The sequence below is a fragment of the Corylus avellana genome, chromosome 3 (genome assembly GCF_965113065.1).
Source record: "Corylus avellana chromosome 3, dhCorAvel1.hap1.2, whole genome shotgun sequence".
Taxonomy (NCBI): domain Eukaryota; kingdom Viridiplantae; phylum Streptophyta; class Magnoliopsida; order Fagales; family Betulaceae; genus Corylus; species Corylus avellana.
This window is the reverse complement of record NC_142492.1, coordinates 28,216,924-28,332,842: the sequence shown is the minus strand read 5'-3', so window position 1 is coordinate 28,332,842 and position 115,919 is coordinate 28,216,924. Positions and strand designations below refer to the sequence as shown.

The 115,919-nt window shown below is 35.5% G+C and overlaps 8 protein-coding genes across 9 annotated transcripts; 5 read left to right on the top strand and 3 right to left on the bottom strand.

Annotated features, from left to right (window-relative positions):
* Window positions 1-3,452: 3,452 nt before the first annotated feature.
* LOC148587055 (G-type lectin S-receptor-like serine/threonine-protein kinase RKS1) lies at window positions 3,453-9,043 on the top strand. Its single transcript, XM_088514062.1, has 7 exons — window positions 3,453-4,755; window positions 5,564-5,696; window positions 6,092-6,290; window positions 7,679-7,889; window positions 8,025-8,262; window positions 8,366-8,516; window positions 8,598-9,043. The coding sequence occupies exons 1-7, from the start codon at window positions 3,471-3,473 to the stop codon at window positions 8,910-8,912; spliced, it is 2,532 nt and encodes an 843-aa protein (XP_088370188.1). The 5' UTR covers window positions 3,453-3,470; the 3' UTR covers window positions 8,913-9,043.
* Window positions 9,044-29,785: 20,742 nt separating this feature from the next.
* On the top strand, window positions 29,786-35,392 carry LOC148587054 (G-type lectin S-receptor-like serine/threonine-protein kinase RKS1). The gene is made up of 7 exons (XM_088514061.1): window positions 29,786-31,153; window positions 31,964-32,092; window positions 32,492-32,688; window positions 34,073-34,283; window positions 34,419-34,656; window positions 34,760-34,910; window positions 34,992-35,392. The coding sequence occupies exons 1-7, from the start codon at window positions 29,878-29,880 to the stop codon at window positions 35,304-35,306; spliced, it is 2,517 nt and encodes an 838-aa protein (XP_088370187.1). The 5' UTR covers window positions 29,786-29,877; the 3' UTR covers window positions 35,307-35,392.
* A 3,408-nt stretch (window positions 35,393-38,800) lies between these two features.
* On the bottom strand, window positions 38,801-43,571 carry LOC148587053 (Phosphotyrosine protein phosphatases superfamily protein). Its single transcript, XM_088514883.1, has 6 exons — window positions 42,791-43,571; window positions 41,418-41,540; window positions 40,310-40,403; window positions 40,016-40,098; window positions 39,848-39,937; window positions 38,801-39,435 (listed from the first exon to the last, which is right to left on the bottom strand). Exons 1-6 carry the CDS (start codon window positions 43,010-43,012, stop codon window positions 39,061-39,063), a joined length of 987 nt encoding a protein of 328 aa, XP_088371009.1. The 5' UTR covers window positions 43,013-43,571; the 3' UTR covers window positions 38,801-39,060.
* Window positions 43,572-56,995: 13,424 nt separating this feature from the next.
* On the top strand, window positions 56,996-58,883 carry LOC132175007 (hydroxyproline-rich glycoprotein family protein). The gene has a single exon (XM_059586798.2). It carries the CDS (start codon window positions 57,140-57,142, stop codon window positions 58,619-58,621), a length of 1,482 nt encoding a protein of 493 aa, XP_059442781.2. The 5' UTR covers window positions 56,996-57,139; the 3' UTR covers window positions 58,622-58,883.
* A 4,433-nt stretch (window positions 58,884-63,316) lies between these two features.
* LOC132174802 (homeobox-leucine zipper protein HAT4) lies at window positions 63,317-65,134 on the bottom strand. Its single transcript, XM_059586483.2, has 4 exons — window positions 64,873-65,134; window positions 64,262-64,572; window positions 64,057-64,136; window positions 63,317-63,929 (listed from the first exon to the last, which is right to left on the bottom strand). Exons 1-4 carry the CDS (start codon window positions 65,057-65,059, stop codon window positions 63,584-63,586), a joined length of 924 nt encoding a protein of 307 aa, XP_059442466.1. The 5' UTR covers window positions 65,060-65,134; the 3' UTR covers window positions 63,317-63,583.
* A 24,767-nt stretch (window positions 65,135-89,901) lies between these two features.
* LOC132176654 (chromogranin (DUF1639)) lies at window positions 89,902-91,649 on the bottom strand. Its single transcript, XM_059588921.2, has 4 exons — window positions 90,774-91,649; window positions 90,562-90,633; window positions 90,423-90,470; window positions 89,902-90,262 (listed from the first exon to the last, which is right to left on the bottom strand). The coding sequence occupies exons 1-3, from the start codon at window positions 91,407-91,409 to the stop codon at window positions 90,465-90,467; spliced, it is 714 nt and encodes a 237-aa protein (XP_059444904.2). The 5' UTR covers window positions 91,410-91,649; the 3' UTR covers window positions 89,902-90,262; window positions 90,423-90,464.
* Window positions 91,650-95,469: 3,820 nt separating this feature from the next.
* On the top strand, window positions 95,470-104,788 carry HOS1 (ubiquitin-protein ligase). Its single transcript, XM_059586768.2, has 10 exons — window positions 95,470-95,767; window positions 97,940-98,330; window positions 98,650-98,784; window positions 98,897-99,072; window positions 99,567-99,971; window positions 100,075-100,233; window positions 101,379-101,876; window positions 102,870-103,007; window positions 103,368-104,047; window positions 104,199-104,788. The coding sequence occupies exons 1-10, from the start codon at window positions 95,645-95,647 to the stop codon at window positions 104,371-104,373; spliced, it is 2,880 nt and encodes a 959-aa protein (XP_059442751.2). The 5' UTR covers window positions 95,470-95,644; the 3' UTR covers window positions 104,374-104,788.
* A 587-nt stretch (window positions 104,789-105,375) lies between these two features.
* Window positions 105,376-110,703, top strand: LOC132173484 (azadirone synthase LFS). 2 transcript variants are annotated; one of them, XM_059584991.2, is made up of 11 exons: window positions 105,378-105,563; window positions 105,782-105,974; window positions 107,500-107,580; window positions 107,803-107,854; window positions 108,010-108,131; window positions 108,872-108,972; window positions 109,045-109,103; window positions 109,296-109,352; window positions 109,480-109,525; window positions 109,834-109,913; window positions 110,406-110,703. In XM_059584991.2, exons 1-11 carry the CDS (start codon window positions 105,486-105,488, stop codon window positions 110,467-110,469), a joined length of 933 nt encoding a protein of 310 aa, XP_059440974.2. In that variant the 5' UTR covers window positions 105,378-105,485; the 3' UTR covers window positions 110,470-110,703. The 2 variants fall into 2 exon arrangements, with proteins under 2 accessions (XP_059440975.2, XP_059440974.2); XM_059584992.2 differs by lacking the exon at window positions 109,296-109,352 and having other exon boundaries at window positions 105,376-105,563.
* Window positions 110,704-115,919: the final 5,216 nt, after the last annotated feature.

Here is a 115,919-nt window from a genome sequence, read left to right as displayed (position 1 = left end):
AAAATGTAATTAAATGTTTAACAAAATCGCATTTTGACCTTTAAAATTATAAATTAATATTTAAAATCATAATTTTTTAAAAACAACTTCTTCATGAAAGGTAGAGTCTAACATATTGAGCTACCCTCGAGAATATGCCAAATTGTCTTAAAAGATGTAAAATTCACAAGACAGAAAAAGATATGTATGGAAACATTATTAACCTCAAGAGTAATGCTACACACATTATAACTCCAGCACTTTCTCTTTCGCACTATCTAAGACGTGGCATTACTCCATCCTTAAACATACGATCATGCATTTAACCGTTGAAGTAGATTCTTGAAAAACCATTCTCATTGTGCCAAGAGAGGCATGATATGAGATCTCGTATGACTCATATTATTATCACTCAGAATCTCTGCAGACCTCAAGGTTTAAGACAAGCAAGGACAAGTTCATTTCTTGTAACGTTCAGGATTCATGCAGTATAACTAGATTGCCTCGTATGGTTTTATTTTGTATTCTTTTCTTGATTCTTCACTAGATTAAAAGACTTCATGCCTCTTTTCTCAGGCTTCATCGACTTTCTTCTTCACTTTCCACCACCTCTTCTAGTATCTCTATCTTCCACCACTAGCTCACTCTTCAACTCCAGATACTAATAATGCCGTATGTTTTAATAATATAAGGCCCCAGTTTTGTGTTGCTGTGACTGTTAAATTACTGGAAACATCTTTCAGATTGTAGAAGAGTTTGGCCCTAGTTGCCTCCTAGATTAGGTCAATAGAAAGTAGAGGTTGAAAACAAAATATACTTCTGCGCCAGATAGTGTTGCTTCTTTTCCCTCGCCTATAGTGGTGATGTCTTGAAAGAAACTCACAAGTTTCTGCTTTGGTGACTCATAAGTTGCATGTGTAAGCATAAATCTAAACGTATGCTATAGTTTATCATCACTAGGAACAGCTCTTTTTCCAATTATACTGCAACTCGAAGCTCATGACTGTGCAAGTTTCAGGGAATATGCCCTTACTGATGATAAAGTTTTTGGGACATCTGTTCCTGTTCCAGGCTCCACTACGAGTGCAAGTGACAAGTTTTTGAAGGTACTTCACAGTGCTAAAAGCCCTCCCTTCAATTTTATGGATGCAATCTTCCAAAGGTATTGTCATTATTTACTCGGCTCATAATTCTCATCTTTCTTACAGTTTGAATCAAGACAAAAGTAACTCAATTTACAAGGGGGAGGGGGGGAGACCAAAGCTTCAGGTCTGCCTAATACAAACATTATTTGCCTTTTTTTTTATGTACGAGAAAGGAAATGTGTAGGAGAGAAACTTATCAAACATCTTCTATGCAACTTCGGTGATACTCAAAGTAACGAGAGAGAGCAAATTGTGTCTCAATTTGGGGAGAAAGCATCAACTAATGTGATACTCAAAGGATCATCATCCTATTGGTGGCCCCCTTCAATTACAAGTTTCATCAGTGAACTTCTCGGGCTCAGAGAGCCGTTGCCTCGTACTTGATTTGGATTTTTTTTTTTTTTTTTTTTGGGGCGGGGGGGACTGTGGGGGGCATCACCATCTCTTGGTGAAAGCTACTCTGATTGTGGAAACATGTGATGAATACGCAAGGACAAATCTGGTTATACTATTGGCATTCATATAGTTAAAGGATTCTGCATATATATGTAGCTTGTTAGATACTTAGCTTATTAGTTTGTGATATCAGAATCTGATTATGTTGAGATCACTCGGTTATTTATACATTGTTTCATATACAAGTTTATTTCATTCTTCTGTAATATTTTGTATTAAATTTCTGATTTCATTCGTATTGTATTTCCTATTTTGATTGGCCGCATTCTACTATAAATAATGCCCAGCAACAAGGTTTTCTTTGTGTGTTATGTATTCTTCTTTAGCATAAATTTCAATGCCAGCAAGGAATTGGGACAGCTGCATTCTTCCTTGTCTCGTATTGCTGCCACCTGAGAATTGGGAGAGAGACTGCGAAATGTGGAGGAAAGAAATGAAAAGAAAATAACAAAAAGCAAGAGATTCTCTTCTCCTTTTCTCTTTTTTTTTTTTTATTTTTATTTTGTGTGTGTGTGTGTGTGTGTTTTGGCTAATTCTATACATAGGTTTAGAGGTGAAGCCTAGTAATCTTATTTCGTCTTCTTGAGATGATTAATGAATATTCTTCATAGATTTAAAAGCATAGCTTTGTGAAAAGATGGGACTGCAAACGTAATGGTTTTGCAAGGAAACTGTGGATTTTTATTTTATTTTATTTTAATAATAATAATAATATAGAGAAATGGTATATAATTTGATGTAGAGTGTATTTGAATTGGTAGGTAATACGAAGAGCCTAACGGTATATCATTCATTGTTCAAACTTCAAATAATAAAATGCAAACTGCACTGACAAAAATAAGCTATATAGTTGTGTATGCTTTGTTTTCCTCCAACCATTCCATTAAACTGATGTGTCCAAAATTACGTGCACTAAAAAATTTCTTTCAAACCATTCTATTAAACTAACATGTGCCTAAAATTACATGCATATTGGACTATGTCATTCAGCTGCTCATCTTTTCCAATTAAAATAGGCAAGAGAGCAGTGGTGGATTTAGGAATTGGAGTTACTAGGGGCGCAAAAAAATAATAAAACATAATGATAATTTTTTTTTTTTGTTCTCTTTATGTATTATATTTTTATTATAATATGATAAATACAATCAAAAAATAAATTATACCATAATATATGTATCACGAAGCAAATCAAACTCATCAAATTACCCAACAAAGAAACTATTAAAAATCTTCATCTAACAACATCACAAATACATAATAATTTAAACTACTTGCGAAATAAACTAAACACAATTAAATGACTAGAAGTGTCTAAGAAAAATGAGTACCTTTTAGTGAATTAGTTATCTTGAAGAATTTCTTGAAAACACACGGACCGGCAAACCAATAAAAACAAATAATTAAAGCAATATTCTTGTTTATAACTTTATAATTAAATTGTCTTTATTCTTTTTTCAAAGCAATAATATTCTTGTGAGTTTTATTATCAATTAAAGACTAAAAAGTAAAAATAATTTTAAAGACTATTTCCCGGCTACTATCTCAACAAATTTATTTATTTTTTTTTTTCCCTAAGCAATTCATGAAAGAAAGATGATAATGACAAATTACTTTCACCCACACACTGAGTCACTGACTAACTGACACACGGCAACACCTTCTTTCACAAAATCACACAAAACCATTCTCATGGTGGTTTCTATTTCCTCCATTGTGGACCTACTTATTAAATATCTCACCTACTTCCCAGACTTTAGCACTCCTGAATCTTTTTAGTCCTGTCAAATATTACTCCTATTCAAGTTCAGTTTGATCGTTAATCTTAGCCCAATCCCACTGACACACAGCAATCTTGTTGGTCAACCTATAATCTTCATCGGAAAAATCACCATGAATCCGGCTAAAGAGTTATTGAATACATCGTTGCTTCTCTCTCTACTTGTTTTCCGATTTTGCATTTCCCTTGACACCATTTCCGACATTTCCCCAAACCAGCCCGTTAAAGACGGTGACATCCTGGTTTCGAAAGGAAAAACCTTCGCACTTGGGTTTTTCAGCCCAGGAAACTCTGGCCGCCGCTACGTCGGAATATGGTATAACAAAGTTCCTCGACAAACCGTTGTGTGGGTGGCAAACAGAGACATCCCTCTCAATGACACCTCCGGAGTCCTCTCCATCAACGGCCATGGAAACCTCGTCCTTAACAGCCAAAACCGAAGCACCCCAATCTGGTCTACAAACGCTTCAATCTCAACCACAAACAATTCTTTGGCTCAGCTCTTAGATTCTGGGAATCTTGTTTTGGTTCTACGAGACAGCCAAAGGGTTACATGGCAGAGCTTCGACTATCCCAGCAATACTATGCTTCCGTTGATGAAACTTGGGCTGGACCGGCGGACCGGGCTCAGCCGATACCTAACATCTTGGAAGTCCGAAGATGACCCGGGAACCGGAAGCTTCTCATTGGGGATTGACCCAATTGGGTACCCACAATTTTTGTTAAATAAGGGCGCAACTCCATGGTGGCGGGCCGGACCTTGGACTGGCGAAAGATTTAACAGTCTACCTGAAATGAATCATAATCCTATTATCAAAGGCAGTTACGTGAATAATCAAGATGAGGTCACGCTTATGTATAATGTAACTGACCCTGGAGTTTTTACTAGACTGGTGTTGAATGAATCAGGAACCGTTGATCGATCCACGTGGGTTGAGGCAAGATGGTTCGTGGTTTGGTCTGATCCGAAAGAGCCGTGCGATATGTACAAAGAGTGCGGTCCAAATAGTTATTGCGACCCGTACAATCCAGACAAGTTCCAGTGCACATGCTTACCTGAGTTTGAACCCAATTCGACCCGTAATTGGTACTTGAGAGACGGGTCGGGCGGGTGTGTGAGGAGGCAGGGAGTATCCGTGTGCCGCAGTGGAGAAGGGTTTGTGAAGTTGGCACGTATGAAGTTACCGGATACTTCAATAGCACGTGCGGACATGAATCTGAGTTTGGAGGAGTGTAGGCAGGAGTGCTTGAGGAATTGTTCTTGTACGGCTTACACCAGGGCAGACGTGAGAAGGGGAGGGATTGGGTGCTTGGCATGGCACGGGGATTTGGTGGACACTAGAATCTTCTCCAATGCAGGACAAGAATTATATATACGTGTGGATGCAGTTGTGCTAGGTAATTTTCCATTTTTATAACTTTTTCTTTATCACTATTTTTTGAATCGGAAAATGTTATCTGAATGTCTATTATATATTTTATCTTACTTGAATTCTAACCCACCAGCAACAAGTGGATTTTTGTATGATTTTCTAAACTTGTATTGATGTATTCCTTATTTTTTTATGTCCTTATTTGTCACACATGCCGCATCTGATCTTTGATATAATGAAGACAGTTTCATGCATTCCCCTTAGGATGAGGATCATGTTATTAGATTTCCTCAATTTTATTGAAATTCGGATAATTTAAGAAAGCGGGACTATATAGTTCATTTGCTCTAAACAATTTAAGATGTAGGATTCACTTGTTCAAGACAGTTTGGCTTACAATCTTATCTGTTAGGCTGTTTGAATTTATGTAAAATTCGAAAAGCCTAATAATAAGAGATCCCAATCATTCCCTTAAACCCATATTCCTTTCTTCCACTCCCTTTTTTCTTGCAATTTTCATCAATATTTACCCGTTATGTTCAATTACCCTCTTCGATTTATGATGCCAATACAAATAATGTTTATGTTAAATTACCATTTATGCTAAAAATTTATAGGAATAAAAAAAATATATGTAAATTTAAATATTTAATTAATATTGAACACTCTCCTTATCTGTGAGTTCAAACTCTTTTGTATTCAAAACAATTGTTTTGATAGCATGTTAAATCACCATTTATCTTAAAAAACTTAAATCAATAAAAAAAAAAATGTAATAATTTAATAATATTTTAACAGTTTCTTTCTTTTCTTTTATTTTCTTTTCATTTTAGCTCAAAATTCAAAGAAAAAAGGCCTTATTAGGAGCAAGAAGATATTGGCAGTTCTTATAGTTTCTGTTGCTGTAATGTTGCTTCTTTTGGTCTCCATTGGATATTGGCTGGTAATGAAGAACAAAAGAGGTAAGTAAACTATTTTCACTATTTTATTTGAACCAGTTTGTATTTCTTTTTTCTATTCATCTATTTCTTTATTTCTAAGCCTGGTAATTAATGAATGCTGTCAAGGTGACTTTATGTTGTAAACCAATAATCAGATATTAAAAAATAATTAGTTTGGTAACCGAGGAGGCAAGAAAGAAAGTCGGAATTTTTACTGCCATAATCAATCAATTACCAGAAGAGCTATAAACCCAACTCATTTCATCCTACCAATGATAAAATGGAAAATTTTAAGGTTGAATTCTGCAGCTTGTTCTGCTCCTCTATTTCATTATTTTCTTTTAATGCATTTCTTTTTGTGTTGGAATTCATAATTGCAAAAACAATCTTTTGTAACGATGTGCTTGCATGATTGGACAGGGAGCAGAAGACAAAAGTCCCATTGTTTAATGACGATACAAATGGCGCACAATCATTTCTTCGAGATTTTGCGAAGCTTGATGAAACTAGAAGAAAACCAGATGTGCAATATTTTGATCTGAGCACCATAGTTGCTGCCACGGACGATTTCTCCCTGTCTAATAGGCTTGGACAAGGTGGTTTTGGCCCGGTCTATAAAGTTAGTTTCTTGCACGTACACATTAAATGTAAATATTAACCAATATTACTATTCCTATTTCAGTACAAGTTGAGAAATGGTAGAGCATCTATCCCATCTTTTTTTTTTTTTTTTCATACATTTAAAAAAGAAAAAAAAAATCAAAAATGAATCATTAGATTTGTAAGATATATGAGATACTTATGGGTACACATAGAATTACAAAGGGATTGAGGCCTACACATTGACGTGGCAAGAGCTATGTCGGTTAAAAAAAATTCTCATATTCGATTAAGAAATAATAAAAAGTTATTCTTTCGATCATCTTCATATAGTGAATTGATGAATTTACTATTTAATTTGTGTGTGACCCACATAATAAGTTCACAAATATAGTTATTAATTTATTGGATTTGCAAAAAGAGATAGTTGAAAGATGATTGTGTAGCATGCCTCTACTAAACTCGTTCTCGTAATGTCTACGGAATGTGACAAGCACCCGTTTGAAGAAAGTGATCAACGGGTGCTTGAACGTCTAAAAAATTTATAAGAAAAATGATTTTCCCCTCTTTTGAATTCGAGAATTAAAAAGCAAAACTGATTAGAGACGATTTTAACGAGCAAAGAGAAGAACCAGAAGAAAACAGAGTCAAAGAGGGACGAAGCTCCAATGAGGAACAAAGAAAACTGAGCCAAAGAGACAAATGCTCAATGACAATGAATTTTTTACAAAAAGGATTTCTTGTTCAGACCCACGAAGGATGGATATATATATGTGTTGACAATGAATCCTGAAGTTTTAATTATGACAATTTTTTTGTTCAGACCCACGAAGGATTTCTTGTTGCAGACGTTCAGACCCACAAATTTCAATGTTTGAACCACAATTAAAGCAGACGTTTTTCAAAGAAATTTGTCGAATCATCATTTCAAGTAGGGCGGTTTTCAATCAAACCAGCCTTATAAAAAAAAATCATATCACGAGTTTCTAACATGGGATGTAAGCATGCTTGGTGGCATTAAAAAGCTAATTCAAATGAAGTTTATTGGGTCAAAACGAGATCTAAAGAGAAGATTAAAACCCTGGAGAGTGTTTCTCATTTGAAGTTACGTTTGAATGAGTTACTTGTTTGGAAGCCGGTTCAAACAAGTGTTTGGTAGGTTTGAACAAGGATTTTATAAAAGCACTCCGTTGAAGTCTCGTCTAAAGTTAGGTTCGCACGAGCCCCTACTTGAATTTAAATAATACTTTAACATGCACCTAGAGCAATATTTGATGGAGGGATTCACATGGTGGTTTACATGCATGGCTACATCATACATGCATACTATATATAATGTTAAAAAAAAAAAAAAAAAAAAGATAATATATGTTAATTAATTGGTGTAAGTTCCCATTATAATTGCAGGGTCAACTAGCGAATGGACAGGAAATAGCGGTGAAAACACTCTCAAAAAGTTCAAAACAGGGCACTGAAGAATTTAAGAACGAAGTTAAGCTGATAGCAAAACCCCAACATAGAAATCTTGTGAGGCTTTTTGGTTGTTGCATTCACAAAGAAGAGAAGATGTTGATCTATGAATACATGCCAAACAAAAGTCTTGACTTTTTCATCTTCGGTATGAATTCTCTTCAATCACCACTCATTTTCAATTATATAAATGTGAGAGTAAAATTTTATTATTTTTTTGGCATGTAAGTATTGTTTTCACTATGTATTATTGATAGAATCTTAATTTCATGTTTTGGGTCAGACGAAATAAGAAGGAAATTGTTAGATTGGAGAAAGCGATTTGACATTATTTCTGGAATTGCTCGAGGAGTCTTATATCTTCACCAAGATTCAAGGCTAAAAATCATCCACAGAGACCTAAAAGCAAGTAACGTTCTACTGGATGCGGCAATGAATCCAAAAATTTCAGATTTTGGGTTGGCTAGAATGTTTGGTGATGATCAAGATGAAGCAAATACAAGAAAAGTTGTTGGCACATAGTATGTCTCTCTCTTTCTCTCTCACACACACACATGGACCTACAATGCTACTAAAAACAAAACTTAGATGACCATCATTTTTTGTTTTTTGGTGTAATTGCAGTGGATACATGTCTCCAGAGTATGCAATGGAAGGGTTATATTCTATAAAATCAGATGTCTTTAGCTATGGTGTCTTGACACTAGAGATAATCAGTGGCAAGAGAAACAATTATTATCACATCGGAAGTCCTTCCCTAAATTTGATTGGATATGTAAGTAAAAGCCTAAATTTGATTGAATTTTACCCCAGGTGGCAATTACTCTAAAGATAAAAACTCTTAAATTTATTGCAGGTATGGGACCTATGGATGGATGGCAAAGCCTTGGACGTAGTTGATCCATCATTGGGTCAGGAATATCCCACTCATGAAGCTCTGAGATGCATTCAAATTGGGCTCTTATGTGTGCAAGAACAAGCCACAGATCGGCCAACCATGCTTGAAATTGTCTTCATGCTTGGAAATGAAGGAACTGTTCCATCTCCTAACAAGCCAGCATTTATCAACAGAAGTTACAAAACCAGTACTTCTGGTCTGGATTCCTCAAGCTCTAAAGGACCACCTACTTCCTTAAATGAGCTGACCACCACCATGCCTGAAGGTCGTTAAACTTGTGTACAACTATTTGATCTCTACATTTGTAAAAATTGGTCTGTAAAACTATGAATGTTAAGTAACATGATGCTTCTGAGTTTTATCCTTCAGGTCAACCTTATTTCTTTTGTTGGTTTAATGACCGACATAGGCAGTCGATAACGAGTCAACTATTCAGTTTCCTTAAAAGCTTAGAATTTATTTTCAGACACCATGAGTTTTATTTTTAGTAAATGTAGAAACAATAAAAATGATTCGCACTCATTAATACCATCCCATGTACTTAAATAGTTTTATCCCCTATACAAATGAGGATACAAATGCATCTTCATGAAAGGATATGGGTATTTTTCAGGAAGAAAATTAAAGGATATGGAAATTGGGTGGTGATGTAGACCGGGAGAGAATTACAACCCTATTAACCCCATAATTTTAAAAATCTCTTCAATAATTATAAGTTCTTCTCAAATAAATCCTCTAAAATTTTATTTTACCCCTTTAAAAGTTTTTGCTTTAGTTTTGCCCACCTAATTATTAACATTCGGGTTTCACCCCTAAATGTAGACCAGATTGCCCACAGCTTTATAGACGGCATGGCCTCCCAATAAGGATGGTGTGACCTCCCAATCGGTGTTATTCAATATGAAACATTCTTGAGAGAATTTTTCCCTTATTCCCCATAATTATATTCTTAATAAAAGTCAGGATTTATAGAAAAGTTAGTTATTTGCAAGTTTTTGTTCTCACCACAACACGTTTCAGCAAATGGGATTTTCTTTTTCTTTTTCTTTTTTCTTTTTTTTTTTGTTAATGTAAATTAGTCCAAATTGAATTGCACCATTAAATCACTATGATCAAGTCCAAAGAAACTCATACTTATAGCATCAGCAACTGGTGATGGGTAATACCATCGACTTTCTAGAAGCGGACCAAGTGCCTTCTAGGCCCATGGGCCATCGGGCCACTTTAACCTTCGGCCCACAAGCCTTGATCCATAGGGAAGATTGAGTGACCTCTCAAGTTCCACACCAGCCGATGAGTGTTCTACCGTGAAACAATCCTTAAGTAAACCATCAGTTAATGGCCCCATGATTTGAGCATCGAATTGGGCTATTGGCCCATGGCTCTGGCTTTGGCCGATCTACCTAATGGTTGATTCGTGAGGATGTCTTTCCTTTCCATTGAAGTTCTCGTTCGCTGTACTTTCTTTGTTGGGCACACTTGTCTTACTTGTAATGACCAAAGTCATGTTAAGAGAGCCACAAACCCCCTAGGCCAAAGGTATGCTCGATATTACTTTCAGCCCTACTGTAACATCCCCAGCCCGTTAGGGTTAGGTTTGTTAATGATTTTCTTACTCGCAAAGATCCATAAGGTTTATCAACTAAACAATACTAGTATAACCATGAATGCATGAAAGTCTAGATTATCATGTCTAAAAATAATAACTAAACTGAAATATTCTTGTTTAACAGAAATATGTCTCACAACGAGATAGATATCCTTATTAAAATAAATTTATCAATTTTTGAAAGAAAACTGTACCAAGGCACTTATTAACTCGACTAATATGAAATCATGAGAAATCCTAAATACGCCCGCCCCCATTCCGGCCTCCTAGTGCAGCCTGGTCACCACCTGAAACAAGAAATAAAAACTGATGAGCCCAAAGGGGGCCCAGTAAGTGAAATCCACAACCATGAGCAGTTTTACTCCTTGTCCCGTTTTGAAAAATGGAACTCATAACTACATATGTTCCCAGTATATTTTTAAAGAAAACAGAAAGCAATTAAAATATATTTTCATTAACAAAATTTATGATAGTCTTTATCTCATACTAGGGCCCATGTATACTGTTACCCCCATATACTAGGGTTGCGCGGTCCTTGCGACCTGGGATGAGATACTGTGGCCGCAGCCCCGTCCCCTGGCCAGCCGATTAACTCTGGGTGCACTCAACATGGCAAAAATAAAACTATGATGGAACCACCTTCTGGCAGAGCCTCCTTCAGCGGTTGCGCCTCCATCCTTAGCATCGGTACCGAGCTTTTCTCTTGTTTCTCTTGGGCCAAAAATACACTCCTCCCTACATGTGCCCTCATTTTATAACATTCTTTTATAATTGCTTGTACTTCTCTAGGGCAACATGTAGGAGGGTTTATGATCATTGTCTCAAAATTCTCTTTATAAACATCACTATTTTCACAATATTTATTTTTCTCAAACTTGTCATGCATGTAGCAAAATCCCATAATATAAACAAAATAAGCATTTGCAATTGAAAACAAAATTGCATAAATAGCATGACATGATAATTTTTTATGGAAGGGATAATAAATTCACTTACCTCTTGACTGCAGTAAAATTTTCCTCTGACTGCTAACTAATCCCCTGAAGGAAATACAGACACATTACTACCCTCATACGCGTCACAACAAAACGTTCTACTACTATTATGAGTTGGCTTGCTAATCAATTGAGAATGAACTTACTTAGGTATTTAGGTATATTTTCTCATAAAATTTTCAGAATTTATTTTATTTAGTAGTACTCCTTTATATATATATACTTTAAGTTCTTCCATACTATATATATATATACACTGCCCACTACCCCATCTATATATATAGATGAACAACTTGAATACCATATATATATATATATATACACGTCCGTCAGCATGCTATGTATATATATATATATATATATATATATATATATATATATAACTCTACCGTGCGGTATATAATATACCTCCGTCAGAATGCTATATATATGCAAAACCTGTAACTTTATATGTGTTGGTATATTTTAAGATACTATATATATATATTTTTTGAAACATTCAGATGTACATATATTTGAAATCCTTCAAATCATTATATATATATATATACTTTAAAGTACTCATGTATATATATTTATAAATCCTTCAAATCACCATATATATATATATATATATATATATATATAGTTGCACGTGAGGAGTAAAACAAGAAGAAAACAAATCTCTCTTTCCCACTACAAGACCACACGGCAACCAAGGCAAGAAGACACTAAATTTGACAAAACACTAATGCTCTCCATTAAGTATATATATATATATAAGAAGAAGAAGAAAGAAACAATATGTGAGGCAAAAACCATACCTGACGCACAACAGGAAGAGTGACGTGAGGAGAAAAAGTGAGTGGCAGGGAAATTCTTCCTTTTTTTTTTTTTTTTTCTTCCTTTCTCTCTTCCTTTCCTGGTGTGCGGCAAGAGTTTGTTCCTTACCATTATATAGGCTTTAGAAAAGAGATAGAAAATAGGTTTTGAGGAGCTTAGGGTTTTTATTTTTTTTTTATTTTATATATATTTTTTTTTTAAGTCGGTGCCTAGGCTTTCCATATATATATATTATTTATATTTTACTCTTTTATTTTATTTACTTATTATTACTATCATTATTATTATTATTATTATTAATATTATTATATATTTTTAATTTGTCTATTCTCATTGTTAACCTAAGCCAACCCTTTTTTTTAAAAAAAAAAAAAAAAAGACTACAAGTCAACTACAAATATTCTAAAGGGACTTAGGATTGTCACAATCCTCCCCCCTTATAAAAATTCCGTCCTCGGAATTTGGTGAACAACTAACCCACTGACCATAGGAATTACCTGATGTGCTAGAGTCGCTTTGAGGCCTGTCAGCTTTCACCCAAACAGATACGGGTACTTCTCCCGCATGCTCTCCTCCAATTCCCATGAAGCTTCTTCCACGGAGTGGTTATTCCATAAGACTTTCACTAAAGAGATAGTCTTGTTCCTGAGGACTTGTTGCCTTCTATCCAGTATTCTTGTCGGTGTCTCCTCATAAGTCATGTTGGATTGAATATGCAGGGGCTCACTTTCCAATACATGTGTGGGATCCGGTACGTACTTCCTTAGCATGGATATATGAAATACATTGTGGATTCCTGTTAAGTTTGGTGGTAGTGCCAAATGATATGCCACTGTGCCAATCTTCTCGAGAATCTCGAAGGGGCCCACAAATCTGGGGCTCAGCTTTCCTCTTCTTCCGAACCTCATTACTCCTTTCATAGGGGCGACCTTGAGAAAGACCTTTGTGCCGACTTCGAATTCCAGTTCTCGTCGTCTAACATCGGCGTAGCTCTTCTGTCGACTCTGAGCTGCTGCTAATCTCTGCTTAATCACTGCTATCTTCTCACAGGTGTCTTGAATGATCTCTGGTCCGAGTAATTTTCTCTCTCCTACTTCGTCCCAGTATAATGGCGACCTACACCACCTCCCGTACAAGGCTTCATAGGGCGCCATCTCGATGCTAGCGTGATAGCTATTGTTGTAAGCGAACTCTATCAATGGAATGTATTGGATCCAGCTTCCTTTGAAGTCCAAAACACATAGTCGCAACATGTCTTCCAAGGTTTGAATTGTCCGTTCAGTCTGTCCGTCTGTTTGAGGGTGAAACGCTGTGCTGAAGGTTAGCTTTGTTCCCAATGCTTCCTGTAAACTCCTCCAAAATCTAGAGGTGAATCTTGGATCACGATCCGACACAATCGACACAGGAATCCCATGTAATCGTACGATCTCCTTGATGTAAAGTTCGGCAAGTCGATCCATACTGTAAGTCATCTTGATGGGTATGAAGTGCGCAGTCTTAGTCAACCGATCAACAATGACCCATACTGCATCTTGGCCACTAGGAGCTCGAGGAAAGCCTGACACAAAATCCATCGAAATACGTTCCCATTTCCACTCAGGAATAGGTAGGGGTTGCAAAGGTCCCGCAGGTCTCTGGTGCTCTGCCTTAACTTGCTGACAAGTGAGGCATTGTTCTACATACCGTGCGACATCCTTCTTCATTCCTTTCCACCAATAATTTTTACGTAAATCCCGATACATCTTGGTGTTACCTGGATGGACTGTATATAGGGACTGATGGGCTTCTGACAAGATGACTCTCTTCAGTTCTGCGTCCTTGGGAATGCACACTCGGTTGCGAAACTTTAATATCCCATCTCCACCAATGTGAAAATCCGATTGTACCCCTTTTTCAACTTCCTCACGACATCGAATAATTTCGTTATCTGATAACTGGGCGGTTCTAATTTGCTCCATTAAGGTCGGCTCCAAGCTTAGGCTACTCATGTAAGACTGGATTTCTCCCACCATCATCTCTACTCCGGCCCTCTCCAAGTCAAGGAGTAGTTCCTTTTGCATGGTGAACATGGTAGATACGCTTCCAACAATAGTTTTTCTACTAAGAGCATCAACAACTACATTCGCCTTCCCTGGGTGGTAGTTGATTGTACAATCGTAGTCCTTTAGGAGTTCCAGCCAACGTCTTTGGCGCATATTGAGCTCTTTCTGGGTGAAGAAGTATTTCAGGCTTTTATGATCTGTGTAGATTTCACAACGCTCCCCGTATAAGTAGTGTCGCCATATCTTAAGAGCAAAGACTACCGCAGCAAGCTCAAGGTCATGAGTCGGATAATTGCGCTCGTAGGTCTTCAACTGTCTCGAGGCATAGGCGATTACTTTCCCTCTCTGCATTAGTACGCAACCCAACCCTTTGTGTAACACCCCGGTCCCATATTGGGAAGATGAGAAGAAGCCCACATAGAGTGGGTGGTTTATAGAGATAAGTCATGGGTGCTAAGTCCCACATTGCCTAACTACTAGGTGAAACTGGGCTTTATAATGAATTCTAGGGAAACTCCAAATTGACTAGTCCTTTTGGGGTAATAGCGCAGATGTGGCTAGCGCTTTTCCCTGGGTCGTTACACTTTGTGTGAGGCATCACTATAAATTACAAATCCATCTGATCCTGATGGGAGAGTGAGGACCGGTGCGGTGACTAAACGTTGCTTCAATTCTTGGAAACTTTGTTCACACTCCTCTGACCACTGAAATTTTCCGTTCTTCCTTGTAAGTTTGGTCAATGGTGCTGCCAACCGAGAAAACCCTTCAACGAATCTCCTATAATAGCCGGCAAGACCCAGAAAACTTCGCACCTCATGGGCATTCGACGGCCTCACCCAATTGACCACCGCCTCCACTTTCCCTGGGTCTACTGCAATTCCATCCTTGGTAACAACGTGCCCCAAGAACGCCACATTGTCCAACCAGAATTCGCATTTCTTGAATTTCGCGTAGAGTTGGTGTTTCCTCAAGACGCTCAACACCGTCCGCAAATGCTCTTCATGCTCCTCCCGACTCTTTGAGTAGATTAAGATGTCGTCGATAAATACCACTACACACCGATCGACAAGCTCTCGAAAAATCCGATTCATCATATCCATGAAAGCTGCCGGAGCATTAGTTAACCCAAAAGGCATAACTAAGAATTCATAATGCCCATACCTTGTTCGGAACGCTGTCTTTTGTACATCCTTCTCTTGAATCTTGAGTTGGTGATAGCCGGAACGAAGGTCAATTTTTTAGAATACCTGTGACCCTTGGAGCTGGTCAAAGAGGTCATCAATCCTCGGTAATGGGTATCTATTCTTGATTGTCACCTTATTCAGTTCCCGATAGACGATACATAGTCTCATCGACCCATCCTTTTTCTTCACGAATAGGACCGGTGCTCCCCGTGGAGAAACACTAGGGCGGATAAAACCCTTGTCCAGAAGTTCTTGTAACTGATCCTTGAGTTCCTTGAGCTCCAACGGTGCCATTCTGTACGGAGCCTTGGATATGGGTGCAGTGTTTGGTAATAAGTCAATGGTGAATTCGATCTCCCTGTCCGGCGGTATCCCTGGCAACTCTTCTGGAAAAACGTCCGCAAATTATCGTACTATAGATATTTCCTCAAGCTTGCATCCTGATTTTTCTTCTGTCACGCAAGCCAAGTATCCTGAACACCCATTTCTCAGTAATTTGGTCGCCCGTAGTGCAGATATCAATTTGACTGTGCCGGTATTCTGATTCCCCCGAATCTTGAACTCTGCTGCTCCTGGTGGTCTAAACACAATCTCCTTATGGAAGCAGTCCACACAAGCATGATACATGGATAGCCAATCCATGCCTAAAATAATATCAAACCCGCTCATCTCAAAGATAACGAGATTCACGGGCATGACATGGCCTTCAACTAAAATAGGACAATCCTTAACTACTAAGGTGCATAAAATTGTACTCCCTATCGGTGTAGCAACTGCTAAATTTACATCTAAGGCTTCAGACTCCAGACAGCAGGCTTTAACAAATAAATACGACACAAACGAGTGTGTTGCCCCTGAATCAAAAAGAACAGAAGCTATACCAGACGAAATAGGAAGAGTACCTGTTACTACGTCGTTTGACGCCGCTGCATCACTTGGTGTCAAAGCATATACCCGAGCAGGTGCCGTGGTTCTCTGTCCCTCTGAGCGGTTCTGATTGGCTTGGTTGTTGGCAGGAATCCTACAGTCTCTCGTGATATGTCCAGGTTTCCCGCACTTAAAGCAGCCTGATTGCCCGTAGAGGCAATCCCCACTATGCATCCTACCACACTTCTGGCAGGAAGGACGTTGCTCGGCCCCTCTTTGGTTATGGAATTGCTGAGGTGTGTAACTCCTCTCTGCTGGGTGGTTAAGTCTCCTCTTATTGGCATGGAATGATTGTCCCCCTGAGCGGTTTCCTTGCGGTGCAGTTCTCTTTTTCTGATTAAAGTATTCCGAGTTCATTCTCTGTGTCCGCTCAATTACTGCCGCCTTGTTGATCAAGTCTGTCAATTTGCAAATTTCGAATCCCACAATCTGATTCATGATGCGCGGCTGTAACCCTCGTTCAAACTTTCTTGCTGTGAGCTCTTCTGTGGACACCAAGTAAGGCGCGAAGCGAGAAAGTTCAATGAACTTGGTAGCATATTACTCCACCGTCATTGATCCTTGAATCAAATCTGTAAATTCCTGGGCCTTGGCCTGTCGAGTAGTTTGAGGAAAGAATCGTTCCAAGAATGCCTCCTTGAAGTCCATCCAGGGAATGATTGCTCCTAGTCGTTGTTGCAGGTGTTCCTTCTGAGCGGTCCACCACCGTTCAGCTCCCTCAGTGAGGTAGAAGGTAGCATACTTGACCCTCTGTTCTTCGGTGCAGTTCATCACATCCATCAGCTTCTCTATTTGTAAGACCCAGTTTTCGGCAGCTATTGCGTCGGGTTGTCCATCAAAAACAGGAGGGCGTTGCCGATTAAAGTTTTCGAAAGTACACCCTTGTTGCCCTTCACTGGATGTTCCTCCCTTGGTATTGGTACCCATTGCCAGTAAGCTCACAAGTTGCGCCGCCAACGCAGTCAAAGCTTTCGGTTGCTGGTTGGCAGTGGTGTTTCCTCCGTTCCCAGCCTCGTTGCCTTCGGTATGACCCTCCTCAATGTTGTTAGTACGGCTGCGAGTCGGGGGTGCCATTGCTCTACGTCCGAGTTAAAAGAGAAGAAAATAATAAGCAATTAGAATGTATTCATGTACTATCTATAAGTGACTACAAAGACAGACTCTACTTGGCCGGAATGTGGCTTCCCATTACCCCACTACTTCTATCAATAGTTCTAATTCTTAAAGTCTACAGAACCTTATAACCTTTGCTCTGATACCAAAATTGTAACATCCCCAGCCCGTTAGGGTTAGGTTTGTTAATGATTTTCTTACTCGCAAAGATCCATAAGGTTTATCAACTAAACAATACTAGTATAACCATGAATGCATGAAAGTCTAGATTATCATGTCTAAAAATAATAACTAAACTGAAATATTCTTGTTTAACAGAAATATGTCTCACAACGAGATAGATATCCTTATTAAAATAAATCTATCAATTTTTGAAAGAAAACTGTGCCAAGGCACTTATTAACTCGACTAATATGAAATCATGAGAAATCCTAAATACGCCCGCCCCCATTCCGGCCTCCTAGTGCAGCCTGGTCACCACCTGAAACAAGAAATAAAAACTGATGAGCCCAAAGGGGGCCCAGTAAGTGAAATCCACAACCATGAGCAGTTTTACTCCTTGTCCCGTTTTGAAAAATGGAACTCATAACTACATATGTTCCCAGTATATTTTTAAAGAAAACAGAAAGCAATTAAAATATAATTTCATTAATAAAATTTATGATAGTCTTTATCTCATACTAGGGCCCATGTATACTGTTACCCCCATATACTAGGGTTGCGCGGTCCTTGCGACCTGGGATGAGATACTGTGGCCGCAGCCCCGTCCCCTGGCCAGCCGATTAACTCTGGGTGCACTCAACATGGCAAAAATAAAACTATGATGGAACCACCTTCTGGCAGAGCCTCCTTCAGCGGTTGCGCCTCCATCCTTAGCATCGGTACCGAGCTTTTCTCTTGTTTCTCTTGGGCCAAAAATACACTCCTCCCTACATGTGCCCTCATTTTATAACATTATTTTCTCATTGCTTGTACTTCTCTAGGGCAACATGTAGGAGGGTTTATGATCATTGTCTCAAAATTCTCTTTATAAACATCACTATTTTCACAATATTTATTTTTCTCAAACTTGTCATGCATGTAGCAAAATCCCATAATATAAACAAAATAAGCATTTGCAATTGAAAACAAAATTGCATAAATAGCATGACATGATAATTTTTTATGGAAGGGATAATAAATTCACTTACCTCTTGACTGCAGTAAAATTTTCCTCTAACTGCTAACTAATCCCCTGAAGGAAATACAGACACATTACTACCCTCATACGCGTCACAACAAAACGTTCTACTACTATTATGAGTTGGCTTGCTAATCAATTGAGAATGAACTTACTTAGGTATTTAGGTATATTTTCTCATAAAATTTTCAGAATTTATTTTATTTAGTAGTACTCCTTTATATATATATACTTTAAGTTCTTCCATACTATATATATATATACACTGCCCACTACCCCATCTATATATATAGATGAACAACTTGAATACCATATATATATATATACACGTCCGTCAGCATGCTATGTATATATATATATAATTGTAACGACCCAGGGAAAAGCGCTAGCCACATCTGCGCTATTACTCCAAAAGGACTAGTCAATTTTGAGCTTCCCTAGAATTCATTATAAAGCCCAGTTTCACCTAGTAACTAGGCAATGTGGGACTTAACACCCATGACTATCTCTATAAACTACCCACTCAATGTGGGCTTCTTCTCATCTTCCCAATATGGGACCGGGGTGTTACATATTGGGAAGATGAGAAGAAGCCCACATAGAGTGGGTGGTTTATAGAGATAAGTCATAGGTGCTAAGTCCCACATTGCCTAGTTATTAGGTGAAACTGGGCTTTATAATGAATTCTAGGGAAACTCCAAATTGACTAGTCCTTTTGGGGTAATAGCGCAAATGTGGCTAGCGCTTTTCCCTGGGTCGTTACAAGTGGTATCAGAGCCACCTAGTAACGCCAGGTCATGTGGTACTGGAGCACTGCATGACGTGGACCTGACGAGGACGTCAGGAGTTTAAGAGGGGGAGTTTGTAACACCCCGGTCCCATATTGGGAAGATGAGAAAAAGCCCACATAGAGTGGATGATTTATAGAGATAGTTATGGGTGCTAAGTCCCACATTGCCTAGTTACTAGGTGAAACTGGGCTTTATAATGAATTCTAGGGAAGCTCCAAATTGACTAGTCCTTTTGGGGTGATAGCGCAGATATGGCTACCGCACGGTAGAGTTATATATATATATATACTTTAAAGTACTCATGTATATATATTTATAAATCCTTCAAATCACCATATATATATATATAGTTGCACGTGAGGAGTAAAACAAGAAGAAAACAAATCTCTCTTTCCCACTACAAGACCACACGGCAACCAAGGCAAGAAGACACTAAATTTGACAAAACACTAATGCTCTCCATTAAGTATATATATATATATATATATATATATATATATATATATATATATATATATATATATATATATAAGAAGAAGAAAGAAACAATATGTGAGGCAAAAACCATACCTGACGCACAACAGGAAGAGTGACGTGAGGAGAAAAAGTGAGCGGCAGGGAAATTCTTCCTTTTTTTTTTTTTTTTTCTTCCTTTCTCTCTTCCTTTCCTGGTGTGCGGCAAGAGTTTGTTCCATACCATTATATAGGCTTTAGAAAAGAGATAGAAAATAGGTTTTGAGGAGCTTAGGGTTTTTATTTTTTTTTATTTTATATTTTTTTTTTGGGAAAAATATAAAAAAGCCCCCCAAACTACCAGCCGTTTTCGATTTAGCCCCCTAATGTTCCAAAAGTGATAAAGTAGCCCCCTAAACTACCAAACTATTGCATTTTGGCCACTCCGTTAGTTAAAACCGTCAGTTTGGACGGAAACTACAAAACGACGTCGTTTGTTACAGGTAAGTTACTATAATGCCCTTTTGGGAAAAATATAAAAAAGCCCCCCAAACTACCAGCCGTTTTCATTTTAGCCCCCTAATATTCAGAAAGTGATAAACTAGCCTCCAAACTACCAAACAATTGCAATTTGGCCACTCCGTTATTCATTATCGTCAAATATGATGAAAAATTTAAAACTACATCGTTTTGGCAATGGTAAGTTACCAAAATGCCATTTTTGGAAAAAAAATATCATATTAAAACAAGCAAGCAAAACGGCGCCGTTTTGCTTGAAATTAGGGTTTCCTTACACTTACCAAAATGATGCCACTTTGGAAAGTGTTAGGAATTAAAAGAAAAAACCCTAGACCCCAGTTTATCTTTCTCCCCAAAACCGCCGGCCATCACGTCGTCTATCTCCGACAGCCTGTAAATCTTACCCATAACTCAATCTTTTTATTGTATTTCATGGTATAGCTGTCGGATCGGTGTTGTTTATCTACGAACGTGATTTTTTTGTTTGATTTCTACAATGGGTAAGAATTTTTCGGTGGCGCTTCGTAGCTAGTGGATGGTGTGGCCGGCGGTGATGGATGGTGGTGGCAGGGGCAGTCGTTTTGAGAGAAAGAGAGAGAGGGGCGTTGCTTTTTTTTCACTTGAGGGAGAAGGTTGCCGGAGATAGAACGATGTGGTGGTCGGCGGTTTGGGGGAGAGAGATAAACTGGGGTTGGGGGTTTTTTCTGCGTGGTGTCTAAGGTTTTTTCTTTTTATTCCTAACACTTATCAAAACGGCACCGTTTTGGTAAGTGTAAGGAAACCCTAATTTCAAGCAAAACGGCGCCATTTAGCATGCTTGTTTTAATATGATTTTTTTTTCTAAAAGAGCATTTTAGTAACTTACCATTGTCAAAACGACGTAGTTTTGAATTTTCCATCATATTTGACAGTAATGACTAACGGAGTAGCCAAATTGCAACTGTTTGGTAGTTAGGGGGCTACTTTATCACTTTCTGAACATTAGGGGGCTAAAATGAAAACGGCTGGTAGTTTGGGGGGCTTTTTTATATTTTTTTCAAAAGGGCATTGTAGTAACTTACCCGTAACAAACGACGTCGTTTTGCAGTTTCCGTCCAAACTGACGGTTTTGACTAACGGAGTGGCCAAAATGCAATAATTTGGTAGTTTGGGGGGCTACTTTATCACTTTTGGAACATTAGGGGGCTAAATCGAAAACGGCTGGTAGTTTGTGGGGCTTTTTTATATTTTTCCCTTTTTTTTTTTAAGTCGGTGCCTAGGCTTTCCATATATATATATATATATATATATATATATATATATATATATATATATTATTTATATTTTACTCTTTTATTTTATTTACTTATTATTACTATCATTATTATTATTATTATTATTAATATTATTATATATTTTTAATTTGTCCATTCTCATTGTTAACCTAAGCCAACCCTTTTTTTTAAAAAAAAAAAAAAAAGACTACAAGTCAACTACAAATATTCTAAAGGGACTTAGGATTGTCACACCTACTGCTGTAGTTATATATATAGAAAACATTGTATTGACTTAAGTATCAAAGTGTCTGAGTTGATATCTCTAGCAAGTCACCCCTTGTGTTTTTTATTTTGCAAGTACCCTAGACCAAGTCGAGGGCTAGGTAGCGATCAACTATATCAACCGCGACTAAATTTAACATCAAAATCTCCTTGAAAGAAAATTTAAGATATCCCACAAGAATCAAAAAGACATTTTCTTGGTTACAACAAATTGCATTAATATGAAGTCTCCATCACCTTAGTTATGATAGTGGCAGGAGTAGTTCAAATAATTAATGTGGCCAATATTAGATAATTCATGAAAACACTCTGTTCCAGCAAGAAATTGATACATCAATACATCATATCATATACAAAGCAATTAATATCCAGCTCTAATTTGTGGCTAAAGCTGCTCCTGGGTCACCAATTAATCAATTCTAGACAACTAAGAAGCAACTTTCTGGTTTTTCCACGATCATATCCCATGCCAGTGTATGTAATAAAATAAAGTACTTCCTTTTCTTAGTAATTTTTTTTTTTTTACATGTCCGTCAAGATAAAGAAAAGCAAAAAGGAGATTCAAACTAATAACATCCGCTTCATAAGGTATGGTTTTCAACTGACTAAACTACCCTTAAAGACTTCTTAATTAGTTTCATTTACACAGTCGCTTGCATTGACATTTGTCACATTTCAAAAACAACAAATGCTACCAGAGCAAAAACATGAGTGGGGGAGACCTTGTTGATTAGAATTTCTAGAAAAACAACAAATGCTACCAGAGCATTCCTGGCGCCAGAGGGAAGATCTTGTTTTGAACATTTCTTGCACAAGATTGAGAACATGAAGGAAACCATCAGATTATCTGTAACAATAAATTGATGAGGCATTGCATTGAGTCTCAAGGTGGACAATTAATTAAGGCTTGTCTAAACTTTTAGATGCAATTTGTGTAGCAGACAATGAAACCAATTAGCTTTGGAAATTATATTTCATGATCAAGGCTAGCACATTGTTCTGCAGTGCAAACCAGGAGTTCAGCATAGTAAAAGCATCATTGACATCTTCTTGGAACATAAAGAAGTTCATTTCAACTAGCAATATACTTTACAACTTCACCTGTATTAGAACATTTTCTTTTGTGTACTGAGCCCAAGTGGGATCCTAGTTTTTGACACTCATTTTTTGTGCAGACAAAGCTTTACAATGAGGATTGGATTGGTTTGAAAACCTTAGATAAAGCTGGAAGGGTCAAGTATGTTAGTGTTCCAGGAAATCATCTTGGGATCTCCAGAAGTGATATGAAAAAGTATGTTGTGCCCTACTTGGAGGGAAAGGCGTCAAGAAAGAACAGCATTGAAAAGGATTGTGGCATTAGTTTGCATGGAGTTGATGGTGGAGTTGTCCAAAGTAACGAGAGAGAACAAATTGTGTCTCAATTTGGGGAGAAAGCATCAACTAATGTGATACTCAAAGGATCATCATCCTATTGGTGGCCCCCTTCAATTACAAGTTTCATCAGTGAACTTCTCGGGCTCAGAGAGCTGTTGCCTCGTACTTGATTTGGATTTTTTTTTTTTTTTTTGGGGGGGGGGGGGGGGGTGCTGTGGGGGGCATCACCATCTCTTGGTGAAAGCTTTATATATATATATATACTCTGATTGTGGAAACATGTGATGAATACGCAAGGACAAATCTGGTTATACTATTGGCATTCATATAGTTAAAGGATTCTGCATATATATGTAGCTTGTTAGATACTTAGCTTATTAGTCTGTGATATCAGAATCTGATTATGTTGAGATCACTCGGTTATTTATACATTGTTTCATATACAAGTTTATTTCATTCACTACAAAAATTATGTTGATTAGTAACGTGTTAACTATTCATTACTTTTTGGCACGTTACAAATTAGTAACGTGTCAAAGAGTGACACGTTACTAATTATTTTAGTAACGTGTGAAATTCCACACATTACAAATTTGTAACGTGTTAGTTTGACACGTTACAAATTAGTAACGTGCCAAAATGACACGTTACAAATTTGTAACGTGCTAAAATGACACGTTACAAATTTGTAACATGTCAGTTTGACACGTTACAAATTTGTAACGTGTGAAATTCCACACGTTACAAATTTGTAACGTGTCATTTTGGCACGTTACTAATTTGTAACGTGTCAAACTGACACGTTACTAATTTTTTGTCAAATTAATTAATACCATTAATATTATTTGGTTACATATTTGTTATTTTAAAAATATATATATGTATTTAAAAAAATACTAGCAACTCTGTATATAGTCTAGAATATTATTTCTAAAAATCACAATTAAATAGTTTAATTATCATTACAATATGATAAATATATCAAATGGAAAGCTTTATCTATATACTAGTGCAGTAATATGAATAATTTAATTTGTACTTGAGCAACAATTGGATCTCTTCGTAGCTACTTTAGTATATGTTATTATAAAATGTAACAAAATTATTATGAAAACTAAATAAATCATTTTAGTATATGCATGTTGTCAATTTATTTAAAAATTTGAAAGAAAAAAAACAAATCTTGAAACTAGCTAACACTCACTTTTTAATATCTCTCAAATTAAATATTGCATTAATATCTACTCAAACTACAAAAAAAGTTTGTAAGGTAACCCTTTTTGAACTAAAATGATAAAAATACCCCTATAAAAAATGTAGGGAAAAATACATAAAATCAAGAAAGACATTATTAAAAAATTGGTAACCCATTTCAGCGAGTAATGGGTTAGCATAATTATATGACCATGGGCGGACTCACATATACCATTGGGGGGCCCCAAAAGTTTTAAAATTCTTCTTATAATATGTAAAAGACAAATTATATATTTCTATGTGATTATGTATTTATTTAAGTTCGTTTCCTCAAGTTGAAACAATATAGTTTTAGTCTCTGTAAATGACAATTTTATACATCCAGATGGAAGAAGTTTTTCCGACACAATTTTTTATAGAATAAAATCCTAGTCCAACAAGTGTTTTTCCAGCACTATATATATATATTTTTCGACACAATATACATTTTTTGACACTATATATATATATATATATATATATATATATATATATATATATATATATATATATATATATTTAAAAAAAAGATTCAAAAAAATTATTTTTAGCAACTTAGTAACGTGCCATGTGTGGCACGTTACTAAGTTGCCACATAATTATTTTTTTTTGAATCTTTTTTCCCCTGCACGAGTACTTCTCCTCCAAAGTTCTCCTCTTTTTTCCCTCTTCTTTTTCTTCTTCCTTTTCTTTCCCTCCAGTCCAGCCCACCAGCACCGTGTATCCCCTCCCAAACAGTTTTTTTTTTTTCTCTCTTCCTCCTCCGGCCGTTTGGTTCTCCTCCGGCGTTGCTGCATTTCTGCTTCTAGCTCCTCCCACGTGTGCGCCCTGCCTCCTCTCTCCCCCGCTCGTTTCCTCTCTTCTACGTTGGCCGGCGTTGTCTCCCTCCCGGCGGCCTCTGTCACTCCGGCGGCGTCGAACCCAGGTGACTCTCCGACACTCTCCCCCTCTCCAATACTATACTGCAGGTATATACTCAAATTTCTCAAATTTGATGTTTGAGAAATTTGATATAGGAGTGAGAAGAAACCCATTTTAATTTATCAAATTTGTTTAGCTTTTGTTTGATTTCCTGCAACCATTATTGTTTGAATGGCATATTATTTGTTAATTTTTAGGCTTTTGTTTGATTTCTTGATATTATTGTTTGAATGACATATTAGGAGTTTTGGGGGTTTTGGTTGATTTCTTGATATTATTGTTTGAATGGCATATTATTTGTTAATTTTTAGGCCTTTGTTTGATTTCTTAATATTATTGTTTGAATGGCATATTAGGAGTCTTGGAGGTTTTGGTTGATTTCCTAATATTATTGTTTGAATGGCATATTAGGAGTTTTGGGGGTTTTGGTTGATTTCTTGATATTATTGTTTGAATGGCATATTAGGAGTCTTGGGGGTTTTGCTTGATTTCCTAATATTATTGTTTGAATGACATATTAGGAGTTAATTTTTAGGCTTTTGTTTGATTTCTTGATATTATTGTTTGAATGACATATTAGGAGTCATGGAGGTTTTGGTTGATTTCCTAATATTATTGTTTGAATGGCATATTAGGAGTCTTGACTCTTGGGGGTTTTGTTTGATTTCTTGATATTATTGTTTGAATGACATATTAGGAGTCATGGAGGTTTTGGTTGATTTCCTAATATTATTGTTTGAATGGCATATTAGGAGTCTTGACTCTTGGGGGTTTTGTTTGATTTCTTGATATTATTGTTTGAATGGCATATTAGGAGTCTTGGGGGTTTTGTTTGATTTCTTGATATTATTGTTTGAATGGCATATTAGGAGTCTTTGGGGTTTTGGTTGATTTCTTGATATTATTGTTTGAATGGCATATTAGGAGTCTTGGAGGTTTTGGTTGATTTCCTAATATTATTGCTTGAATGGCATATTAGGAGTCTTGGGGGTTTTGGTTGATCTCTTGATATTATTGTTTGAATGGCATATTAGGAGTTAATTTTTAGGCTTTTGGTTGATTTCTTGATATTATTGTTTGAATGACATATTAGGAGTCATGGAGGTTTTGGTTGATTTCCTAATATTATTGCTTGAATGGCATACTAGGAGTCTTGGGGGTTTTGGTTGATTTCCTAATATTATTGCTTGAATGGCATATTAGGAGTCTTGGGGGTTTTGGTTGATCTCTTGATATTATTGTTTGAATGACATATTAGGAGTCATGGAGGTTTTGGTTGATTTCCTAATATTATTGTTTGAATGGCATATTAGGAGTCTTGGGGGTTTTGGTTGATCTCTTGATATTATTGTTTGAATTGCATATTAGGAGTCTTGGGGGTTTTGGTTGATTTCTTGATATTATTGTTTGAATGGCATATTAGGAGTCTTGGAGGTTTTGGTTGATTTCCTAATATTATTGCTTGAATGGCATACTAGGAGTCTTGGGGGTTTTGGTTGATTTCCTAATATTATTGCTTGAATGGCATATTAGGAGTCTTGGGGGTTTTGTTTGATTTCTTGATATTATTGTTTGAATGGCATATTATTTGTTAATTGTTAGGCTTTTGAATGGTATATATATATATATATATATATATATATATATATATTTTGTTTGATTTCCTGATATTCGTATGCAGTGAATGGCATACTAGGAGTCTCCTTTGAACATTACCCAATATCTTGTTTGAAATATTGCTCCTTAATAAAGTATATGTTTCTTAGATTTTTCATTTAAAAGGATTTTGCTTTCTTTTTTGTTCTTTGGATTTGTTGTTGGTTTCTTTCATTCTTGCAACTTACATTTCATATTGCTTGCAAGCTTAAATTAATGAAAAACGTGGAAAGTATATATATAGTAGTTAAAAATATTTCTCTACGTACCATTAATGTGCATGCTTGTTGGATTGATTCGATTTAGTTGAGGGTGGTTGATCCAACTAATTATAAGACAAACAATCACCACTTGTCATCTTGACTCTCTCCACGAATATAGCTCATGGGGGGCTTGGATGATTCTATTTTATAAGGGAACAAGAGATATTATAATGAAGAAAAATGTTGACTTACAATCTTCTTAATTAGTAACAGAATGTCTGAATTGAAAATTTTTTAAGCATTAAGAGAGTACATTGTCAATTTTTAAACATTAATATTCGAATTAAAAAATTTATAAAACTTTAGGAATAAAGTGAATTTAACACAATAAATAAACAACTGTGAGAAAAGAGCCAAGAGCATGACGTTGATAATTGGACTGCACTGAAATGGATATGATCATTAATTTTGGTTGGGCCAAAATATGCAGAATCAACCAACTTATCTTACTGCCTTTAATGTCATTGACCCACATGCCTCTTGAGCATGGCTGTCCCCATTATTAAAACCAGCCAACTGAATTTACATCAGCCAGTGGGATATGGGTTCTTTTTTCTTTTTTCTATTTTCCTTTTTCTTTTTCCTTTAGCATGTCGGTTCGATTATATCTACCTGTATATATTGCTAGCAATATATATATATATATATATATATATCATTGGTGAACTTGATCTCCAAAAACTATATACATATAAATTATATTGCTAGCCAATGCGACACGTAGCAATATAATTTGTTTGATTTCCTGATGACCATATATATATTTGCTGACTAATTGTTGTGTAATCATTTGCAGTGAGTGCGGAGAAGTCAACCCGTTATGATGGTATTCACCAGATTTTTTGTTGGGGTGTTTATACGTAATGTACTCAAGAATCACTTAACTTGTATGTTTAAGGTTTTGTTAATGTATATGTATATAGTTATAATTTATTTGTGGACAATGACGTAATATACAACAATGTTATTGTATATATATATCAATTTTTATGGACATGAAATGGATATATGTTGTGGGGAATGTTGGGATAGGACTTGAGAAATGGATGTATGTTGATAGCAATTGATAGTGAGAGCAATTTATGATGTATGATCAGGTGTGTACAAATAAACCAAATTTGGAGAAATTAATTTAAAAAAAAAAAAAAAAAAATTTATGCACAAAATCGTAACGTGTCAAAAACTGACACGTTACTACTTAGTAACGTGTCAGTTTTTGACACGTTACTATACTTAGTAACGTGTCAAAAATTGACACATTACTAAGTAGTAACGTGTCAGTTTATGACACGTTACTATACTTAGTAACGTGTCAGTTTTTGACACGTTACTAATACTTAGTAACGTGCCATAAATCGACACGTTACTAAGTAGCCAGACACGTTACTATATACATGTTACTAAAATTTAGTAACGTGTTAACCCTAGTGACACGTTACTAAACCACTGTTACTAACCCACATAATTTTTGTAGTGTATATTATTCTGTAATATTTTGTATTAAATTTCTGATTTCATTCGTATTGTATTTCCTATTTTGATTGGCCGCATTCTACTATAAATAATGCCCAGCAACAAGGTTTTCTGTGTGTTATGTATTCTTCTTTAGCATAAATTTCAATGCCAGCAAGGAATTGGGACAGCTGCATTCTTCCTTGTCTCGTATTGCTGCTACCTGAGAATTGGGAGAGAGACTGCGAAATGTGGGGAGAAAGAAATGAAAAGAAAATAACAAAAAGCAAGAGATTCTCTTCACCTTTTGTCTTTTTTATTTTTTTTTATTTTGTGTGTGTGTGTGTTTTGGCTAATTCTATAGATAGGTTTAGAGGTGAAGCCTAGTAATCTTATTTCGTCTTCTTGATATGATTAATGAATATTCTTCATAGATTTAAAAGCATAGCTTTGTGAAAAGATGGGACTGCAAACGTAATGGTTTTGCAAGGAAACCGCGGATTTTTTTTTTTTTTTATTTTAATAATAATAATAATATAGAGAAATGGTATATAATTTGATGTAGAGTGTATTTGAATTGGTAGGTAATACGAAGAGCCTAACGGTATATCATTCATTGTTCAAACTGCACCAACAAAAGTAAGCTATATGGTTGTGTATGCTTTGTTTTCCTCCGACTATTCTATTAAACTGATGTGTCCAAAATTACGTCCACTAAAAAATTTCTTTCAAACCATTCTATTAAAAATACATGTGCCTAAAATTACATGCATATTGGACTATGTCATTCAGCTGCTCATCTTTTCCAATTAAAATAGGCAAGAGACTCTTGTGGTTTCTATTTCCTCCACTATGCACCTTACTTACTAAAAATATCTCACCTACACTCTAGTACTCTGAATCTTTTGAGTCCAGTCAAATATTACCCCTATTCAAGTTCCCACTTATATCCGCCACTGCATTGTGGTTTCTATTTCCTCCACTGTACACCTTACTCATTAAATATCTCACCTACACCAACTTCCCACACTAGTACTTGTGAATCTTTTGAGTCCTGTCAAATGTTACCCCTATTCAAGTTCAGTTTGATCGTTAATCTTAACCCAATCCCACCGACACACAGCATTCTTGTTGGCCAACCTATAATCTTCATCGGAAAAACCACCATGAATCCGGCTAAAGAGTTATTGAATACATCATTGCTTCTCTCCCTACTTGTTTTCCGATTTTGCATTTCCCTTGACACCATTTCCCCAAACCAGCCCGTTAAAGACGGTGACATCCTGGTTTCGAAAGGAAAAACCTTCGCACTTGGGTTTTTCAGCCCGGGAAACTCTGGCCGACGCTACATCGGAATATGGTATAACAAAGTTCCTCAACAAACCGTTGTGTGGGTGGCAAACAGAGACATCCCTCTCAATGATACCTCCGGAGTCCTCTCCATCAACGGCCATGGAAACCTCGTCCTTAACAGCCAAAACCGAAGCACCCCAATCTGGTCTACAAACGCTTCAATCTCAACCACGAACAATTCTATGGCTCAACTCTTAGATTATGGGAATCTTGTTTTGGTTCTACGAGACAGTCAAAGGGTTACATGGCAGAGCTTCGACTATCCCAGCAATACTATGCTTCCGTTGATGAAACTTGGGCTGGACCGGCGGACCGGGCTCAGCCGATACCTAACATCTTGGAAGTCCGAAGATGACCCGGGAACCGGAAGCTTCTCATTGGGGATTGACCCAATTGGGTACCCACAATTTTTGTTAAATAAGGGCGCAACTCCATGGTGGCGGGCCGGACCTTGGACTGGCGAAAGATTTAACGGTCTACCTGAAATGAATCATAGTCCTATTATCAAAGCCAGTTACGTGAATAATCAAGATGAGGTCACGCTTATGTATAATGTAACTGACCCTGGAGTTTTTACTAGACTGGTGTTGAATGAATCAGGAATCGTTGATCGATCCACGTGGGTTGAGGCAAGATGGTTCGAGGTTTGGTCTGATCCGAAAGAGCCGTGCGATAAGTACAAAGAGTGCGGTCCAAATAGTTACTGCGACCCATACAATCCAGAAAAGTTTCAGTGCACATGCTTACCAGGGTTTGAACCCAATTCGACCCGTGATTGGTACTTGAGAGACGGGTCGAGCGGGTGTGTGAGGAGGCGGGGAGTATCCGCGTGCGGCAGTGGAGAAGGGTTTGTGAAGTTGGCACGTGTGAAGGTGCCGGATACTTCAATAGCACGTGCGGACATGAATCTGAGTTTGGAGGAGTGTAGGCAGGAGTGCTTGAGGAATTGTTCTTGTACGGCTTACTCCAGTGCAGACGAGACAAGGGGAGGGATTGGGTGCTTGGCATGGCACGGGGACTTGGTGGACACTAGAGTCTACTCCAATGCAGGACAAGAATTATATATACGTGTGGATGCAGTTGTGCTAGGTAATTTTCCATTTTTATAACTTTTTCTTTATCACTATTTTTTGAATTGGAAAATGTTATCTGAATGTCTATTATATATTTTATCTTACTTGAATTCTAACCCACCAGCAACAAGTGGATTTTTGTATGATTTTCTAAACTTGTATTGATGTATTCCTTATTTTTTTATGTCCTTATTTGTCACACATGCCGCATCTGATCTTTGATATAATGAAGACAGTTTCATGCATTCCCCTTAGGATGAGGATCATGTTATTAGATTTTCTCAGTTTTATTGAAATTCGGATAATTTAAGAAAGCGGGACTATATAGTTCATTTGCTCTGAACAATTTAAGATGTATGATTCACTTGTTCAAAGACAGTTTGGCCTTCAATCTCATCTGTTAGGCTGTTTGAATTTATGTAAAATTCGAAGAGCCTAATAATAAGAGATCCCAATCATTCCCTTAAACCCATATTCCTTTCTTCCACTCCCTTTTTTCTTGCAATTTTCATCAATATTTACCCGTTATGTTCAATTACCCTCTTCGATTTATGATGCCAATACAAATAATGTTTATGTTAAATTACCATTTATGCTAAAAATTTATAGGAATAAAAAAAATATATGTAAATTTAAGTATTTGATTAATATTGAACACTCTCCTTATCTGTGAGTTCAAACTCTTTTGTATTCAAAACAATTGTTTTGATAGCATGTTAAATCACCATTTATCTTAAAAAACTTAAATCAATAAAAAAAAAAAATGTAATAATTTAATAATATTTTAACAGTTTCTTTCTTTTCTTTTATTTTCTTTTCATTTTAGCTCAAAATTCAAAGAAAAAAGGCCTTATTAGGAGCAAGAAGATATTGGCAGTTCTTATAGTTTCTGTTGCTGTAATGTTGCTTCTTTTGGTCTCCATTGGATATTGGCTGGTAATGAAGAACAAAAGAGGTAAGTAAACTATTTTCACTATTTTATTTGAACCAGTTTGTATTTCTTTTTTCTATTCATCTATTTCTTTATTTCTAAGCCTGGTAATTAATGAATGCTGTCAAGGTGACTTTATGTTGTAAACCAATAATCAGATATTAAAAAATAATTAGTTTGGTAACCGAGGAGGCAAGAAAGAAAGTCGGAATTTTTACTGCCATAATCAATCAATTACCAGAAGAGCTATAAACCCAACTCATTTCATCGTACCAATGATAAAATGGAAAATTATAAGGTTGAATTCTGCAGCTTGTTCTGCTCCTCTATTTCATTATTTTCTTTTAATGCATTTCTTTTTGTGTTGGAATTCATAATTGCAAAAACAATCTTTTGTAACGATGTGCTTGCATGATTGGACAGGGAGCAGAAGACAAGTCGCATTGTTTAATGACGATACAAATGGCGCACAATCATTTCTTCGAGATTTTGCGAAGCTTGATGAAACTAGAAGAAAACCAGATGTGCAATATTTCGATCTGAGCACCATAGTTGCTGCCACGGACGATTTCTCCCTGTCTAATAGGCTTGGACAAGGTGGTTTTGGCCCGGTCTATAAGGTTAGTTTCTTGCACGTACACATTAAATGTAAATATTAACCAATATTACTATTCCTATTTCAGTACAAGTTGAGAAATGGTAGAGCATCTATCCCATCTTTTTTTCTTTTTTTTTTTCATACATTTAAAAAAGAAAAGAAAAATAAAAAATCAATCATTAGATTTGTAAGATATATGAGATATTTATGGGTACACATAGAATTACAAAGGGATTGAGGCTTACACGTTGACGTGGCAAGAGCTATGTCGGTTAAAAAAAATTCTCATATTCGATTAAGAAATAATAAAAATTTATTCTTTCGATCATCTTCATATAGTGAATTGATGAATTTACTATTTAATTTGTGTGTGACCCACATAATAAGTTCACAAATATAGTTATTAATTTATTGGATTTGCAAAAAGAGATAGTTGAAAGATGATTGTGTAGCATGCCTCTATTAAACTCGTCCTCGTAATGTCTACGGAATGTGACAAGCACCCGTTTGAAGAAAGTGATCAACGGGTGCTTGAACGTCTAAAAAATTTATAAGAAAAATGATTTTCCCCTCTTTTGAATTCGAGAATTAAAAGGCAAAACTGATTAGAGACGATTTTAACGAGCAAAGAGAAGAACCAGAAGAAAATAGAGTCAAAGAGTGACGAAGCTCCAATGAGGAACAAAGAAAACTGAGCCAAAGAGACAAATGCTCAATGACAATGAATTTTTTACAAAAAGGATTTCTTGTTCAGACCCACGAAGGATGGATATATATATATGTGTTGACAATGAATCCTGAAGTTTTAATTATGACAATTTTTTTGTTCAGACCCACGAAGGATTTCTTGTTGCAGACGTTCAGACCCACAAATTTCAATGCTTGAACCACAATTAAAGCAGACGTTTTTCAAAGAAATTTGTTGAATCATCATTTCAAGTAGGGCAGTTTTCAATCAAACCAGCCTTATAAAAAAAAAATCATATCTCGAGTTTCTAACATGGGATGTAAGCATGCTTGGTGGCGTTAAAAAGCTAATTCAAATGAAGTTTATTGGGTCAAAACGAGATCTAAAGAGAAGATTAAAACCTTGGAGAGTGTTTCTCATTTGAAGTTACGTTTGAATGAGTTACTTGTTTGGAAGCCAGTTCAAACAAGTGTTTGGTAGGTTTGAACAAGGATTTTATAGAAGCACTCCGTTGAAGTCTCGTCTAAAGTTAGGTTCGAACGAGCCACTACCTGAATTTAAATAATACTTTAACATGCACCTAGAGCAATATTTGATGGAGGGATTCACATGGTGGTTTACATGCATGGCTACATCATACATGCATAGCAATGTTAAAAAAAAAAAAAAAAGATAATATATGTTAATTAATTGGTGTAAGTTCCCATTATAATTGCAGGGTCAACTAGCGAATGGACAGGAAATAGCGGTGAAAACACTCTCAAAAAGTTCAAAACAGGGCACTGAAGAATTTAAGAACGAAGTTAAGCTGATAGCGAAACTCCAACATAGGAATCTTGTGAGGCTTTTTGGTTGTTGCATTCACAAAGAAGAGAAGATGTTGATCTATGAATACATGCCAAACAAAAGTCTTGACTTTTTCATCTTCGGTATGCATTTTCTTCAATCACCACTCATTTTCAATTATATAAATGTGAGAGTAAAATTTTATTATTTTTTTGGCATGTAAGTATTGTTTTCACTATGTATTATTGATAGAATCTTAATTTCATGTTTTGGGTCAGACGAAATAAGAAGGAAATTGTTAGATTGGAGAAAGCGATTTGACATTATTTCTGGAATTGCTCGAGGAGTCTTATATCTTCACCAAGATTCAAGGCTAAAAATCATCCACAGAGACCTAAAAGCAAGTAACGTTCTACTAGATGCGGCAATGAATCCAAAAATTTCAGATTTTGGGTTGGCTAGAATGTTTGGTGATGATCAAGATGAAGCAAATACAAGAAAAGTTGTTGGCACATAGTATGTCTCTCTCTCTCTCACACACACACACACATGGACCTACAATGCTACTAAAAACAAAACTTAGATGACCATCATTTTTTGTTTTTTGGTGTAATTGCAGTGGATACATGTCTCCAGAGTATGCAATGGAAGGGTTATATTCTATAAAATCAGATGTCTTTAGCTATGGTGTCTTGACACTAGAGATAATCAGTGGCAAGAGAAACAATTATTATCACATCGGAAGTCCTTCCCTAAATTTGATTGGATATGTAAGCAAAAGCCTAAATTTGATTGAATTTTACCCCAGGTGGCAATTACTCTAAAGATAAAAACTCTTAAATTTATTGCAGGTATGGGACCTATGGATGGATGGCAAAGCCTTGGACGTAGTCGATCCATCATTGGGTCAGGAATATCCCACTCATGAAGCTCTGAGATGCCTTCAAATTGGGCTCTTATGTGTGCAAGAACAAGCCACAGATCGGCCAACCATGCTTGAAATTGTCTTCATGCTTGGAAATGAAGGAACTGTTCCATCTCCTAACAAGCCAGCATTTATCAACAGAAGTTACAAAACCAGTAATTCTGGTCTGGATTCCTCAAGCTCTAAAGGACCACCTACTTCCTCAAATGAGCTGACCACCACCATGCCTGAAGGTCGTTAAACTTGTGTACAACTATTTGATCTCTACATTTGTAAAAATTGGTCTGTAAAACTATGAATGTTAAGTAACATGATGCTTCTGAGTTTTATCCTTCAGGTCAACCTTATTTCTTTTGTTGGTTTAATGACCGACATAGGCAGTCGATAACGAGTCAACTATCCAGTTTCCTTAAAAGCTTAGAATTTATTTTCAGACACCATGAGTTTTATTTTTAGTAAATGTAGAAACAATAAAAATGATTCGCATTCATTAATACCATCCCATGTACTTAAATAGTTTTATCCCCTATACAAATGAGGATACAAATGCATCGTCATGAAAGGATATGGGTATTTTTCAGGAAGAAAATTAAAGGATATGGAAATTGGGTGGTGATGTAGACCGAGAGAGAATTACAACCCTATTGACCCCATAATTTTAAAAATCTCTTCAATAATTATAAGTTCTTCTCAAATAAATCCTCTAAAATTTTATTTTACCCCTTTAAAAGTTTTTGCTTTAGTTTTGCCCACCTAATTATTAACATTCGGGTTTCACCCCTAAATGTAGACCAGATTGTCCACAGCTTTATAGACGGCATGGCCTCCCAATAAGGATGGTGTGACCTCCCAATCGGTGTTATTCAATATGAAACATTCTTGAGAGAATTTTTCCCTTATTCCCCATAATTATATTCTTAATAAAAGTCAGGATTTATAGAAAAGTTAGTTATTTGCAAGTTTTTGTTCTCACCACAACACGTTTCAGCAAATGGGATTCTTTTTTTTTTTTTTGTTAATGTAAATTAGTCCAAATTGAATTGCACCATTAAATCACTATGATCAAGTCCAAAGAAACTCATACTTATAGCATCAGCAACTAGTGATGGGTAATACCATCGACTTTCTAGAAGGGGACCAAGTGCCTTCTAGGCCCATGGGCCATCGGGCCCCTTTAACCTTCGGCCCACAAGCCTTGATCCATAGGGAAGATTGAGTGACCTCTCAAGTCCCACACCAGCTGATGAGTGTTCTACCGTGAAACAATCCTTAAGTAAACCATCAGTTAAGGCCCCATGATTTGATCGCTTGGGCTATTGGCCCATGGCTCTGGCTTTGGCCGATCTACCTAATGGTTGATTCGTGAGGATGTCTTTCCTTTCCATTGAAGTTCTCGCTCGCTGTACTTTCTTTGTTGGGCACACTTGTCTTACTTGTAATGACCAAAGTCATGTTAAGAGAGCCACAAACCCCCTAGGCCAAAGGTATGCTCGATATTACCTTCAGCCCTACTGCTGTAGTTATATATATAGAAAACATTGTATTGACTTAAGCATCAAAGTGTCTCAGTTGATATCTCTAGCAAGTCACCCCTTGTTTTTTTTATTTTGCAAGTACCCTAGACCAAGTCGAGGGCTAGGTAGCGATCAACTATATCAACCACGACTAAATTTAACATCAAAATCTCCTTGAAAGAAAATTTAAGATATCCCACAAGAATCAAAAAGACATTTTCTTGGTTACAACAAATTGCATTAATATGAAGTCTCCATCACCCCTTAGTTATGATAGTGGCAGGAGTAGTTCAAATAATTAATGTGGCCAATATTAGATAAGTCATGAAAACACTCTGTTCCAGCAAGAAATTGATACATCAATACATCATATCATATACAAAGCAATTAATATCCAGCTCCAATTTGTGGCTAAAGCTGCTCCCGGGTCACCAATTAATCAATTCTAGACAACTAAGAAGCAACTTTCTGGTTTTTCCACGATCATATCCCATGCTAGTGTATGTAATAAAATAAAGTACTTCCTTTTCTTAGTAATTTTTTTTTTTTTTTACATGTCCGCCAAGATAAAGAAAAGCAAAAAGGATATTCAAACTAATAACATCCGCTTCATAAGGTATGGTTTTCAACTGACTAAACTACCCTTAAAGACTTCTTAATTAGTTTCATTTACACAGTCGCTTGCATTGACATTTGTCACATTTCAATTCCTCTTTTAGGAGATTTGGACCACCACCTAGATTTCAATGCTTTCCGCAACCTCATATGATTAGCCAGGACATATATATATCTAATCTTCATTAGGAAAACCATGTTTCTTGCTAAAGCGGTATTGATTACTAAATTAAAGGATCTTACAAGTAATCGAATATATAAAACATATTATTTAACCCTCATGCATATGATTGGTTTTTGGAAAATATTTGAGATTGTACACGTTTTTTACTATAATTTTCATATAAATTGATGTAGCAATTCTTAATTGATGAACTGATTAAGGATACATAAACTATCATGCCATTTTGTAAAGAAATTTGTACTAAAGGCTATTAAGTCACTCTTATTTTTATGGTACAATTGGGTTTACAATTTTAAAAATAGCGATTTAAAAATGTGTTTGTTTGAAAATGTAATTAAATGTTTAACAAAATCGCCTTTTGGCCTTTAAAATTATAAATTAATATTTAAAATCATAATTTTTTAAAAACAACTTCTTCTTCATGAAAGGTAAACTCTTAACATATTGAGCTATCCTCGAGAATATGCCAAATTGTCTTAAAAGATGTAAAATTGACAAGACAAAAAGATATGTACGGAAACATTATTAACCTCAAGAGTAATGCTACACACATTATAACTCCAGCACTTTCTCTTTTGCACTCTCTAAGACGTGGCATTACTCCATCCTTAAAGATACGATCATGCATTTAACCGTTGAAGTAGATTCTTTAAAAACCATTCTCATTGTGCCAAGAGAGGCATGAGATGAGATCTCGTATGACTCGTATTATTATCACTCAGAATCTCTGCAGACCTCAAGGTTTAAGACAAGCAAGGACAAGTTCTTTTCTTGTAACGTTCAGGATTCATGCAGTATAACTAGATTGCCTCATATGGTTTTATTTTGTATTCTTTTCTTGATTCTTCACTAGATTAAAAGACTTCATGCCTCTTTTCTCAGGCTTCATCGACTTTCTTCTTCACTTTCCACCACCTCTTCTAGTATCTCTATCTTCCACCACTAGCTCACTCTTCAACTCCAGATACTAATAATGCCGTATGTTTTAATAATATAAGGCCCCAGTTTTGTGTTGCTGTGACTGTTAAATTACTGGAAACATCTTTCAGATTGTAGAAGAGTTTGGCCCTAGTTGCCTCCTAAATTAGGTCAATAGAAAGTAGAGGTTGAAAACAAAATATACTTCTGCGCCAGATAGTGTTGCTTCTTTTCCCTCGCCTATAGTGGTGATGTCTAGAAAGAAACTCACAAGTTTCTGCTTTGGTGACTCATAAGTTGCATGTGTAAGCATAAATCTAAACGTATGCTATAGTTTATCATCACTAGGAACAGCTCTTTTTCCAATTATACTGCAACTCGAAGCTCATGACTCTGCAAGTTTCAGGGAATATGCCCTTACTGATGATAAAGTTTTTGGGACATCTGTTCCTGTTCCAGGCTCCACTACGAGTGCAAGTGACAAGTTTTTGAAGGTACTTCACAGTGCTAAAAGCCCTCCCTTCAATTTTATGGATGCAATCTTCCAAAGGTATTGTCATTATTTACTCGGCTCATAATTCTCATCTTTCTTACAGTTTGAATCAAGACAAAAGTAACTCAATTTACAAGGGGGAGGGGGGGAGACCAAAGCTTCAGGTCTGCCTAATACAAACATTATTTGCCTTTTTTTTATGTACGAGAAAGGAAATGTGTAGGAGAGAAACTTATCAAACATCTTCTATGCAACTTCGGAGGTTCATTTCTCAGTAGATGTGGATGTCCACACTAATTCCTCCCAGATGATCAGCCCTGATTGAGCAGCTGCTCTCGCTGCCCACCTTCTCCCCTGAAATACTCTGGTGCGTGCGGCAGCGAAACCATAGGCATGAGATTCTTGCCAGCGCTGCCTTACCAGCAACTCGGACCCCATAGACCACACTTAAATCTGCCCATATCCCTGAATCAAGACTTGAGTCATACCCTTCAAGATCCGATTCCGTTACAACGACTACTGATCCATCATCAAATGCAACGAGATCTTGTGAGGCTGCTGATCCTGCGGCTTTCATTATTATATCAGTCATGTGAGTGTAGATAACAGCTTTTTTAACCATAAGATGGTAGTATTCCTGAACAGCCTGTAATAATTTCCAACAAAGATTAGCCAAGAAAAACCAAGAAATATTTTGCTGAAAAAACGGGGTTAAATTACAGCAACACAAGTATAAATGAATGCCATTAACTAATTGCCCAGAAAAGCATGCCACTAAAATAATTTAAAAAAATTTTAAAAAGAAAAAAATGGCAAACAAATCCACCAGAAGGTTAAAATAAAAACCATCTCTCAAATAATTCATTTAATGAAGCTTCACGACATGGTTCATAAATCATTTACAATGCGTGGGAAAACATATAGTGAAAAGGAAACTAAGCAGTCCTCTGCTACAGGATGAGAAAAAAAAAAAAGAATTCCAGAACTTCCAAAGCCAAATCGCATATAATGACAACCTGACATGTGATGCCAAACTTTTACCAATATTTCAATAATACCTGCCGCTGGGAAGAGGCTAAAAGCACCCTCGGCCTGATGGATCTCACGTACTCATACGCAGCATCAGGTGTCATCTGCTTGTGTTGCACCTATAAAATAAAATGGAATCTCAGAAAAGGTGGAAAATTTTAAATAGATTACAAGTAATTTTTATTTTGTGAACTGACCAGGTAACATAATACAACGGTTGTGCTGCGGCCCCGTCCAGCTTTGCAGTGAACATATGTAGTTCTTCCACAAGATGCATTTTCTTCATGAAAGCAAAATAAGAAAGGTCAGGTAATCATAGGGAATATCTCCAAAAAGGAACAATTACATACTTTTGAATAAAATAACCACGTGTCACTGGATATAAAGACTAATTTCTGCTAAATCACAAAAAAATAAAAAATAAAAAATAAATAAAAAATTATGTTCTACATAATCAAAGCAGGAAAAGCCAGATAGAAAAAAATGCTCACCATGTATGAAGCTTACAGCCTTGCATATATTATCCAAGGATGGGGCAAAGCAGTAGTCTCTTGTAGGTATCACGAGATGGTCAATGCCATAAGCCTGCAAAAATCATAATAATACATCATACATTATATATAGAGGAACTTGATGAACAACACGGAATTTGGGCAAAATGCTTAGGATGTTAGTTTACAGCTGCCCCTATAAAAATATAAATGACAATCAAACACATGTATCATGCATAGTGTTGGAAGAAAAGCATTTTCTTTTTTTTGGGAGAGAGAGAAACTATGCTCATCGCATGTGTTTATTGGATGTATAACTAAGAAAAACAAAGAAAATTGATTAGCATTCTAAAAGGGAAATACTATCAAACAACATATAGTCACCCATCAAAACCCTTCACTCTTTGATCTCAGGTCAATTCCAAACTAACTAACTTGAATGTGGCCACATAAGTCAGTCAAATTATTTAAGATGTCCAAATTAATCCCTGGTAAATGGCCAACCATGTTATTTAGCAAATCACACATTTAAAGTAAATCAATTAAGAGTGTTGACTCCAAGTTAAACCCAAAGGCACAATATCAAAAACCTGACAATTTTTATTGTAGCAGCTCAATGCTTCACAGGATCTTCTTTGGAAAACAGAACAAATATTTTTCACTTAAATATTTACTATATTTTTTTTATAACCTATAAAACTCTTTACAACTATACAAGATGAAACCAGTGACCTTACCCTCCAACCCTCTATTGGCTCTTACATATGTACTAAATTATCATACCCTTTCATTCAGGTTTATTTCTTCCAGAAGCAGCACATACATGAGAAACCCATTACTTACAGATTTTATGTTCACATTTGAAACAAAACTATAGTTATACAGTCAAAATAAGAATTGTGACACGACACTCCTCAAGTAAACAGGAGTACAAAACTGAATCAACTTCACCTACTGCCTCTTTAATCTAGCATCAAAGTATAACATGCGTATCTAATGCAAATAACAGCCAAAAAGGTTTCATTATGGACAGAAAAAATGAACCATTATGACTACTAAATTACAGAAAAGATATCTAGCCACAAACTACCCAGGATAAAACACTCACATGATATAGAGATGTTGAAACCAAAGTCTCATAGGACTCATTTAGTGTGACTACTCCGCAAACACCAAGATCCTTCAGGCGGGGAACATCAGTAGGGAATGGAACAGCACCTAACAGTATAAACTGAAAATAGGTATATTAGATATCTGGTTCCAACCAAATTATATACCAATTACAAAGAAGAATATAAAAGATATAGAAAACTTTACTCCCAAATGCTCAAGCTACAAAGTTACAGTCACCACTGAATACAGATCAGAAAGGAAGGGAGAAGGGAAAGGGTGGATGACATATAATTGAGCAAAAACCATTAATTTTACCAATAGAAATTGCACCCATTTCCCATTAACTTACAACTGTAAAGAGAAAATAAGTTAACAGCAACAAGCAGACACTATAGAATCGCACAATTCAGCAAATAAAGGACAATGTGGCATTTAGAAGTAATCAGCAAAGTACCCAAGAGAAAAACGTAAAAGAAAACAGAAATATATAACACAGATGAAAAAAAAAAATTCAGTAAACTTCTAAGCCCATCCAACATATTCCTTGAGCTTGCAATACATGCAGGAATCAAGTAAGAAAGAACAAAAATAATACAAGTTTAACAGGCCAACAATATAGGAGAAACAAAAAGGCATACCCAGTGGCATGAAGTACATTGCAATAATGTATCCAAGACAGAGACCACAAAAATTTACCATAAAGCACTATTACCCACAATATAGCACAAAATTTAGATATTACCAATACATTCAACTATACTTGATTCTCTGATCTCCACTTACCAAAAGAGTTTTATGATCACGTGGTTCTAGTTCCTGTTAATCGATTTGTCAATCAGATTTAGACAAGCAAGGGGGACACACAAAATTTGCAATGGAATCAATCAAGTAGAATATAAATGAAGAACGAGGATGAAACCAAAAAATCAATAAATAATCAAATTTTAAAGTTCGCCAGTGAGCTGTGATGTCTGTGCTTACCTTCACCAACCACAAGATTTTATTGAAGTCAAACCCAATAACTTGTGCTATGATGCCCGCCATGTAACTTGTTTGAAATGCTAATGCCACTCAATTTTATTAAAAAAGGAAAACCAATATAAAAATAAAACATTGACAAAATTCCTGGATTTTAAGTCATTTCATCTTCCTTTAAACGCTATTAAACCTATGCCCATCAATTATAGATTCTTCACAAAAGCTAAAATACCCCTAAAGAAAGAACTAAAATCCAAACCCATTTCAATGGCAATAAACCACAGCAGAAAGCAACGAGATCTCATCCAAAATCAATCAACAAGCACAAATATTATAATACACTATGTAGCAAAACAGCAAGAACCATTAACAAGCAAAACGAAATTATACCTCAGCAACTTTATCCCACCACCTGAACTCGGCCTGGAACTTATTCCTGACAACATTGTACAGCAGAGTGGGGTAGAATAGCGCACGAGCCCCAGCTCCGATCAAAACCCGCTTTGCATCTGAAACAACGACGCTTCTGCCACCGACAACACCATCACCACCGCACGAATTCCCTTCTTCCCCACTTCCCACCTCCCCTTCCTTCAATTCCTCAATATACATAGCCTCAATACAAACTCAGCAAACACACAAACAACTAAAGCTGTACCCAATTCTGAAACAAGAACTTAATTACCCGGAACAAAACATATACATAAACACAATTCACGTCATCTTAATTCGCCATCCACAAACCTCAAAGAAAACCCCTAATTTTGTGTCTAAAATTGTAAAATAATTACAGGAGAGAGAGAGAAAACCTAGAATTCCTACAACAAATCAGAAATAGGAGGATCGGGAAGGATTTTGATGGGAAAATATGGGAATCGAAGTTTCTGCGAGAGATCATCACCATATTTTGCAAAAGAGGGATGGATCGGACAGTGAAAACGAGGCGGAGACGATGGAGGTGTGATCGAAGAACACAAGACGTCGAAAAGTGATGGACTTTCGAAGAAACCCTAACCTAACCCTAGGGACTTTGCTTGGATGAGAGGATTGCCTGGGTTCTACTCCACCTTTTCCTCAACAAACTCTGAAACTGAACGAGAGAAAAAGAGAGACACAGAGAGAGAGAGAGAGGGAATAGAAATGGTGGGTATGGAAGGCTAAAAGTGCCGGGGCGGTGAGAGAATAAGTGTGAAAGGCAATGAATCAATCAATAATAATACCTTTATCGTCAAATCTATAAATTGATTTGTGCTTATTTACAAAGTAGTCTAATAAAATAAGGATAGAGTTTTCTTTTAAATCGGGTTATATGAACTTCCTTCAATTCAGTTTATAAAAATATCAAGTATCATTTTAACATGTGAGATGCACATATTTTTTTAATTGCATAGACAAAGTTAAAATAAATAATTTAAAAACTCATGTGCATTTTACATATTATCAAAAAAAATGACAAATGTCATTTATAGACTGAATTGAAAGAAGTTCCTCCAATCCAATTTGAAAGAAAACTCTGATGTTAACTAAAAAACATATTAAAAATATGTTTATATCCGATTAGTAAGGGTGTAAATGCGGATGTAGAATGTAGATACCGTTATTTTTTGACATGTTCACATAAGGGATGGAGATTCGAATTAGTGATCTTCGCTTCATTAGGCGTGATCCACATCCTGAGCCAATTGAACTACCCCTTGAGGACGTGAATACCGTTATTGAAAATATTCAAATGCACTATATGCGTATGCACTTATTACCTATTAGGTATTTGCATCCACATCTGCAGCATGCCATTAATATCCGCATTTGTACCATTATTAAATGCTATTATTATCCCTTATGTACATTTAAACTATTGGCGTTGAAGTTTTAATTCCTGCTTTTAGTAAATCCAAACTTTTTTTTTTTTTTTCGTAAATCAAAGCACTAGCAACAAAACAAATACTCATTCAAATAGCTTGTTTCTGAAGAGATAAAAACAACATATTACTAACAATAAACATGAGCCTATTAATCTCCATATAAACTTTAAATTGCTCACCGAATACTATTATTCAGACCACATTTCCTAATCATTTTGTCATAAAATTTTCAACTCATATATTATTTATTTGAGATATGTTCTAATCTAATAAAAACTTCACATTTTATCTATAAAAATTTACATGGCAAAATGTTACATCATTTTTTTTAGAAAGAAAAAGACAAAACAAAAAGAAGATGATGTGACATCTTACCACATGAACTTTTATAGATAAAATATGGGGATTTTATTAGATTCTAGCATATCTCTATTTATTTAGTTGGTGAAGGAAAAAAAAAGTAATTGAAAAAAAAAAAATATATATATATATATATATATATATAATAAATGAATAACATATAAGGCAATTAAATCAGAACAATTATATATACTCGTTCTCTGCATCGGAATAGGATCCTCCTCATTTCATTTGAAGTAGAGAGTATCATGTTAATGTTTTGTAAATAGGTGGAATTGTCATTTTAATTTATTTTTTTATAATTTTACCCGCCTAAAATACACTAATAAAAAAATTTTTCATTCACGTCAGCATATACGAATAGTAATAATTGTAAATAACAGATACGACATTTAATATCCGTTTGCATTTACACCCCTAGCGGTTGGGATTATGTTAGAAAGATAAAAAACTGTATTCAAATTATTTTTTTTTTTTCCGCACAAAATTGATTTTGCATGATTCTGAAGGGTCAAAATAGGTTGAATGCCTTAGATTGGTCATAATTCTTAAGGAATATAAAGTCTCGTAGAAATTTTTTATTTTTATTTTTAAAAATGCCATTTATTATTTTGGCATTTAAAAACTGTTTTTTCTTTTTTATAAATATTTTTTTTAAAAAAAAAAAATCGTACTTCTCAAATGCTAAGGGTCACACTTTTAATTTAATTAGGTTAGAAAAAAAAAATTACAACTCAATGTATTAAAAAAGAAAAAAAAAATAATCTGTCCATTTATAGGTGCCGAAATAATTTAATTGGCATCAAACCTAAACTAAGAGCCGCATACTGCCGTCTCTAAGAGGTAATTCAATCGGCTGTAGACTACGCCTTATAAAGCAGAAGTCTCTAGTTTGAATTCACATCCCCCTCTTGTGTGGACATGTCAAAAAAAAAAAAAAAAGCCGCATACTGCCTAGATTGGATATATTTTATAGTAAAGTCTCTTTTAATCTTTTAAAAAAAAATAAAATAAAATTATAAAGTGAATGAATTTGTTTATGATGATTGTGACAGGCATTCTCATGTCTTTTTTATTGTTTTGTTTTTTTTAGTTTGTTTCCTTTCCTTTAATCAGTGACTGCTTTTGTTTGTTTTTATTTGTTTGGTTTCAATCAATAACTACTCACTCCAATTGATTAAAGTTGTCCAATTCCATGGATGTTATGAGGGGGAAATCAAAATATTTTGTGAATAAAACTAAAAATAAAAAAATAAAAAATTCAAGTTTTGGTTGGGACTAAAACGTCAAAATTATGGAATAATTACGATTTACGAAATAAAAATTTAGTTTATAGCTTACAATATTAACGTGACAATTTCAATTAATTTTTAATTTTTTTTTATAAAGACTAATTCAAAAGTTGATGCAATTTTAAAATAAAAAATATAATTTTTAATGTTAATTGATTAAGAATCATTTGATTTAATCTGCAAATTAACAGCACTGATTGTGGCTCACAAAAGATCTAAGGATGGATAGGCTTTGGTTTAATATCCCAACATCATTAGAAACAAAAACTGTCAGATTCTCGACCGACGTCCCTACCATTTTTTAGCCAAACTAACTCATAATGTCTTAGTACCCTAAACAAAGATGGAACCTAATTAATTTGCATGACATGTCCATCCAGCTACCTCTACTCTAGCTAGTAACTGGAATAATCACAACAGTCAACAACACTTCAACCGTCCAATTACTCACATCCACAAACCATAGTATATTATATCATATCAGATGTCTTTATTTATTTTTTTCCAAATATTCAATTATTCTATAGTTGGTTATATTCATCTTGGTTCAAGGAAACCACACTTATTCTCTCAAATTGTATTAACAAGTAGTAATAAGTCTTCAAACTACCTAACTCTTTACTTATTCTTTCTATTGAATACTGTTCACTTACAATTTTATTTTAGTTAAAATGGTGAGACTGAAAATGAGAGATTTTAGCAACTTTTACTAAATTGTCTCACTAAAATAACTAAAAAATAGTTTTGGTGAGGCTGCAAGGAGTGCTTTTAGAATTTTTAGTTAAATCTGACGAAATATCTGCACGTGACAATAATACCCCCTCAAATAAATTTAGAACAAAAAAAAGTTTAGCCATGGGTCTCCACTGGTTTATGGAAATTAGGATTTATCCTGTTAGTTAGATTGAAGATGTATTTTTGTTGGAAAAACCTGTTATGCGGTCCATCTGCAAAAGCTAAGTATTGCAGCAACCAATAGAAGATGTACACCTAAGCTAGATACAATTAATAGAATAGGACCTCCAACACTGGAATAAAAACACTTAATATACTCATTGTTTATCTTATTCATCCCTAACAAACTAAAGACACGCCCCTGCCCAAGCCTTTGCCACTCCTGCTCAAAGCCTCGCCCAATCGCTACCGCCCCTGCCCAACGCTCAATCGTATTCGGCAGATTTTTTTTTTGTTGGTTTGTTCCTTCCATCAAGGTGAGTTTGTTGCAATTTTTTTATTTATTTTTTTTCAATTTTTTGTTCCACTGCCCAAACTCTGTTTTTTCAATTTTGTTGGATGATTATTGCTTGGACTTGCCTCTATTTGATACTGAGAGATTAAATTTAGTGGGTATTATAAATTTTTATTTCTTTCAATTTATAAAAAACCCAACCCAAGCTTTTCTCGGCAAACCAACAAATGTCATAATTATGTAATAAAAATTCAAGTTTTGGTTGGGACGGAAATGTCATAATTATGTAATAATTACGACCTACAAAATAAAATGTAGTTTCTAGCTTATAATATTGATGTGACAATTTCAGTCGCCTTTCACAAATTTTTTTTTTTCATAAAGACTAATTCAAAAGTTGATAAAATGACAAAATAATTGTAAAATAAAATGTAATTTTTAAGATTATCTTAGTCGATTAAGAATCATTTGATTTAATCTGCAAATTAACAGCAATGATTGGGGCTCAGAAAAGATCTAAGGATGGATAGGCTTTGGTTTAATATCCCAACATCATTAGAAACAAAAACTGTCAGATTCTCGACCGACGTCCCTACCATTTTTTAGCCAAACTAACTCATAATGTCTTAGTACCCTAAACAAAGATGGAACCTAATTAATTTGCATGACATGTCCATCCAGCTACCTCTACTCTAGCTAGTAACTGGAATAATCACAACAGCCAACAACACTGCAACCGTCCAATTACTCAAATCCACAAAACATAGTATATTATATCATATCAGATGTCTTAATTTTTTTTACAAATATTCAATTATTCTATAGTTGGGGGTTATATTCATCTTGATTCAAGGAAACCACACTTATTCTCTCAAATTGTATTAACAGGTTGTAATAAGTCTTCAAATTACCCCCAACTCTTTTACTTACTTTTTCTGTTGAGTACTGTTCACTCACAATTTTATTTTAGTTAAAATGGTGAGGCTGAAAATAAGAGATTTTAGCAACTTTTGCTAAATTGGCTCACCAAAATAACCAAAAAATAGTTTTGGTGAGGTTGCAAGGAATGCTCTTAGGATTTTTAGTTAAATCTAACGAAATATCTACACATGACAATAATACCCCCTCAAATAAATTTAGAACAAAAAATAAAATAAAAGGTTTAGCCATGGGTCTCCACTGGTTTATGGAAATTAGGATCCTATCATGTTAGTTAGATTGAAGAGATAATTTTGTTCATTCAAAAAGTGAAAAGCAAAAATACCTATCAAATATAACTAGCTAGATACTCCCAAATTCATTTAAACCGAAGAGAATCCTATCCAACTCCATGGCTAGAGTTGGCAAAAGATGATGACATGTGTGAGTTAGCCTGCTGAGTAGACAAGGAGGAGGGAGTCCTATCAGCAATTGGAGTATTATCTTTGAGTGATGATAAACATCACACGGGCGTGCATGAACAGTTATGCACGCCCATGTAATTTAATATTTTAATTATTAAAAAAAAAAAAAAAAAAAAAAGAATTTACACCCGCGTGCATGACTGTTCATGCACGCCCGGAGTGATCTGTATCATCACTCATTATCTTTAGGCACTGCAGGAGATCACAACTTGTGGGGAAGGCTGAATTTTGTAGAAGTTAACCTTGGTAGTGGTAAGTTGCCATGCGTGGCACTTAATTATGTAATGTAATGAACAATATTTTTGTCTGAGATTATGTAAAGACCCTCTTCATATATATATATATATATATATATATATATCTCGTAACAAACTCGATGGAAAAATCAATTAACTGGTAATTGACCCCACAGTTCCTCTTCTAGTCTATTCCTCACGGGACAAGACTCAGGGATCACAACATTTCCTATACGAGAGACCTCAACGAAAAACTTTTAAATTATAGGAATAAAGAGCAGTAACTAAAACAGCCACACATTCATACACCAGAGTCAACATAATACCTCATAATATAAAGATAAGTCACCAAATGTATCGGTCATTAGACCATCCTCAAAACAAAATATTACATTCACAAATCATGATTGTCTTACGAAAGATCCACAAATCAAATCTTAAGCTTAAGTAGTGTTACTAAAGAGATAATAATTTCCACCATATCTGCTCGGGTAGTTCCTTCATCATCCCACATAGACTTCAATGAAACTGAGTTCATATCTTCAAAAATGACCCGGATCAGGTCTTGTGCAATCACCCATATCTAATCCAAAGACATCATCATCTGGGCTAGCTAAACCGCACATGCAATTATTCGTAATAAAGGGGAGGAAACATAAAACGAATGAGTAAGTTTAAAGATTTAGTGAATGTTAATGCACATAATACCGATGCCAGTTTAGTGATTAGCTCTATTTGATAAAGTATGCAACAGTATAATCATGACGATTTTCCATATGTGTGATATAGATATATGATACATGTTTATAATCATGAGTAACAATGATAGTTCAACAGTATGATCTACCCGAGATATTACCCCTTCCCAGCAAGGTTGACACTGTCCCGAGAGACCTGTAATACAACACCGGTATCCCGGATATTGTACGCTATCATCCATAATACTAGTGGCACGACCGAATCCGACCTCGGATGGCACACACCACTAATGATGTTCGTCCTGTAGTAACTACCCGTTAAGGCTGCGCCGGTCACGAAACAATTTCCTTGAACAATGAGATTAAATCTAAGCAAAAAGGAAACGATAACCAACAACAAAGCTTAGATCCAAAAATAGCACCAAATTCAAACAAATAACCAACAGCTTTAATACTACTACGTTGATGAAATATGCACTCAACTATAACAGGTTCATGTGAAACAAAAGTAGCATAACAAATTAAAATAATCACAAAGATGGTAACAAAAATTTACATGGTAGAGAAATGTTATTTAATAGACTGTCATACAATTCAGATAATGTGATAATGAAAATCAGTCATTGATTTTTCTTTTTTAAGCTTTTGTTAATTCAAATAGTAATTTTTACTATCACGTCATCTTAGTTGTATGACAGTCATATAACATTTTACTAAATAACATTACTCGTGTATGGTATGATTTTAGGCCTATGACTAATTCTACATGCTCAACTTTCATTTCACTCTCATACAATTAGGCTGATGTGTCAATGCTTATAAACCATTAGATCAATCTTTATTAAAAAGGAAAAAAGAAAAGAAAGAAAGTTGGACGGATGGCATAAGAAATTAGAATAATCAAAAAGAACGTAACTAAATTTTACATGATAGATGAATGTTATTTAATAGACTGTTATGCAATTGGGATGACATAAAAGTGAAAATCAATCTTTGGTTTTTCTTTTTTCAAGCTCTTGTTAATTTAAATGATGATTTTTACTACAACGTCATCATGGTTGTATGACAGTCGTATAATATTTCACTAAATAATATTATGACCTTAGGCTTATGAGTAATGCTACGTACGCAACTCTCATCTCACTCTCATATAATTGTGCATATGTGGTAGTACTTATAAATTATTGGATCAATCTTTATTTAAAAAAAAAGAAAAATCTAAGGAACTATCGCGTCAATCGTAATATATGAGAGTGAGATGAGAGCCGGGTAACAACAAAATTTACAAGGGCAATGACAAAGGAGAAAGTTTGATTTACAAAATAAGGAAAATGGTGACATTGTATTTGATCTTTTTGTGTCACTCCAACAAAGCTCTCAACCGAATAAAGAGAAAGTCGGCCAAAGCCTAAAGGTGTAGATGTAGACAACGTGTGATTCCTACGCACACAAATTCCGTAATAGGTGGGCCGGTCACTCAAAAATAAAGCAAAAAACATATTTATAAATATAAAATGAAGCAAAAAAAAGAAGAGAAAACATTAGTTGTTTTTAGAAGAGTGGGAATCAGATCCATTGTCTAGAAATCTTTGCCACGTAAGTTTGGACCATAAATGAGAGAAAAGAAGGATGCCTTATCACCACCCTACTTCATGCGACGAGAATTATCCTCCTAATTTGCCTTTTATTCTATTTTCTCGTAAGATCCACACGCTTCTTTGGCACCATTAAAATCATTCTTTTGTGCTTTGCATATTTATAAAATTAGCCTTTATTATCATAATTTTGTAAAATATATTATGTAGTTTGTTTATGTATAAAAATGGTCCTTTATTAGCATTTTTAACATAAATTATAAAATTAATGCCATATAACCACTTAGACACATAATCAGTACTAACTATATTCTCCTCAAACTACCACCTTATTGTTAAGGACAAACATTTCCTTTAAACTAGTTTGGAGAAAATATCATTCAACTAACTCTAATAAGTACAAAGTATTATCTCTCATATATATATATATATATATATATATATATTAAAAGTCATTTATTGTCATTTCACTAATTTAGGAACTCAAACATTAATTTTTTAGAAATCCAAAAATGTTGAACGACACTTATTACTTATTAGAGTAAGTTGAAGGAAATTTCTTTCAAGAAATTTGTGTCCGTTTGTTAATGTCTCCAAACTACCAATTGTGTCGATGTTCCTCATAAACTAAAAAAAACAATATCAATACACTCCCCAATCAGGATTGAGATTCCCTAGAATTCCTTTTAAATTTGAAATTCTCGAATTCATAAACTTTAGCCGTCTATCTCATCTAAGCGTTTAAAATAAGCAATTTTTAGCATTTAATAAGGAAATTTAATGAGGAAGCTACCCTCAACGAAATGGAATAGGCTTAATAGCTTCCTCATTAAATGCTAAAACATAGCTTATTTTAAACGCTTAGATGAAATAAACGACGTAGATTTATGAATTTGAAAATTTCAAATTTAAAGAGAATTTTAAGGGATCTTAATCCCCTCAATTATAAATCTATCAAAGAAGGAGAGGCGGCTAACCTCCCTTAAACCGACAACTCCTATCTAAGGTCAACCGCCCCTCATTTGAAATGGCCATTTCTTGGCCACACTAGATGAGGAGTGGTCACTCTCACTTGGAATGGTAAAGAGATAGTCGTCCCTCTCTTGAGAGGGGTGACTGTTTCTCTTTTTTGAGGGGCAATTGCTCCCTCATTGGGTACATCAAATAGATAATCGCCCTTATCTTGAGTTGCTGGGGCCCAGGGGGTGGCCATCTTACAAAAGAGGGGCAACCACCCCATATGATAGTGGCCACCCATTAGCCAACCCAGATAAGGAGCGGCTAGCCACCCTCAAGGCCATCTGCCACTTCTAATTTATTTTTATTTTGTATTGTAATTTTTATTTAAAAAATATTTATAATTTATATTAAAATATCACATGTTAATATATAATAAATGTTGATACATCAAAGTGGTCGGTTACGTGACATTAACAAAAAAAACAAAAAAATGTTACGATTCTTTCTAGTGCTCTCTTGATCCTACGTAGATATTGTTTTCTAAAAAAGTAAAAAAAACTTACCCCACTAATTCTTCATATTTTTTTTAGAAAACAATATCTACATATGATCAGAAGTACACTAGGCTTTGTTTGGCAACAGCCTTGACCCAGACACTGTTCAGTGTCTGGGTCAAGGCTCGACTTTTGGTGTAAAAATGCATCAATTTTTTCCTATTTTGCCCATACTGAATTTTCCACGCTGAAGAAGGCCCCCCCGCCCACTCCCTGCGCTTTGTGTGCTTCCCACACTGAAGAAGGAAAAAGGCCATTTTCGATTTCTCCCCCCCCACCCCCTGCGCACGACTGTGTGCTTCCCACGCTGAAGAAGGGAAAAGGCCAGCATCATTGGAACCCAGTGCCCCGAAACACCCGTCCGAAGCTGCGAAGAAGGGAAAACCAAAACCTATTTCTCCCCCCCCCACCCCCTGCGCTTTGTGTGCAAAATTTATCCCCCCCTCACACTTGTCTGAAGCTGCCTAAGGGAAACCATTGCTTGGTAACCGGGTTCACCCAAACACTGTTTGGGTGCTGACTATCGCCCAGCGCAAAGCAGCCCGAGGCATCGGCAAAAGGGACCATCGGAGGGGAGACAAAAGCGTTGGTGGTGGGTGGCCCGAAACGCTGCGGCGGAGAGGAGAAGAGGAAGCGGGGGTGGTGGGGAGGGAGAGCTTGGAGAGGCCACGGAGGGTGAGGTCGTCTGGCTCGAAGAAGAGCCTCTTGGGATTGGGTTCGGAGCGGGAGGGGTTAGGGTGTAGTGGGTCTTGGAAAGAGGAAGACGACGAGGGAGAGCGCCGTTTCATGGGGTTGGAGCCAGAGCAGCCGCAAGTGGTGCAGGGTTGGTGGTTGTTGGAGTTGAAGCTGTTGAGACGGAGCAAGGCGAAGGGTGGCTCCACCGAGTCTTGGAGGTCCTCTGGGTTCGGTTGCATCACTTCTTGATTGTTATTGCTATTGGGATCACTCATTTCCGGCAATCTGATTTTGGAGGGGGCATCTCTTGTTCCACAAAAATGAGGGAAAATTGGAATTCTGATTTTGGAGGGGGTATCAAGCATGGCGTGGTTTTTATGGCCGTGAAATCAACACCTGAAAATCAAATCAGACCATGAAATGCAGGGATAAAAATTCGATCAGACCATCTCTCATCTCTTGGCGTCATGGGTTGGAGAAATGGGCTACAAAACCAAGCCCTCATCTCTCTTGAATTCCATTTCCACACTGAACGTCATAGCCATGGCTTGGTGGAAGTGCTTCTTCCACGGAGAGAGCGGTGGAAATGGAGAAGAGGAAAAGAGCAGCTGCGCCACTGTTTTTGAGAGAAACATCTGAAGGGCAAAAGTGTTATTTCACATTAGGAAAAAGACAAAAACAGTATTTAGGCCTGGGTCAAGGCCGTTGCCAAACACCCCCTAGGAAAACTGTAACATTTTTCTTAACAAAAGCATTGCATGGACGGTAAGTTTTGTTTAATTAATAGGTAGAGAACCTTATGAAAGTGATTTTGAACTATAAACACAATAATCAACCAAATGTATGCTTTGTAGGATTTGGATGTTGCTTGCTCGGCAGAAAAAAAGGGGTTTGGATATATCCTGTCCACTTAAACTTTCCAGTTATCCAAAGTGCTTTTTACGTGGGATTGAAGTCAGTCCACCTGTTTTGATAGCGATAATTTAATTTACAATGTGTAGATTGTAAATTTGTCAAATCTGACACTAAAGTTCGCCAGAAGTTGTTGAACACCACCGTAGATTGGCAGAATCAGTCATCGGAGTTCGACAAAAGTCACTTAAATCTGCCACCAAAGTTCGCCAGAAGTCACCGAAATCCTCCATCGGTCGTCGCCTGTTGTTGTTGATTTTCCATACCAACCAAACACGAAAAACTATTTTCAACTGAAATCATTTTTCAAAGTATCTATAACAAAGATAAGAGACAAATACACGATTGAATGCGGCCCTACACCACCATATCAACCTAAGGTGCTTTGTTGCTCACATTGGATAGCTATCCTTTTGATGGATTCCTAGTCAGCGCTGGCTCATATTGAGTATACACATGTGACGTTAGTGTGACTGATTAATACAACATGCCATGTTAAAAATAAATAAATAAATAAATAACTCTTCAAAATATCAATCTCCCTGTATGATGGGTATTTCTTCAACTCTATCTCTAGCATAGGAAATACTAGACCATATGATTATCTGTTTTGTTTTACTATTTCCTCTCTCCTATGAAAAGAGAATATATTTTGATTATTAAAAATAAAATGAGTAGCATCTAGCAAGTTGCAAGGCATAGAATTTGGTAGAAAGCATAATACCTTACCTCATGCCATAGACCATTTGGCATAAGCCCAAAAAGTTGAATAAGATTAACAATAAACCTACAACTTTCTTTGTCAAACAAATTTTGGATCAAATTTTTTCCAACTATGCTTGATGTAGAAATCACCACACAAATTCCCCTCTCTATTTCTTTATAATTAATGTAGAAAAAGGTGTTATTAAATTAAGTGCATCCATGTCACTGTGTGTAGCCCTTGAAAATAGAGAAGTGACCCCCCACCAAAAAGCTAGCGTAGGCAGTCCAAAAGAAGAATCCTGACCACATCCACGCAACCTATCTACCCCTCACATCTTCCATATTCCCCAATAATTTGTCCCATTTTAGATTCTACACCATTTTTGTTTCCAAATCATTTTCACTCTTGCTTGCATTTTCTTTTTCTTTTAGGTTCATGGCCACAAACCAAACGAACGAAACACAATGAACCACAGATTTGATGATTCCATATTTGATGCACCTAATCTTGGTGGTCATCAATTACAGGACCACTTATATGCGGCGGTCGAGCGAAAATTTTGGTTTGCACTAGTAAAATTTACAGATATAGTTGAGCAATTTTCTTTTTTATTTTAAGATATATATTCTTTAAATTTGGTCTCAATCATTAAGATGATAATAAAAAAGAATTCTACTTACAAAAAAAATATTTTTAAGAAAGAATTTGCTAAGTATGTTCAATATGAACTCGTTTAGAACTTAATTAGAGCTTAATAGAATTATTATTGTTCTTTATAATCTCATATAACTACAATTATATATTTTATACAATTTTAAAGTTTGTATGTATGTGTGTATATATTTAATTTTATATGAAAATATCAACAATTAATTTTCAAGAGCAATCTAAATATAAGAGTCTACATAGACAAATTTATTACTTAATAGTAATTTTCTTTAAAAAAAAAATGATTAGATACTTGAAATTTTTCAAGAAAAAGAGAAATGGTGAAAACAAGAATTGACCTTTTGCTCTGTTCTGATTACTAGATTAGTTGATTGGCCTGGATTTCAAATCAACGCTTGAGTTTTAATATTATTTATGTTTCTGCGACGGTTCTTTTATAATAGGTAACTAGGGCTTAGGGTGCCTTTTTTTTTTTTTTTTTTTTTTTGAGAATAATGCTAAAAATCATATTTTTATCTCACAATGTTGATGTGATAATTTCAAACAATTCTTAAATAATGATGACGTTTCAAAACCCTCGACAAGGTCAACACAAATCCAACGTCAGAGTGTTCAGTCCTTCAAGCTTAAGATGATTGTCGATAAATATCAATGGCTCTAAATGAGTTAGTGAGTAAGGGCGGGCAACTAGGAAAACCAAGAAAACACTATTTGGGCTTAAGAAATTTTTAGACAAACCAAGGAATCAGTTGCCCCGTATCGCCCCCCTTTGACTCCGCTTATGGTTATATGGTACTAAATTACATACCATTTCCATCTTCCTCTGTTTTTTTTTTTTTTCTCCTTCTAATTTCCTTTTCTTTTCTAATACTTATACAAAAAGTGGATAAAAGACCAAGTAAATGTAATAAGTCAAATTTTAGTCTTATCTTTTAGAGTATGCATGAATAGGCATTAAACTAAGAATTTAACTTTGAAGAAGCTAGACTTAAGTATATTTTTCTAACAAATTTAGAGATTTTTTATTATTATTATTATTTTTTTTTTTTTTTTTTTTGAGGGGCTTGAGGGAGCCAGAGTAGTGCATATAAAGCATTCCTAGCTTAAAAAAAAAAAAAAAAAAAAAAAAAAAAAAAAAAAGCATTCCTAGCCAGCTTTGAATTGAGAAAAAAGGCACTAGGAGCATGGTGCTATTATTAACATCCCTAGATTCTCTTGTCACCATTCTAGGTGGTCCAAGGTCGGTTTGGTCCAACATTTTTTCAAGTTTGAATGCAACTTTTTTGTTTTGTTTTGTTTTTTTTTTTCTTTTATTTACATTTTTGCACTTTTTTGAAGGGTATCATATTTAGGCTGTCCTGGTTGTTGAGCATTTAACCAACCAAAATTATCTCTAAAAGAAAAAGCAACTTGGGCATTCTCACTAAAAGGAAAGGGCATATATGTCAATTGAACAGAAGAGCTAAAAAGAAAAGCTTGAAAAATGCTCACATCTCCCTAAAACTTTGATCCCCACTCCCTCCTTTCCTCCTCTGCTTTTCCTTAGCCACTAAGTCTTCTCTCTTCTTCCTCCTCCTCCTTCTTCTTTTGAAATACAGACAGAACCCAAAGCTGAAGCTCCTCCTCCTATGTGTTCTCCAATGGCAGATACAGATTCTGAGAACATCAAATACCAAAAGCTTATTTCAGAGCAAAACCAAGCGAACCCAAGTAAGTTTTACTCGCAATTCATGTACAAAGCTCTCGTAGTTACAGTTTTCTTAGTTATTCTTCCGCTATTTCCTTCACAAGCCCCTGAATTCATCAATCAAAGTTTACTCACCAGAAGCTGGGAGCTTCTACACCTCGTTTTTGTCGGAATCGCCGTCTCATACGGGCTATTTAGCCGGCGAAACGACGAAACAGAGAAGGAAAACAACAGCTCTAAATTCGATAATGCGCATTCGTACGTGTCTAGATTCCTTGAGGTGTCGTCCGTTTTTGATGATGAGGCCGAAATCCCATCTGGGTCTGATGAGAACAAGGTCCAGACGTGGAGTAGTCAGTACTATAGGAATGAGCCCGTGGTTGTTGTAGCTCAAGAACACTCTGTTCTCGATGAACACAGAAGCTCAGGCGAGAAGCCGCTGCTTTTGCCTGTTCGGAGCTTGAAACCGCGTGTTCCTGAGCCAGGTGTGGTTGAATCCGCTAATGAATCTGAATCCAATGGCTCCTCTGTCTCTAATAGTCGGTCTAATTCAAAACAGGGTTCCAGAAGGTTTTCAAGCAATTCGAATAAAAGCAGGAGCGTGGAATTAGGAGGTTTGGATCATGTGGAATTGGAGGAGAAATTGATTAACAACGTTGTGCTTCCTTCTCCAATTCCATGGCGATCGAGGTCTGGAAGAATGGAAATGAAAGAAGAAGCTGACAGAGACATTCCTCCCCCGTATACTCTGCCTCCTTCAATGGCGGAATCTGAATTTAATCGGCTCGAATCTTGGTCTTCAAGGTTGCAGATGTCTCACTCATCGCGATCTAATTCCAACACTTCTTCTCCAAAGCTGTCTCAATCTTCCCCGAGGAAGTCATCTCCTTCTTCTTCTCCTTCTCTTTCTCCTTCGCCTTCCCTGTCAGCAGAATCACAAGCCAAGAATGCAGAGGATTTCGTGAGGAAGAAGAGCTTTTACAAGTCCTCTCCTCCTCCTGCACCTCCGCCGCCGCCACCAATGATCCGTACGTCATCTTCAATGAAGCGGAATTCTAGCAACGGGGTTTCGATTGAGAAGGAGCTGAGGCGAAGCTTCACAGGTGAAAGCCTGGCGAGCAGAGAGAACGGTTCAGCAACGGGAAAATCAAAGCCAACCTTCGTGAAATTCTCCGAGGAAGACAAAGAAGATTTTGTCAACATGCTGACAATGGTGTCCGATGAAGACACGGAAACCGAAGACGACGACGTTGTGGGAGGAGATTTTGTTCGAACCGATTCCGGAACAAGTGTTCCAACTCCAACTGACGTGGACAGGAAGGCAGATGAGTTCATAGCGAAATTCAGAGAGCAAATCCGGCTTCAGAGGATTGATTCCATCAAGAGATCCGCCGGACAGATGAAGAGAAACTCTTCAAGGTAAAAAAAAACATGAAGATCCTCTGGTGTTATTAAAAACAAAACTTTCCTTTTTCTCTCTTGTTTTTATGTTTCTAATTTTCTGTCTTTTCCTAATATGGACATGGTGATGATAGTATACAGAGAATTGCGTGGCTTACATTTCTGTAAAACCACCAATTTCAACGGAGATGCTTTTTATGTTCTTCAAACTTTACACCCTTTCTTCATCACTGTTTCTCATTTCATGCACGACATGAATTATCATGATTCTGGTTTTCAGTTCTGCTTTGTTGTAATTCAAATGATGTCGTTTTAGCTACGTCATACCCTATTTTTGGGTATGTATTAGATTCTTCATCTTGCCCAATACCATGAAAATTGAAATGCATTCATTATCTTAAATCATCATTTATTAACTTAACCCTATATGATGGTTGATTTATTTATTTAAACGTGAAATGTTCGTCACTTATCTTTAAAGGTTAAACGGATAGAATGTTGTTGATTTTATACATTTAGTTAATATTCAACATATAAATCACACCCATAGTCGTCCTTCTTCAACATGTTAATAAAGCTCTTATTGCTTCAATTACCAACAATATTTAGAAATTGGGAGAAGAATTATCAAATAGAAAAGAGACTATTTCTCTTAACGGGCAAGTGCTTTTATGGTCACGCTCAGATGGAAAAGAGACTAATTCTCCTGGACGTGTATTACAAAGGTACTAAAAAGGTAATTAACAATTTTTATTATGACTATGATGTATTCATTTTTATATGATTTTTTTTCAATTTTATTTGCAATTTTGCATGATCATGATTTAAAACTAATGCATTTAACAATATGTACGATATTAATATTAGCTCGTCTTTTAAAACGGTGTATACAAGTGAGGTATATTTTGCTGGTAAACGTACGTCCAGCAAGTTTTGGACAAAAATAATAAATAAATAAATAATAATAATATTGTGTTGGTATAAACATATTCCCATGGAGCATAAAGAGATCTCCCAAAGTCTACTTTTCCTTAGCATCAAAGCTAGCGTTGAGTTCAAGTTTTAATAGGTCCGGTTCAACTTTAATGGGTTCAAAATTCAAATGCCCTTCAACAAAAGCTCATTCGATGGTTTGATTTAGGTCTACCACCATTGACTTAAATTTCGTTTAGTTTGCAAAATAGATCTTTACAATAGATTAGTTAATCTTAGGTATAGCTATTCTTTTGTTTGGTAACACACTATTCTTGAGAATAGTTTATTCACATGGGACTACTAATCCCTAAATAATAGAATACATTTTTCAAAAATACCCATATAATTTTTTTATTTTTTATTTTTAATTTTAAACTTAAAACAAAATAAAAAAAAAAAAAAATATAGAAAATAAAGTGGGTGGCTTGATTAGCCACAAAGGAGGTCGAGGGTGGTCGCACCACCCCCAGACGGCTTGGGGGTGGTGTGACCACCCCATCGCATTTTGGGGTGGCTACGGCCACCCGAGATTTGCTTTAGGGGTTGGCCGCGGCCATCCACAGAGCTCCTCTAGGGTGGTCGCGGCCACCCTGCAAGTCGTCGAGGGTGCCCGCAGCTACCCCCGGCCGCTTTTGTGGGTGGCCGACCACCTCCATTTTTTTTTTTTAAATGTATTTGAAAAAAAAAATATGGAGTTTTTTGTAATTTTGATTCAATTCCAATTTTTACATGTGTGTTGTTACCAAACTAATGAGTAAGAATAGCTATTTTATTCCACTCTTCTATTTATAGTAGTAGCTATTCTTTTTCCAATGGACTAGACATTCCGCAAAAGGAACAAGACCTTAATGTTGCTATAGATTTTACCAAAATGATTTTTTACTTGAGCACTTGTTTAGTAACCTTCTATTTACTGCAACGACCGTATATTGGACTTAATGGAAAATTTTAACGAATAGGTGATATTGAAAAAATTAGAAGTTCGATACAGTAAATTGATAGTTTTTTTTTAGAATGATAATTGCAAAAGTGATGGAAGTTCAGGGTCTAAGTGAAATCCCTTGGATTTTTAATGTGTAAAGTTTTAAAAATTAGCATCTATTATTTACTCTAACCTCAGCCCAATTAGGTGGACTTACACACTCTTAAGGTCCAAGATATTGGGCTCAACTAAGGCCCAATATAACCCAAGGACACGAGGTGTTACAACAAAAATATTGCAAAAAAAAAAAAAAAAAAAAAAAATTACTTGGATTAAGTATAGAGTTAAAGGCAACTCATGGGGGAAAAAAAGGTATATAATTCTAAAAAGAAGTGGTGGAACATTTCAAGTACAGAAGTAGGAGTTCTTATCAAGGAGGCCAAAGCACGAATGAAACATGTTGTGTCTTGATTTGGAGTTGTTGGCTGCTTGAAAACATGCAAACAAGCCAAGAAAAACATACCCATATGAGAATTTTAAGGGACACAAACAACAAATTGCAAAATACAAGGATTCATCAAAGAAAACCCAAATGCCTCATTTTTTTTTAATTTTTTTTTTTATTATTATTACTATTTGTGCATAGTTTGAAGAAGCAAATGAATCATGGGCTAAATGGGTATTAGATGGGTTGGACTTTTGAGTTGTTCATTAACTGTATGGGCTTTTAGTTTTGGATTGCCTTTTGTTTTCTTTTTTATTTGAAGTTTGGGTTCTATTCTTCCTCTCCAAGCTTCTAAAACACAGTGATCAATTTTTTAACAGAAGCTTGAGCCCACTGGTGTTCTCATTTAGTAGATTTTTTATTTTTTTTTCCTTTATTTTTGTTCTATTCAATATGAGAGAGGAGGAAAGGGGAAAAATATAACAGCAACAAAAATAAATACATAATGGGTGGGAAGTCCAAATAAAAGCCTTAAAACAACTAGGAAACATTACAGTAAACAGAGAATTAAGAGCAAGCAAGAGTGGTTCAAATAACTGACCAGACCCATTAAGAAAACTGAAGTGGCCTCAAAGGGCTCCGAACAAACAAAAAAGCAAAGGTCACCGGAAGGGACACAAACCTTAAGAGATCTCTCAACCCTTCCCAAACCCTCGCAGGGAGTTTAACAACAAAATATGCACTTAAGGGGGCTAGATCGGAGACACCTAAAAGAAACTATTGCATAAAAAGTAAAACGGGGAGGAGCATGAGTCTCGAAAAGTCTCTCAACCCTAGTAGACTTCTAATTAATAACATTTATGCCTAGGAATATATTTAGATGCCAAAAACTGACCCAATTTCTTTTCTTTTGGGTCATTGACTTTCCTACAATTTGCTAAAAAATTGACCCACCTGAAGATTATTCAGCAACTCAAATTCAAGATGCTGATAGAACAGCAAATCAAAGTCAAGATAAAATAAAGAGAAGAAGATAGAAGACGTTTTTGAATTTGTATAAGATGAAGATGAGAGAAGAGGTTTTGAATTTGTACTCATTATCAGGTACCGTAGTTGAATTCTTATCCTTCTGTTGTAAATGGACATGCTATATAAGCCTATAAAAACATGGCAACTGTGTGAGAGAAACGTTTTATCAAACACCTGTCGTGCATTTTATTACAACATGAAAACCCACCAGCTTGCTTTTATATGGTGACTTCTGCAGTCATCAAAAGTAAATTGCCCAGCCATAATCCACTATCATTCGATTTTCCAATACAATGCAAGTGCGGAACGTTTTCTTACGACGTGGATTCAGTAAAAATGCTTAAATACAAAAGAAACATGGGCAAGTATTGTGGAATATTTCTTGGTCATTATGTAGAACCAAGACTTAGAAAATCCCCAACAACTAAAAAATGCAGCTTTGGGTCCATTTGACCCTAAATTTCAATTCCCAATCCCACCTACTTTTCTACACCACCATTGCTAACGACTTGGTAGACTAAAAGTCCAATTTTAAATCAAATAAAAAAAAAACGTATTGTTTGAAACTACGTTTTTTAAAAATTGTTGTTATGTACTTGAGAACATTCAATTGATTATATTTTAGGGTATTTTTTGTTCTTTAAAAAAGTGAAGACAAAAATACCTTTGAATATAACTAAATGAACTGGAGATGATCCTAATTCATCTTTTGAAAATAACAGAATGAATGAGAAGTCGTATCGCATTTGGAAAGTGGAACGGTTTCAATTGAAATTAATGAGTCACGTAATATTGGAAATGAATTATGGACCATTATGGGTGTGGATCACAAGGACAAGGAGGAAATGAAAGGACAACTTATCTTGAATTCAATTAACTTGTCTACTTGGGTTTTGCAAGACATTAAAAGTAGTCGGTCTATTTAACATGGATTCAGCCGTAGGAGAAGGGGTCCATTTTAAGATTTTAAATGTCAAATTACTAATACACGATTTTAAATGCCAAATTACAAAGTTATTCGATGGGTTAAACATCATATTCACTTGCTGTTATATTTTCTTTTCAATTAGCAGCACCTAACAGTCACGTTTTGAAGGTTTTCCTGTTCGTTCTTGGTAGTTCTAGTGTTTTGCTCCATTACATCTTTTCAGGCAGCTAAGTTGTTCATGGGAAGAAGTAAAAAATAAAAAAAATAAAACAAAAAACACAGCACTTTCGGAAAGATGGTTCGGTACCGAACGCGGACGTTTTGAAATCGTAAATCCAAATAAACCCTTTTAAATCCCATCCCATGAAATCGATGTAGTTAAGGGTGTAGAACACAAATTAGGATTTTAGTTAAACGATTAATTTCCAAATTAAGATCCAAACTCTTTCTCTTTTAGTAATCAAGTAATCCTGCTAAACACTAAACTAAAATAAGTCACACGTGGGTCCGACAATACAAAACATGAAGACCCACCAGATCACCTTCTACCAACCATATCTTAGACCTGGACTCAACATACAATTGGTACGCTGTTTTACAACTCCATTCTTTTTTCTGCATCAACTACGTACATACACATTCTAAGGATAAGGATTTCGGCGTGAAATCTCCAAACTGCCCCCACTCACGATCTGGGATGATGAAGCGCATCCGACGGCCGGTGCGCGATGGGAGCCGGTGCGGGGGCCCACGGGTTGATGGGGATCGGGCGTGGGCGTGGGCGTGTCGGGCCCATCTGGTGGGCCCCGGCGTCGGCGGTGGACGACGAGGAAACTGGGACTGCGACACGCTCACATGAGGGGCACATGGTGAGGGTGGTGGGTGGGGTCATTTGCATGTAGAACTGCGGGGAAAGTTTCAGGGCTCTCAGTTCCTGAACCTCTTTTTGCAACCGCCTGTTCTCGTCCGTCAGATTCTCGCAGCATCTCTTCAGAAACTCGCAGTCAACCTCAGTTTGCTTCAACTTGGTCCTGTAAATTTCAGTTCACGCCACTCGTAAATAAAGCTACTCCAAATGGGCATAACAGTAATTCTCTCTCTCTCTCTATCTTGATTTAAAGTACCAAATTACCCTTAAATGTAAAGTTAAATTCTCACCTTGCCCTTCTGTTCTGGAACCACACTTCGACTTGTCTGGGTCGGAGGCCTAGCTGCTTAGCCAACGCTAACTTTTGCTTCTGCAACCAAATAAGCACCCGTCTTTCAGAAAAAAATGGCAGTGTTTTTTTTTTTCTTTCGTTTTCTCGGTAACCAAACAGAAGTTTAGGAAAATGAAAACTGGGTTTTACTGCGTAGGACTTACGGGGTTGAGAGTGTTGTGTTCTTTGAAGCTCTCTTCGAGAATAGCGGACTGGTCCTTGGAGAGGCGGAGCTTTTTCCTCGAGGTTTCAGCGTCTTCTTCATCGCTGATACCCCGAGAGGAAGCTCTCTCAGTCTCATGGTCTTCCCCGTTGGCTTCTCTCTCGCTTCGCTTGCCGCTCACGCTAGATATCGTGCTGTTTGGGGAAGATACGCCCACTTCCTCTTCGCAGTCACCGGTAGAAGGCGGCCGGTTCACGTCGATGCCGCGGAGGAAAGATCGTGTCTCGGCCCGGCACGTTTCGGAGTTCCGATCTGCATGTGAAAATTAATAAATTCTTAGTAACCGATCTGAAGTAGCTGATTTGAGAAGCTTTCGAGTGTGAACGAGAGAAAAGTCGGGAGGAAAATAACCGATAAAAGTTTGTTGTTAAAGAAATCAAACATGAAGAAAAAAGCAGGAAAAGTAAATATATTTTTATCAAAGATCCTTAAAAAGAAAACAAAAAAAGCAAAAGAATGGTTTGTTTAAGAAAATGGTTGGTAATGGCTAAAACCAGTAACAGCACAACCAGATCTGAGATAGAGAGCCATGCAAAGAAGCCATAAACGAACCTGATGAAAGGAAGGCGTCGTTCCAAGAGGGCTTGGGAAGATTGAAGCAAGGAGGAGGAGGAGGAGGAGAAGAAGAAGAAGCAGAAGTTGGAAGCAAACAAGGCATAAGATTCTGCTGCAAAGCATGGTGGGTTTGAGGGAAGCTCAAGCTTAGACTCAAACCCAGATCTTCTTTCTGAACCATCATCCTTGAATTTTGAAGCTCAGATGAAAAATTGTTTCCAATGATGTCTGGTTTTAGAGAGGAGTAGTGGAGGGGAGGTGGGGGTTATATAGAAAGAAGAGAAAATGGTGTGTAAGAGCAATCATGATGAGGTGTCAGGAAGCCGAATTATCTCAATCATGGCTTTTGCCTCCCAAATAATGCCTAACTCTGCTCCTTTGTCTTTTCTTTTCATTTTACCATGGTTAATATGGTTCCCATATTAACCATGGTAAAAATGGGAACCATTTCTGTACACTGTACATTGTGTTTGGTAACCATTATGGGGAAATATGAGAGTCTCCTATTTCTCCCATTAATGGGAGGGGATGGATCCATCTTCATGACGGTTGACTAAATTGTGTCAAAGTTATGTTTGACAAATGAGTGGATTGAAAAGAGAACCCAAAGACCTAAAACCTAAAATAAAAAAAAAAAAATTAATTAATTAACTTAATATTATTATTTTTTTACATCACATTAATCATATTTTATTATTATTTAAATAAAAAATTACTTCAAAATATTTTTTTTTTAACTTTTTTACACAATCCCTTTTTTTTTACGTTAGTCAAATCTACTATAATTTCGGTTCACTTCGTTTTTCTTGTCCTTCACCAAACATAACATTTAAGTGAGTTACACTTCTTCAAGTGTGATTGCTTTCTTTTAATTTTTTTGTGTACAAGTGGATCATAATTGCTCATGGGTGATAGCTCATGGGTGATAAATGAATGAGAAATATATATATATATATATATATATATATATATATATGTCAGGTTTTTTTTTTTTTGGTGGTGTGCTTCTGCTTTTATTTTCTAAAAAACAACTGAAATAAATAAGGGCCACTTTTTTTGTAAAAAAAAATGCTAGTGATCTATTGGTATTTTTCTTGTGTGTTTCTGATTTTGTGTGGATATTATTTTATATCATTATACTCCGCAAACTTATTCTCTCTCTTTCATATAGAGAAATTCTTCATATTTATTTGAATTTTAGCATCTATCTCACCTACATTTTTATTGTTATTGACTAACCATGTTACGTTCATCATTGATGTATTTAGCTACTTTATGGTATAGATTTAATTATTTTGTATATAATAATTCATATAATATCATGTGATAAATATGTTGGCATGTTATTCAAAAAACTTAAATAACGTGACATTATTTACTTAGTTAGATACAACAACACTAAATATTAAAAAGAACAAAAAAATTCGCAAATCCATTGAATGCATAACCTTTCATGCTGTTTAACGATTATTATATATTAACATGCAATTAAAAGCTTACAAGTTAAACTTTGTTTTGACCGATCTATTTCCAATACTACGATGCGCAATGTGTTTAAATATCAATAACCAATAGAAAGTAACTTATTATTTAGTGAAAGCAGTTCATCACGGCTCCTTTGAACAAGTTTAAAAGGTTGAGTGTCATGTTTTTATTCAAAAAATTTACAATAAGTCATTTTAAAATTAAATTATATCATAAGATTGTTTCATATATTGCCTTTTTAATAATACATTATGCAGTTATACAGTCTATGACTATTATTAGAAACTAGGGTTTTTGAGTAGACTAATTTAATCAAATAAAAAAAAAAAACAATAATGACATATTTCTTTTAAATCACATGGATAACTATTAATTATCTCTAATTAAAGAGATAAATAAAATCTCCACGTTAGCTTTTGAGATCATCCAATATAACAAAAAATTATTATTTTATTTTTAATAAAACAAAAAATTGAGCGTTTACAAATACTCATCACCGCGAATCATAAGCAATCAAGCTGTGGACCACCGAACACACCTGATCATGAACAAGATCAACGGCTGAGATGAAGTCCATGAGTGGGGCCCTGTTATCTTGTGCTTGCTTTTGATGGAGTATTTAGGCGGAAGGCGAGGGAAGTGAAGAAGGTCGACAACCATCAAATCAATGGAGGAGATGGTTATGATTGGAAGCAGACAGATAACTTTTATTTTCAGCTCGTCAAACTGGGACCCACCAATCCCCTTATCTTTCGCCACTCCTGAAAAAATCTTTCCCATGCGATTACCACGAGGGCCGGACAAAAGCGTCGCTTTCTTAAACTTTTCTGTTAAAAAACCACTGGTTTTTCCTTTCCCTGCTCTCCTGTCCCGCGCGTCCTCTCACGATCCACCTTTAACAGCGTGACCCCCGAGGGATGAATTGCACCGTGGAGCGTGGTCCTCACGCCCGCTGAGAGAGCGTTTAGGCTGTAGTGCTTACCAATAATTGTGTATCCCCGACTCCTCTCGTGGCTAATGTTTTTGTTTAGACGGCTAACATACCATTCATGCGTGACACACATTTTGTACTTCTTTTTCATTTTCAAATGGTTATATATATATGATTATGAAACGAATATATAACAAATATTCTTTATTTTCAAGTAATATATATATAATTTTTTTTTTCTAAAGAATCGAAGCGATATAAGTCTGAATCTTAATAGATCATGTATTTGAAAAGATGTAAATTTAGTGGCCGTCAACAATCAACTAAAAAAGACTAACAATTGCCAATAATACCAATGGTGGATTCAATATAAATTGGGTTGACACACAAAGAAAGGGGACTTTTTAGTCAAACTAAGGTTCTATAATCTTAAATCATATATATCTAAACTTTAGATTTTAAAAATAGAAGCTTGCATTATTAAAATAAATCAAATAAAAATGAATAAAACTCAAATAAATTCGCTATTTTTTATGAATAAATATGAAATTTATTGCAAGGCCAGAAATTCTTGGGCATCTGGTGTACTTGCAGCTGAGTTGGCTTGAGCCAAGCCAAGTTGTCTTTTGTTTTTAAAAGGAAGGGGGAGAGTGGGGACAAGGGAGAGTGGAGTTCACGTGGGGGAGGAGGGGTGCGGAAATGAGGGAAGCGTGGAAGAAAAACCTGCCCCTAAACTCACGTGGACCAACATGTCTTGCTGGGAGACACGTGGTCTCACACGACTTATACCCTTACTGTTACACGTGGGGCCCCACCACCCCGAACACAGCCGTGCGTGTCATCTTGTCCCTCCACGCCCCGACACCCTCCTCATCACAATCATTTGAACTCCCCCCCAGCTCACTCATTATTACCACCAACGCTCCCTCTCGGCTCGTGTGATGGAAACTCCCTGTTAGCTCATTAACCGTTGATCTCCATCCACACAACTTTACCCACCCCCCACCCCCAACATCTCCATCACAAAGCTTTCGTGCAATATGTATAAGCCCCTTTCTGAAAAATGACTAAAGAACCCCTGAGATGGATGAGTTGATGATTAGACTTAATTAAGTAAAAAGTGGTATGCTTTAATCATTGACAAGGAGAGAAATCACTATTACTCTATTATTTTTTCCTTTTAGATTTTATAAATTATGATTGTGATTTTTATTTTTTATTTTTTTATTTACTTCATTGACTATTTTTGTGTTTGGATGTATTATTATCTTTCATCAACGGCAAAATGAAAAGTTAAGTATTTTCAATGAGTAATTCAATTGGCTATAAATCATGTTAAATAAAGTGAAGGTTACTAGTTCGAATCTTCACCCTCCCTTTCCTTGTATGGGCATGTCAAAAAAAAAAAAAAAAAAAAAGGTTAGGTTTGCAATTTTTAATATGATATGAAAACTCGTCACAAATTCAATACGAAATTAATGACTTAATTTTATATAATTACTTGTAAGTTAATTTGGGTTGACATGAATTGACCTGTTTGATAAACGTGTTAATTTTGGGCCAGCTTGTTTAACTTATGAGTGTCATGCATAATTCGTATAAATTAAATTAAATTTTTTTAAAAAAAATAAAATAAAACCCTAAAATACTGAAATTCATATAAATTCTTTTTTACAATACTGGTTGTGGGCTCATAGTATTCAACATCTATAAATCAATTCTTCTTTGAAAAGTAAACTACTTTGAATATCTCAAGATGTGCCAATTTCAGGTACACACAAAGTGGGTCACTTTTCATTTTGTGTTTGGAAGCATTGTTGCTTAATTCTCTTTTTCTTTCTTTTTAAAGAATTAAGAGTGATAAGAAATATTAAGACCCTCTTTTATAATGCTCTTTCTTTTTTTTTCTTTTTTTCTTTTTGTTTGTTTGAAGTGATTGGGAAAAAAAAAAAGAAGTTGCATCATCAAAAAAGAGGTTGTCAATTTGAGGGGAAGAGTGGAGATAGAAGTGTGTCATTTCCTGTTTCCCTCCTAATCTGAATGCTCTATAAAAGTGCTTTTCAAAATGGTTGATTTTTAGTGCTTCGGATAAGAATGAGACCAAAAGATGAGTGCTTAATACATCATGTGAAGTTAACTTTTTATCTTCTCTTTTTAGATCAAATCATGGGGGGATATTGGAAATCGTTAAAGTTTAGTCCAAGTCCATGTTTAAATACTAGCTCATCAACATTTGTGGGCTACTTTTAATTTTACCTTGCAACTATCATTGCTATGATGCAGACTTTGGTATGGCCTAACTAGTGATGAGATATTTGTAAATAAATAAGAGCGTGTCAAAGAATTATCGGGCATAGTCAGTGACACTATGATGTCTCATTTTCCTGATGCTTTATGTCCCTTTTATATAATTTTCTATAACTATTTTCGTTATTGATGCTTTTATATTTAGATTAGCTGAGTATCTGATATATCTTGTTCATATTCATTTTTAAAGGAAATTTTGATGAATATAATTGTTACCCATTTATCAGTTTATTTAATTGAAATTACTTAAGTGAGACCCGTAACAAAATTTATTCCCAACAAAGTTTATCATCTGCCTCTTCTAAAGAACAAATTATGACACGTGAAAACAAAAGATTAATACCATATATATATATATATATATATTATGACAATCATTTCTTCTATTTATTATTTTTCTTGGTAGACAAGGCGTGATTGATAATCCTACACCCATAAAGTGAATGTTGATTTGGTAGAGAGAAGGTGATAACCCTTTCCGCAACATTGATGACCAACCTTTTGGTCTCATGATGACCGCATGGCACCCTATGCATTATTAAAGGGCATAGCAATTATATGTGCTCAAGCTCATCCATACTTTTTTGAGTTGATATTTTCTAACAATTTAGTATTTAAATTATTAACAATATATAAGAGATTCCATATGGATTCATTTGCCCTGCTAAACGTCTAATTGAGATTGCGTTAAAAAATATAATTGTTTTAAAAAAAATTTAAAAAAAACTTATTGTTTACGTAATAAAAAACAAAGTTTTAAAAAATTTAGAGCAGCAAAGAAACACTTATTTGGTCATATGAAAGTGCTTGTTAAGCTCATTAATGCAATTCTAAACGGGCTTTTAAGCAATTGAAAACTTATTTAGACGAATAAATCTTATATAGGATCTATCATAAACACCGTCTAAATTATTAACATTTTGGGTTGCAAATTGTTGAAAATTCTAATTTGACTTTTCCACCACTTCTTATTGTTTCCACCTTAGCGATCTAAACTAGATTCTAGTGCCTAGCTAAATCAATTGGCTAGTATGTTTTTGACAGTAACGGTTTGATGAACTGAATCATTTATTTAACTCATTTTCAACTGTTCTAAAGATTACGTTGTCCTTTTTATTTTTTATATTTTTGTAATTCTCTAATTTTATCCCCTCCCTGCATTGAATAAAATTTTTTTTTTTTTTAGAAAAAAAAAAAAAAAAAAAAAAAAAAACAGAAAGAGAGGCCAGTATGTTATCCTTAGAAAAAGCTCAACATTAGAATGAGATTACCCATGCAATACAAATTTAACGTTGTGTTGGATGGAGCTTTGGATTTTAGTTGATTTTCTCTTCACAATTTATATTTCATTTTTTATATTATTGTGTGTAATTATTTTATTTTTATGGTAATTGTGGTTTTTTTTGGGTACGAAGAAACCTCAAATCACAACCTTGGGGTACTGTTCTAAGGAAACTAATGATAAATAGCATGATGATGTGCTGGCTTAGTTCATTAAAACGGTCAACTTTGACCAAAATACATCAAAATTAGGAAAACGGAAACCCTTGGACGCGCCAATAAATAGCGTGGCACTGCACTCTCCCCTCCATTGAGGTCAATTATTAGAGCGTGTAACGAACATGACACAAACCCGCGTGAGGTATACGTGGAATGATTTAATGCTGCTAGTGGCATTTAATAAGATTAGGATTTTTGGGGCGGTGGGGGACCGACAAGATGTCGGATGATGATTATTGTGTCCCCACGGGTGCGTGATAGCTGTCCCACGTGTTCCCCCCTCCACACCTACACGAGAACCAATAATAGATCTCTTCAATTCCTTTTCTTTTTATTTATTTTTTATTTTATTCCGAATGAATTAATAGATTACTTAATTCTTAGGGTGATTTATTCAGGCCCCCCTTTGGTTGGCAACTCGACAAGCCCCCACAAATCATGGTCACCCCCCAGCCCCTCCTGCCCGTACGAGGCTCATTCCCATGTGATTCTCACGTGAACTTGGCCCCTTCCCTGTTGTCTCTCTTCTATCATATCATATCATACCCCAAACGCACGTTTCAGTTGTCACCTCTTCAAGTTATTCCATTTCCATGAACGGTGAACCAAAATCAAATTTATGGGTTTACTCAGGATAAAGAACTCCGGTAAATTTACTCTTTCGATGATTATTAGCAATTCGAGTAATAAATTTGAAAAAAAAAATTATGGGATATTTTTGTTCAAACAAATTTTTAGTGTTAGAGTTATTTTTCATCGGTTGTGAAAATAGTTGATGGCCGGTTTGTAAGTGTAGAGAAAGCTTATCTATTGAGTTAGCTTTTTGAGTTGATAGAGGTCCAAGACCAATTTCAAAGTCTAATTTCAACCAATAAGTCTCGGTCCAACACTTAATGACAAAAACGGGTTGTCTCGGTTTATAAGGCTTGATGCGTGAAGAGAGAGATTGTTGGAATTATCTCACATCCATTGTAGAAGGGACTGGTGATTAAAATTGGTTTGTTTGCTTCTTTTTTCTTTTCAACCCAAAAAATAAAAAAAGTCAAAATATTAACGAATAATTTTCCCCACAAGAATTTAAAAACATGAGAAACACATTTTTCAATCTAAAAAAAAAAAAAAAAAAACTTTTTTAAAAAAAGTTATCAAACACCACCGATTTTAATCATTCAATTCTTACAACTTGTTGAAAAAAAAAAAAAAAATTGAAGGGCTTGCACATTAAATGTTGAATGTTCCGAATATGATTAATAATATCGTATGATTTGGGTAAGTATAGGGGCGTGCATAATTGGAGGTGTACAGTGACCCACAACTCAGCATGGGTCCAACAGACCTACTTCCCGCCCGTACAAGGTTCTTCCCCCCCCATGTGATATGCACGTGAACCTGACCCTTGTGATTTTTTAATGGAGGGAATGACCATGTTGCCCCTTCCTTGTCTGCATCTTCTAATTCAATCATTGGTGCTCCAGAAGTAGGCGCTTTAAGAAGGTGGGGTCCCACTTCTCAGTGATAAGACATTTCAGTTGGGTTAGTCATGTCTCAATGACAACATTATATCATCCCCATTTTATCCTTTGCGTGCCACCAACCATCTTCTGTCACGCACCCCCAGGTTAATGATTTCTTTCGCTATTTTCCAGTAATTTCTTTGGGTTATGTTAATTTATACTCTCTCTCTCTCTCTCTCTCTCTCTAATTTAAAAGTGAAATGCTTGTTTTACTTTTTCTTGAGTTTTTATTTATTTATTTAATTTTTAAAAGTGACATAATCACCTGTTTGGATTTGGATCGATGGTCTAATCACTCTTTAACCACACCTTATTTTAATAATTTGTAAGGTTAATTATTGTTTTAGTACATGTGATTTAACCACACAAAAAAAAAGAAAAAAATTACATGTGATTTAACGTGTTATTAAGGTGTTATTAAGCATACCATATCCTTTGATTTCATCCGATAAAATGCACTTGATACTTTCATTTATGTTCGGTCCAATAATATAACAGTATGTTATATCAAGTCCACTAGTAATGTGACATGTACCCCATATGCCTTATTAATGTTACTTTTTTTTAAAAAAAAAAAAAAAGACTTGCCACCTTCATTTAACAAAATGGGAAATCACTCTCCACCCATATGGGGCTGCCGAAATCACTCACTTAAAAAAAAAAAATTAAAGAGTCTTGTTATTGTAACTCTAATAGAAATTGCCACCTTCATTTAACAAAATGGAAAATCACTCTCCACCCATATGGGGCTGTCGAAATCACTCACTTAAAAAAAAATAATTAAAGAGTCTTGTTATTGTAACTCTAATAGAAATAGATTCTCTCTATTTTAACCCGTCCTTTACTTTAAGAGAGACGATATTGTCATTTCACTTTTTTTTTTAGACAATATTACCCTTTTAGAATAAAGGACGAGTTTCCTTCTCCAACTCTAACCCTAAAGGGTGTGGCCTACATATGATATATCACATCATGTAGCAATTATAATCATATGCATCTAAAGAGCAAACATCCCAATGAACATCAAAATAGTAAAATCATTATTGGCAACCTGTACAATCTGTAAGTGCAAACTAAAAAAAAAAATGAAATTTCAATTATACAAAAATATTCCAACATTCTTTCACTTGGATAACATTGATTGCTAGCACAATTTAAAAAATATTTTTGTTGTAAAAATGACTCTCACTTGGAAATACTTTTGCAACCACACATACATTATAGGAAGCTTCCCAAACGAGGGTGTGCATGATCAAGAGCAAGGGAGGGCAGCTTTTGCTTCTCCACATTGATGTCCAAGGAATTGATTTTGGTTGTGCATGCAAGCTGAAATAATACCCAACGCCTCCAAAATTAAATTATTAAAATACTTAACTTGGAGTGTTGCTAGTAGTACCATCACACTAATTAACTAGTAATTAGCATGAAATCACTACACAACAAGAATCTATCAGAGTATACTTTAGCGGAGAGAAGAAATAAATGATTTGAGAGAAAATAAAATATTAATAAACATAAACATTCATCATCAACTCATACATAGAGCTTTCAAATGAATATTATTACAACATTAACAACTACTATCTATCTATGTAAACTAGACTATATAGGCCATTCGTTCGGCATCTTCATCTTAGCGAAATGCTCAATCCTATAATCTGGCAAAACAACAAGGAGCTTCACAGTATAAAAGTAATTGCGTAAGTTTATGATTTGAATTATGATCATCTCCAGTTCAAATATCCAGATAGTTGTATTTGAGATATATTTTTGTCATCTCAAAAAGTAAAAATACAAAAATACCCCTCTAACATAACTAATCGAATATTATCCAGTTCAAATGAGCTGGAGAGTATCATGTTCCCTACGACTTAGTAAGTGAATTATCATGGAACTTGTTATATAATGAGCATTTAATAACACTTCATATTTCTCAACTATGGTAACCAAGAATGTCATGGGATTTTGCAAAATGATATGTGCTACCTTCTTTATTATGCTAGTATAAAAATTGGTTTATTTTTAAAGTAGGGTATGCATAATCTCGATAAAAAGTTACTTATTTTAATGCAGAGAAATTATATATATAATCATAAAGGGTATGCACCTATGCCATGTAGGGTATGCATAATCTAGGTAAAATAACTTTTTACCAAGATTATGCATACCCTATTTAACACATAACATGCACCTATAACTTGTTAGCACCTATGACATGTGTTTGTTGAGGACACCAGGGGGTTTAAAGGCAAGAGTTTGTAACATTATGGTCACAAATTGAGAAGATGAGTAGAATATATACAGCATGTGGTTTACAGAAAGATACTCATAGGTGAAATTCGGTTTTATAAGTGGTTATAAGAAAGTTTCAAATTTAAATTTACAGATTGACTAGATCATTATTTTTAAATCACATATTTTGAAAATATAATATTCACATATTTTGAAAAAAGGGGTTTTGGCCTTCGGCTTCCCCCAAAGGCCAAAACCCCCTTTTTGTTGTTTTTTTTTTTATTTTTATGCAACTTTGCAGATAGTAGATGCTTGATCCATATCTCATGATATATTTATGGTATACCATATGATAAATCTCCTATATATAAAGTGAGCTTTATTTAATCAAGTTGGAACCGTCCACCTTTGATATAACCTTAAGTCAAGTCCAATGCCAACAAAAATGGCTAGTTGGTTAGGAAAAAAGCCATATTGGGTTAGCCAGGCTTGATGACACCAAGGCCGGCCGAACTTAAATTAGCTAGGACGGTCAGGCCAAATATATCACTGAGGAGCAAGCACAGGAAAGAAGCAGTAGGCAGTAGGAACTACTCCTATAGACTATAGTATCCTAGCTAGCTTGCAACATGGATTACTGAAATTTTGTTATAATTATAGACACGATAGAAGCATGATCTAAGGGAGTAGGAGTCACAAAATCATACTCTTTTGAGCCCCAAATCTACTCTTCAAAAAACTATGCACGAGAAACATTTTATGTAAGGAGGGGCCAACAAATCACTAAGAAGTACGTTCATTCTATTCTAGTCAAATCTTCTATTTTCTATCCTACTTCTTCTCTTGAAACCCTTTTTTTTTTTAATTTAAGCATCGAAGTGACTCTCTTTTGGACCATCGACAAGGCTGAAGGCACTTTGATCCTTCTTTGTTCTACTCCTTGTAGACATCGTGGATCTAGACTTCAAATTACGATTAATTGACATCTTCATTAATAATTTTAGAACAAAGACAAACTATTAATGTTGTTACCGTACACAATAATGATAAATAATATAGAGTTTTAAAAAAAAAGATTAAAAAAGAGTCGAGACATGAATTTACGTAATTCAACAAGGTGTATACGCCCACAAAAAATACTATTATATTTTTCTACTAATGATTGGCAGGGTAATTCAGTAAAGTAATCTTTCACCTTGGGCTTCCATACCAAGTTCACCCTCTCATGTGGATCCTACGTGGCGCACGATTTTCTAATTTCTATAGAGCCGACGGACAGCAAAGCACACGTGCACTTTCGGTCAAAGTTACTTTGTCTTTGCTGGATCTGGTCAACGGTCAAACCAACCTCCACCCCACAACAAATCATTTGATTTGCCTCGTAATTTTATAAGGTGCAGTCGGTTACGATACTTACGGAGAGCTCCCACCCGTCCGATCACCAATAAAAAATTGCAGCCGTTGATCACGGGATTTCCCACACGTGCATGTGCGGGCAACTACCAAGAAAGGGTCCGCTTCTTCGTTAGGAACGTCGGGTGGGTCCCACATAACCGGGGGCCACGTGACCGGCTGAGCTGGTCACCATGTGATTAACGGTTTTGCTTAAATCGGTTTTTCCCGTTAATGGATGATGATTAATTTCGAGTTGGGCTGCACGTGCAATGTGCGTACAGTGTCTTGGACGGATATACCCATATCCAAATGCACACACGGGTGGCATGGAAGGGCAATTTTTGGAAAATTAAAAAAAAGAAGGCATTCTTTTGAGAATTTTAAAGGGAAGTATGTTTGGCTGGTGGACCTTTAATATAATTGGGGATGACACAGAATATAATAAGCATATGACAGTTTTTAATTCTTCATTAATGTATTATTAATAATAATAATATTTTTTATTGCACATGATTTCGAAATACTTAGTAGGATTATTAGTGGGTTGCATCTACCAACTCATGTCATTACTTCAAATGATGAAAGTTGCTGCCATCAATCCCTGTGATCCCAAGACTTGATGATTATATACATATATACTTAATAAAAAATTCTATGAGCTTTTACGCATTTTGATAAGCCTCTTCAAAGTTTAAAAATACCTAATTTTACTCTTCAAATTTTTAATTTGGTGCAATTTCTTTTTCTTGGGCGTTAAAATAGGTCATAAAATGGATGAAATTACCTTTATACCCTTAAAACTTTTATAAATTTTAAAATTTATCCCTAATTTCAAATTAAAGAAGAAAGAAAAAAAAAACAAAAACAAAATTTTTGGTATTTTTCATAGCTTCTATTAGGAGTTAATGCCAAAAAATTGATAGATGGGATAAATTTTATCAAATTAAAAGTTTGAAAAATAAAATCAAAGAGTTTTTAAACTTTAAGATGACTTCTCAAAACGTTTAAAAGTTTATTGAGATCTCTTAAATTTTTTTCATATATATATATATATTTATATATATATATAGAGAGAGAGAGAGAGAGAGAATGATTTGATTTAATGATGATAGGGAGACAAAAGAAACATGGCTAGGTGAGGCTAGAGAGTGTAGTTGATTATTAGAAAGAAATCCCTTAATTGCTAGCTTGCCTGTCACCATGTCTACCTTTTTGACAGTAATACCTGAACACAGAACACTTCATTTTGGCATAAACGTGGTCTACTTGCATTATTATATATTTTACTATGTGAAACAATCTCAAGCTGGCATCTACTTTTTTTTATTTTATTTTCAAAAGCAACTTAATTCAGCCCTAGCCTACCCACAAAGAGCACGTTTTGGTTACCCAAAGTTGGCTTTCATCAAATGTGTTTCCCATTATCTTTGCATTTAAAAAAGATAAACATCATACAATATTTTCTCTGCAAAATTCTCAAGTTGTTGGTATCTTGTACATTATATTATATGGCAATTGAGATGAATCATGTTCCTTTCTAACCATTTTCTCGAATTCAATTAGAAAATAAAAAAATGAATCGGGTTGATTTTTTGTTTGAGTAATGTTATATTTTGTACGTGTCACTATCTCCCTATTATTCTACTATGTTAATGTGATATTGTAAATTCACTTTTAGATCAACATTTGTTAAAAAAAAAAGATTATTAGTAAATTAGCATTTGAGTAATGTTTATACTGTATCACTTATGCTGATGCTGATGTGGCATTGCTAAAAGAAATATACATTTTAGGATAAATTTAAAAATAATCTGCAAAGTATGTTGTAATATTTTGGGTAAATTACATTTTACCCCTTAAACTGTACGTCACTCTCAAACATATCATCAAAAATTAAATAATTGCAACTTGCTCCCTATTTTGACATTTTAATCTTAATTTGTCTCCTCCTTCCAAATCAGCCATCAAATCAAATGGAAATAGCAAAAAGCATTGTGCCAAAAAAAAAACAAAAAAACCTTCACCAAACGCTTACGAAAATCGAAAACACACAGAGCCCATGGTTATAGTCTGGTCGGCCTATCAAATTCTGGGCCCAGGAAGCTTTAGTGGCTTTCCTGGGCCTAGAATTTGATAGGCCCTGCCACAGGAGTAAAGGTAGCCCATAAATAATGGACTGTGTGAGTATCTTGACCCTAGTAAGCCCCCTTTAACAATTTTGAAAATCCAATCCATATAAATTCAAACCGGTTCACTATTTATCCCCCTTTTTTTTTCTTTTTCTTTTTTTTTTTAATTTTTTTCTTTTTTTATGACGTGTCCACATAAGGAGAGGGAAAATGGGAATGAGACTCAAACTAGTGACATCTACTTTATGAGACGTGATCTCCAACTAATTGAACTAGCCCTCGGAGACTATCCCACTATTTTTTTATACATGCTTGAAGTGAGAAAGATTTCCCCTCGTAATATCCCATGTTTTTCTTTGAATAGAAAAAAAAACATTAAAATTAAAAATGGGCCAATTAAATGATCGATCCAATAGCTTCTAGTGGTACCTCAGAGCATCTCCAGTAATGATAGTTATTTTAACTACTTAAAATACTTTTTTTTTTTTTGGTATTTTAGTTATTAATTTCTTACTATAATCTTTAACATTAACATCTATTCAACTATCTACTTTCTTTAAAAATTTACAAAGTGGTATAGTGAACTTTTTTAACAAATTTTAGCAAAACTTTTATTTTGAAGTGTCTAAAAGGAGAAAAATAGCCCTTAATAACTATATTTAACTATAAAAGGTCATTTAGAACATACATGGAAAATGCTATAAGATAACATAAAAAGTCAGTAGAATAATTTCACTCCATCTGAATGAAACTTGAAGAAAACATAAATAGCAAAGTAATTGGAGTTCAGAATTTAAGAAGTCCACCTTTTTTCTTTTTTTCAATCTTCTCTTTAATATGGGGAGGGAGAAAAGAGAAAATTACAACATAATAAAACACAAAATGGATGGACGACCATATAATTACAAAATAGGTGATAGTCTTTTTTTTCTTTTTCTTTTTTTGGGTTGGCACAATATATATATATTTAAAAAAAATTAGTGGTAACTTCATTTTAGAAATTATCACGCGATTTGACAAGCTTACTATAAACTTCGAAATCTCTCAATTTGAATTATTGAACTTTTAATTGCAGTCAATTTGAACTTACTCGATTAGATTAGCCGTTAACTTCTAACAACAATACATAAAAAGACCAAAATATTCCTGATTTTCGTTTTTTTTTAAAAAAAAAAAAAAAAAAAAAAAAAAAAAGAAAAAAAGGCCTGTGGGTCAGGCCAGACCCACTCGGGTTGGCCGTGACCCAGCATGGGTCACGGCCAGAGACCCTTCGTGGGTCTGCTGAGATATTTTGTGAATTTCCTTAATAAGTCCGAACAAGTAGGGTTTAAGGTTTTTGTATATATATGTATGATGTATCTATGAATCATTAAAAGTAAAAATATAGCCGCCTCTCTGTGAATGTAGGCAAATTGCCGAACTACGTTAAATCTATGTTTTGACTCTCTCTCTTAATCTCTCTCTATTTTCGATTTTGTATTGTTCATCAATTATTGTGTACGGTAACAACATATATATATATATATATTAAATTAAGCATTATTATACCTTATTTTGTACTACTTTTTGCATTTTGTATTTAATCATAGAATATTGCTCAATCACTAATGTTGAGCTTAAATGATTCATTAATGCAATGAATTATCTTTCGTGAGATTGGTAGAATATTTAATAGAAAAAAAAAATTATTGAAAAAGCAAATAGAAAAATTGGTCTGTCAAAAGGATGGCTAGCATTAAAAAAAAAAAAAAAAAAAAAAAAAAAAAAAAAAAAAAAGCAATGAATGATACATCTCAAACATCGTGTGGGATCAAACAAAAAATCTTTTTGGAGGCAATTTGGACCTTTTTTTTTTTAATTAATAAATAGAAAAGTATTTTGTTTCATTCTCTTAGATATTTTTTATTTATATTTTAAACAAATTTATTATTAAATGTATAAGACTGGTAAAACTTATATGTATGCCCTATAAATTCAATAATAAATTTACACATCTCTTATACATAAATATAAAACAAAGAAAAAAAAAAATCAAACCAAACATTTCTTTAAAAAAAAGAAAAAAAGAAAAGGGAAATAATTTGTCTCAAATCAATTGCCAACTTGGAAAGAAGGAAAGAAAAAGAAAGCAGTTCACGTGAAATGAAGAAAAAGGGTAGAGGCGTGCGTGCTGAGATGCAATGCAGTCTGCAGAGGATCAAAACAAACAAATCCCTGCATCTCATTATTCGATCTCTCTCAGTCTCAGCTACCAACACAGAATGCAGAAAACGTGAACCCACAAGACGATGAAAGTTTCTCTATCAGAAAAAAAATATATATATATATATATATATAATGATTACTTTGTTTGATTTGTTATGATTAAAAAATATAGTGAATACTTACTCTCTCTTAACAAGTCATTGAAATCAAATTTTCAATCAAACTCGTGCTTGGTGACTTTAATTTAATTAGTGCCTTATTATTTTATCTTCTGATTAGGAGAATTAATTCTCTACGTACGTCAAGAATACAAAATAGAGAATGCTAAGTGAATCCTTGAAGCCCTAATATTTTTCCCATTAATTTTTCCTTTTTGCCCTACTTTACTTAATTTAGTTTTGTTAATTTAATCTTTTCATTATTCTACTTTTTAGTGAAAACAACAATCAACACTTTTTTTTTTTTTTTTTCACGGCAATAAAAATTTTACTTGAATGTCTATCATTTCTTGTAGATCGATATTGGTCTTACTGAGAATTTATTACTTGCAATTGACACAACACTCACTCTCACTCTCTCATACAACTCATGCCGAACCAGTCTTAACTCTCACCCCCCTCTTTTGTCACTTGGAAATGAAGACAGATGTTTTTTTTTTTTTTGAAAAAAAAAAAATCTCTCATTTATGAACCGATTCAACCCTAAGTTCCTAACTCTCTCAGCCTAGACTTTCTTAGCCAAACAGCCACTCATCTAGGTCAGTAATCAGTATATGTCTTTCTTACTGTTCGGGTAGTGTGTGTGGGTTTGTTTTGTTGCTTTTGCTTGCTTGGTTGGTTTTGTTGGATTTTGTAGCTCTGTTTGTAGAATTGTGAACTTGGTTCTGGTGGGTTTGGCTTTTGTGACTTGTTGTGTGTGCATCTATGGGTTTTTTATTTTTTATTTTTTTATTCAACATGGGGAAAAGGGTTAGAAGGGGTCAATGGGTCATTTTCACTTCTAAAACGTAAAGAGGAGAAAATTGAGAGTTATTGTGAATGCTTCCAAACACACAGATTAAAGCAGTTATTTGATAATATGGTGTGCATCAAGATTTACACACCTAGAAGACTTCAAAGCAGTCTAACTATGGAAGGTGTGGAGTTGTTGGTTGATGTCGGCAAGAGCTTGGACCGAGGCCCGTTCAGTAGCGATGAGAAGCGAGTTGATGGAAAGAATAGTAGTCAAATAATCCCCTTAAAGAATGAGAGGAGGGTAACCAAAATTTGAAAGAAACTGAACCGCTAGGAAGGCAATGTTTGCCTCACCTTGGTTGTGGAGGGGAGACGTTTGGAGCAAGCAGCAATAGTTGTGTATTCTTTTTGGGGGAACGTTGGAGCTTCATGTCTGTAGTTTGTATGCATTACAATTTATGTATTCTATTTTCCTAGCTAGATTGGGAATCTAATAACACCCATTGCCTTGAAACAAGTTGTGGTGTATTCTGTTAATGAAAATGCATGTTGGCTTGTAGCTAGAGAGTTAAATTTTTGGTGGTTGTGGTGGTGGTGATCGCCAAAAATGTTTCCAAATCATCTGCAGCATGTGACTATTTTATGGGATGAAACTTTTTCCATCATGACCCATTGTAGTTATTGTGGGATTGATTATAAGTGTCACCCAAAACTTACTCCTCCATGCTTTATCCCGTGAATATATATACCCAAAGTATATGAGCATTAAGGCTAAATAAGATAAGATTTAGTATAAGAGCAAACACAATGAACTCCTTTAATAATAGAGAAAAATTTATTTGATCAAATTTAAAGAAATACTTTTAAAATGAATCAAACATATAATCTTACATCTTCTTTACCTAAATTACCTTAGTTATATATAATAAGCTAATGGAAAAGTAGCTAGAATTAAATGAGTATTTCACTTTTTGGGAAATGTAAAACTATCACTTTCTAGTCGACAGGAAAGTTAATTAGCTCACGGCAAAGTAAAAAATAAGCTTAAAAAGTTATAACTTTCACTTTTTTGACTTTTGATATATAGGGACTATATATGACAATAAAAGAAAATAAATAAATAAAAGAACTTCTTAAATGAGTCTTTTTATAAGTTTTGTTATTTTATTATTATTATTTTTTAAAAAAAAAATACCTTACATATAAAGAGATTTTTGTGAATGCTCTAAGTTTACCCTTAGCGCTAAGACGGGGAGGGTAATACCATAATAGTAATAACCCATAACTAAATAGAGGGTAATATTAATAATCCATAACTAATTTGGAAAGCTAGAGGTATTCTTAAGGATGGTGGCGGGTTGGAGACGGCAAGTCCATAAGAATATGGGAGGACAGATGGATCCCTTCGACCTCTACAAACTGGATTCAATCACCCAACCATTCCTTCCCTAGAAATGCATGAGTATGTGAGCTCATAGATCAAGATAAGCGATGGTGGAATGTACAGATCCTCAAAGAGAATTTATCTCCAATGGAAGTGGACAGAATTTGTAGCTTGGCAATTTGTCCTGGTAGTAGGCCAGACCAGCTTGTGTGGGGGGCTACTAAAAATGGCGACTATTCTGTACGAAGTGGCTATCATTTTGTGAAGGTTGGACTGGAAAGAGAGCATGGCTCCTCACCTACTATGCAATCCAATAAAGATTTATGGAGGTCAATATGGAAATTCAGGGGATCGAAGGCATTGCAGATGTTTTTTTGGAGAGCCTGTCAAAATATTCTCCCTGCACGAGAGAATCTCCAGAGGCGACAAATTATTTCTGAATCTTTGTGCCCAGTTTGTGGTTTACATGTAGAATCGGTGAGTCACATCCTGTGGAGCTGCCAATCAGCAAGGGACGTTTGGCTGGAATGTCCAACTGCTATCTAGAAATCTACCAGTGATGATGCTCCCTTTATGGAAGTGGTTTTGAAGACAATGGAAATACTAGATGAAGCAGACTTCCAACTTTTTGTTACAGTTGCTCGTCAAATCTAGTTCAGAAGGAATAATTTTATTCACGGGGGTAATTTTCATCCACCAGCAGCGATACTTAGACAGGCAAGAGAGCAAATGGAAAGCTACGAAATGGTGGAGATGATGAGCAGGAGGAACGAATGTCATGCAGTTACCTCGTTGAGCAACAAGAAATGGGAGAAGCCACCTTTTGATTTTTTCAAAATGAACTTGGATGCATCTATATCCAAAGAGACGAATCGTATGGGGGTGGGAGTCATACTACGTGATCATGCAGGAACGGTGATAGCATCCTTTTGCACGTCAAAACTGGCTACCACAGATCCTGCCTTAGCGGAAGCAGTAGCTGCGTGGCATACAACAGAAGTTGTGTCGTTTGATGGGTATGAGGAAATTAATACTTGAAGGCGATGCATTAGAAGTGGTTCAGGCGTTACGAAGAGAGGGAAGCTGGAGAGGACGATATGGGATGGTGATAGAAGAAGCTCGATCAAACTGTCAACACTTGCTGGAATGGCGTGTAAACCATGTCAACAGACATGCTAACATATCAGCCCGCCTCCTAGCTAAGTATGCTTTAGAAACCATTAAAGAACGCTTATGGATAAGGGGGTATCCCCAGTGTATTCATGAAGTTGTACTTGCCGAACAAGTTTCTGATTAAATAATAAGATGAAATCCAACTTTCAAAAAAAAAAAAAAATAGTTACTTGTCAAAAATGAAAGGTTATAAATATAATAGTTACTTGTAAAAAAAAAAAAAAAGGCTCCTATTATACCATAATAGTTATAATAGGTCCTTTTAAGACAGAACAAGTATTTTTTGGTTGATTATCCAGGCAGCCTCCAATTGAAGAGTTCGAAGCGGTTAGCCTTTTGTCTTTTCTTGCTCTACGATAATACTTAAAGTGAATAAAGGGGTTTGTGATTTAAAAATGTGTATGTTTAAAAAATATAATTAAGTGTCGGACAAAATTATAGTTTAAATTTTAAAATTGCGTGTTTTTCAAAAAAGTATCTCATTGCCTACAATTTGAAAAAATGTATATATCTTATGATTTGATTTAAACTCACAATATCAAACGCACCCTAAGACAAGTTAATCAGTTTCCGCAAACAAATTCATAAAAGATGTAAGAAGTACATTTAAGATATTAAAAATGCAACCTCTTTGGCACTTAAGGCATGTTTGAGTGTATGCGTTTGAGTGATTTAAAAGTACGTGTAACACTTAAAAAGTTCGTTTTTTTAAAAAAAAAATACTTGTTTGATCAAAAAATCAAAAAATAACAAAAACGTACTTTTGACAAAAGTTTAAAAATGAAGCTTTTGTAAAAAAAAAAAATTGATTTAAAAACTTAATTTCTCAAACGCAATCTTAAACATATTCTTAATTAAATGACAATAACAAAAGACCCTTTTAAAAGGACTCATATTGAAAATAAATAAATAAATAATTATAATTTTTTTTTGTTTTCCTTTCCCCGAGAAAAAAACTCTTAAGCAACCTAATATTCTTCAAATAATGTGCATAATTGTGAAGCTTTGAGGTGATAGATAATGGGAGATCATCTTTCAACGAAGAAATGAGAAGGAGATGACAGATGTTGACAATGGTTACATTATGCTTCCTCTGACAAAATAAATTAATAAGTAATAAAATAAGAAGTTGGTGGCCAGTGAGTCGGTGACTTTGGCCCAGTAAGACACTTGTCACTCTAAGCGTGACAGAAATAAAATTCAGAAAAATCAAACTTAGAATATCAATTTCAGCCACGGCATCATCTTGCCCGCGTTAATAGCGGCCAAGGAACTATAGAATGAATTTGACGGAAATGACATCACAACAATCGGATTTTCTTATTGGAACAACTTTAAGACTCTCTCCCCCCCCCCAACAAAAGTCTCTCTTTAGAGACTTTTATGTGCTCTTCGGGAGAGAGAGGATGGACCTCTTTTCTCTCTCACATTTTTTTTTTTTCATTGCATTGTTATCGATCCTTTCTCTCCATTTAACATGGATACTGCTCTCCGTTGTCTACGTCGTCTCCGCCTGCGTTTTGTGCTGTGCTATGCTCCACTAACCACCGTATTCTTTGGTCTCTCTACTACTTGTCACTACCCTCTATGTCTCCATTTGGCTACCACGTGCTAGTGTGTGTCCCTCACGTACCTACAAGTGCATCTCACATCTCACTCGTCGACACATGGCTCTTACATACTGGCACGTGAGAGGCTCTCTCTGACACCTAGCTCACTCTTTTCAATCCTTTACGGCTATCATCCACCATAGTTGTTGTTTTATGGTGTTGGAGACTTTCAGTATCAGAGACTAGTGTATTCTATCATCTTCTTCGGATCATGATGAGAAAACAGTGTCTCTCCTTCAATAGCCTCTTCCTTGTGGTTGTGGATTCCAAGTAGGTCAATTTCTTGGCATGCTTCAAACACCAATTTGTGGTGTCAATTTTTAGTCTTTTAACCAAGATCCAGAAGATCGGGCCATTTTCTTGACCAATTTTCTATTATTTGTTTTTATTTTTTTGCATTGTATTTTCGTTTGTTATTGAGAGTCTACCCATTTTTCAAATTTTTGATTCCTTGTAACCGTTTTCCTATTTGCTCAGGAAAACAAATACTCAAATAGTAATTCACTTTTAAGAAAACTAGACTAACCGCCATATTTAACATGAACAAGGATCTTAGTGCAACTTAAGTTGCTTAAGAATTTTCTCTCATCAATTTTAAATCAAATAATGATCTTTTCCATTTGAGAAATGGTACACAAACTCTCAAAATTTACACCATCAAATGCTTACTTCCTAACGTAATTGTAAAATTCACATTGAATTTTAGATCCAATATTAATTTTCACAGCCATGTCATGAAGTAAGCATTTGTAAGTGTAAACTTCGAAATTTGTGTAGCACTTCTTTTTTATTTTTCCATTTCAAATATCCATTTTATGGTGATAATTTAAAGGATTAAATACTAAATACCCCTTGGGGTTTTGAAACTTTATTTTTACCCCCTTAGGATTTCATTTTTATCACAGGAGGTCCCTGTGGTTTTGATAATAGACCAAGTTAGTCCTTTGTCAGTTGACCGTTAGTTGACTTAACGGAAAACCACGTGGACCAATCAAATGTTGACACGTAGCACCTACTTAATTTTTTTTAATTAAAAAAAATGTATTTAAAAAAAAAAAAATTTGGGGGTGGCTCTTGGCCATTTGGGGGTGGCCAATTTTTTTTTTTTTTAATTTAAAAAAAAAAATTTAAGTAGGTGCCACATGTCAACATTTGATTGGTCCACGTATTTTTCCGTTAAGTCAACTAACGATCAATTGATGGAGGACTAACTTGGTCTATTATCAAAACCACTGGGACCTCTTGTGATAAAAATGAAACCCTAAGAAGGTAAAAATAAAGTTTCGAAACCCCAAGGAGATATTTAATATTTAACCTTAATTTAAAATTTATATATCTAACATACTGTACATACATAATGTTACATCATTTGATTTTTAAAAAATATCAATATTGACTTAATGTATACAGTTAAAAACTTAAATACACCAACTTTAAATCTTAATTATGAAATAAATACTATTCATTTAATTTAAAATGGAAAGAATCTCCATCCTTGTTCATCTAAAATTGATGAGAGACTCCCTGACAACAAAAGTTGCACTGGATACTCTTAACTTTTCCAATATATATATATGATCAAGTTTCTACATATTTGGTATTATTCTCACAAATTAAATGGGAGCAAGATATATATATATATATATATATATATATATATATATATATATATAATTTTAGTAGGAAAAAAAAAAACATTCAAAAAATCAAAAACGTCCAGCAACCAGAAACATCAGGGAACCGAACAAAAAATAAATAATCATTATTATAAAAATAAAAAATAAAAAAGGCGCGCAACCGTGAACCATCAAATAAGTTGACCACTCAACACGTGTGCCGCGATGGGCAGGTAGTCTAAAACAACAGACCACCTAAAAAGTTAAATGATTATGAGAATATCCAAATTTCCGTTAAAAATTATCCACCATGACGAGAGTGCTTTGCCTAGATGCATCAATTGTAAATTGATAATCATACAACTACAAATAATCCAAAACTGTGCCACAAGCTCTACCAGCCTTTCCTTCATAAGCCCCCACCCCCCACCCCCACACGTAAATCAAAATCAATATAGAACCCACACTAAATGAATCTGATAACATCAACTGGAAAGCACTTTGTAGTGTCATATAACATGGAATTGCTTGCTCCAATTCATGGCCAATTAGAATATGAGAAAAACGCTTGCCACTCATGAGTATTTTCTCACTCTATGAAGACTACTCATCTTCCCAATATAAGACCGAGGACTTATGGTGTTAAGTAATGAGACTCACAACTTGCAAAACATGATAGTGAAGAATAGAGATTGTGGACAATTCCACAAGCACAACATAGCAAGCAATGGTCTCCAGATCCTTTCATTTCTATTGATGAATACAGATGAACGAGAATTAAATCAGCCAGAAAGAAATGGTGTCATAGCATCAATTTAATAGATGATGCAACAGTAATAAATTTCTAAGTATCCTTTTTTGTGTTACTGTCAGTATAAGGTTCATGATACTAACTAGGTTCCACAAGCATATCAAATAAGAAGAGAGCAGATTGTGAGGGTATAAAATAAGCAATTTCTAACACTGCATCTGCATGGATAGCACAGAGAACTACTAGATTATCATCCTCACATTAGCCTTCTTGAGCATTATATACCAATTAAGCAATAGGCACACTTTCATGCATGAGAACATAAACATTTCTTCATCCTCAGGAAGGAAAATATTGATTTAAGAAGGATAGAGGCACCAAGTAAAAAAGGACTAAAGCTGACAATCTTTTTTAACATGCAACTGAAATTTGAGGGAAAGAATGAGTACATCAATAAGATTGAAACATAAGAAACTAGGAAACTCGAAAAGAAGAAAACTTTGAAAGGCATCATTTTCCTTAGCAATAGTATTGGGCACTCGACTAGAGCTGTGAAATGTCTACGATTTTCAGATGCTAAATCCATGTCTTATAATCATCCAATGTTATGACAAAAATTGGTTAAAAAAAGAGAGAATATTTATCCACGTAGCAATTTAGTTGATGAAATTACCTGTTTTGCCATTTCTGCACTACTTACTGCTAAGTCAGACGCAATCTTCAATTTGTCATCATTATACATGCATGCCATTACCTCAAAGGCAAAAGAGGGCAGCAAGGAAACACACAGATGGATATGCCGACCAGGGGATAGCTAAGAAACTAGGTAGGTAGAGAGACAATAGTTTCTCCCATCCTCTCCCCTCACAGGCAAGCAAGCCAGGAAGGAAACCGTCGAAGATGGTTGTCAATGCTGACAATGGAACTCAAACCCAAGTCTCAACTGTTCCACCACAGACTAGCAGCAGCTAGCTGGCATCTTGCATGGTAAAAGTATAATCATGAGAAAAACAAGCACGCACACAATCTTCAGGGGATTCAGGGGTAAAATATGGATCATTTAGACAATGTTAACCAAGAATACCATGAACATTATTATTATTATTTTTTTTTTTTTGACATGTCCGCACAAGAGAGAGAGGAAGATTCGAACTAGTGACCAATACCATGAACATTATTAGGTAACTACAAATCACACGCAATAATGTATTTTACACTTCTTTTAAAACTAATTGCTTTACTCAGACACCCAAGTGATCCTAATCATGAAGCAGGCATTTGACAGATTCTTCAAATCTGTTCAAGATGCCTAAAAAGATTTACCAAAACCAATATTCCTGCGAGGTGCCATCCCCATTATGATACAAACACGAAAACTAAAACAGAAACATAGTACAAAATATAAGAACTTGCCAACATGCACAGACATCAGAACTTTTAAAAACAAATGCATGCCTAAAATATTTTTGTTAGTCATTCTGTACTATCAGATCGTGTAGAATACTTTCAAGTAATCTTAAACAATGAATATGATTACTAACGGGCGAAATGTGAAGACATAAAAAGGAGACATGCAATCAATATAAACAATCAACCTCATCAGGGATTCCACTTGATGAATCTCAATTGAAAGGAGAACAGCTCTTCGAGAACCAAGGAAGCAGTGCCTCCAATAATAAATCCTGTATCGAATAATGGTTTTGCAAAATATTTACACGCTTGATACTCTGCCCCCCAACGATGTAGGGAAGCCTGTCAAACATTGTAAATAAATCAAGTAATCAGAATTCCCACAAACAAGAGACAAATCTCCCAAATTCACAATACCATACACAGCGCTGTAAAATTGAACAGAAAATTAACATTCAAATTTAGACTATTCAATTCACTATATTTTCATGTTTACATCTTAAAATACTTACCCCCATGTAAAATCCAACTAAACTCTACCCCTACATCATAATCCCAGATGCGTACCACGGAAAGGGAAAAAAATAAACAAACAAACAGAAGGCAAAGAAATTAGATATCTCTTTCTTTTTTTGTCTTTTTCATATTCTTCCTTCTATTGATAACTTGATTTGCTCGTTTTTACAAAATTCGGCACATTATACCTCCAATGAAGATCTGAATTTTGCAGGAACAATGTCGCTGAACCTCTCCAAGCTTTCACAAATCACAATTTGCTGTGGTCGTATCTACCTATGCAAGACACGTCATCAAAACTATTAGCTTTCTCTCCAAAATAAATAAGTAAATTAACAACAATAATTTTTTTTTAAAAAAAAAAATCCAGAATAGATTAAAAAAAATTCACGTACAAGCAGAGAGAGATAGAGAGAGAGAGAGAGAGAGGCCAGACCTTCGTATCAGGAATTTAAGTAAGCTTGAGCTATGAGCATATCTATCTCTGCGTTAACGAAGATAAGAAACTTTTAGTACCCAATCAATAAAAATTAGCAATTTTCATAGTGAAACGAAAAGCATGAAAGGGAGAGAACCTTCGCCGGAGCTTCGGCAATCCGATAAGAATCAGCCGTCGTCCCCACCAACCACATCCCAGGAAAAACATTCTAAAAAATCAACAAAGAAAAAAGAAAAGAAAAGAAAAAACCTCAGTCTCTCAGCCGCCACACCAAAGCCTAAGCGCATAAACTAAAAATAATCATTAAAATAAAAATAAAAAACACAGAGAGAGAGAGAGAGTTATTACGTCGAGCTGTTTCTGGACGTTCTTGGGGCGCTTCCGGGGCCGGCGAGCGGGCCTGGAGCCAGTCATGACGAAAATGTCCTCCTCGATCTCCTCCTTGGAAAGCGCGACCCAGAACTTCCTCTTCTCCGTGCTCTGCGACTCTGTCGCGATCCCCCTCAGCCGCAGCGACTTCGGCTGCGCGTTCTCGCTCTGCTGCTGCAGCTGAACCCCCGGTATCGCCATCACCGCACCAACCGCACTCTCCGCCCGGATCTCCATCATCCCGCTCCTCTGCACGGCCTTCCTCGGCCTCAAATTCCACGGCTTCTGCGCTTCCGCTTCCTCCTCCTCCGCGGCCTCCCGCTTCCTCTCTCCGCCGTCGTCGGCTTCCGCGGAGCCGCTCTCTCCTCGCTCGGGCTTCTGAGGCCGGTCGGATACGGAGCAGGGAGAGAACCCGAACCGGTTGCGCGCGGACCGGGATCCGACCCGCGGTGGCGGCGGGTCGGAGTCGTGGTAGTCAGAGTCAGGCTCGGATGACACCGGCGACACGGTTCGGCGGCAGCGGCTGGTGGTGTTGGTGTGGCTCTTGCCTCCCCATTTCAAGAACGGCAGCGAGAAGTTGTGCAGTGGCTGAGACTTCACCGGTGCCGTAGCCATTGCATACACCTACACACACACACACACACACGAAACAACCGTATATATCACTTCCTTCCCTTCCTCTCTGCAAAGCCAGCAAGGTTGTCAGACGAAGAGGGAGACAAAAACCCTAGCTCTCTCAGAGAGAGAGATAGGTGGTGTTGTTTGTGGAGAAGAGGAGAGGTGTTTTAGAGAGAGAGAGAGAGAGAGAGAGAGAGGGAGGGAGAGAATGAGGTTTTTGAGTGTATGTAGAATAGTATAGCCCGGGCCACACTCTATATACAAAGGAGCAGGTGTTGCCGTCTGGGTTCTATTCTACCATTCTACGTACGGTTTCCTCCTTTTTACCAGATTTGCCCTAACTTCCTTCCTTATTTCCATCCCTGTCCTTCTGCGGCCACAGTAAACACGGTGACTGAGCCTTCAAACGGGCTTGCCCTTCTGCGCGTTCGTCCGGACTAATAATAGTTGTCATAATAAAAAGCCTTTACATTTTAGATTGTAATGGTACAGAATTTTATTTTATTTTTTGATTTAACTCAAAAATTTATTTAGTTTTAAAAAAATAATTTCCATTTTTAAATTTGATAAATTGTTTTTCGAGTTTACTCCGTTTACTTCGACGTAAAATGGTTTCCTTCGTAAAATATTTTCAGGAAAGCCATTTTCCCTGAAAACATTTTACGGCGTTTACCTTGCACACGGAAAATAATTTTTTTTTAATATTTTTTTTTTATATATATTTTCTCCAATAAGGTCCCGCCGGGACCTGCACTGGACTTGTTCGAGATCCCGCATGGATTTACTCAAGACCCCGCCGGAACTTAATCGGGATTTGTCTGGGACCTCGTTGGGACCTACCCGAGACTTGACCTGGACCCTCCCAGGACCTCGTTGGGACTTGACCGGAACCCGCCCGGGATCCGCGTGGGACTTGACTGGGACCCACCTATGATTTGCTCAGGACTTGACTGGGACCCCGACGGGACTTGACCGGGACCCAACCGGACAAGTCCTAGGCAGGTCTTGGGCAGGTCCGATCAAGTCTCGGGCGGGTCCCGACGGGGTCCCAGGCAAGTCCTGGGCGAGTCTCGATCAAGTTCTAGCGGGTCCCAGTTAGGTCCCGAGCGGGTCTTGGTCAAGTCCATGGCAGGTCCCGTGCGGGTCCCGGGCAAATCCCACTGGGATCTCGAGCGGGTCCCGATCAAGTCCTGGGAAGGTCCCGATCAAGTTCCGGGCAAATCCTGGTTAGGTCCCGGGTGGGTCTCGGGCAGGTCCCGGGCGAGTCCCGATCAAGTCTCGGGCAGGTCCCGAGCGGGTCTCGAGCAGGTCCCGAGCGGGTCTCAGGCAGGTCCCGATCAAGTCTCAGGAGGGTTCCGGTCAGGTCCTGGGCGGGTTCCGGGCAAGAACCGGCGAGGTTCTAAGCGAGTCTTGGCAAGGTCTATTGATTTAAGAATGAGATGCTCATAGTCGGAAAATGGTTTACAGTTTTTAAAACCGTAAACCATTTTTCAACAATTAAAGAAGAATTTTCGATCAAAAAGAAAATATTTTTCGTTGACCACTATTTTACGTCGAAGTAAACACCGTAAAATACAAAAATTATTTTATAGAAACCATTTTACATCAAAGTAAACGGAGCCTAAGTTTCTCATTTTCAAACAGCTAGACGTCCATTAGAGATTGCCACAAGTAGCCAATTTTCATTATCACTCATTTTTTGTATAAGCCATAATGATTTTGTTGAAATCTTTTACCCGCTGTTCGATTAATATATTTTGTCCTTGTATAAGATAAAACCGTCATTGAAATTTTATATATAAAGTTGTGCTAATCATTAGTTAATTATTATTAGATTGTTTGACTTAATTAGATCAATTAATATTTATGAATTTATAAAAATTAAATTTACCAACTTTATAATTGTAAAAAATAATATACAATTTTTTTTTTTATCATAAAATAAATTATTTATAATATATTTTAGAACACTAGGTACAAGCAATTGAGAAAACTTTACAAAACTCCCATGCACTTTGATTAAAAAGTCTAATAAAGAATTAATTTAAAAAAAAAATGAAAAAAAGAGAAAGAAAACCCAAGGGATGGCCGAGCTACCCCCTTGGCCAAATCGGGGTAATTTGGCCACTTCATTCGGCATATCTAGAGTATCTAAACCACCCTTAGCCATTTGGGGGTGATTCGGCCATCTTTTTATTTTTATTTTATATATATATATATATATATATATATATATATATATATATATATTTGAATTTAAGAGAAATTTCAAAAAATCTCAAAAACTTCCACTCGTTTTGGCATCATCTCAAAAGTTTAAAAATTTCTAATTAAGGGTATTGAATTTTCAATTTCTTTCAAATACCCAATTCCGTTAAATATTGTCAAATTTCCTAAAATACCCATATTTTTTATTAAAAAAAAATATTGCAAAGATGTTGCAAAAATATTGAAAATATTTCTTGTATAAAAAAAAATAAATGCTTGAATCTTAACAATTTTTATTTTATTTTTTTATAATAAAAAATATAATTATTTTGAAAATTTTGACAAAATTTAAAGTAAAATTATAAAGAAATAAGATAATTAAAAGAAATTGAAAGTTCGATACTTTTAATTAAAAGTTTTTAAGCTTCGAGTGGGTACTTTCAAAACACGTAAAGATTCAATGAAAGTTTTGTACTTTCTCTCTCTTGCTTCTGCTCAATATTCACGCATCATCATTATTTTCACATGGTATTAGAGCTATTTCAACGTATAAGAATATTTTCGTCTTATAAAAAATTTGTTAGGATTATTTTTTCCTTCACGGGCCTTGAGGGAGATATTAACATTTTTTAAAAAATTTAAAAAAGACAGCACAATTAATAATTTGAGAGACATTAACAATAAAATAATAATTTAAAAAGAATACGTGTACTTCCCCAAAAAATGGTTTTACACCAAATCCTATTTTATATGATGGGAGGGAGGGAGAGGGTTGAAAGTTGAAACGTGTGGTTTAGAATTTGATTAAACTAATTAAGGTAGCCGAGATACTTTTCTGATTGTAATCTTGTGACACGGTGGAATGTCCATTATCCACGTAGATATTCCAAATTTGACTGCTTCTTCCTGGCTGCATACCCAACGCGGCAAGACCATGGAATTGGAAACCAAAGGGCGTGCTCTGAATGCCAAGGCAGCGAAATTTTTTTTTAATATTTTAATAATAATAAAAAAAAATTTGCCGGCGTGCTATTTATCTTCACCCCTATTTATTTATTTAAATCAACATTAAAATATTTTTACTTTTTATGTTATGAATAAATGTAAAATTGATCTTTATGATTGACCTAAATTATAAATTACTCACTGTGATATAAAAAATAATTTATAGATTCTCAAGATAGGCCAAAATAATAGTTTACTCTCTGAAATCAATTTCCATGCTGACAAATGCTAGTTTAATAAAAAGAGTAACCCAATTTTCTCCAACTTAATTTGAAGGAAAACTTTGTCGTAATTTGTTAACTTGAATATTGTTTTTATTTATTTTTCAATGGTTAGAAGATGTGACCGTCAAATTCTCGCAAAATGCTCCCAAATTGTGGCGAGGAGGGAGTTACGCAAAGAGTAAAATTTTGGGAATAGAAGAGATTATGTTAATTTACTAAAGCAGTATCACTTTGGGTGAGAGCTAATGTGTAATCTTAGCTGATGTCCTAAAATGATGTGAAAAATCATAGTTATCATTTTTTAAAGTCATAAATTAATAATAACATATGTCATGTTTTTATTGGGTATGATATGGCAAAATAACAGATTCTGTTAGGTTACTTAACGAAAATTGAATTTTATTCTCGCCTTCCATGATGAGGCCCGAGGATATGTAAAACTTTTTTTTTTTTTTAAATAGAAAAACTTGAGCACGTGATCCAAGCTGGGTTCAGGCCCAAGGAAATCAAAGCGGCCCAATTCAACGCCGAGTTGGAGCCATGGATGTATGCCAATTTGAATTGGAACCGGAAAAGAAACCAAGCCCTCGAAAAAAAAAAAAAAAATTATTCGCATCCTCTTTTTCAAAACCCCTCCAATTCCTCAAATTCCTCTCTCTCTCTCTCTCTCTCTGTGAGAAGCTTCTGTGAGCACCAATGCTTTCCTTCACTGAGCCCTAACACCCCCACCTCTCTCCATTTCCTGCTATTTAGGGTTTTGGAACAATCAACTCTCGGCAGTCTCCGAGTGACAGAATGGACCGGAGATTCAATGGCCCGACCGCTCCTTCGAGCTCCCCCTACGGCGCAGCCTCCACCGCCGCCACTAGATCGCCCTCTCCGCCTCCGCAACCTAACTACAGCAGCCGACCCGTTCAGGTGCTCATTCTGTGTAACCCTACACATTCTCGTATAAACCCACTTCTAAAACCCTAACTCTTTGCTTTTATAGACACTCTCTAGGGTTTTAGAATCAATTGCTTTGTGAAGACCAGCAGAGAATCGGTTAGCTCATTGGTTCTTAGTAGTGGTTTTGTCCGGAAGTAAAATTTTATTATTTGGGCTTAAACTGATGCAAATTCTGCTTCCTAAACCAAAATCGAAGTGCTTTTCGAAATGCCAAGTATGTTAAGCCTCAGGGTTTTAATATTGCTGAGTTAGATAAGTATTAGTACTTAAAAGTGTAGAAATACGTACTACATATCATAGATTAATGAAAAATTTGCTGCAATTTTTGGGTTATAGGATCCAATTACACTACGAAGAACAGTTGAAGTACCGTAGGTGGGTGCTGTGGCAGTTTGGCTTTTTAGATTCAATTCCAAAATATCTCCAGCTAGCATTTAGCCCAGTTGTTATATTCGGGTTTTAGGATTAATTCAAAGTACTTATAAAAAAAAAGGACTAATTCAAAATATTTAGGGTGGTGATCTTTTGGTTCTATAGGGCAATATTGTTTTTTAAGCCATTTCCCCTACTACAATGACTGAGCTGTTTTAGGTACATATCTTGTATTCTCATTCTCATTTACATGGACAATATCAATTTATAAAACTGGGTTTTGTTGGTTATCCTGTGGTTAGGATCAATTGCGTTCTGGAAGGCCTTAGAAAGTACATAAAGTGTTAAGTATGTTGAAATTGTTGTATTAAAGTTAGTTGAGTTGAGGTTTTTGCTTTCTTAGGTCCCGGTTTATGACAATCCTAATACTCAATGTTTAGTTCTTATTCTACATTTTCTTTCTGATCAACTCGAGGATGGAAATTTTGAGGTCAGTTGAAATTCATGGATAGATAAAACGTGTGAAATACCATACTCTGAACTCATTTTGGTTAGGAGGAGAGAAATTAGGAGAAATGCATCTTATAAGAAACTAGTTTATGCTTGCACCAATTAATCAAAAGGTCAGCTCTGGTGTTTCTTTTTATGCTAAGTGCTTTGGATATTAGGGGCTGCAGATTATGGTAAAACAACAAGATGGAATAATTTCCAGAAAAAATAAAAAGATGCTAAAACCTTTAGGTGCTGAACCCAAAAAAGGGTGTTGGAGTATTGTTAGACCATTGGTTGAAATGTATTAAAGTTTGTATTACTGTATATATGTTTGAAATGTATTAAAGTTTGTATTACTGTATATATGTTTATCTTGTAGAATTTTTTTTTTTACTTTTATGATTCTATACGTATAGTATTTTTTGCATATTAAAAATAGGTTTCTCAATAAAATGCATAAAGGACCTACCTGATAAAAATATGGTATGACTGACTCAGTGCTTTAGGCGGCTGTGATTGCGATTGTTTCTTAGATTTTACTGCTCTTTTGAAAATGTTCCATTTGTAACGTTTTTGTTGAACTTGCAATTTAAGTTTAGGTGAGCATGTCTTTTGAGATTTGGTTGGAATGAAGGTTTGCATGCAATTCTGTGATCTGTGTATGGGGTGTCTATTTACTGTTCCTTGGCATGAGTTGGGTTACTAAAATTAACTCCTTTATATTTATAAAAGGCTAGTTTACAAATTCTGCAAGTGTGTATGGCTGACTTACAATTGGCCTTAAGTTTAAGTCTCACTGGACGTGCTTTCCAGATTGGACTAGATTGAAGCTCCGTTTGCAATAATTTGGTCTGTGCATTGTTATTACAATTATGTATTTTTATTTTGTAGAAGGCTATTCTAAAAGATTGTTTCAATTTGGACCGCAGCCTTCATTTATGATGAAGAAAATGCCATAAATTGAATCTGGTTGGGTCAATACTGAATTGGTGTATACAAATGTTTTAACCAAATATCTTTTGTCTCCTGTCTCCTATCATCCATTTTGGATTTTTTTTGAGTTCTCTGGATGATAGTCTCAATCTAGATTTTAATTGTTCTATTTCAAGCATGGGTAAGCAGTAGATTGATACTTGATTATCGTTTTTCAGTTTTAATGTTTTCATCATATAGGATAGACCATAACATAACATCTGCAACTAAAAGAAAAAAGGGTCAACTGAATGTAATGTTATTAACTCATGAGAAATTATACCTAGCTTCTAATTTCAATTTCAGGAAGCACTGGAACACTTGGCATCCATTGACCTGTTTGAGTTGTGTGATGAAGCAAAAGTTGAACGTTGTCGGGCAACTAGAGACTTGAGAAGCTGTGGACGCTCTGTACAGTATGTTTTGATCTCATGTGGACATGCCTCTTTGTGTGCAGAGTGTAGTCAACGGTGTGATCTTTGCCCTATATGTAGAATCCCAATACCAAAGAATGGTAATAGACAACGACTTCGCCTGTATTATGAGTGCATAGCAGCTGGCCTTATCTCCAAAAGATGTGATGAGAAATTTCAAGAGAGGGAAGACGGGGACAAGCAACTAACTGCTGATGTCCAACGTCTCTATTCTCTGTTTGATGTTGCCCTGGAGAATAACTTAGTTTCTTTGATTTGTCACTGTATCCTTCATGGCAAGACTGATATCTTCACTTCTTTTTGTCAGGGGCATATATATAAGTTTTAGATTTAATACTATCATCTCTACTTTACGTATCAAAAGTATTATCCCCGCTTTGTACATTACTGGCTGGGAAATTTCGAGAATTTTGGATAAAATAGAAAAAAAAATAAAAAAAATTAGACAGATAACTTGAACAAGATAACCAAATATTCTTATTAATACGCTATAGATACGTGCACTTTTAGTAATTATACTGGCATTCTGTTGAAATTTCTCCTTTATCCAAAGCTCACGTTTCTTTAACAGAGAGTTAACAGATGTAACAGATGTTTGTATGGATGAAAGTGCAGTGTCTAGTGATCCTGTCATAGCTTTCTTATTGGATGAAGTGGTTGTCAAGGATTGGTGCAAGAGGGCGTTCAGAAACATCACAATAGAACTTCAAGGAATTTGTATCCTTAAATTGTTAAAAATATTTTTGATGTTTGGAGGCCATTGTTCTTTTTTGCATGTGCATACTTCCTATAATCTGAAGAGTGTGCACTTCTTAACATTTTTCATTAGATAATCTTGAAGTGGGTGAGATGAACACTAAGTTGAGTTTACTACTTAAGTGTTATGTTCAGCTGGCTGGCATATGCAATGTGCTTGAAGTTTTGGAGTCATCTTTTAAGGGGACTCTTTCAGCACAGCTTCGTGACTTGCACCACCTTCAAGAGAGTATATTGAAGACGAAGCAGGTTTTAATTGAGATCTTTTTTTTTTTTTTTTTTGAAGTGTTGTACATTTATCTACTGTTTTGATTTTGATGGGTGGCCTGTTTCTTATTTGTTTTGGGATATGCATTGTCTTTGCGATAATAATGATAACATATTTTTTTCTTATTGAAAGAACAATTTTATTTATCTCTCTCATATAGAAGATTGATTTTAGAGTTCTTATGAGTTGACAATTTTATTGGCTAGTCTTAAAAAAGCCTAATCTTCAATAGCCACCAAGCATATGAAATCACGAGTGATGGTTTTGGAATTTATAAATTGTAGTTATTGTGTATGTCACGTATTCTGACTAGGCCAGCCTTAAAAATTTTTGGCGGCAAGACGACTGCCTGTACTTTTCTCTGATATTTTGTTTAGGATAGTTGTAAACTTTCTTCATTTAAACTGCCAAAAACAATTCCTAGATATCTACACATAATTGATCTTTTCTCTCAGTACTGGTTTTTTATTTTCAGCATTTGGAGATGATGATGTGGTGTATAAGACATCAATTTCTGGAGAATGTGCAATCTCGGTATACTAATTTCACATCATGGCGTTCTCTTGTCCGTGAACGGAAATCAGCTGCAATTAAGCGTTCATGGCCTGATGCAGTAAATTACTCTGCAGAGCCCACTAGACAGGATGGTTCCTTGTTCATTGAAGATGCGTTGGTGAATCTTGATATAGAGCAGGGAGCTACACTCGAAACAGGGGAGCAATCAGAAGTTGCATTACTGCTGAAAAGTGGAGTCTCAGCAATTCTCCAGTCGAGGATAGAAGGGGTGGCAGGGTGCTATCCTTTTAAAAGTTTAAGAAATGCAGTTGATATACTCTTCTTATGTGGAAGTTCTGATTTGGTGGTTGCAAAGCAGGCAATTGTATCCTTTGTCTTCCCTATATGTAGATTGGATGATTCTGTTCATTGTACAAAAATTGTAATTGTGCAGGACTTTTTCTTTTTGTTTCCTTCATTTACAACAGCTTCTCTATTATCTGTTTGATCGACATTGGGAAATGCCTGATGAAACATGGAGAGACATCATGGAGGACTTTGCAGCTACCTTTAGTATTACCAGGCACTCATTACTTGAATCTTTAGTTTTTTATCTGTTGGATGACCACACAGACGAGGCGCTGCAGGTAACATTTTTAAGATGCTTGTTTGGTTTGGATGATCATTTTAATTTTTGACAAGGCATTAAATGTATCATTAAACCGATTGTATCTAATTTAGTTGAACCTTAACTTCAAATTTTGGAACACAATAAATCTTATAGTTCAATTAATATTTTATGATTAGTTTTATCTGTTCAGTTATATAGTGATACGATACTTTTAGGATGTAATTTGGTTTATATACGATTAGGTTGTAGCACTACTGCAGGGGCGGCATGTGCGTGTGTGTGTGTGTGGGGGGGGGGGGGGGGGGGGGTTAATATCTAATGTGTTTTTTGATAAGTAATGTCTAATGTTGAAACTTTTTTCATATAAATCACAAAAATTTTGGGGGGGGGGGGGGGGGGGGTTAATATCTAATGTGTTTTTTGATAAGTAATGTCTAATGTTGAAACTTTTTTCATATAAATCACAAAAATTTTGGGGGATTTAAATGCCCCCCCCTCCCCCCCCCCCCCCCCCAACACACACAGACACGCATTGGCCCCCCAAAAAAAATCTTGTCCCTGCACTTTGCAAGGTGGCACTTAAATACTCCTCCTGCATGGATGTTCTGTGGAAAGGAATTCCCTACCTTATGTTATCCAGGAATGAGAGTTTGAGTTAGAAAAGAGTCTTGGAGCTTAATAGTATAAAGGCTTAACATAAAAGTAATATAGTTGGAAATAACTTGTACTTATCAAAATAGATAATTGGAACTAACATCTGTGGAAGTTCTGAATTAAATGTGTTGGGTTCTACTTTGTGTTAATGGTGCTGCTTGTCTAAGCTCAAATTAGTCCATATTGCGCTCTGTATTAAACTCCTAACTTGGTGTAGTATTTTATCTTGTTCTTGTTTTTGTTTATAAAAGTTTTAAAGTTGAAGCAGATGAGATTTAACTGCAATCTCCATTAAAAGGAAATAAAGAAAGAACGCTGACATTTCTAATTCCCAAATTATATCTTCTTGCCATAGCCAAGGTGTTTTAGTGTCTTGGATTCTTTGCATTAAATAATGCAAGTGCATGTCGTTAATATGGAAGTTCTCTTTGATCTTTCAGAACAATTTGATTTATGATCTCAATGTTGTTGGATTGCTAATTATACTTAAAACATTATATTGCCTAGGAAGCTTGTCGCCTTCTTCCAGATATCTCAGGCCCAGCAACTCATCCTAAGATTGCACAAGTGTTGTTAGAAAGGAATAATCCTGATACAGCTCTAATGGTTTTACGGTGGTCTGGGGGTGATGGTGGATTACAGATGGTTTCGCTTAGTGAGGCTGTCACTGCCGTTCGGGTGAGGGTGGAGTGTGGACTTCTGACTGAAGCATTTACGCATCAGAGAATGCTCTGCACCAGAGTCAGGGAAAAGAAGTTGAAGCCTGGACCATCTGGGAATGCTTCTGATAATTTTAAAGGTGAACTTAGGAATTGGGTGGAATGGGTGGAGATATTGGTAACTGAAATCTGTTGCCTTTGTATACGAAGGAACTTGGTAGATCGAATGATAGAGTTGCCATGGAATTCTGATGAGGAGAAACATATCCATAAATGCCTGTTGGACTTTTCTATTGAAGACCCTTCAACAAGTTCTGGAAGTCTTCTTGTCGTATTCTATCTTCAGGTATTGACAAGATTTTAACTTTTACTCAAAATTGAGTTATGGGGTTAAGCATCTAACTTTGGTACTGCTAAGTTGCTGACCATCTTAAAAAGAATCGTCATTGTGAATGTCACTTTGTTCAGGTCTGTGATAGCTTTTCTGGTTTTTTTTCCCCATGTAGCTTCCTTCATTTGGCTGTTTATTGATTATGTCATAGATTCACACTCATGAATCGTTAGGTTGTTTACATGTCTAGTTCTACTTCAATATAAATTCTTATTTCTTTAGTTGGTGACAAAATAGTTTATTAGAATGAATGCACTATACATTACAGTTATAGGTAACATATTGAAATATGAGAACTCCATCTTAGGTGATGCTACTTTAACAACTTTACAAGATTTAATTTTGAACTCAATTCCTAGAAATCAAATTCAAAATTCAACAACTATTACGTGAGAATAAGTGTGAAGATTGATACAAAGGAATACCTGAGGCCTTCTCAACAAGGAAAGGTGAATTTTTGTCAATGGAGTGACCGTGACAGGTGCAATTTAGAAATAAATGAATATGAATGATAAGAAACATTCTTAGATCTCATCCTATTTTTAAGTGTATTTTCTGGTTTCTGGAAACTTAAAAGTTGGAGTGAATAAAATAACTTATGTGTCACGTGGTTGGTGGGATAAGGTTCCATTGAGGAAATCAATACTGTTTTATTTGCTCTCATTATGTGTTTTGCTTTTATTGTGAATGAGCATTTCACTGTCAGATGTTAGCGTGTCTGTATATTCATCCCAATTAAATTGTGAATTACTCCCAGATGCTGACGTATCGCTGTATCAAGTTTACATCTGTGGATGGTTTGTGAACATTTGTTATACTTAAGAGGAGCTCTCCATTTTAGCTTCTTGAAAGAAAATGGCAAATATCTTAGCATGAGTATATTTTGTTAAAACAACAGTTTTGGAAGTATATCCTGGCTTACAAAATTGTTGTTCTTTATCATTTCAGCGCTACCGATATACTGAAGCATACCAAGTTGATCTTAAACTTCAGACAGTGGAGCAGGAGTTCATTTCAAAGAGTTCTGACAGCGAAGAAGTTTTATTGAGAATAAGATCAGCAAGTCAGTGGAGAGCAAGATTGATTGTAAGTCATATAAACTTTTTAAGTAACTATAAGGTGGTCTATTTTATGGATTGTTGCCCCAGGGGGGCAGGGGGGGAGGGAGTTTCGGTTGGGAAGGGAAGGGAAGGTGCAGTATTGCCTAGAAGGCAGTGTCTCTTTGTGTGATGTGGCTTATTTAGTGTGAATGGGAAGGGTGAGCTTTCAGGGGCTCATGAACAAGTTTGAGATGGGAAAAAAATTGGTCCTGCAAGCTAGATCCTGATAAATAACCATGTATATGGGAATGATATTGTTTGTGCTCTTCTGCAAGTGATTTTGTTGGGAAACGATTATTTACTTAAAATAAAATCTTGAATTTGATTATATTCTTTTAATAAACAGGATAATTGCATGGAGTTGCTGCCAGAAGTCCAGAGGCAACAAGTGAAGTCTGGAAAATTGCCTGAGACTGCTTTTGACTTTGGTGAAGAAGTTGAAATGGCAGCAAAATCTGATCTTCCTAAGGTGCAAGAGCCAATATCGACCAGTTTATTGATTCCCTCATCTACTGATTCTTCTCTTCTTCTGCGGATGGACCATACAGCTCCTTTTGTGAGATCATCGGTTTTTGAAACTCCTACAAGACTACATGGATCTGTCAACAATCATCGCTCTGAACATGTTACGTATGGCTCCCCATCAATTCTCCATGAAAGGGGACTAAAACCTATCAGCAAAGATTTCAAATTGGATGAAACCTCAACTCCTGGTACTCGTCGGGCTAGTCCCTTGAATGTCTCACCATTGAGAGAAATTAGTAAGGCTAACTATAGCAATCTCCAAGACGGATCACCGGAAACAGAACAAAATGGGTTTATCAACCAATTCCTAAATGCTAGTCCTCCATACTCCCACAGGCTTACCACTAATCGAGTAAGTACACCTAGTAGTGACTATGGCTTGTTCAAAGATTCTGTGGAGGGCCTGGACACTAATTTGTTTGGCAAAAGGATCCAGTCTGATAGAGATTATCGACTTCAGAATGTAGTCTCCTCAGATGATCCAATGGACGATTCTTTTAGGTAAATATAATTTCTTATCCCTGCTTTCACCATTACAGCCTGTTAGCCTGCTTTGTTGCTTGTGCGGTTAATTGCAGATGCAGAAATTTTTTCTTCATGTTCGTGGAATTCCATCCCTCACTCTTATTTATATAATCTCCTAAATTTTCAGCCATGGAGAGAAGGGTTTTGCTGCTGCTGTTCGCAATTCGAATGGTGGACCAAGATGGAGGTCTGATGAAACCAGTGATGAGGAAGAGGAGCACACTCCAGGGAGAAGTATCGGAATGGCTTATCAAACACCTCCCACAAGGAGAACAAGAAGAAGTAGACTAGCCAAGAGGTGAAGGCTGTGGCTGCCGATTTTGTCAACTTCAAAATATCCCTGTCCTTCCATTGCTGCTCCTCAGTGTGGTCTTGAAATAAGGGAACCTGCAAGAGATAGTAATGAAAGAGAGTTGCAGTCTTTCAGGTTTCTGCAGTTCCCATGGAAGGGGAAGCAAAGCATACAAGTAAAAGGATTATACTGGTTATAGTTGTGCTAGTAAGATTCAGCTCAGGAGATGAACTTGTATGGGTCATTCCCTTTAGAGATGGGTGAGTAGGTCTTTTGGGGGGGGAACAATCTGTGTAGGGTTGTGCCATTTTTGTATCCTAATTGAGGTAATTCAAAGGCCGAAGCAGTTATTTGGTAGTTATCACATTTTGCTAAGATGTATTAAACTTATTTTTATGAAATCATATTGCCATGCTTAATCCTCCAAAGAAGTACATTTGTGTTCAAGTAATTGAAAGATATCCCTCCTGAGCGGCGTCTTGTGGGATGGTACTATTATGGTCACGCTCAAGTAGGATAGTTACAATTAGTTTCTCCTTCCAACCTTTTCGCTTAGAAAAAAAAAAAAGTGATTGAAAGATGTGGTTAATTCTTGTGTTTAAATAATTAAATTTGCTCTTTTTTAGCATAATTTTTTTAGATAAGTAGATAGTGATTTAACATAATTGCTTCTTTTTATTTTTTTTTTATTTTTTATTTTTAAATACACTTTACCATGAAAGTATTCATGCATTTGCAATTTAGCCCCTAATATTTAAATATTTAATACATCGAGTATATGAAGAGCTTGAGCCCACATTTAAAAGATTAGTACAATATCAATTAAATGAAAATCCGTTTAAGCTTAGTATTTATTTATTTTGTAACTTAGTAATTTAGTATACCCTATAAATTTGAATGAAGTTTAAGCATTCAATACTAAATAAAAAAATAAAAAAATAAAAAAGTAGATTTGGGATTTTATTATTTATCCGTACAATTATTATTTTCTCCTCTCTCTCACCATACCATATTTTCTTTGATTTCCATCGTATACCTTCTATAAAAAGCTCGGTTATCTTTCAAAAGCAAACTTCTTCGCCGAGAGGCTTGGAGTTCTGATCCGTGAAGAAGTGGAAGGAGATGACGGAGGCTCTGAAACTCCCTATCATAGACCTGTCCTCACCGGATCCCGTCTCCACCGCCAATTCAATCCGTCAGGTTCCAACCCTTACTTGTTCTCATTCGACATCAAAAGCACTCTTTGAGGAAGAAGGAAGAAGTTAAAGCAAAAGTATCCCTTTTTAATTGCGATTTTCCTATACAGAAATTATTAATTAATCACAGAATTTATATGGAAAAAGGTTGTGCATTTTAACGATTATTATTATTATTGTTATAAAAAGAAATCTCTAAAGTAGAAGAATGTGTAATGATAGGCATGCACAGAATATGGTTTCTTCTACCTTGTGAATCCTGGGGTGGAGCAAGAATTGGTTGAGAGAGTATTTGCGGAGAGCAGCAACTTCTTCTCACTCCCTTTGGAGGAAAAGATGAAACTGGCTCGCAAGGAACACAGAGGCTATACGCCGCTGTATGCTGAGAACCTCGATCCCACTTCCACTTCCAAAGGTTACAAAATTTAATGTTCTATGTCACAAATGTGGTTTCAATTGCATGTAGAGGACAGCTAGGATTATTGTTGTGGTAATTTACAAGTGAATTAGCAAGTTCTGCTTATTAATGCTTTTTATTATTTGTTAGCATTTAACTTGTATATTGTTTGAGAGATTGACACTTTTTGGGGATTCTTTAAGTGTGACCAGGTTTCGGTCTAACTATGCTATATTAATCGTTTATATTATGTGACATCTTTTCAATGTGGGACTCAACATTTCTACACTCTATATTCAATAATCTCCACCTTATGCATGAGTTCATCATTGCATCGTTATACTTTCTCTCGAACATAAGCTGTATCAATCTTATGGACCATCTCTAAGATCACTTGTGTGGGCTACTTGAGCTTTATTCATTCTATGCACCTTCATCCCTGCTCCAATTGTGAAAGGACCCACCATTCATCCACCAATTGTGAAAGGGACTAATACCATTCATCCACCAATTGTGAAAGGGACTAATACCATCGACTACACTTGTAACACTCTGGTTTCATATTGGGAAGAGGAGAAAGATACTCATGGGTGCTAAGTCTTACATTGCTTAGTTACTATGTGAAATTGGGGTTTATAAGTGATTATAGAGAAGTTCCAAATTGACTAGTTCCTTTTGGGTGATAGCACAAATGTGGCTAGCACTTTCTTTAGGCCGTTACAAATGGTGTTAGAGTCACCTAGTAATAGGCCATGTGATACTATCAGCATCGCATACCGTGGTCCTAACGAGGATGTTAGAGGTTTAAATGGGAAAGTTTGTAATACTCTGGTCCCATATTGGAAAAATGAGTTGCCCACATAGAGTGAATGGTGTATAAAATGATATGCATGGGTGCTAAGTCTCACAGTACTTATTACTATGTAAAATTAGGCTTATAAGTGATTCTAGAGAAGTTTTAAATTGATTAGTCATTTTGGTGTGATAACGCAGATGTGACTAACACTTTTTCTGGGTTGTTACAACATTGCACACTGCTATTATCTTTAGGATCACTTGTGTGGGCTATGTGGGCTTTATCCATACTATGCACCATCATCCCTGCTCCAATTATGAAAGCGATCCACCATCCATGCATATGCATTGCCCTTGCTCCAATCATAAAAGGGACCACCATACCGCACACTATTATTGGCTCTGACACAACTTGTTTGGGAGATTACCACCATGGGGAATCTTTAAGTGAGACCTTAACTTAACATATAGGATACCACTCAACCCAAAAGTTTAACCGTATGAGTTTAGGCCAAACTATATTATATTAACCACTTACACGTGACATTTTTTCAATGTTGAACTTTTATACGTGTATACTTAACATTTATTATTATCTATCGTTTGAGTCATGACTCATTAATTGGATGGTTGGACTTAAGAAGAAATCTTTTTTACTTTCGGTTTCATTGCTTCATTTTTTATTGTGCTTAATGGAAAAGAAGAAAGGAAGTAAAAAAATAATATTATTCAAATAACTTCCAAACAGGTGACTCGAAAGAGAGCTTTTATATTGGCCCTTTAGAAGATATTACAACTGTGGTTGATTTGAATCAATGGCCTTCAGAAGGTATGTAATCATTAATCTTTTTGGAGTGTTTCTGTGGTTGGTAAGGTTTGTTGTCTCCTCTGTCTGATGTTAACTATGGTACTTTGGGAATGAATATATATATATATATATATATATATATATATATATATATATATATATATATATATATAAGACTATGGATTATTGCTTGATAAATGTTTTGATAGATCATTACTTTGTATTCTGGCTAGGAAATTCCAGAAGTTCTAACTTCTTGGAGACATACAATGGAAAGTTTCTATAGAAAGGTCCTGTAAGTTCTGATTTTTCCCTGATGTTGATTGCTTTACTACTGTTTTGTCTATGATAAATGAGACTAGAAATTAACCATCGATTATTGTAGTTTGACAATAACAAATTATAGAAAAGGAGAACTATGTTTGTATGGTTTTGGATATGTTACCTCAGGTCCGCTGGAAAAAAATTACTTTCTCTACTTGCTTTGGCTTTGAACGAAGATGAGGACTTCTTTGAAAAAGTGGGGGCCTTAGATAAACCATCGTCATTTCTTCGGCTGTTGCATTATCCAGGTTTAGTAGCACGATTTACATATAAAGCCCACATAGTCCACAAATCAAAACCACACACACACATATATATAAAGCCCACGATTTATATATATTTCTGTTTAATTATTACAAATGTTTATCTTGATCTTTTTCTTTCATTCAGTTCTTGTTTTGTTGGGGGGGGGGGGGGGGGGGGGGGGGGTGGGGTTTGTGTCATTCTATACTTCATTTTTTTTTTTTTGCCAAGTCATATCTAGTGGCATCTTTAATTGGGTTGTAGTTTAGGTATAAACTTAAAGTTACAGGTATAAAGAGCAGAACCTCATAGTCCAGAATTGTGTTTTGCTAATGCTGTTTTCTCATACTACGATTCTGAACTGGAGCATTTGATTGTTGAGAAATGAGCCGTTAGACCAAAATGGACGTTTTCGCATCAAAACCAATTTTCAGGGTGTAGTTCATATAGAATATAGCACTAATACATGGTCCAATCGTCCTCAGCGACAATATTAAGGCATCAGCAAATTCTAAAGGATGAGAACTAGAAACTGGCCTCTTTATCCCAAGATCCATTAGATGTTATGTTTAGCATAGCCTTCCAACATGGGGCCAAGTATATTTAGGTACTAACTCAGCTGAACCAGATCCATTTATTTGATTTTATAGTAGATCCAGTAGAGCACTTTCATTTGTTTTCAAACTAGCCATCCAAGGAGACCCTTATTTCTCATTGATAATATGCTCTCTAATTTTAATTTCAGGTGAATTGGGGTCTTCTGATGAAGAAATATATGGTGCCTCCGCTCATTCAGATTATGGAATGGTCACTCTCCTAGCAACCGATGGTGTTCAAGGACTTCAGGCACGCTTCTTGAATCAGTTGTTCCTTTACAGCCTCACAGTTGTGTAAAAGTTAGGTTTTCCATGTTAACAGGTCTGCCGGGACAAATTCAAGCACCCACAGCTTTGGGAGGACGTACTTCATGTAGACGGGTGAGTAATGATTGCAAATTTTTATGTAAATGGAAGCATATCTTGTGTAAGGATGTTGAGTCCCTCTGAAATCTTCAGGTCAAAAGTAGTGTTGCAAACGGTGACATTCTTTAGACAACAAATTGATGATAACACTAGTCGGGTTATTATGTTACTATTTCAGCATCAAGAGTTAGTATATTAAATTTGCAGGGCATTCATTGTTAACATTGGCGACATGATGGAGAGATGGACTAATTGTTTGTTCCGGTAATTTATCATTCTATTAAACTGCTATTCACATTTCTTCTTAGAGCTACTATGTATGTTTCTAAATGAATTTCAGAAGATTAGTTAAAAGCCCTGCTTCCCTCTAATATTTATCACTTATTTGTAGGTCAACGCTGCACAGGGTGATGCCAGCAGGAAAAGAACGCTATTCTGTAATCATTAGCTCCTTCCTTCTGTACTTTTTTCTTCAAAAATGTGAAAATGTGAAGAAAAAAAAAAAAATTGTTGTATCTTTTCATAGCATCTCAAGACTCTAATAAATCCTACAGAATGGACCCATTACTGCAAGTGATGGTGAATATTTTTACTACGTCAACCTGCAAAAAAAATTTCTTGTTTTCAAATCCTATGAAAGATAGGCAGGCCAAACATGCTATGGTTTCTGATGTTTGCACTCTTTTTTACATGGGAGTTCCATGTTGCCTTTAAGAATTTTAAATTGAAAGTGTCAATGTTGCAGGCAGCTTTCTTTTTAGATCCCAACCCAGACTGTGTGGTGAAATGCCTGGAAAGTTGTTGCAGTGAGTCATCTCCCCCAAGGTATGATAAAACTCTTTCTTCGTTTTCTTCTTCTTCTCTCTCAAGTGTCAATGCAATACTTTAGCTTTCTTTGTTTGAGAGTTTGCTTGCATTATGCATCATTAGTATGGCCTACAATTAGATTCATATGCTTTCCATGCCTCCAAATTCATGCCTTCCGATCTATCAGTCATTAAAGATATCAAACATTTGTAAGGTTTACCAATTTTTCCTAGTGCCACATCTCCAATAGAAGCCGTAGGCTTTTATATGCTGATTAGGTAAGTAAACTCTACACTCCTCTATGTGTGGGAATGGGCACGTGCATGTGCACACACTTACGGGTGTGCGGCAGTGCCATCAACCCTTGAATCAGCACTTATTAAAAAAAAAAAAAAAAAAAAAAAAATCATAGGCACTTCCTGAGTGCTCATGTTTCTTTAGGTTGTCTAGGTTTTTATGCAGACCTTTATAATAAGAATCACATATTGTGTTTATGGGTTGCGCATGCAGATTTCCCCCAATTCGCAGTGGGGACTACTTGAAAGAGAGGCTCAGGCTTACATATGCCTCGTAAGGCACGGGAAAACTTATAAGATTTGAAGTTGCGCAAGTGAAAGATGTCATTGTGTCCTGCTAATGTCTTTGCAGTGCAGATTTTGATACCAAGTGATTATTATGATACATGACTTTAAACGCACGTATGACTCATCCAAAACTACATGGTATCATTTTTCATTGAAACAAACATAAATATTGTGGTGTTAATGTTTCCTGTAATGGAAATTGCTCTATAGCTTTGGAGACAAAATGTTGGAAATCAATGTGTAATGAAAAAACATCGAAAAATAGCCAGAATCGGACCTCATGATTGCATGGTTCACAATTGTAAAAACAAACAAACAAAAAGGTTAGGATGAAATCGCATAGTAGAAACTAAAACCGGTTTGTAAGCTCTTAAAAACTTCTTTGATCTTCTTTTCAATGTTTATTGAAGGCCAAGAGACCAAAACTAAGAGACCATGTTTTATCTCTTAAAGTGGCCACTCCCTAGCATTCGGCCAACCTCATAATGGGGTTTTTATAGCTTGAGGAGAGACCCTAGGAAAATAAAATAAAATTTAGCTCTAACGAGCATAAGATGCATGTTTTTTTTTTTTTTGTTTTTTAATTTTTTTTTTTATAAGTAACAACCAACCTTATTAAAAGCGTAAGACGTCTCAAAGTATACATGGAGTATACAAAATGAATCACATAACTAGAAAGGCAAAAACGAACAAGAAAATCATTATAACTAATCGACAACGAGGACACAAACGCTACAGTCCAAATATATAATGTATGAAAACAAGAGGATAAAATGTCCTCCGAGGATCACTCCAAGTCTTCAAAGTACCTATTGTTCCTTTCTCTCCATAAACACCAAAAGAGACAAGTAGACACTATCTTTCAGATCGCAACACTCATCCGCCTTCCAAAAGACCATCAACAACACCCCGCAGCAAAATTTCAAGTAGAAAGCAGCTGCCTAACGCCATCAGTAAGACAAATTGATTGCTATTTAAGATTTATCGACCCTTCATAACAGGCTCTCCTTGTTTCTTCAAGTTGTCTTACCGCTACAAAATGGTAATTTAGGCTAAGTTTAGAACGCCACATCATTTATGAGCGCATGCACTCATAACTAACCAATCATTACAACAAATATTAGAAGGAATACTGTTGTATAGCTTTGTTTAGTTAAGTAGTTTTCTGTTGTTTGCTTTGGTATTCTCAGCAGATTGGGAAGATTTTTTTATTGTTATAATGTTTTAGTGTTCCAGCATTTTTTTTTTCTATTCTACTTTTGAAAAATATAAAATCTAATAATAAAAAATCTAATTAAAAATTAATATATATATATATATATATATATATATATATATATATATATAAAACAAAAAAGAAAAGAAAAATTTGTGGTCGTTTTGAACTACCATAGGGGTGGCCGGGCCACCCCCAACAGTAGTTTTGCGGTGGTCGAGCCACCTCGAAAACAGGTGGCCACCCCCTAAAACCACTCCCCCAGCAGCTGCTTGGGGTGGCCAAGCCACCCCATATTCGCCACCCTCAAAACTAATGGGTGGTGGTCGAGCCACCCCAGCCGTTGGGGTGGCTCGTCGGTTTGATGGGGTAGCCGATCACCCTGAGACTCTTAGGGGTGGTTTGGCCACCACCCTTAAATATATATATTTTTATTTTTAATTTTCTTGATTTTTATTCATATGTTTTTAGTAGTTGGGTTGGAAAATTTTGAGTTTAGTTGAGTGTTAGTGGTGTCAATCAATCCAAAAAAAAAAAAAAAAAGTTGAGAAGAGTTGGGAAGAATTGCCTTCCCAAACAAGCCAAGCCTTCTGAGCCGGAAACTCACTCCTCTCATTCGAGCCCAAAAATAAAATTCTTTTTCTCAGAATTCTCTGCTCAAAACCCCTGCCCCAAGAAAAGAAAATTTCTTTTTCAAAAATCTCTTTGTTTTTTCGAGGCAAATCTGTGTTCCTCCTTATTCAACTCTCTCTCTTTCATGTTGTCTCTCTTTCTCTCTTAATTTTTTTTTCTTGATTTTGTAAACTGAATTTCTCTATTATTTTGAGTGATGTCGTGTTTTCTATTCATATTGTTAATTTTATTGATTTGGAATCAGGATTTGCGTGTATTTATATTATTAATTTTATTGATTGAGATTGGGGATTTGCGTGTATTTATGTTGTAAACACAAGTTATGTGTATAGTCGAGATGTCGGTGTTTTCGAAAGTTAAAAGTATTGAAGCTGTTGAATAAAGCTCAAGATCAGATGGATTTCTTGATCCTAATACTTGTTTGACAAATTGGAATTGTTTCATTTTAATTTCTGTATGATGGGTGTAATGTTTCTCCAAGGCATTTTTTGTAATTCGAATACAGTGAAATAAAGAAATTTTTCACTGTCCAAATGCTTTCTTCAAGAAATTGATTGAAACCCGAAAATCCTTTTGGAATTTTGTGCACATACCAGTAAATTTTTTTTTTCCTTAATTTTGGTTCAAGGACTAAATTTTTCTATATGGATTTGGATAGAATTTTGTCAATTTAAAATAATTTAAAGTTTTTCTGTTGCCGGTGCTAGAAGATGTCTGATTATATATCAAGATCTCAGGTTATCAAATCTCAAGATTTTGAGATCTCAGGTTATCAAATCTCAAGAACTTTAAATACAACATTCTACCTACAAAAAAGATTTTAGTTGTTTCCTAGGAATATGTTTGAAAATCTTGAATGTTTTGATAATTCATTTCATGATTTCGGAACTAAATTTTTTATGACACTAGAGGATGCGACACGAGGCTTTCATTCCGAAAGTTATAATCCAAGTGCTTTTGTTTGGTAATGAATTCCTCCAAAATCATTCTTTACTATTTTCTTTCAAATTTCAAGCTCCAAGTTACAATTTTTTTTTTTTCTTTTTTTTTTTAAAGTTCTGATATTGTTGTTTTGTAGTGGTGTTTCTCAATGTAGCACTTATGGTGGATGGTTTTATGAAATTTCAGATGAAGTCTCTATGATGATGGGCTGTTGAGGTGCTGTTTTGCTAGATTTCAAAATGGACCATTTGTTTTGTGTTGTGCTTAAACGTTTGTTCCAACGTTTTGTTTTGTTTTAATGACGTCGTTAGGCTTAATAATAGTAAAACTTAATCTAGATGATTGGTTGTTATAACAACAGATATCCTATTAATATTTTTACAGCGCTGAAGCTAAATCCATTTTTCATCCTTTTCTTTTAATTTGGTTGATATTTGACTCATATTCTTCCTAGAGTGTGGGTGTCTCACCAAACACCCGCGACTGCCCTCTACCCGACTTGTTTCACTCTCTCAGACACTGCAAGCGACCATGCAACCTATATCTGCCATACATCCTATTGATCGCATACACTCTGATGAAATACGTGTAAATGAACATTGCGACTACTTGACAAGTTTAACAAGAAAACACCCCCAATCATGCCTTTTCTTACTTCAGAGCATCTTAGTTTGGAGAAAGGATATGTAAGTTTTTTTTTTTTTTTTTTTTTTTTTTAAATAATTAATTAATTAATTTTTTTATTTTGTTATTTCTTATGTAATCAAATTAATGTTTTATATATCTAGTTCTTCTTTTTCTTTTTTGAATTTTTTATAGACCTATGAAGAATGGATACAACCCTTGCGTGGTGATCGAAATTTGGTAAATTCTTGTAAAATTTAGGAATTGAACAAAGATGGCAAGTTAATAGGATTTGATTTGGGTGGTCGTAAAATTTTTAGAACAATTGCCCGCAAAACCCGTTCATATCACTTGTCGTCATACTTCTCTGTTGAATTGTATAGTCGATTGGGAATATCAATGACACCCGAGTTAAGCTTTTCGTTTCCATTTGCTCCAATAAAGGTTGACAGTCGATTTGATGAAGGTGTGTCGAATGACTTGGTAGGCTTTCGCTACTTGGTATCTTTTTTAATCAAAGCCGTATGACTTCTTTTATTTCTTTTCTAAAAATTTTACCTGTCGTCTCTCAGTGCCAAATAGAATAGAAGCCTTCTTCTATGAGGCTTTTCAGCTAGTTTTTTTTCAACCCTATCATTAATTTTATTCACGCTATAGTTCATTTTTGGAATCAACCCAACGACACTGGCATCATCTTTGATACTGGCTTCAATCTACTCAATCCAAAATATAACCTACAAGACTTGTATGAAAAGATGAGAGTGAATCCTAGCTTAAACTACCTACTTGTTTCAGAATCAAAACCTGGTACTAAATTTGACAATTCCAATATTACCTCCCTTCCAACCTTCTTAAGGAACATATATAATCACTTTCATAACCATAAGAAGGATCAGGATCAGTATAGGAAGGATAAGCATGCCCCTCGTGAATCCTTTGAAAAAGATCTTAATTGTTTTTTCTCAGGGATATGTTCGAAAATCTTGGATGCCATTGTGAGAAATTTTGATAATTCATTTCAAGATTTCATAAATAAGTTTTTTATGACCCTAGAGGATGCGACACGAGGCTTTTATTCCGAAAGCTACAATCCAAGCGCTTTTGTTTGGTAATGAATTCCTCCATAATCCTTCTTTGCTATTTTCTTTCAAATTTCAAGATCAAAGTTACAATTTTTTTTAGTTATGATATAGTTGTTTTGTAGTGGAATTTCTCAATGTATAACTTATGGTGGATGGTTTTATGAAATTTCAGATGAAGTCTCTATAATGACGTGCTGTTGAGATGCTGTTTTGCTGGATTTCAAAATGAACTGTTAGTTTTATGTTGTGCTTAAATGTTTGTTCCAATGTTTTGTTTTCTTTTAATGGTGTCCTTAGGCTTAAGAATAGTAAAACTTAATCTAGATAGACAATTGTTGTAACAGCATATATCCTATTAATATTTTTACAGCATTGAAGCAAAACCCCCTTTTTTACCCTCTCCTTTTAATTTGGTTGATATTTGACTGATATTCTTCCTAGAGTGATCAAGTGCACTATGCTTTAGCTTTATTAATCATCATCAAGTTGTGTGCTCGAGATGTTGTTCGATATTAGGATCAGAGTACTATGCATTAGTCCTATGCTTAGTATGCTACAAATATAGGATATAACCTAGTAGTAGTACTTGGTGAGATAGGGCGGGGAGAATGTAGCACTGCATAATGCTGTGACAGATCTTTCCCACTTTTATTGTTGTCATTTTTCACAATACAAGGACATCTTTTACTGCCATGTTTACAATTACATGTAGGTTGTCTGAACAAATATACCCTTTTGGTATGTGTAAATGAACATTGAATGATTCACTTTGTCCATATGTTGGTTTACAACCATTTTAATTGCTCTAGATTCAGCACACTACTCTCTCACTCACATGACTAGTTATGATTTTTATTATTATTATTATATATATTTTTAATTAGGGGCATTTTTGGAATTCCATAAAAAAAATATGGGGTAATTTTAGAAATCAGAGATTAAA

Excerpts from the sequence above, each read along its gene's own strand:
- LOC132173484 (XM_059584991.2), top strand. The coding sequence starts at position 105,486 with ATGACGGAGGCTCTGAAACTCCCTATCATAGACCTGTCCTCACCGGAT. Across the intron at positions 107,855-108,009 it reads AGTTTCTATAGAAAGGTCCT|GTCCGCTGGAAAAAAATTAC; the intron begins GTAAGTTCTGAT and ends ATGTTACCTCAG. Across the intron at positions 109,914-110,405 it reads AGTGAGTCATCTCCCCCAAG|ATTTCCCCCAATTCGCAGTG; the intron begins GTATGATAAAAC and ends TTGCGCATGCAG.
- LOC148587055 (XM_088514062.1), top strand. The coding sequence starts at position 3,471 with ATGAATCCGGCTAAAGAGTTATTGAATACATCGTTGCTTCTCTCTCTA. Across the intron at positions 5,697-6,091 it reads ATGAAGAACAAAAGAGGTAA|GGAGCAGAAGACAAAAGTCC; the intron begins GTAAACTATTTT and ends ATGATTGGACAG. Across the intron at positions 6,291-7,678 it reads GTTTTGGCCCGGTCTATAAA|GGTCAACTAGCGAATGGACA; the intron begins GTTAGTTTCTTG and ends TTATAATTGCAG.
- LOC132174802 (XM_059586483.2), bottom strand. The coding sequence starts at position 65,059 with ATGATGGTTCAGAAAGAAGATCTGGGTTTGAGTCTAAGCTTGAGCTTC. Across the intron at positions 64,573-64,872 it reads CGACGCCTTCCTTTCATCAG|ATCGGAACTCCGAAACGTGC; the intron begins GTTCGTTTATGG and ends TTTCACATGCAG. Across the intron at positions 64,137-64,261 it reads AACACAACACTCTCAACCCC|AAGCAAAAGTTAGCGTTGGC; the intron begins GTAAGTCCTACG and ends ATTTGGTTGCAG.
- LOC148587053 (XM_088514883.1), bottom strand. The coding sequence starts at position 43,012 with ATGTATATTGAGGAATTGAAGGAAGGGGAGGTGGGAAGTGGGGAAGAA. Across the intron at positions 41,541-42,790 it reads GGTGGGATAAAGTTGCTGAG|TTTATACTGTTAGGTGCTGT; the intron begins GTATAATTTCGT and ends ACCTATTTTCAG. Across the intron at positions 40,099-40,309 it reads GGCTGTAAGCTTCATACATG|AAAATGCATCTTGTGGAAGA; the intron begins GTGAGCATTTTT and ends GCTTTCATGAAG.
- LOC148587054 (XM_088514061.1), top strand. The coding sequence starts at position 29,878 with ATGAATCCGGCTAAAGAGTTATTGAATACATCATTGCTTCTCTCCCTA. Across the intron at positions 31,154-31,963 it reads TGTGGATGCAGTTGTGCTAG|CTCAAAATTCAAAGAAAAAA; the intron begins GTAATTTTCCAT and ends TTTTCATTTTAG. Across the intron at positions 34,911-34,991 it reads CCCTAAATTTGATTGGATAT|GTATGGGACCTATGGATGGA; the intron begins GTAAGCAAAAGC and ends AATTTATTGCAG.
- LOC132175007 (XM_059586798.2), top strand. The coding sequence starts at position 57,140 with ATGTGTTCTCCAATGGCAGATACAGATTCTGAGAACATCAAATACCAA.
- HOS1 (XM_059586768.2), top strand. The coding sequence starts at position 95,645 with ATGGACCGGAGATTCAATGGCCCGACCGCTCCTTCGAGCTCCCCCTAC. Across the intron at positions 98,785-98,896 it reads AATAGAACTTCAAGGAATTT|ATAATCTTGAAGTGGGTGAG; the intron begins GTATCCTTAAAT and ends ATTTTTCATTAG. Across the intron at positions 103,008-103,367 it reads AGTGGAGAGCAAGATTGATT|GATAATTGCATGGAGTTGCT; the intron begins GTAAGTCATATA and ends TTTAATAAACAG.
- LOC132176654 (XM_059588921.2), bottom strand. The coding sequence starts at position 91,409 with ATGGCTACGGCACCGGTGAAGTCTCAGCCACTGCACAACTTCTCGCTG. Across the intron at positions 90,634-90,773 it reads ACGTCCAGAAACAGCTCGAC|AATGTTTTTCCTGGGATGTG; the intron begins GTAATAACTCTC and ends TTGATTTTTTAG.